The sequence below is a fragment of the Leucoraja erinacea genome, chromosome 15 (genome assembly GCF_028641065.1).
Source record: "Leucoraja erinacea ecotype New England chromosome 15, Leri_hhj_1, whole genome shotgun sequence".
Classification (NCBI taxonomy): domain Eukaryota; kingdom Metazoa; phylum Chordata; class Chondrichthyes; order Rajiformes; family Rajidae; genus Leucoraja; species Leucoraja erinaceus.
This window is the reverse complement of record NC_073391.1, coordinates 42,785,690-42,929,868: the sequence shown is the minus strand read 5'-3', so window position 1 is coordinate 42,929,868 and position 144,179 is coordinate 42,785,690. Positions and strand designations below refer to the sequence as shown.

Below are 144,179 nucleotides of genomic sequence, written 5' to 3'. Positions count from 1 at the left end.
TTAGAACAGATGTAAGTTGTTATGGGGAGAAGGGAAAATGGGAATAGGAGGCAGAGATCATCCGTGATTAAATGGCGGAGTAGACTTGATGGGCCGAATGGCCTAATTCTACTTATATAACTTGTGTATGAGATGTGCATCAAATCAGGCAAGCAATACTCGTAATACTCATTTCTAAATACTCATTTCAATGGACGAGAGTGTTTATTTGTTTAATGCACTGACAATGGAACAATTAATATAGATTACTCATAAATTGTGATGTTACTAGAGCACTTTGAGTCTTTTCCTGGGAATGTTAAGGTACGTCAAGAATCATGTGACTGAACAATTCGCAATTCGGGGAAATAAGTACGTAAGTTCATGTCACAGGAGCAGAATTAGGCCATTCGGCCCATTGAGTCGACTCTGCCTTCCAATCATGGCTGATCTATCTCTCCCTCTCAACCCCATTCTCCTGCCTTCTCCCCTTGACACCCGCACTAATGAACAACCTGCCAATCTCTGCCTTAAAAATACCCAGCAACAGCCGTCTGTGGCGATGAATTCCACAGATTCACCGCCCTCTGACTAAAGAAACTCTTCCTCTTAGTTTAATTTAGTTTAGTTCAGTTTTACTTTAGTTTGGTTTGGAGATGCATCGCAGAAACAGGCCCTTCGGCCCACTGAGGCTGTGGTGACCAGCGATCACCCCGCACTAAGGACAATTGACATTTTTACGATTTTTTACCGAAGCCAATTCACGTAAAAACCTGCACGTCTGGAGTGTGGGAGGAAACTGGAGTACCCTGGGAAAACGCACATGGTCACGGGGAGAACGTACAAACTCCGTACAGACAGTACCCGTAGTCAGGATCGAACCAAGGTCCCTGGTGCTGTAAAGGCAGCCTCTACCTCTGCGCAACCCTGCCACCGTTCTCCTTGCACCTTCTGCTTGGTAAAGGTTTATCTATAATATTTCAAATATTTATGTGTATTACCTATGTATATTATTACAAACACATTGATAGCACATAATCAACAAACTTTAAATAAATTAATAACCTCAAATACTAGTCGAAAAATCTAAAACCTTTGTGCAACTGTTTGAGAATTAAGGGACAAATGTTTAGGGGTAACATGAGGGGCAACTTCTTTACTCAGAGAGGGGTAGCTGTGTGGAATGAGCTTCCAGTAGAAGTGGTGGAGGCAGGTTCGATTTTATCATTTAAAAATAAATTGGATAGGTATATGGACGGGAAAGGAATGGAGGGTTATGGTCTGAGTGCAGGTAGATGGGACTATGGGAGAGTAAGTGTTCAGCACGGACTATAAGAGCTGAGATGGCCTGTTTCCGTGCTGTAATTGTTATATGGTAATGTGGTTATAACTAAGCTCCGTCCATAGAAGTTCATAGTTAAGGCTATTAGAGGCGATGTAGTGTTCAAGAGCCTGATGGTTGTTGGGAAGAAGGTGTGGTGATGGCGGGGGTGAAATGAGAGCGTGGCCAGGGTTGGTGTGGGTCTCTGATGATGCCGGCTGCCTTGTTGAGGCAGCGAAAGGACTCAGTGCTGGAGTAACTCAGCGGGTTAAGCACCATCTCTGGAGAACATGGATGGGCGACGTTTCGGCTCGAGACGCTGCTTCATACTTCCTGAGGCAGCGACCCCTGTAGGTCCCTTCGATGGTGGGGAGGTCAGCACCTGCGATTCACCACTTTTTGAAGTCTCGTCCGTTCCTGGGCGTTCGAGTTGTCGAACCAGGCCGAGATGCAGCCTGTTTAGTTTAGTTTAGTTTAGAGATACGGCGTGGAGACAAGCCCTTCGAGTCCGCACCCACCGGCGATCCCCGCATGCCTACACTATCCTGCACACACACACTAGGGCAAATCAGGCAAGCAATACTCGTAATACTCATTTCCAAATGCTCATTTCAATGGACAAGAGTGTTTATTTGTTTAATGCACTGACAATGGAACAATTAATATAGATTACTCATAAATTGTGATGTTACTAGAGCACTTTGAGTCTTTTCCTGGGAATGTTATGGTACGTCAAGAATCATGTGACTGAACAATTCGCAATTCGGGGAAATAAGTACGTAAGTTCATGTCACAGGAGCAGAATTAGGCCATTCGGCCCATTGAGTCGACTCTGCCTTCCAATCATGGCTGATCTATCTCTCCCTCTCAACCCCATTCTCCTGCCTTCTCCCCTTGACACCCGCACTAATGAACAACCTGCCAATCTCTGCCTTAAAAATACCCAGCAACAGCCGTCTGTGGCGATGAATTCCACAGATTCACCGCCCTCTGACTAAAGAAACTCTTCCTCTTAGTTTAATTTAGTTTAGTTCAGTTTTACTTTAGTTTGGTTTGGAGATGCATCGCAGAAACAGGCCCTTCGGCCCACTGAGGCTGTGGTGACCAGCGATCACCCCGCACTAAGGACAATTGACATTTTTACGATTTTTTACCGAAGCCAATTCACGTAAAAACCTGCACGTCTGGAGTGTGGGAGGAAACTGGGGTACCCTGGGAAAACGCACATGGTCACGGGGAGAACGTACAAACTCCGTACAGACAGAACCCGTAGTCAGGATCGAACCAAGGTCCCTGGTGCTGTAAAGGCAGCCTCTACCTCTGCGCAACCCTGCCACCGTTCTCCTTGCACCTTCTGCTTGGTAAAGGTTTATCTATAATATTTCAAATATTTATGTGTATTACCTATGTATATTATTACAAACACATTGATAGCACATAATCAACAAACTTTAAATAAATTAATAACCTCAAATACTAGTCGAAAAATCTAAAACCTTTGTGCAACTGTTTGAGAATTAAGGGACAAAAGTTTAGGGGTAACATGAGGGGGAACTTCTTTACTCAGAGAGTGGTAGCTGTGTGGAATGAGCTTCCAGTAGAAGTGGTGGAGGCAGGTTCGATTTTATCATTTAAAAATAAATTGGATAGGTATATGGACGGGAAAGGAATGGAGGGTTATGGTCTGAGTGCAGGTAGATGGGACTATGGGAGAGTAAGTGTTCGGCACGGACTATAAGAGCTGAGATGGCCTGTTTCCGTGCTGTAATTGTTATATGGTAATGTGGTTATAACTAAGCTCCGTCCACAGAAGTTCATAGTTAAGGCTATTAGAGGCGATGTAGTGTTCAAGAGCCTGATGGTTGTTGGGAAGAAGCTGTGGTGATGGCGGGGGTGAAATGAGAGCGTGGCCAGGGTGGTGTGGGTCTCTGATGATGCCGGCTGCCTTGTTGAGGCAGCAAAAGGACTCAGTGCTGGAGTAACTCAGCGGGTTAAGCACCATCTCTGGAGAACATGGATGGGCGACGTTTCGGCTCGAGACGCTGCTTCATACTTTTCTGAGGCAGCGACCCCTGTAGGTCCCTTCGATGGTGGGGAGGTCAGCACCTGCGATTCACCACTTTTTGAAGTCTCGTCCGTTCCTGGGCGTTCGAGTTGTCAGTCTTTTTTGTCAGTCTCCCTACCAGCTTCCACTGCCTGCAACCTCCAGCAACCACCTGCAACCTCCGGGAACCGCACGGAAACCTTGGGTGGGGCGCAAAGCCTCCAGAGGTTTCCGTTCAGGTTTCCTAAGTGGGACAGGGGCATAAGGCAGCAACTCTACCGCTGCGCCACCATGCCGCCATTGTATGAGAAGACTCGGTATGTCGATGAATACTCTTTTGAACTTCTACAGGTGTACGGAGTTTGTACGTTCTCCCCGCGAACCCCCGCGTGGGTTTTCTCCGAGATCTTTGGAACCAGGACGTACAGTCATGTAGGTTAATTGGCTTGGTGTATATGTCAATTGTCCCTGGTGTGTGTAGGGTAGTGTTAATGTGCGGGGGATCGCTGGTCGGTGCGGACTCGCTGGGTCTGTTTCCGAACTGTATCTCTAAACTAACCTCAGCCAACCTGCCCAATGCATCAACTGCAGAACTCACCGTGAGTGAATTGGGAATTCTGAGCTTGTACCCGATTAGGAATGTACAACTTTAGGGGAAACACGCTCAACTTAAGATGGAATATTTACAAATTCCTTGCAACTGCTCTTTGAAAACTGTATATTTTCTTTGCTGCATTTTGTAAGGGCTATTGAATTTTTTTGCAGGGAGTTTTTTGGTCGTCTGTATAGTCTTTGGGAAAGTGTTTCTTCTGAGTACAACAGGATTCAACTTGCCCTTTAGCTTAAGGAGAAGCAGTGTGGATGTGAAAGTCATGTTTAGATTACACATCTCTGAATGTGAATTATTGTTTGGATGTAGACAATAATACTTGGAATGAGCTGCAGGTTCTGGGTTGCCTGCAAGACTTCCTGTGTTTCTGACCTTTGGAATATTCAGGGAAGTTCTGCCCCACTTACGGCCTGTTTGGGCAGGTGCTATAGCTAATGCCTTTCTCCCATCCAAGTCGCTCCAGCTTCTCATTGTCACCCAGTAATCGTCCTGTCTCCTTTATCATCCTTACCTTTATTGCCTGTCCTTCACTCATTGTTTTTTTATCTCTCTACACCATCGTCTATATCTCTCGTTTACCTTATCCACAACCAGTATTCTCGACCTGAAACGTCACCCATTCCTTCGCTCCAGAGGTGCTGCCTGCCCCGCAGAGTTACTCCAGCTTTTTGTGTCCACCTTCGGTTTAAACCAGCATCTGCAGTTCCTTCCTACACAGAGCTACTGCCTCACGGCGCCAGAGACCCGGGTTCGAGGGTGACCTCAGCCGTTGTCTGCCTGGAGTTTGCACATTCTCACTTTGACCCCTGTCACCCTAACCATGGACTGTTTGCCCTCCTCCCATCAGGGAGGCGGTGCAGGAGCCTCAGGTCTTGCACAAGCAGGCTGAGGAACAGCTTTTTCAACAACACCATTACACTGCTGAACTCAGAGTCCCGTCGCTGGCTTTCTTTAGACTCTCCCATTTGTATACAGTTATTTGCCTATGTACCAGTTTTAATTCATCCACAATCCACACATTGTTAACCAGTATTTTTTATTTTTATTGTATGCTTATTTTGTATTTTTATTTTTACTTCTATCAATAGTCAATAGTCAATAGTCAATAGTCAATTTAATTGTCATTTGGACCCCTGGAGGTCCAAACGAAATGCCGTTTCTGCAGCCATACATTACAAACAAATAGACCCAAGACACAACATAATTTACATTTTACATAAACATCCATCACATTGCTGTGATGGAAGGCCAAAAAAAACCCACAAAAAAAACCCCACTATCTTGCACTATCTTGCACTATCTTCTACTATCTTGCACTATGACTATGCTAAACTGCATTTTGTTGTACCTATACTCGTATTTGTGCAATGACAATAAAGTTGAATTGAATTGAATTGAATTGAATGACCACGTGGGTTTCCTCCGGGTGCTCCGGGTTCCTTCCCACGTCCCAAAGACGTGCGTGTTTGTAGGCTAATTGACCCTTGTGTGTCGGGAGTGGATGGGGAAAATGGGAAAACATAGAACTAGTGTGAACGGGCGATCGGTGTGGAATTGGTGAACTGAATGCTCCTGTTTCCATGCTGCATTTCTAAAATAAACTAAATTGAACCAAACTCGTCGAGCTCGTCAGTTTGGTTTAGCTTGGAGACAAAGCACGGACACAGGCCGTTCGGCCCACCAAGTCCGCGCCGACCAGCGATCCCCGCGCACTAACACTATCCTAAACACAAACTAGGGACAATTGACACATGTACCAAGCCAATGAACCCACAAACCTGTGCGTCTTTGGAATGTGGGAGGAAACCGAAGATCTCGGAAAAAACCCACGCAGGTCACGGGGAGAACGTACAAACTCCGTACAGACAGCACCCGTATTCGGGATTGAAGCAGGGTCTCCGGCGCTGCAAGCGCTGTAAGGCAGCAACTCTACCACCGCGCCACCGTGCTGGTTAATTGTACAAAATACAAAGTGCTGGAATAACTCAGCAGGTCAGTCAGTATCTGTGGAGGAGATGAATGGGCCCTGGACCCATCTTCAGACTAATTAGGTTTATTATTGTCACGTGTATACGGGGTGCAGTAGAGGCTTTGTTTTGCGTGCTGTCCAAACAGATCAGACATACCAGACATTGATACGATCAATTCAAACTGAAATCAGTGGAGGCCAACACACTGGATGCTTTCAAGAGAGAGTTAGATTTAGCTCTTACTGCTCAGGGAATCAAGGGAAATGGGGAGAAAGCAGGAACGGATTTTGTATGATCAGCCGTGATCATATTGAATGGCGGTGCTGGCTCGATGGGCCGAATGGCCTACTGCTGCACTTATTTTCTATGTTTCTGTTTCTAAGTACGATAGGTCGAGCAAAGGGGAAGATACAGAATGCAGAATATAGTTGTAAACTGTCCTGGCGTGTCGGGAGTGGATGTGAAAGTGGGATAACGTTGAACCAGTGTGAACGGGTGATCGCTGGTCGGCGCGGACTAGCTGGGCCATGCGGCCTGTTCCCGTGCCGTGTCTGCAAACTGAACCGGAATAAACCGCCTGAAAGACGGGGGAATGTGTTGGGTTTTCCAGCTGGCAAGATGCAGATCTGTGGCTTATTCCCACGTTCTCTATTTCTCTCAAAAACAGATTTTCATTCAGGGTATTTCCCTTTTCTACATTACTTCAGCGTCTGTTCATTTCTTTCTGCCGTGTTGATTAATCTCCTAAAGGTCAGACAAAGATGCAGCAGGGAGCCGACCCCCATCCCCTTCTCCACGCCAGATTGTCCAATGCTCATCAGTTCCAGGAGCAGAATTAGGCCATTCGGCCCATCAATCATGGCCAATCTACCTTTCCCTCTCAACCCCATTCTCCTGCCATCTCCCATGATTGAATGCCGAATGGCCTAATTCAGGAGAAAGCAGGAACGGGGTACTGAGTTAGGATGATCAACCATGATCGTATTGAATGGTGGTGCTGGCTCGAAGGGCCGAATGGCCTACTCCTGCATCTATTTTCTATGTTTCTATTAATTCTGCTCCTAGAATGTCTGAACTCGTGAAAGATGCAGTAGGGTATATATTTTGCAACATTGCAAAGCCTACAGTCCACAATGGGGTAGAGGAGAATCGGACTGTGTTCTCGCTTATGGAAGGGCAGTTCAGAAGTCAGATAGCAGACTTATCAGACCTGGGCGGCACGGTGGCGCAGCGTTAGAGCCACTGCTTTGCAGCGCCAGAGGCCCGGGTTCGATCCCGACTACGGGTGCTCGTCAGTACGGAGTTTGTACCTTCTCCCCGTGACCCGTGTGGGTTTTCTCAGAGATCTTCGGGTTTCCTCCCAAACTCCAAAGACGTTCCGGCTCGCAGGTGATGTGGTGAGATATAGAACAAATGAATGAAAGATATGCAAAAAAGTAATGATGATTGCATTCAAGGGAAAGTTAGATATCGCTCTTAGGGCTAACAGATATGGGGAGAAAGCAGGAACGGGGTACTGATTTTGGATTTAGCCATGATCATATTGAATGGTGGTGCAGCTCGAATGACCACAAGGGCCTACTCCTGCACCTATTTATCTATATTTCTATGTTTCTATAAAGAAACATAATAATAATAATAATAATAATAATAATAATAATAATAATAATAATAATATATTTTATTGCCATTGCACATGAGATTTGGTTTGCAGCTTCCATCCGATGTCATAACTTAAACAACTAATCAAATTTAGATTTAGATACCGCAAGAAACATGATTTATAAAAAGAACAGTAAAACAGGCAAAACAGTCTAAAGTGTAAATGTGTCTGTGCCGGGTCGATGTGTGATATGACCATCCGAGGGAGACAGTTCATGGGGGTGGGGGGCACTCAGCAGGGCCGGTTCAGAGCAGCTATAGCTCTGGGGATGAAGCTGTTCCTAAGCCTGGAGGTGCGGGCGTAGAAGGCCTTGTAACGTTTGCTGGAAGGTAGGAGTTCGAACAGTCCATTACAAGGGTGTGAGGAGTCTTTGTGGATGCTTACGGCCTTCCTGAGGCACCGTGTGTAGTAGAACCAGACCATTGTCATCATTACATATTCATTTCCTTTGTTATTTCCTCGTTATTCATTGTTATTCCCTTTATCATCTGTAATTTTTTGCATATCTTTCATTCATTTGATCTATATCTCTCCACATCACTGTCTATACCTCTCGCTTCCCTTTCCCCTGACTCTCAGCCTGAACAAGGGTCACGACCCCAAAACGTCACCCATTCCTTCACACCCAGAGATGTTGCCTGACCCGCTGAGTTACTCCAGCTTTTTGTGTCTATCTTCGGTTTAAACCAGCATCAGTGGTTTAGTAGTTTAGTTTAGAGGTGGAGCCGTTCGGCCCATCGGATCCGTGCCGACCAGCGATCCCCACACATTAACACACGCCTACACCCACCAGGGACAAGTTACACTTACAGTATGCCAAGTATACAAACCCAAGCCAATTAACCTACACACCTGCACGTCTCAGGAGGAAACCGAAGATCTCGGAGAAAACCCCACGTGGGTCACGGGGAGAATGTACAAACTCCGTACAGCGAGCGCCCGTAGCCGGGATCGAACCCGTGTTTCCGGCGCTGCAGGCAGCCACTCTACCTCTGCGCCACCGTTCCTTCGTACTCAAACATTAGACCAGGGGTCGACAACCTATGGCCCCCGGGCCCAATGCGGCCCCGTTATCTGAAATCATCCGGCCCGCAGTTGGATTTTTCCCCCCGTAATCATTCGGCCCCCCGAGCAGTGGCCGAGCTCTGGCTGAACCGCATCCTGCGCAAAGCTTCCGGCAACTTCTGTGAACACGTTTAAGAAAGAACTGCGGAGGCTGGGAAAATCGAAGATAGACAAAAATGCTGGAGAAACTCCAGCATATTTCTTTACTTTCTGTGGCATAGTGCAGGCGGGACTGTCATAAGCTGAGAGAATGGAGCAGCGGGGCTTGTACACTCTGCAGTTTAGAAGGATGAGAGGGGATTTCATTGAAACATATAAGATTGTTAAGGGCTTGGGCACACTAGAGGCAGGAAACATGTTCCCGATGTTGGGGGAGTCCAGAACCAGGGGCCACAGTTTAAGAATAAGGAGTAAGCCATTTAGAACGCAGACGAGGAAACACTTTTTCTCACAGAGAGTGGTGAGTCTGTGGAATTCTCTGCCTCAGAGGGCGGTGGAGGCAGTTTCTCTGGATGCTTTCAAGAGAGAGCTAGAAAGGGCTCTTAAAAATAGCGGAGTCAGGGGATATGGGGAGAAGGCAGGAATGGGGTACTGATTGGGGATGATCAGCCATGATGACATTGAATGGTTGTGCTGGCTTGAAGGGCCAAATGGCCTCCTCCTGCACCTATTGTCTATTGTCTATTGTCTATTGTCTAACACGTGATTTGATGCCTGCCAACCGGGGCGGGATCCATGTGTACACGTGATAGATGTGGCCTGCTAACCGCTCACAGACATGTGTCCCGGCCCCTGTGCAGAACAAGGTTGCCGACCCCTGCATCAGACAACCCAGCAGGGAGAAGGGGAAGAGGCTCGGGTGTCTGCTGCATCTTGTCGCGGGCTCGTAGACCGTCTGACCTTTAGGAGATTAGTCATTACGCCACAGGGAAAGGAACAGAGACACTGAAACAAGGTTGAAAAGGGAAATACCCTGAAAATCTGTTTTAGTCGGTGAAAGAGAGAACTTGGGAATAAGCCACAGATCTGCTTCTTGTCAGCTGGAAAACCCAACACACCCCCACAACCGATAGGGTGTGTCAGAGAAACACACAGAAAATATAGACATTAGGTGCAGGAGTAGGCCATTCAGCCCTTCGAGCCAGCATGGCCATTCAATATGATCATGGCTGATCATCCACAATCAGTGCCCCGTTCCTGCTTTCTCCCCATATCCCTTGATTCCGTTAGCCCTAAGAGCTAAATCTAACTCTAATGTGGCCTTTTAGTCTGAGGTTGTTCCCTCTTATGCTAGACTCTCCCACAAGTGGAAACATCCTCGCCACCTCCACTCTATCCAGGGCTTTTCACTATTCGGTAATTTTCAATCAGGTCCCCCTTCCTCTCATCCTTCTAAACTCCAGCGAGTAACAGCCCAGCGCTGTCAAACACTCCACGGACATTAACCCTTTCATCTTGTAAACCTCCCCCTGACCCTCTCCAATACAACCGCGTCCTGCCTCAGATATGGGGCCCCAAACATGCACAAAATACTGCAATGTTCCCGAGGACTAGGATCTAAAAGCAAGGCTGTAATGCTGAGGCTTTATAAGACACTAGGCCTTGAGAATTTTTTGAACAGTTTTGAATGGAGGTGTAGACTTGACGGGCTGAATTTTCCTAATTCTGACTCCGTAACCTATGAACGTATGAACGTCTCTGAGCACCTGGAGAGGAAACCCAGGCGGTCACAGGGAGAACGTGCAAACTCCGCACAGACAGCACCTGAGGGCAGGATCTCCAAGAGCCTCTCATTGCAGAAAGATGTCCGTGCATAATCATCACGGTTAACCCACCTTGAGAACTTATTTCATCGCCAATGAGCACCAGGCCTCATCCGTTTCCAGTGTAATTTAGAGAGACAGCGCGGAAAACAGGCTTTTCGGCCCACCGATCCCGCGCCGACCAGCGATCCCCGCACCCCAACGCCGTCCAACACACACTAGGGACAATTTACAAGTTTTCCGAAGCCAATTAGCCCACAAACCTGTACGTCTTTGCAGTGTGGGAGGTAACCGGAGCCCCCAGAGAAAACCCACGCGGGTCAAAGGAGAAAAACGTCCAGACTCTGTACAGACAGCACTCTGTACAGTCAGTGAGATGAATTGCTACCCCACCAAACCTGGACATTATTTCCTTCTTACAGCTATTCATTATCACCACTCTTCTACCTCAGCGAACGTACATAAAACGAGCTCCGACGTACCCGCTACGTACATTCTACGTGCTTCCACGAGTTTGATTTTTCTTTAAATTCGGGAGAGCTCTTAAATGAGCTCGTACAATGGGACAGGGCCATAAGGCAGCAACTCTGGAGGACATGCAAAGGCGACGTGCACCCTTCTTCAGACCCGCAATTTAAATTTAAATACCACAGCTATTTTTGCGATGTGCGGGGAAAACCAGAACACCCAGGGGAAACCACGGGGAGAACATGCAAACTCCACACGGACTGCACCCGAGGTCATTGCTAAACCAAGCTGGCTTTCACACTATGACAACTATTTATCATCGCGACTAAATTAATGTTAAAAAGTCCCTCCCTCACAGTTTCACCGAAGTAGAACGATACTTTAAACAAATGAAGAGTGAGTCAGAGAAAGATAATCTATATGCGAGGCCTGCTTTAGACTTTACTTTAGACTTTAGAGATACAGTGCAGATTAGGCCCTTCTGCCCACGTAGTACACTATACTATCCTACACACACTAGGGACAATTCGCAATTTTACAGAAGCCAATTGACCTGCAAACCTGTGCGTCTTTGGAGTGTGGGAGGAAACCGCCACACCCAGAGAAAACTCACGCAGGTCACGGGGAGAACGTACAAACTCTGTACCGACAGCACCCGTAGTCGGGATCGAACCCGGGTCTCTGGCGCTGTGAGGCAGCAACTCTACCGCTGCGAAACCGCGCTGCCTTAAATCTTCATCCTTTCCATACCCGACTCAAGTGATGAAAACAAACTGATAAAGAACGACATTTGATATCTTATTTAATATTTTTTGACATGGGCATATAAAAATGTGCAATGGTTTGACTCATCAGGATATTACCAAGATGAAAGATGCATTTGTTGCAACTGGTAGAGCATGCTGCCTCATCAAGCACCAGAGACCCCGGTTCGATCCTGACCTCGGGTACTTGTCTGTGCATGAACATTTACATTCTCCCTATGACCGCGTGGGTTTCCTCCGGGTGCTCCGGTTTCCTCCCACGTCCCAAAGACTTGCGGGTTTGGAGGCTAATTGCAATTTGTAAATTGGCCTTTGTGTGTAGGGAGTGGATGGGAAAATGGAGTAACATAGAACTAGCATGAACGGGCGATCGGTGTAGACTTGGTGGGCTGAATGTGCCTGTTTCCATGCTGCATTTCTAAACGAAATGAAACTAAGAAGATGAAACAAGGAACTGCAGATGTTGGTTTACACAAATGGATGCAAAGAGCTGGAGAAAATCAGCAGGTCAGGCAGCAATTCCGGAAAACATGGATAAGTACCATTTCTGGCCAGGACCCGAAACGTCACCCATCCATGTTCTCCAGAGATGCTGCCTGACCAGCGGAGTTACTCCAGCACTTCGTGTCAACTAAACTAAAGAAAAGTGAAGTAAATTAAACTAAACTAAACTAAATGAATCCAAATTGAGCAAAACTTAATTAAAATAAACTAAACCAAAGTAACTTAATCTGGGATTTTTGCCAGTTTCGGTGGATGAGATAATAATGATTGCAATATTTATGTAATCCAATTATTTATTTCCCTCTTTTTGATGCACGGAACAGCTGTGTCTCATGCAAATGCCAAATCGGGTTCCTCATTAAAAAAAGTTATGAAATAGTCAAAAAGACAACAAAACATCACATGGGTGGTCCAGAGGAAACGTGGGTTAAACCGGAATGTGTTGAACTCTAGAGGAAACGTGGGTTAAAGGCAGGTACGGGATATTGAGTTGGATGATGTGTTGAACTCTACCAGTTGCACCGAATGCATCTTTTATCTAGGCAAGATCCTGATGAGTGAAACCATTTTTGTATGCTCATGTCAAACCCAGTGGTTTGAATATTGACTTCTCTAACGTTAAGTAACCCTTGCTTTCCCTCTCTCTCCATCCCACCCCCAATCCCAGTTCTCCGACTAGTTGGACTGTCATCTTGATTACATTTTACTTTGTGTGCCTCGTTGTCAGCTTCCCCTCCAGCTCCTTGGATATCTTTACGTTGGGAAGATTGATTCTGGGTTAGTTTGGGTGTCAAAGGATAAGAGGGGAGAAGGCAGGAGATTGGGGTTGAGAGGGACAGATAGATCAGACCGAGATGGAGTTGTTTAAAATCATGAGAGGAATAGATCGGGTAGATGCACCAAGATTGAATGGCGGAGTACATGGGCCGAATGGCCTAATTCTGCTCCTATCACTTATGACCTTATGATCTCGTTGATCTCTCTGAAGTTTTCGCACATTATCCTTCTAGGCCTCTCGTTTCCCTCTCCCCGCCTAATGAAGGATCTCGACCCAAAAAGTCCTTCTATCCAGAGATGCTGCCTGACCCGCTGAGTTACTCCAGCATTTAGTGTCGATCTTGTGCGTAACTGTCGATGGATGGGATCGTAGCCAGTTGTGCTCAAACCTGTTGCTAGAGATTAACGGCGACGTGACCTCTCATAGAGTCATGGAGTGATACAGTGTGGAAACAGGCCCTTCGGCCCAACTAGCCCCCACCGTCCAACATGTAGATAGATAGATAGATAGCCTTTTATTGTCATTCAGACCGAAGTCTGAATGAAATTGCAGCAGTCATACATATTATACCGTACAATAAAACAACAATAAACACATATTAACATCCACCACAGTGAGTCCACCCAACATCTCCTCACTGTGATGGAGGCAAAAGTCTTTGGTCTGCAGTCTCTTCCCTCCTCTTCTCCCTCTGCGCTGGGGCGATACCCCCCCCCCCCCCGGGCGATGTTAAGAACAGTCCCGCGGCTCAAACACCGCGGCCCGGGGTGGGGCTATATTAGTTCCGGCTATATTAGTCCCACCTGCCCGCATTTGGCCCATATCCCTCCAAACCCGTCCTATCCATGTGCCTGTCTTACTGTTTCTTAAATGTTGGGAGAGTCCCAGCCTCAACTACCACCTCTGGCAGCTTGTTCTATTCACCCACCACCCTTTGTGTGAAAAGGCTAGCCCTCAGATTCCTATTAAATCTTTTCCCCTTCACCTTAAACCCATGTCCTCTGGTCCTCGATTCACCTACTCTGGGCAAGAGACTCTGTGCGTATTCCTCTCATGATATGATACACCTCTATAAGATCGCCCCTCACTAGATGAAATATAAATTGTGCAATAAATGTAGACTTCATGCAATTTCCAATAATAAACTAATCCAAACTAATTTTCATATTTCCTTGCAGCACAGCCATTTTTACTTTTAAAATTTCAACCTTAAGAGGCCAAGCTAAAAACCGATGTGCAGGGCACCTTTTTTTACACAGAGGGTGGTGAGTGCCTGGTACATGCTGCCAGGGGTGGTGGTAGAGGCAGATACAATAGTGGCATTTAAGAGCCATTTGGATGGGCACATGGATGTGTACAGGTTGGAGGGATAAGGATAGCGTTCAAGTTCAAATTCAAATGTATTTGTCAAATGCACCATAAGGTGCAGTGAAATGAATTGACCATGCAGCGTTACAATTGAGTTTACCATTACAGCGTGCAGGCAGTTAAGAGTTGGTCAGGCATCAGGTTCACCGCACACGTTATGGGGCAAAGAACCTGTGCCTGTGCTGTACTGTTCTATGTTCTACAGTCAGTCTGAAGAAGAAGGGTCCTTGTGCACGTCCTCCAGAGATGCTGCCTGACCCGCTGAGTTGCTCCAGCACTCTGTGTCCTTTATCGTTGGAACAGTTGTTCCACTTCAATGTAAACAAAAATTTAAATTGTTTCCACAAATTAATAGGAGTACTAATAACAAATAGTCCGCATAATCAGTGCGGCATGATGGCGCAGCGGTAGAGCTGCCGCCTTACCGCGCCGGAGATTCAGGTGCGGTCCCGACTACGGGTGCTGTCTGTACGGAATTTGCACGATCTCCCCACAGTGACCTGCGTGGGTTTTCTCCGAGATCTTCGGTTTCCTCCCACACTCCAAAGACGTACCGGTTTGTAGGTTAATTGGCTTGGTATAAAGATAAAATGGTCCGTAGTGTGTGTAGGGTAGAGTTAATGTGAGGGGATCGCTGGCCGGTTTGGACTGGATGGGCGGAAAGGCCTGATTCCGCGCAGTATCCCTAAACTAAAACAAAACAAAATCTAATACTCCCGCCGGCAATACCTAAGACCCGAGGATGCGGGTTTATTGCAGTTTTACTAATTTGGAAAAAGCTGCAACATTGCAGTAGAAACATATTTGACGTCATCGGTTGCGATAAAAAATTGTTTTGGCCTTTTTTTTTTTTTTTTTTTTTACAACAACATTTATTCAATTATTAAAAATAATATTTACACTACAATAAAACAAGCCAGATCCCACCACCATAATGCAATACAAACATGCATCCGTAATAAACGGTGGCCGATTGGGAAAGGGGGAGATGCAGCGAGACCTGGGTGTCATGGTACACCAGTCATTGAAGGTAGGCATGCAGGTGCAGCAGGCAGTAAAGAAAGCGAATGGCATGTTGGCTTTCATAGCAAGAGGATTTGAGTATAGGAGCAGGGAGGTTCTACTGCAGTTGTATAGGGTCTTGGTGAGACCACACCTGGAGTATTGCGTGCAGTTTTTGGTCTCCAAATCTGAGGAAGGACATTATTGCCATAGAGGGAGTGCAGAGAAGGTTCACCAGACTGATTCCTGGGATGTCAGGACTGTCTTATGAAGAAAGACTGGATAGACTTTGGTTTATACTCTCTAGAGTTTAGGAGATTGAGAGGGGATCTTATAGAAACTTACAAAATTCTTAAGGGGTTGGACAGGCTAGATGCAGGAAGATTGTTCCCGATGTTGGGGAAGTCCAGGACAAGGGGTCACAGCTTAAGGATAAGGGGGAAATCCTTTAAAACCGAGATGAGGAGAACTTTTTTTCACACAGAGAGTGGTGAATCTCTGGAACTCTCTGCCACAGAGGGTAGTTGAGGCCAGTTCATTGGCTATATTTAAGAGGGAGTTAGATGTGGCCCTTGTGGCCAAGGGGATCAGAGGGTATGGTGAGAAGGCAGGTACGGGATACTGAGTTGGATGATCAGCCATGATCATATTAAATGGCGGTGCAGGCTCGAAGGGCCGAATGGCCTACTGCACCTAATTTCTATGTTTCTATGTTTCTATGTAAACTACTATACAACTATGATACAATCCTTATTGAGGATACATTCAACACCCTGCGGAGCCCAGCGGTCCCGGAACTCCCTCAGGGTTCCCACAGACAGGGCGTATTCCCTTTCTAACCCCACCCGGGCACGGACGTAACCCCGGAAAAGGGGCAGGCAGCCGGCTCGGGTAGAGCCCTCCACCGTCTGGCGCCATGACTCGCGGATGGCCAGCTTGGCCAGGCCCAGGAGCAACCCAACCAGCACATCTTCAGCCCTACCCTCTCCCCTACGCAAAGGGTGTCCAAAGATGAGGATGGTGGGTGAAAAATGCAGCCAGAAGGCAAGGAGCAGCCCCTTTAGATATTCAAACAGTGGCTGCAGCCTCACGCACTCCATGTACACGTGGTACACAGACTCTTCCAGCCCGCAAACGTGGCAGGCGGCTGGCGAGTCTGTGAACTGCGAGAGAAACAGGTTGCAGGGAACACCTCGGTGCAGTACCCTCCACCCCAGGCCCCCAATGTAGAGGGGGAGAACCCTGCGTAGAGGGACCCCCACCGGGGGCCCGCCTCGCGACCGGAAGGCAACACTGACCGCCACTTGGTGTCCGGACGGTGGACCAGGGCGAGGAAGTGCAGGGTGTGGAGGAGGAGCCTGTACAGGACACGCCTCCCTGCGTCTTGGAGGGAGACGAAGGGTGTCGAGGAAAGGCGGCTCAAATTGTGTGGGACCGGCTCCCGGGATGGATTACGGTGCCTGGGTCCGATTAGTACTTCCGGCTGAGCGGGGGCTTGCTCAACCACAAGTACTCCACACGTTTGAGCCCCCCGGTCACCCGATGGGGTGGGACAAGGACCGGCTGCTCTCACGCCCGGGCCGTCACCCTCCGCCGGCGGAGGTGGGGCCCGGTCAACGGCAACCAGGTTCCAGACTCTCAACAAGTCCCTGTAGAAGCCAGGCATCCCCATCAGGACCGCACGGCTGACCCCCACCATCGGGATCCGCGTACCTCGTCGAAGGCAGCGGCTCCGTTGGAAAAAGTGCGTTGCCAGCACGTGCCACCTGGGAGGATGCCCTGAGGACAGGTATCTCTGCAAGGTCCTGAGGCGGAGAGCCGCCAACTTGGTGCGAATGCACACCAGCGACTGACCGCCCTCCTCGATCGGGAGACTCGGGACCGCTGCTGAGACCCAGTGCTTTCCGTTGCCCCAGAAGAAGTCCACCAACTTCTTCTGGATGATCCCAGCAAAGGTGGCTGATGGGACCAATGTGGTCAATCTGTACCAGAGCATGGAGGCCACCAGTTGGTTAATGACCAACACCCTGCCCCGGTAGGAAAGCACTCTGAGGAGACCCGCCCAGCGTCCCAGCCGGGTGATGACTTTCACCTCCAGCTCCTGCCAGTTCGCCAGCCAGGTCTCCGCACCGGGACTCAGGTAGACTCCCAGGTAGAGGAGGCGCGTGGTACTCCACGTGAAAGACCTCATCTCCTCCGGGAGGGAGTCCACCTGCCAGGGACCCACCAAGAGTCCAGAACATTTCCCCCAGTTGATCCTGGCAGAGGAGGCGGCCGAGAAGACTCGTTGGCACTCACGCATCTCTCTGCAGGTCGACGGGGTCGGTGACCATGAGGAGCACGTCATCGGCGTAGACCGAGAGGACCACCTCCATGTCCGGCTCGTGTAGAACCATGCCCGTCAACTTCCTCCGAAGCAGACTAAGGAATGTCTCCACGCAGATGGCGTACAGTTGGCCAGACATGGGGCATCCCTGACGTACTCCTCTGTGGAAGGGAATGGGGGCCGTCAAGGATCCATTGACTTTCACGAGGCACTCTGCGGTGTTGTTTTGGCCTTGGTGTTTTTGTTATCATCTTACCAGACAGATATCTGCATTTTGATGCTGATGTTGCAGATCTGTCACAGGATCTGCCTGATCTTTACACATGAGATCAACATCATTCGGATCAGCTTCCGTTCACATGAAGTAATTTCTCAGACTTCCTGGCAACACTGATGGAAAATCAGTGGGACTGTCATATGTTGATAGAATGGAGCAGCCGGGCTTGTATACCATGCAATTTACAAGGATGAGAGGATAATATTATTAAGTGACTGGACACGCTAGAGGCAGGAAACATGTTCCCGATGTTGGGGGAGTCCAGAACCAGGGGCCACACAGTTTAAGAATAAGGGGTAAGCCATTTAGAACGGAGATGAGGAAAAACCTTTTCATCCAGAGAGTTGTGAATCTGTGGAATTCTCTGCCTCAGAAGGCGGTGGAGGCCAATTCTCTAGATGTTTTCAAGAGAGAGTCTGGGGATATGGGGAGAAGGCAGGAACGGGGTGTTGATTGTGGATGATCAGCCATGATCACATTGAATGGCGGCGCAGGTTCGAAGGGTCGAATGGCCTACTCCTACACCTATTGTTTATTGTCTATTGTCTAAAATTCCCTCAATACCTACAGAGCTCAGCTGTGCCTCTCAAACTCTGCACAAGTCACCAAACTACATGAAATTTTCACATATTATGTAAAGAAATTATATAAATCACCCCTGAAACTCGTCATGAACAAGACTTGCACTTTTGTTTTTATTAATTTAGAGAAAAACCGGAAATGTTTGGGGTAATTTTTAGTCCAATCAAAGCACGTTTAACATTGAAGGTTACACAGAAAAGCTGGAGAAACTCAGCGGGTGCAGCAGCATCTATGGAGCGAAGGAAATAGGCAACGTTTCGGGCCGAAACCCTTCTTCAGACGCTGCACTTGGGATGCTTCCTGCACCCGCTGAGTTTCTCCAGCTTTTCTGTGTAACCTTCGATTCTCCAGCATCTACAGTTCCCTCTTAAACACGTTTAACATTGAGTTGTCTGCCAGTTGGCCAATCACGCGCTTTGTTTCAGGCTAGCACACAAAATGGCTGAGGGTGCCTCTACAGATGCCTGTTTTACTGGAGATTCCGATTTGTTGTTCTGTGGAATACATGTCGTGGAAACTTGCAGCAGGGTAATTGAATTTAGTGAGAAAAGCATTAAAAAGGCTGAAGAATGTGCTGCTAAGTGGATGGAAGTAGAAGAAAGCCTTGAAAGCAAAGTCGCTGCTGAGGTGCTGGAACACAAAGAACAGCCAGGAATCAACTCTAACTGAAAGGTAAGATCTAAAGTCTGAATTTATGAAAATCTATCTGTATGGACTTTAATGAATTTACTTGCACCCTTTTATAATGTGAATAAATTCATTCACTTATTCATTCAATCATTCATTCATTCACACATTCATTCATGAAGTTGAGGGCCTAAACTATATGTTTCCATAACACAGTCAATTAAACATTGTCACTAATGCCAGCTTGTTGTAGAGTAATAAGTCTTTAACAGCTAATCTCGGAGCTGCCTGCGAAAACTTACCGGGAAAAAGTGCTCCGACCGCGAGGCCTAGGTACCCGCGGTATAGTGAAGCCGCGGTCTCAATTAAGAAGCGGCCGATTTGGAAACGCAAAGCCGCGGATCATCTCCGCGGGCGCGGGGGAAGGTTGTACATAGTGCCGTCTGTAGCGGCCGTTTTCAGGCCCCGACCACGGGAGAAAAACGGAGGGATATCGATCGCACTTTACAGGCTTCCATTGCAGTGAGAAATAGTCAGAAATGGTTGATGTTTCTGTAGAAATGAATTGGTGATATGTGAACTTGAACTCGTTTTTCTATGGTAGTAATCTATTGTTATTCTCATTAACATTAAGAAGAGGTTAAAATTTTATGAATTGAAGTCCATGCAGACTTAATGACTATGAGATATTTTTTTTCTGTCGCCTCTACTTAAACTTGAAATAACTTATCAATTGTAGTAAATTACAGTGTAAGTCTCTCTGACATTAAATAGAGGTTGACACTTTATGAATGGAAGTCCATGCAGACCTAGGTACTATGAGATGTTTCTTTCTCTAGCTATTCTGCACCCTCTGCTCCTGCACTTGAACTTGAAGTCTTATCTATGGCAGTAAATTACAGTGTAAGTCTCATTGACATTAAGAAGAGATTGACATTTTATGAATTGAAGTCCACGCAGACCTAAGTAATACGAGATTTGTTTTTCCTGCAGCTTCTGCCCCTCCCCCTCCACTCTTCAGAACCTGTCCCACACAAAAGTGTTTTGTGTGGACATGCACTGTGCTTTAATGAACAGTAATTTGATAATTTGCAGACTTGCCATCCCATCTAGCTGGACATGCATACATGTTTAATTTCCTCATTGATATGTCGATATTGTCTTACATAATATAAAACATGAAAAGATGTAAAATACACCCTGACACATATTATCTTCTATTATTAGGAGGCAGCAGTGTATCCCGGGTTATTATGCAGAGTGCTATCGTCACTTCTGCAACATAGCAACAATAAATCGAGGGATAGCAAAGTTTAGAAGGAAGAAAGGTAATGATAGGACTCAAACAACAAATCTTTTGACTTATGGTCATATGATGTTACTTTGAAAAATGAAAAGATATATTTGAGGATGTTGATTTATTTTACTTTTCATTCCTTTTAGGAATGATAGGGTGAACTGTTTTAAATATCTGGGAGTCCACATCTCTGAGGATATGACATGGTCATCACACGCCTCAGCACTGGTGAGTAAGGCAAGACAGCGCCTTTACCACCTCAGGCAATTGAGGAAATTCAGAGTGTCTCCGAGGATCCTACAGTGCTTCTATGCAGCGGCGGTGGAAAGCATCTTGTCCGGGAACATTACCATCTGGTTTGGGAATTGCTCTGCCAAGGACAAGAAGGCTCTGCAGAGAGTAGTGCGTTCGGCCGAACGCACTATGGGAACTTCACTCACCCCCCTGCAGGAACTATACAACAGGAGGTGCAACTCCAGAGCAAACAAAATCATGAGAGACCTCTTCCACCCCTGCAACGGACTGTTCCAGCTGCTACGGTCAGGCAAACGCCTCCGCTGCCATGCAGTGAGAACGGAGAGGTTGAGAAGGAGTTTCTTCCCAGAGGCAATTCGGACTGTAAACGCCTATCTCACCAGGGGCTAACTCTACAGAACGTTTTTCCTTCTATTATTTATTATGTAAAAGAATATGTGTGTTATGATTGTGTTTATAATTTGTTTGGTTGTTTTGTTGTTTGTCTTTTGCACAAAAGTCCGCGAGCATTGCCACTTTCATTTCACTGCACATCTCGTATGTGTATGTGACAAATAAACTTGACTTGACTTGACTTGACTTGACTTTTCTGTTTTCTTTTTCCTCTTTCAATTGAGTTCAAGACGCTGAAAGGCCTGAAGCAGGTGAATCACCTCAAGAGACAGTTCCTGATGGTGAAGCATATGAGCCGGCACCAAAGAGACTGCTTTGATCCATGACATGTCATAGTCATGTGTCCTTGGGGCAAGACACTTCACCCACCTTTGCCTGTGTGTAAATGTAATGTAATTATGTGAAGCACTTTGGGTTCAATGCAAGTTGACTAAAAATGTGCTATATAAATAAGATTATTATAACAAACAGCAACTGTCGAACACACTGACCGCAGGCATGTACTACCAGCGCATTGCATCATTTGTAAATGTTCAAAGTAAACAAAAAAATTAATTGTGGAAAAAAATTATTATATAAAGTTTAATTTTAATGTGGATCGTTTCACTCTTTATTTGGTCAAATTATTTAAACAATGAGTGAATTACTTATGATAATGGCATGCCGGTGAATGACTGCGACTATCTAGCCACCGATCCACACACACATCCATCCATACATCCACACACACACACACACATCCATCCATACGCACACTTCCATGCCTGCAAACACACACATACATGCACACATAAATCCGCACACACACATCCACACATCCATTCACATGCAAACATCCATTCACACACATAGACATACATCCATCCACACGTACATACACAGATACACGTTTGAAAGGCATACACAGACACACACACAAACTAGAGATAAACAATGCAACACTTTTAGGGTTATTTTAGGTCAAAGGTCTATAGCCCTCATTTGCAAACGCACCATCGGGGGGGTCTATAACATAAATATAGGCTCATTGTAGCTTAAAATGAATATTCATCCAGTAAACATCAGAGCATTCGATTCTTGGCCAGGATGTGACCTTTACATCAGAAATAAGACAGGTCTCTTACAGGTCTGGCACTGCCCCAGTCCCACTATGGCCGCCACCTCCACTCTCCCCACTTTGGCAATCAGCGGGGTTCAGTAAATGGGGAAACCTAGAGGATCTGTCCTGACCCTTTAATTAGGCAGATTCATGAGCCCTTAAAACCTGGGACATCTGCTGCAGTCTCATTTAATTTCCTATTAAAGCAACTGGAACATGCCTGCCTGGGACTGCCCCAGTCCCACTATGACCGTCACCCCCACTCTGCACACTGGCAATCAGTGGGGTTCAGTAAAGGGAGGAACCCACAAGAACTTCCCTAACCCATTAATTAGGCTGGTTCAGGAACAGGACCTCTGCGACAGTGTCATTAAAAAAACCACACATTTATATTCATCATATTATTTTTATATAATATAATTATACTTAATTATACATGATAACATTCATATTAACAGGTTATATATTGGTATAATAATATATAGTTTAAATGGACTGCAACACGGAAATAGGCTGCCCATGGTGTAAGACGGGCATATTTCCCCAATCTCATTTTCTAATTAGTTTAATTAATTAATGTGCAACTTTTGGCAATGACGAATTATGACATCCTTCTCAATTATATTTCATCGAAATCTGGGGAAAATGTCATTTAGTTTGGTGACTTGGGTTACGAAAACCTATTTCTAGACACATTTTTGATGCTCGGCCCACAGCCTAATGTGGAGAGGATGTTTCCACTAATGGGCCTCTAGTCATAGCCTCAGCATTAAAGGACGTTCTTTAGGGAAGGAGATGAGGAAAAAATTATTTAGTCAGAGGGTGGTGAATCCGTGGAATTCTTTGCCACAGAAGGCTGTAGAGGCCAAATCAGTGGATATTTTTAAGGCAGAGATAGATAGATAGATAGATAGATAGATAGATAGATAGATAGATAGATAGATAGATAGATAGATAGATTAGATTAGATTAGATTCAACTTTATTGTCATTACACAAGTACAATTACAGGTACAACGAAATGCAGTTTAGCAACTAACCAGAGTGCAAAGTAGTAAAATGTTGATTAAAACAATATATACAAATGAGGATATATTGATCTATGTACATAGGCAGATACATATATACAGATAATTGTTAATGTGCAAAAGATTGACGTGCTAAATTCTGGTGAATAGAGCTTAACTGTAAATTATATAAACTATAAATAATACTTATGAGAAGGGGGATCTGTGAGTTCAGCAGGGTAATGGTGTTTTGGAAGAAGCTGTTCCTTCGCCTGCTGGTGCGAGACCTGAGGCTCCTGTACCGCCTCCCTGATGGGAGGAGGGCAAACAGTCCATGGTTGGGGTGTGAGGGGTCCTTAATGATTTTGCCAGCCCATCTCAGACACCGTGTGCGGTGAAGGGCAGCCATGGCAGGGAGCGGGACACCGATAACGAGATGGGCGGTTTCCACCACACGTTGCAGTGCCTTTAAGAGGGAGATAGATGTGGCCCTTGTGGTGAAAGGGATCCGGGGGTATGGAGAGAAGGCAGGTACAGGATACTGAGTTGGATGATCAGCCATGATCATATTGAATAGCGGTGCAGGATCGAAGGGCTGAATGGCCCACTCCTGCACCCATTTTTTATGTTTCTTCCTGTCAACTGTGGTGCAGCTGATTCTGCAGCCTCTTCCAGCTGTGCGTAGATTATAATTTGAAAGCAATCCAAGGGTGATTAATTAAATTGTTTAGAAGGTTAGTCAGCGCATTTAACAAACCAAAGGGCGGAACGGTGGTGCAGCATTAAAGCTACTGCCTTCCAGCACCAGAGATCCGGGTAAAGGTGTGTATATTACTGGAAATGGAACTTCTGACAATGTTTCAATAGACAACAGATAATAGGTGCAGAGGTCGGGCATTCGGCTCTTCGAGCCAGCACTGCCATTCACTGTGATCATGGCTGATGATCCCCAATCAGTACTATCCCCCCCCCCCCCCCCCCCCCCACCCCCCCCCCCCCCCCCCCCCCCCCCCCCCCCCCCCCCCCCCCCCCGTTCCTGCCTTCTTACCACTTCCCTTGACTCTGCGATCTTTAAGAGCCCTATCTAACTCTCCCTTGAAAGCATCCAGAGAATTGGCCTCCAATGCCTTCTGAGGCAGAGAATTCTACAGATTCACAACTCTCTGGGTGAAAAGGTTTTTCCTCATCTCCGTGCTAAATGGCCTACTAAGGAATTCACCCTTACCACAAAACAGATCCCAGTGGTCTAAGAATCTAAATCCCTGCCCCCCCCCCCCCCCCCCCCCCCCCCCCCGCTCCCGGCCACACCAGCTCCTCAGCCACACATACAGATGCCCTATCTCCCTGTTCCTGCACTCACCAGCGCGAGGAACTGGAAGCAAACCGGAGATAACGACCCTGGATGTCCTGCTTTTCACCCTTTCTTCCGAGCTCTCTGATGTCACGCTGCAGAAGGTCTTTCCTCTTCTTCCCGACGTCATTTGGTGCTGACATGCACTACCACTTCCGGCTGCTCCCCTTCACCCTTGAGGATGCCCAATCAGTCCGTGACGTCCTGGATCCTGGCACCAGGGAGGCAACACACGATCCTTGAATCCCGCCTCTGTTGCCGCAGAAACCCCTGCCTGTACCTCTCACGATGGAGTCCCCGACTACCGGGGCTCTGCCTGACATCAGTCTCTTCGGCTTTGCTTCAGCGCCACGTTTTGACTCGCAGATCTGTTCGCCGCTCAGAATGGCAGTGTCTTCTGTCCCGACAGCTTCCAAGATGGTGAACCCGTTGTCAGGAGGTACATGCCCCGGGGTCTCCTGTACTCCACGCTTCCTCCCCTTCCTCATCGTCACCCACCTTCTCTCCTCCGTATCTGCGGTGTAACGAGCTCGCTGTAGGTCCTGTCCAGGAAACGCTTGTTTTCCCGCATGTTCCTGAGGTCATCCAGCTGCCTCTCCAGTGCCCCCGACACGGTCCGTCAGGAGCTGAACCTAGACACACTTTCCACAGTTGCAGCAGCCAGAGGCACCAGCGGTGTCCCTGACCTCCCATATCCTGCGAGCCTCACACTGAATCAGTTTACCCGTCATGTCTCCACCGCGTCCCGTCCTCTCCTCCCTCAGCCTCCTCGCCGAAGACTCTCCAGCCAAAGACTCGCACTTTTCTCACAAGGCACTTCCCGCGGCATGTCCGCTCCCCGACCTTCCTTCACCTGCCACTCCTCTGCCGACCTTGAAAGTACGTGTTGCAGGCTGGCCCCGACTGGTTTTTAAATCAGTCGCTCCTGAAAAAACACGGGCAAACTTCCCAAGGGATTACCTCCTCAGCCAATCCCCGCTCTCACTCATTAACCTGCCGCTCCTTGTATTTGGAGGGTTGGGTGTTTATGCGTGCTATTTTCGTGATATTTATTTAGTTGTTTATCTTTTAATATTTTACCTTGTATGTATCGTTAGCTTTTAGAAATGTTTGAATGGTGCACTGACTGGCTGACATTTTTAAATTTCGTTGTACATGGTTCATGTTACAATGACAATAAAGAAACTATTCTATTCTATTCTATTCTATTTCTTCAGATCATTCATCGTTGTGCATTCTTCGCTTGGACTTGCCGATTTTTTATCGCCGACTTCCGGCGTCATCGACTGACGTATCAGGGTGGCCGAAAGATTTTGAACGTTTCAAAATCAACTTGAGGAAACACCGGCGCGACTTTTTCGGTTACCTGATACGTCAGTCAATGATGCCGGCAGTCGCCGAAAAACTCACCAAGTGGGACAGGCCCTTAAGTTTCTCCACCCACTGAGATGATCCTTATGTCGAAGGCTGTCATGAAGGCGTTTGTCTCCATCGTGCGTATGCGTGCAGCGATAACTACACGATCATTCAAGAAACAAACTTAAATTCTTGCATGCATGCTGGAGTGGGGTTATGTAAATAATTTCATGGTAAAAAGAACCCTTCAGTTTTTATTTCATGCAAAACAAATGGCACTAAAGCATACGGCCCCATGCTGGCCCCAGCTTGCCCATGCTGGCCCCAAATAAGCTCGTCCCATTTAATGCAACGATACAACGATTCGTCCCACCGAGTCCGCACCGACCAGCGATTCTCCGTACACTAACACTGTCCTACACACACTTGGGACAATTTACATATACACCAAGACAATTAGCCTACAAACCCGTGTATGTCTTTGGAGTGTGGGAGGAAACCGGAGATCTCGGAGAAAACCCACGCAGGTCACTGGGAGAAAGTACAAACTCTGTACAGACGTTCAGGTTTGCAGGTTAATTTGCATAAATGTAAATGACCCCTAGTGTGTGTAGGATAGTGTTAATATGCATGGATCACTGGTCGGCACCGAAGGGGTTGGACAGGCTAGATGCAGGAAGATTGTTCCCGATGTTGGGGAAGTCCAGAACAAGGGGTCACAGTTTAAGGATAAAGGGGAAGTCTTTTAGGACCGACATGAGAAAAAACATTTTTTACACAGAGAGTGGTGAATCTCTGGAATTCTCTGCCACAGAAGGTAGTTGAGGCCAGTTCATTGGCTATATTTAAGAGGGAGTTAGATGTGGCCCTTGTGGCTAAAGGGATCAGGGGGTATGGAGAGAAAGCAGGTACAGGATACTGAGTTGGGTGATCAGCCACGGTCATATTGAATGGCGGTGCAGGCTCGAACGTGCCTATTTTCTATGTTTCTATGTTTCTTCCTGTCAGCTGTGGTGCAGCTGATTCTACAGCCACTTCCAACTGTGCTTAGATTATAAACAATCCAAGGTTGATTTATTAAATTGTTTAGAAGGTTAGTCAGCGCATTCAACAAAACAAAGAGCGGCACGGTGGTGCAGCATTAAAGCTACTGTCTTCCAGCACCAGAGATCCGTGTAAAGGCATGTATTTTACTGGAAATTGAACTTCTGGCAATGTTTCAATAGACAACAGACAATAGGTGCAGGCTCGAAGGGCCAAATGGCCTACTTCTGCACCTATTTTCTATGTTACTATGTTTCTGTGACTTGATGGGCCGAAGGTCCTGTTCCCACGATGTACGTCTAAACTAATCTAAACTAAAATCAACATGAAATTACAGCAGCAGGGAACATATTTAAACCATCAATGATTTTCAACATATCATTTAGTCATAATTGGATGTTGCTGCTGGTAAAGGCATGTCGTTTTTACGGGAAATGTAACTGCTGGCAATATTTCTTCAGATCATTCATAATTATGAATTCTTCTGAGTCTCTCCAACCAATGAGATACTCATTATGCCGTAGCCGGTCATAAAGACGCTTGTCTCCATCATGTGTGTACGTGCAGCAATAACTACACGGTCAAACAAGAGGCAAACATAAATTCCTGCATACATACTGGAGTGGAGTGGCATTACGTAAATAGTTTCTTCGGGAGCGCTGTCAATTGGAAAAAAAAAAGTAGTTTTATTTCATGCAAAAAAATTAGCACTAAAGCAAACGGAAGTGATCCATCACAGAGAGTCATGTAGAGTAAAAAAAGACCAACGTACGCTGAAATGGGCCCTTCGGCCCAGCTTCCCCGTGTTGGCCCCAAGTAAGCTCGTCCCATTTAATGCAACGATACTCAATTGTCACGTGCGTCTAGGTACAGTGAAGTTCTTTATTTTACAGTCAGGTACTGTAGATAAGTACAAAAGTGCAACGATCGTAGTTGAAGTAGAGTAGACTTCACCAAGGCAAACAAAAAAAATCGTAAGAGTTCTGGTGCCAATCTTCTGACACATTCATTCATAAGTTCAGGAGTGCTAGGAGCAGAAGTAGGCCAATTGGCCCATCAATCATGGCTGATCTATCTCTCCCTCCAGACCCCATTCTCCTGCCTTCTCCCCATAATCCCTGACACCCGTACTAATCAAAAATCTATCTATCTCTGCCTTAAGAATATCCACTGATTGGCCTCCACAGCCTTCTGTGGCAATGAATTCTGCAGATTCACCACCCTCTGACTAACGAAATTCCTCCTCATCGCCTTGAATGTCCTTTAATTCTGAGGCTATGACCTCTGCTCCTAGACTCTCCCACTGGTGGTAACATCCTCCTCACATGCACTCTATCCAGGCCTTTCACTATTTGGCATATTTCAATGGAGTCCCCACCCCTCATCCCTTTAAACTCCAGCGAGTACAGGCCCAGTGCCATCAAACGCTCATCATATGTTAACCCACTCATTCCTGAATTTTTTTTTCACATCCGATCCATAACCCAGTCTAAATCTTTCCTGTCCATGTATGTACCTGTCCAAATGCCCGTTCTACGCTGTTATAACACCTGTCCCAACCACCTCCGCCAGCTGTTGATTCCATATTCCCTGCATTCTCTCAGTGAAAAAGTAACCCCTTGAGTTGCCAGGAAATCTTGCCCCATCGCAACTTAAACCAATGTCCACCAGTTTTTCATTTCCCAACCCTGACGTATCCTCTGAGATAAGAAAGGATTAAAGTTGCCCTCAATTAAGTTGCTCCCTTCCCCTCTTTCACACATTCATTTTCCATCCCCAAGTCCCTTCCCTCCCCCTCTTTCCATTCTCTTCCAGCCGTATCCCTCCCTCCGGCATTACATTTCACCCCTCACCCCATTTGTGGGCGGCACGGTGGCGCAGCGGTAGTTGCTGCCTTACAGCGCCAGAGACCCGGGTTCGATCCTGACTACGGGTGCTGTCTGTAAGGGGTCGATGATCGGCCCGGATAGAGTGGATGCGGGGAGGATGTTTCCACTAGAGGGGGGAGTCTAGGACCAGGGGGGCACAGCTTCAGAATAAAAGGACGCACCTTAAGAAAGGAGATGGAGGGGACTTTCTTCAGCCAGAGCGTGGTGAATCTGTGGAATTCATTGCCACAGACGGTGGTGGAGGTCGAGTCAATGGATATTTTTAAAGCGGGGATTACCAGGCTCTTGACTAGTACGGGTGTCAAAGGTTATGGGGAGAAGAGAGGAGAATGGGGTCGAGAGGGAGACATAGATCGGCCATGATCGAATAAACTTGATGGGCTGAATGGCCTAATTCTATTCCATTGACTTACCGCCTCCAGAGATCTGTCCTGAGCTATTTTCTACCTCGTCGGGGACCCTCGGACTATCTTTGATTGGACTTTACTGGCTTTACCTTGCACTAAACGTAATTCCCTTATCCTGTGTCTGTACACAGTGGACGGCTCGATTGCAACCATGTATTGCCTTTCCACTGACTGGTTGGCGTGCAACAAAAGCTTTTCACTGTACCTCGGTACACGTGACAATGAACTAAAACTGAAACCGAAACCGAAACTGAAACACATGACATGTCGTGGCCTCCTGTAGGCTGGATAACATTTGCCAACAGCTGTGCAGTGAACAGAAACCTGGGGAGAAGGGAATAGCTGAAGGGGACGGGAGCGGAAATCCCAGTGAAGAACTACATAACTTTGTTACTGATGAACAAAGCCCCAGTTCCCTATTCATAGAGTCATAGAGTTATGCAGTTTGGAAACAGGCCCTTCGGCCCAACTTGCCCACACCAGCCATAAATGTCCCAGCTACACTAGCCCCACCTGCCTGCGTTTGGTCCATATCCCTCCAAACCCGTCGTAGCCATGTACCTGTCTAACTGTTTCTTAAACGTTGCGATAATCCCAGCCTTAACTACCTCCTCTGGCAGCTTCTTCCATACACCCACCACCCTTTGTGTGGAAAAGTTACCCCCAGGATTCCTATTAAATCATTTCCCCTTCACCTCAAACCCATGTCCTCCGATCCTTGATTCGCCTACTCTGAGCAAGAGACCCTGTGCATCCACCCGATCTATTCCTCTCATGATTTTATACACCTCTATAAGATCACCCTTCATCCTCCTATGCTCCAAGGAATAGATACCCAGCCTACTCAACCTCTCCCTGTAGCTCACACCCTCTAGTTGTCTGGAGGTGGTAAAGGGGCTGCCTTACCTTCTTCACGAGTGCTGAGGCGTGTGATGCCCATGTCATATCCTCTGAGATGTGGACTCCCAGATATTTAAAACAGTTCACCCTATCCACAGGATCCCCATTTATCCTCAATGGAGTGTACGTCCTCGGATGATGTGCCCTCCTAAAGTCCACGATCAGCTCCTTCGTTTTTTTTGATGTTCAAGAGGAGGCTGTTATCCTGGCACCAGTGTGTTAGATCAGCCACCTCCTCCCGGTAGGCCTTCTCGTCGTTGTCTGAGATCAGGCCGATCAAGGATAGTCCGGGGGTCACCAAAGAGGTAGACAGTAAGTAGTTCAGCACTGCTCTCTGGTTGTGGTAGGATGATTCAGTTGCCTGATAACAGCTGGGAAGAAACAGTCCCTGAGTCTGGAGGTGTGCGTTTTCACACTTCACACTTCCATACCTTTTGCCTGATGGGAGAGGGGAGAAGAGGGAGTGGCTAGGGTGTGCGACTCGTCCTTGATGATGCTGCTGGACTTGTCATGGCAGCGTGAGGTGTAAATGGAGTCAATGGAAGGGAGGTCGGTTTGTGTGACGGTCTGGGCTGCGTCCACAATTCGCTGCAATTTCTTCCGGTCTTGGACGGAGCCGTTTCCAAACCAGGAGGAAAGGCCCTATATCTGGTTAGTACAGTGGTGCAGCGGTAGAGTTGCTGCCTTACAGCACCAGGGACCCTGGGGGTTCCATGCTGACAATGGGTGCTGTCTGTGCCGCGTTTGCACCTTCTCCCCGTGACCTGCGTGGGTTTTGTCCGGGAACTCCGGCTTCCTCCCACACTCCAAAGACGTACAGGTTTGTAGGTTAATTGGCTTGGTATAAGTGTAAAATTGTCCCCTGTGTGTGTAGGACAGTGTTAATGTGCCGGGATCACTGGTCGGTGCGGACTCAGTGGGCTGAAGGGCCTGTTACATAGAAACATAGAAAATAGGTGCAGGAGTGGGCCATTCGGCCCTTCGAGCCTGCACCGCCATTCAATATGATCATGGCTGGTCATCCAACTCAGTATCCTGTACCTGCCTTCTCTCCATACCCCCTGATACCTTTAGCCACAAGGGCCACATCTAACTCCCTCTTAAATATAGCCAATGAACTGGCCTCAACTACCTTCTGTGGCAGAGAATTCCACAGATTCACCACTCTCTGTGTGAAAAATGTTTTTCTCATCTCAGTCCTAAAAGATTTCCCCCTGATCCTTAAACTGTGACCCCTTGTTCTGGACTTCCCCAACATCGGGAACAATCCTCCTGCTTCTAGCCTGTCCAACCCCTTAAGAATTTTGTAAGTTTCTATAAAATCCCCCCTCAATCTCCTAAATTCTAGCGAGTACAATCTGACAATCTGACTACAAGACTGTTTCCTGTACAGATACCCGCCCCCTCTTCCTCTTTCAGAATTTCAATCGCAAATGGAGGGGATTCCCGTCAAATGAAATTGTTTACAATTTTCCCTTTTCAATGCATTCAGATCCTGTTCCAAGATCTACTCATTAGTTCGGCAAAGAGGACAATAACAAAAAACAGCAAACTCTTAGACACAGCCCAGACCATCGCACAAAACCGTCCTCCCTTCCATTGACTCCCTTTATACCACATGCCGCCTCAATCATGGCTATGTCATAAACGATAGGAGCAGAATTAGGCCATTTGGCCCATCAAGACTACTCCGCCATTCAATCGTGGCTGATCTATCTTTCCCTCCTAACCCATCCTCCTGCCTTCTCCCCATAACCAAGAATCTATCTATCTCTGCCTTAAAAATATCCACAGACTTCTATGGCAAAGAATTCCACAGATTCACCACCCTCTGACTAAAGAAATGTCTCCTCATCTCCTTCCTAAAAGAACGTCCTTTAATTCTGAGGCTATGACCTCTAGTCCTAGACTCTCCCACTAGTGGAAACATCCTCTCCACATCCACTCTATCCAAGCTGTACGCTTTAATTAGGTCCCACCTCATTCTTCTAAACTCCAGCGAGTTCAGGCCCAGTGCCGACAAACGCTCACCCAACGGTATGAACATTGGCGTCTCCAATTTCAGGTAGTCCTGCTTTGTCCCTCTTTCCCCTCCACTTCCCAGCTCTCCCACAGCCCACTGTGTCTGCCTCTTCCTTTCTTCTCCCCCCCCACATCAGACTGAGGAAGGGTCTCGACCCGAAACGTCAGCTATTTCCTTCGCTCCATAGATGCTGCCACACCTGCTGGGTTTCTCCAGAATCTTTGTCTACATAAACACCGTACTGTCACTTCAGCTTTCTATTCAGCGTTCGATTGTGTGAAAAGGAATTTAAAACCACAGCCCTGAAACTCGTGAAAGCATGTCTGACGCTCCGAAGCGTTTCTTCTTTACCCTGACACACCCTCTCTTGTGTACAGGAAGCAACTGCAGATGCTGGCTTACACCGAAGGTAAACACAAAAAGCTGGAGTAACTCAGCGGGTCAGGCACCACCTCTGGAGAAAACATCACCTATTCCTTTTCTCCAGAGATGCTGCCTGACCTGCTGAGTTCTTCCAGCACTTTGTCGTTATTTCTCTCTCTTTCGCTCATTTATATGTTTGTTTTCCTAAATCACTGGACAATACTATTGCAATAAAATAGTGGGGGGCACAGTGGCACAGCGGTAGAGCTATTGCCTCTCAGCGCCAGAGACCCGGGTTCGATCCTTAGCTAATATAACCCCACTTTTTAAAAAGGGAGGGAGAGAGAAAACGGGGAATTACAGACCAGTTAGTCTAACATCGGTAGTGGGGAAACTGCTAGAATCAGTTATTAAAGATGGGATAGCAGCACATTTGGAAAGTGGTGAAATCATTGGACAAAGTCGGCATGGATTTATGAAAGGTAAATCATTTCTGTCGAATCTTATGGAATTTTTCGAGGGTGTAACAAGTAGAGTGGATAAGGGAGGACCAGTGGATGTGTTGTATCTGGACTTTCAGAGTCACGGGTGCTTGTCTGCACGGAGTTTGTACGTTCTCCCCGTGACCTAAGTCGGTTTTCTCCGAGATCTTCGGTTTCCTCCCACACTCCAAAGACATACAGGTTTGTAGGTTAATCGGCTTGCTATGAATGCAAATTGTCCCAAGTGTGCATAGGATAGTGTTAGTGCACGGGGATCGCTGGTCGGTGCTGGCTGGGTCGGCCGAAGGGCCTGTTTCTCTAAACTAAACTGAACTAAACTAAACATATTGAGCAGCTGCATCACATAGAAACATAGAAACATAGAAAATAGGTGCAGGAGTAGAGGCCATTCGGCCCTTCGAGCCTGCACCGCCATTCAACATGATCATGGCTGATCATCCAACTCAGTATCCCATATAACCATATAACCATATAACAATTACAGCACGGAAACAGGCCATCTCGACCCTTCTAGTCCGTGCTGAACACATAATCTCCCCTAGTCCCATATACCTGCGCTCAGACCATAACCCTCCATTCCCTTCCCATCCATATAACTATCCAATTTATTTTTAAATGATAAAAACGAACCTGCCTCCACCACCTTCACTGGAAGCTCATTCCACACAGCTACCACTCTCTGAGTAAAGAAGTTCCCCCTCATGTTACCCCTAAACTTCAGTCCCTTAATTCTCATGTCATGTCCCCTTGTTTGAATCTTCCCTACTCTCAGTGGGAAAGGCTTTTCCACGTCAACTCTGTCTATCCCTCTCATCATTTTAAAAACCTCTATCAAGTCCCCCCTTAACCTTCTGCGCTCCAAAGAATAAAGCCCTAACTTGTTCAAGCTTTCTCTGTAACTTAGTTGCTGAAACCCAGGCAACATTCTAGTAAATCTAAATCCCGTCCCTGCCTTCTCTCCATACCCCCTGATCCCTTTAGCCACAACGGCCACATCTAACTCCCTCTTAAACATAGCCAATGAACTGGCCTCAACTACCTTCTGTGGCAGAGAATTCAACAGATTCACCACTCTCTGTGTAAAAAATGATTTCCTCATCTCGGTCCTAAAAGTCTTCCCTTTTATCCTTAAACTCTGACCCCTCCAGTCCGTCACGGCCCGGTTTGACAACTTGAATACCCAGGAGTAGAAGGAGATTACAAAAAGTGGTGTACACTGTCCAGTCCATCGCAGGTTCTGACCTAAACTGCAGATCCTGGTTTAAAACGAAGATAGACACAAAAAGCTGGAGTAACTCAACATGTCGGGCAACACCCCTGGTGAAAACTAGTCCTTCATTTATTTGTTCTATGAATGAATGAATGAATGAATGAATGAATGAATGACTAAGTTTATTGGCCAAGTATTCACATACAAAGAATTTGCCTCGGTGCTCCGCCCGCAAGTGACAACTCTATCTCTCTATATCACCATCCACAGTCTTTCTCTCGACTCCCTTTGCCCTGAAACATAGAAACATAGAAACTAGGTGCAGGAGGAGGCCATTCGGCCCTTCGGCCATTCATTGTGATCATGGCTGATCGTCCCCAATCAATAACCCGTGTCTGCCTTCTCCCCATATCCCTTGACTCCACTAGCCTCTAGAGCTCTATCTAGCTCTCTCTTAAATCCATCCAGTGATTTGGCCTCCACTGCCCTCTGTGGCAGGGAATTCCACAAATTCACAACTCTCTGGGCGAAAAGGTTTTTTCCTCACCTCAGTCTTTAATGGCCTCCCCTTTATTCTAAGACTGTGGCCCTTGGTTCTGAGTCTCAGTCTGAAGACGGGTCTCGACCTATTCCTTTTTCCAGAGTAGCTGCCAGACCCGCTGAGTTACTCCAGCGGTTTTGTATCTGTGCCCTGTCATACATTCGCTGTTCTGAGAGTGACCTGGGGCCATGCTGGTAAGCTGCGCCTCACAACCAAACATTCCAGCACCTTTACAATTCCCTTTGTCATAACGTGTTATGCATACTTTTATTGATGCAATGATTCTCCCACTATTGTTCACTGACTTCCACACACTGTTGGTGTGGCGGGGGGCCAGAATATCACGCAATTTAACATTTCCCTTCAGATGTTTATTTTTCATTGATCAACTTTATCCTGCTACTGTGCTGGAGAGGTCTCACCCACAAACAACTCACAATGGCCTGGTTCCTTTATCATCATCAGCTTTTTTGCGTATCCTTCATCCATTGTTCTTGTTCTTGACCTCTCTACATCATCTCGTTTCCCTCTTTCCCTGACGTGTGTGAAGAAGGGTCTCGACCCGAAACGTCACCCATTCCGTCTCTCCAGAGTCGCTGCCTGACCCGCTGAGTTACTCCAGCTTTTTGCAGTTCCTTGTTTCTGCATCTCTTTGTCTCTCAACAGACAGACTCACTCGGTGTGTGTGGGTGGCTTTCCGTAAGTTAGATCAGCCTGGATGATTAAATTGGCATTTAGCTTCGCAACGAATGGAAGATAATTGTTCTGACGAAATGTGCATCTTGCAAATCAGAGGTTTTTTTAAAACAAGTGTGTCAAAAGATTCCAGGACAATATTATCGTGGGCGTTACGGTGGCGCAGCGGTAGAGTTGCTGCCTTGTAGCGCTTGCAGCGCCGGAGACCCGGGTTCAATCTGCACGGAGTTTGTACATTCTCTCTCGTTTCCCCTATTCCCTGAGTCGTCTGAAGAAGGGTCTCAGCCCGAAACGTCACCCGTTCCTTTCATCTCCAGAGATGCTGCCTATCCCGCTGAGCAACTCCGACATATTGTGTCTGTCTGCTGGAAACATATTCAGGATTCCTCTGAAGTCTGAAGAAGGGTCCTACTCAAAACATCAATTATAAGGGACTGCTATTAGGGTAGTGGTGGGGAAGGGAGGGTTAGTTGGGGGGAGAACGAGGGAGGACCTTTCATGGGACACGTTCTAATTTTCGTCGGTGCCCTTTATGTCATAGAGTCACAGAGACGTTACCTGCCCATTTCCTCCAGAGATGCTCCCTGGCCTCCAGCACTTGGTGTCTATATTTGGAAAAGTTGAAAAGAAAAGAAAATTATATGTTAAGGATTCAAATAGCTTTTTCTTATTCTAATCTTTAAAAAAAAAAAGGATTCAAATAGGACCCATAATCATAATAATACTATATTAGCCAAGTATGTTCTGCAACATACAAGGAATTTGCCTTAGAGCCATTCCAATCAAAAGCAACAAAACACACAAAATACATTTTAACATAAACATCCACCACAGTGACTCCTCCACATTCCTCACTGTGATGGGAGGCGAAAATAAAGTTCAATCTCTCGTCCCACGGTCGGGGGCCTTGAACATTCTGTTGACGGGACGATCTTGGCTCCTGTAGTCGGCAGTCGGGCCCTCCCCTTCGGGGGGGGGGGGGGGATCTCAGCTCCCCCGCGCCGGGCGATCGGACCCCGGGTCGGGGCTGGTCAAACCCTCCTGCGACTTTGGAGCTTGCCGACATCGGTCTCTGCCCGAGACTGCGAGCTCCTCGATGTTGAAATCCGCAGGCCGTGGTTGGAGCGTTGATCCCAGGCAAGCGATCGCAGACTCCGGTGGTAAGTCCACGGCCCCACGCTGGGGCTCAAAGTCAGTCTTGAGCCAGGCTGCCAGCTCCACGATGTTAGGCCGCAGAGCGACTGGAGATAAGACCCGGAAAAAAATCACATCTCCGGCAAGGTCAGAGATTGAAAGGTAAGATATCATAGAGTGATGCAGTGGGAGGAAAACAGGCCCTTCAGCCCAACTTACCCACACCGGCCAACATGTCCCAGCTACACTAGTCCCACCTGCCCACATTTGGCCCGTATCCCTCCAAGCCTGTACTATCCATGTACCCGTCGAACTGTTTCTTAAACGTTCGGATAACCTCCTCTGGCAGCTTGTTCCATACACCCACCACCCTTTCCGTGAAAATGTTACCCTTCGGATTCCTATTAAATCTTTTCCCCTTCACCTTAACCTATGTCCTCTGGTCCTTGATTCCCCTACTCTGGGCAAGAGACTCTGTGCGTCTAGCAACTCTTTGCACGGCTTGTATCTGTACACTGTGGACGGCTTGATTGTAGACATGGATAGCATGCAACAAAAAAAGCTGTGGTCCGCATCTCGGTGCACATGACAGTAATAAATAACGCTAAAATAAACTAATTAGAATCCTTCTAAAGTTTATAAGTTCATATGTTCTTGGAGCAGAATTAGGCCATTTAGCCAATCAAGTCTACTCCGCCATTCAATCAAGGCTGATCTATCTTTCCCTCTCAACCCTATTCTCCTGCCTTCTTCCCATAACCTTTGACACCCATACTAATCCAGAATATGTCATTAAAAATCCCACCGACTTGGCCTCCACAGCAATATGTGGCAACGAATTCCACAGACTCACCACCCTCTGACTAAAGAAACTCCTCCTCATCTCCTTTGTAAAAGTGTTTCTTTATATTCTGAGCCTGTGGCCTCAGGTCCTGGACTCTCTCACCAGTGTCTAAAGAAGGGTTGCTATCTAATAAGTCCTGAGCCTGAGCGGCTGAGTTACTCAAGCACTTTCTGCCGTTCTTAGGTGATCAACCATAAAGGTTTCAGTTTTGTGCTCTAATAATATGCGGCGGTGGGAACTGTGACTAATTTCACACGGAGAGTAAAAGCAGAAGAAAGGTTCTGCTCCAGGCGTGGGTCCATGAGAGATGACTCACTGTAAATTAATGTATTTATATTGTGCCACTGACTTGACTCATTTTCCCAGCATTTGCACGAAGCTCCACTGTGTGTGTCTCAGAGTCACTACTTTGACAAACCATAAGTTCAAAGAAGGGTCCCGACATCAAACGTCACCATCCAAGATCTCCACAGATGCTGCCCGGCCCGCTGAGTTACTCAAGTCAAATGTCAAGAGAGTTTAATAGTCATGTGTCCCAGATAGGACAATTAAAGTTTTGCTTGCTGCAGCATAACAGAATATGTAAACATAATACAGACCAGGAGTCTGTAGCCTCCGGAAGTGGCGGCGCTGGTGAACGGCTGTGGCTCGAGGCTCCGGAGGCAGCCTGTCAGGACTCGCCCTGGGCTCGCTCCCGTGAGGGCGGCCCAGCTCGGGGCTGGAACGGCGCTCCCGTGAGGGGCTGTGACGCTCCCGTGAGGGCGGCCTGGCGAGGGGCTGAGACGCTCCCGTGTGGACGGCCCAGCCCGAGGGAAACGGCGCTCCCGTCGGGGCGGCCCAGCCCGAGGGAAACGGCGCTCCCGTCGGGGCGGCCCAGCTCGAGCTTAACGGCGCTCCCGTGAGGGCGGCCCAGCTCGGGGCTGGAACGGCGCTCCCGTGAGGGCAACCCGGCTCGGGGCTGGAACGATGCTCCGGTGGCTGAGGCGGCGTTCTGGCGGCGGCGGCCTGAGTCCGGGGTTCAGCCGCGGGCCAGTGGACGACGTCGTGAACAGCTGCGTCCGCTGGACTGGAGGGCGGCAGCTTCGACCACCCCGGGCCGCGGTGTTTGAACTGGCCCGTTCACGGAGCTCGGTGAGCCGCGGGACTGATTTCCCATCGCCCGGTGGGGTATCATCTAAGCGCAGAGGGAGAAGAGGAGGGAAGAGACTGCAGCCCTAAGATTTTTGACTCCTGCACCTATTTTCTATATTTCTATGTTTTTGACCAGCACTTTGTGTCTTTCCTTGGTAAACCAACATCTGCAGCTCCTTGTTTCGTCATCGTTTTTTGTTGCTGTCTGTTCCCAGTTGAGTTTGGAATTCAACGCCCAATGCCATCTGTAACACATTGTGGAAAAATGAAATGATAGTTTACAGTTGAGTTTATTGTCACGTGTACCGAGGTACAGTGAAAAGCTTTTTTTGCGTGCTAACCAGTTAGCGGAAAGGCAATACATGGTTGCAATCGATCCGTTTACAGTGTATAGCTATATACACGTGCTTAGTGTAAGATAAAGCCAGTAAAGTTAGACCCAGGGTCTCCAATACAGTAAATGGTAGCTCAAGACTGCCCTCTAGTTGTTGATAGTCAAACCATCTGCAGTGTACAGAGGTACACAATATTGCTGGAGAAACTCAGCGGGTGCAGCAGCATCTATGGAGCGAAGGAAATAGGCGACGTTTCGGGCCGAAACCCTTCTTCAGACCCACAGATACAGGATAAAGGGAATAACCTTCAGTGCAAGATAAAGTTCAGTAAAGTCCAGTTAGTGATAGGTGCAGGAGTAGGCCATTTGGCCCTTCAAGCCGGCACCGCCATTCAATGTGAGCACGGCTCATCATCCACAATCAGTACCCCGTTCCTGCCTTTTCCCCATATCCCCTGACTCCGCAATCTTTCAAGAGAGAGCTAGATAGGGCTCTTAAAATCTAGCTCTCTCTTGAAAGTATCCAGAGAACCGGCCTCCACCGCCCTCTGAGGCAGAGAATTCCACAGACTCACAACTCTCTGAGTGAAAAAGTGTTTCCTCATCTCCGTTCTAAATGGCTTATCCCTTATTCTTCAACTGTGGCCCCTGGTTCTGGACTCCCCCAACATCGGGAACATGTTTCCTGCCTCTAGCGTGTCCAAACCCTTAATAATCTTATATATTTCAATAAGATATCCTCTCATCCTTCTAAAGTATACAAGCCCAGCTGCTCCATTCTCTCAGCATATGAGAGTCCTACTTGCTAACACCTGGGAAGAAACTGTCCCTGAAGCTGGAGGTGTGTGTTTTCACACTTCTGTACCTGTTGCCCGATGGGAGAGGGGAGAATAGGGAGTGGCCAGGGTGCCACGTGTTATTGATTACGCTGCTGGCCTTGCCGAGGCAGCGTGAGGTGTAAATAGAGTCTATGGTTGGCTGTGGGACGTTTGCTTAGTTTGGGTCAGGTTAGAGATACAGTGGCTCGATTGTAATCATGTATTGTCTTTCTGCTGACGTGCTAGCGCGTGCCAAACGCTTTTCACTGTACCTCATTACACGTGATAATAGACTAAGCTCAGACTCGCAGCGTGGAAACTGTGAGTCTAAACGTACGGCCTATCGTGTCCACGCCGACCTGCGATCACCCGTACACTAGTTCTATCCCACACGCTAGGGGCAATTTACAGAAGCCAATCAGCCTACAGGTCTTTAGAATGTGCGAGGAAGCCGGAGCATCCAGAGGAAACCCCACGCGATCACGGGGAGAACGTACAAACTCCGCACAGACAGCACCCGTGGTCAGGATCGAACCCGGGTCTCTAGCGCTGTGAAGCAGCAACTCTCCCGCTGCGTCACCGATGCTACACTTCAAATGGGGCTGAGTTACTCCGGCACTTTGTGTGCTTTTTGCAAACCAGCAGCTGCTAATTCTCCATCCCATTCCCACACTGACTGCTCTGTCCCGGCTCTCCTCCATTGTCAGAGTGAGGCTAAACGCAAATTGGAGGAACAGCATCTCATATTTCGCTTGGGCAGCTTGCGGCCCAGCGGTATGAATATTGATTCCTCTAACTACAGGTAGCCCCGCCATTCCCCCTCTCTCTCTCTCTCTCTCTCTCTCTCTACCCTTAGCTATATTTAAGAGGGAGTTAGATGTGGCCCTTGTGGCTAAGGGGATCAGGGGGTATGGAGAGAAGGCAGGTACGGGATACTGAGTTGGATGATCAGCCATGTTCATATTGAATGGCGGTGCAGGCTCGAAGGGCCGAATGGCCTACTCCTGCACCTAATTTCTATGTTTCTATGTTTCTACCCCTCCCCCACCCTGTCTACCTGCAGTTCCTTGTTTCTGCACGTCTCACCAGACGGACTCACCAGGTGTGTATGGGAAAGGGTGAGTGGCCCTCTGTAAGTCGTCTGCCTGGATGATTCAATTGACATTTAGCTTTACAACAGGAAGACGGCTCAGGTGATTCCTGGCGTAAGAAGGGGGTGAAGGGGGTGCCACACCTGTGCCAGGTACAGCAGTCCCGAGAGCACCTTGCACCTGTTTTTGTTTCCCCGTTATAGAGAGGGAGTGCCAGTTTCTTCTCCACCTTGCCTAACCACTCCAGCCAGTTCTTGTCACATGCCTCCCGCCCCCCCCCCCCCGAACGAGATCCCCAAGTCAGGCTTGATGGTGAAGGGGACGGAAGATCGGTCGGGCCAGTTGCCAAAGAGCAAGGCCTCGCTCTTCCTGCGGTTCACCCTGGCTCCCGTGGCTGACTCAAACTGGTCGCAGCGACACTGATCAATCTGCGGACCGACCCTGGATCCGAGCAGAAAAACGCCGACATCATCCACGCACAGGGAGGTTTTGACTTGAGTGCCTCCACTGCCTGGCAATGTCACTCCTCTTATGCTCGCATCCTTCCTGGTGGACCGGGCAAAAAGATCAATACAGCAGATGAACAAGACAGGGGAGAGAGGGCAACCCTGCCTGACTCCAGACCTGACGGGGAAGTTGTCTAATTCCCATCCGTTGATTTGGACTGCACTACAGGTATCGGTGTACAGCAGTTGTATCCAATTCCTGATTTCCTCCCCAAAGCCCATGTTGGAGAGCACATCCCTCATGTACGTGTGCGATATCCTGTCGAAGGCCTTCTCCTGGTCCAAGCTGACTAGACAAGCATCCGCAGGTCTGTCCCGCACGTAGGCGATGGTATCTCTCAGCAGCGCCAGGCTGTCTGAGATTTTCCTGCCAGGTACAGCACAGTAGAACACTGGATCACCCGTCCCAGAGCAGACTTGATCCGGTTGGCGATGGCCTTAGACAGGATCTTGTAATCAACATTCAACAATGTGATGGACAGGATGCGACGGGCCACAATGCACACATCGGCAGACCATGGGGGTAAAGGCGTGCCCAACGTCGCCCTCACCCCGATGGCCACCTTCGTGTGTGGCTGCATCAGGCGGAGCATAGAGCCAAGGCACGTGGGCACTAAGTGTCACTACCTGCTGAGATTCTACCTGTCCCCAGTGTTGCGAAGGATGGGCCTGGCGCAGATGCCACTCAATGTACCAGTCAGCTGGACATTGCCGCACCGTCTATCGTTCGTGGAAAGGTTCTTCCGGACCAACACCTTTGACCACATGTCCATCGGGCAGTGGTCAGCACGGAATGTCCTGCAGGCACTGCAGGGAAATAGCTCCATGGTTCCTGGGACGTGGTTCCCAAAGCAGACTGCCCAGCTTGTCTGGCAAAATGCCTCATCACCAGAACTCACCAACAAGCACCAAGACCTGGCTTGGCTGGCGGTGAAGGGAGCCCTCCCAGTTAGATCCTTCCTGCACCATCGGAACCTCACTACCAGCGCACGCTGCCCTCGAGACGGCTGCTATGGAGAGGAGACGGTTGCCCACCTCTTTGCAGAGTGTGGATTCCCAAAGAGAGTCTGGAGAGGTTCGCAAGGGTCCTTTTAACGATTTATTCCGAACAGCACCGTCACAGAGGACTCTGTGATTTACGGATTGTTCCCAGGGATGCATTCGGAGACTAACATCGAGTGCTGCTGGAGGGTCATCAACTCGGTGAAAGACGCCCTTTGGTCTGCCCGAGCGTTGTTGACCACCCAGCAGAGCGAGATGTCCGTCGGGGAATGTTGCCGACTGGCCCGCTGCAGACTGCAGGAGTACGTGCTGAGGGACGCACTGAAGCTCGGTGCAGCCAACGCCAAGGCTCGGTGGGGGAGGGCCACAGTCTAGGGTCCTTCCACTGCTGGACATGGGGGGCAGGGTGTGGGGGAGACGCCCCTCAAAATAAGGGAAGGGATTCCATGCCAGGGGGCCACAGGAGTGGCAAGGGTGGGGGATAAATTTGTGTAATTGGTGTAAACAATGTTGAATGTAGACGTAGGCGGCGCGACTCTCGTCAGCAGCGGCCTCTGCAACCCGTCTGCGTTTTTATTATTTTTTGTCTATGTTTTTATGTAGTTTTTGTTATTTTTTGTTGGGGTGTGTGTGGGGGGGTGGGGGTGGAGTGGGAGGGAGGGGGTAACTTTTAATCTCTCCCTGCACGGGAGACCCGACCTTTTCTTGTCGGGTCTCCGTTGTCGTTGGGGCTGCAACGAGGAGCGGCCTCCAACAGAAGACCGGGGGCTCTGGTGCCGACGACTCACCTCACCGTCGCGGAGCTGGCCGAGTCCAGAGCGGGTGGAGCGGTGGTGGAGTGCTGCTGCGGCCCGACCTCCGGAGATTCGGAGGCTGCAACTGCGGGTCTGGCGGACGGCGGCACCGGGAGCCCGCGGGTCCCTGGAGGGAGACCGCTTTTCAGGGCTCCTGCAACGGCGACTTCTCCCGCCCGAGTTGCGGGGTCGAAGAGCTCCTGGAGCGGGGCCTCACAGCACCGCCCCGCGCGGCTTGGAATGGCCACGGGACTCTGCGAGCGCCCGTCGGGGGCTCCAACATCAAGAACCCATTGTGCGATCTTGCACTACCCGGCGTGGCTTAATGGCCGCGGGACAATCGCCATCGCCAGCCGGGGGCTTTGACTTTGACTCTGACATCGGGGGGGGGAGAGTGCAGTGGAGAGATAACTTTTTTTGGCCTTCCATCACAGCGATGTGATGGATGTTTATGTAAATTATGCTGTGTCTTGGGTCTATTTGTTTGTAATGTATGGCTGCAGAAACGTCATTTCATTTGGACCTCAACGGGTCCAAATGACAAATAAATTGAATCTTGAATCTTGAAATGTATGTACAGCCTCCGAGAATGTCGGACGGAGTCTTGTAAGGATCATGTATTGGATATATTTATTTCTCGATTAAAGTATATTTTGAAAAAAAAAATGTTGCTTTACAACTAGTGGAAGATAAATGTTCTAACAAAATATGCAAGGTTTGTTAAATCAAGGGGTGTGGAGATTCCACGACAATTTTATCTCTTTGCCTGCAGATTTTTTTAAATTACACGACTAAACGTTGAATATATAAGGAAGACAATCACAGCGTTTATTTTGTTTCGTAACTAAGAAATAAAACAAATTAATCTGTGATTGGAGTTATGTAGAACAACTTAACGCACCTTAATAGGTGATTTGCATAATAAAGAAAGAATGTTAACACGGACATCAAGATAATTCTTTGAACTTGTTAAACAATGACAACATCAGGCAGGGTAGAGTGTTTCCTGCTGATTAAAAGGACAGACAACGTCCGTCTCGGACTGTTTGACATTGAGCATCACCGAAGCATTTACACTGCAGTCCCAAGCAAAACACATTTGCCACTCTTGTGCCTGAAACTAAAAATCAATACCAGCCATAGAGTCATGGAGTCTCAAAGTGATACAGCGTGGAAACAGGCCCTTCGGCCCAACTGGCCCATCATGTCCCATCTACTCTAGTCCCACCTGCCCGCATTTGGGCAGGTGGGACTAGAGTCCTGCCCATATCCCTCTAAAAACCTATCCTGTCCATGTACCTGTGCAGGAAGGGACTGCAGATGCCGGTTTAAACCGAAGATAGACACAAAAAGCTGGAGTAACTCAGCGGGACAGGCAGCATCTGTGAAGCGAAGGATTGGGTGATGTTTCGGATCAAGAACCTTCTTTAGACTAAAAGTCACGGGAAAGGGGAACGAGAGATTTCTCTACAATCCCTCGTGGAGATGATGTAGAGAGATATAGAGCAATGAATGAAAGATAGGCAAATCAATGTACCTGATAAATCCATATAAGAAGAACCATTTTAAGTGTCATACAGAACGAAAACAGGCTCTTCCGTCCAACTTGCCCACACCGCCAACGTGTCCCATCAACACCAGTCCTACCTGCCCACGTTTGGTCCATATCCCTCCAAACTTGTCCTGTCCAACTGTTTCTTGAAAACGTTGGGATAGTCCAAGCCTCAACAACCTCCTCCAGCAGCTAGACCCACCGCCCTTTGTGTGAAAAAGTTACCCTCAGATTCCTTTTAAATCTGTTCCCCATCACCTTGACCCTATGTCCTCTGGTCCTCGATTCCCCTACTCTGGGCAAGAGACTCTGTGCGTCTACCCGATTTATTCCTCTCATGATTTTGTACACCTCTCTAAGATAACCCCTCATCCTCCTGCGCTCCAAGGAATAGAGTCCCAGCCTGTTCAATCTCTCCATACAGCTCACACACTCCAGCCCTGGCAACATCCTGGTAAATCTTCTCAGTACCCTTTGCAGTCCATTGAAAGGTTGCCTGATATTCCCCGAAAACACAAATGTACAAATGTGTAAGAAGGAACTGCAGATGCTGGTTTATACCCAAGATAATGTATGAATATGGATTTAAAGCAACATTAAAATTAGCACCTTTAAGTTGTGTTTTGCGTCAGGACCCTTAGAAAACATAGACATAGAAAATGTAGAAAATAGGTGCAGGAGTAGGCCATTCGGCCCTTCGAGCCGGCACCGCCATCCAATATGATCATGGCTGATCATCCAGAATCAGTACCACGTTCCTGCTTTCTCCCTACATCCCTTGATTCCGTGAGCCCTAAGAGCTATATCTAACTTGAACATATCAGAGATATGGAGAGATATCGATCAAATGAATGGAAGCTAGGCAAAAAAGTGACGATGATCAAGGAAAAGTGGAGCTCACAATGGTCCATTGTTGGCTGTGGGCTAGGTGATAACGAGTTATACAGACAACAAAAGTCAACATGACGACAGTGAAACTAGTACAACGGCTAGGGTGGGGGAGGGAGGGAGGAGGAGAGAGGGGATGCAAGGGCTGCTTGAAGTTAGAGAAATCAATATTCATACCGCTGGGTTGCAAGGGGAGATGCTGTCTCAAACAATGAGAGGGGTGTAGGGAGAGGTGGCACAGTGGCACTGCGGTAGAGCTGCTACCTCACAGCGCCAGAGACCCAGGTTCGATCCTGACCGGGTGCTGTCTGTACGGAGTTTGTACGTTCTCCCTGTGACCGCGTGAATTTTCTCCGGGTCCTCCGGTTTCCTCCCACACTCCAAAGACGTACAGGTATGTAGGTGAATTGGCTTTGGTAAGTTGTAAAATTGTCCGCAGTGTGTAAGATAGTGTTAGTGAATCGCACTGTAGGTGGTCGCTGGTCAGTGTCAACTCGGTGGGCCGAAGGGCCTGTTTCCTCACTGCATCTCCAATGATCTACTGTATCTACTACAATCTACCTCATTGGAGACCTTTGATCGGTATTTTATCTCGCACTGAACGTTATTCACATTATTCCCTACATCATGTGTCTGTACACTGTGGACGGCTCGATTGTAATTTTGTAGTGTCTTTTCGCTGACGGGTTAGCATGCAACAAAAGCTTTCCACTGTATCTCGGTACACGTGGCAATAAACCAAACTCAACTCAACTTAACTAAGAGAGAGGAGAGACCCTAACCATGGGGAGACCCCCTGCAGTGAGGGGGAGGGAGACCCCACACCTGCCCCTGCGGTGAGGGGGAGGGAGACCCCACACCTGCCCCTGCAGTGAGGGGGAGGGAGACCCCACACCTGCCCCTGCAGTGAGGGGGAGGGAGACCCCGTCATGGAGAGTAAAACTTGTGTCAACACCAATTTTCCTCTCTGCCCCTTCAGGGAAGAAATGGGGAAGGAATATTGCCCTTGAAGAGATGAAGCAGGGGGGAGGGGAATTGAGCCTCTGCGGAGAGGAAGGGGAAGGAAAATGTTGCCTCGACAGAAGAGGGCGGCGGGGAGATTGAGTCACTGAGGAGAGGGAGGAGATTACACTGGAGAGGTTTTTAAACGCTCGGCATCCTCTCTGGAGGGGTTCAGCTGGTGGTGAACTCTCTGACTTATCGACAACCCCAGACGAAGGCTTCCTCAGCTGATTTTCGCCCGGCAGGTTCGTACCGGAACTGCGCTGTTCTCCTGCGGTTTCCTCTCGGCCTATGATGCAATCGGGAACCTGATGCAAACAATCTCATCACGGAAAATTGCGCAAGGGTGAGGGAGAGGATCCTGTGCAATAGTTGCATGTGTTGGATTACATGTCTCCACACACGTTCTCCCTTGCTCAGTGCTTATCCCCGTCACCTGCCCTATTACACCAGCGGAATGAATATTGATATTCATTTGGTTCGTTTAGTTTAAGTTTATTGTCGCGTGTTCTGAGGTGCAGTGAAAGCCTTTTGTTGCGTGCTAACCAGTCAGCGGAAAGACAATACATGATTACAATCGAGCCATTCACAGTGGACAGATAGAAACATAGAAAAATAGATGCAGGAGTAGGCCATTCGGCCCTTCGAGCCAGCACCGCCATTCAATATGATCATGGCTGATCATCCAGAATCAGTACCCCGTTCCTGCTTTCACCCCGTAACTCTTGATTCCGTTAGCCCTAAGAGCTAAATCTAACTCTCTCTTAAAAACATCCAGCGAATTGGCCACCACTGATTTCTGTGGCAGAGAATTTCACAGATTCACAACTCTCTGGGTGAAAAATGTTTTTCTCATCTCAGTCCTAAATGGCTTACCCCTTATTCTTAAACTGTGACCCCTGGTTCTGGACTCCCCCAACATCGGGAACCTTTTTCCTGCATCTAACCTGCCCAATCCTTTAAAAATTGTACATGTTTCTATAAGATCCCTCCTCATTCTTCTAAATTCCAGTGAATACAAGCCCAGTCGACCCATTCTTTCATAATATGGGGAATAACATGAATAACATTTAGTGCAAGATAAAAATGCAATCAAAGATAGTCCGAGGGTCTCCAATGAGGTAGACTGTAGTAGATACAGAGGCCTTTAGAGATGCAGTGTAGAAACAGGCCCTTCGGCCCACCGAGTTTACACCGACCAGCGATAACCCCATACACTAGCACTATCTTACACACTCAAAGCCCTGTCCCACAGTACGAGTTCATTCCAAGAGCTCTCCCGAGTTTTAAAAAAATCAAACTCATGGTAAACATGGAGAATGAACGTAGCGGGTACGTCGGAGCTCGGGGACGTCTCTTAGCGGCTTGTAACGCTAACGGCAGGTACTCGGGAAGACTCGCTAATGGCAGGTAAGCACGGGAAGACTCGTGAAGTTTTTTCAACACCTTGAAAAATGTCCATGAGAGCCCCAAGTACCGACGAGCGGCCATTGCCGTAAATCTCCGAGTTCGAATCGGGGCAAACTCGGGAGAGCTCTTGGAATGAACTCGTACCGTGGGACAGGGCTTTAAGGACAATTTTACAACAATAAGCGAAGCCAATTAACCTACAATCCTGTACAATCCTGTACGTCTTTGGAGTGTATGTCATGTAGTTACTTGTTGGCGGAGCACCAAGGCAAATTCCTTATATGTGAATAACTGGCCAATAAACTTACTTACTTACTTACTTACTAGACGTTGGTGAGGCCACATTTAAAGTGTTGCGTTCAATTCTGGGCACCGTGTAATAGGAAAGATGTTGTCAAGCTGGAAAGGGTGCAGATGCGATTTCCGATGATGTTGCCAGGACTCGAGGGGCTAAGCTACAGGGAGGTTGAGCAGGCTGGGACTCTATTTCTTGGAGCCCAGGAGAATGAGGAGTGATCTTCTAGAAGTGTGCAAAATGGTGGGTGGAATAGATCGGGTAGACGCACAGAATCTCCTGCCCAGAGTAGTTGAATCCAAAGATCTTAGAGCAGAGCAAGATGGGCCACTCCTGCGAAATACAATGGGCTGACGTGTAGTACGCTATGGAGGGAATCCTGGGCATTTTTCCCCGCCCATTTTAGTAACCGGAGCCTACCTGACCCGACCCGACTCGCAGTGTAATCAATGTTGCGGGGCAACAGTTTGTGTGTGTGATATAAGGTTAGATTCATAATTCTGTCAGTTCATACTTCTTGTCAAGAATAAAATTTGACTCTGGTAATTGTCTTTTTTTAATGTTTTTTAAATCATTTCTTTTTAAATGGCTCACAAGCAGTGTTTGAGTTGATTTTGTAGTAACCGGAACCGACCCGACTCGCAGGGTGATTGACATTGCGGGGGAAGTTTTTGTGTCTGATATAGGGTTAGATTCATAATTCTGTTAGTTCATAATTCTGTTAACTCTTGTTAAAGAATAAAATGTTTATAAACACACATACATGAATGTGATATAAAAGTATATAATCATATAATACACACAATTATATTTCTTCTGATCCAATGATGAACTTTATTTCAGACTAGACAAGGGACATTAAATAAGAAACATTGTAAACCTCCCCGCAACTTCACACACATTAGGCCTTACCCCCCCCCCCCCGGCACTCCCTCGCCTCCCCCCCCGCTACAAGTCTCCCCCCCCCCTCCTATGCCCCCCTCTCCCCGCTGCCCCGGGCCCCACACCCCCTCTCCCTGGGCCCCACACTCCCTCTCCCCGCTGCGGAAACAAAGACCCGATCTTTGGCCGGAAGCAAGATGGCGGAGCAAGATGGCGGAACAAGATGGCTGGGACTGGTCGCTAAAATGGGTCCTATAATCACCCATGAATCTGCCCATGAGCGTACTACACGTTTGCGTGAGAGTAACCCATCTTACTCCGCTATAAGATCTTTGGTTGAATCGAGGACCAGAGAACATAGGTTTAAGGTGAAGGGGGGGTGGGGGAAAGATTTAAATTGGGGGAACTTTTTTGCACAAAGTATGGGTGAATGTATGGGTTGAGACAGGGATTATCGCAGCATTTAAGAAACATTTAGACAGGTACATGGATGGGACAGGTTTGGAGGGATATGGGCCAAATGCAGGCAGGTGGGACTAATGTAGCTGGGAAATGTTGGCCTGTGCCAACAACTTGGGCCGATGGGCCTGTTTCCCGCCTCGTCTGTGCCGACCAGCGATCCCCGTTCACTAGTTCTATCCTACACACACAGAAACCAATTAGCCTGCAAACCTGCACCTCTTTGGGATGCAGGAAGAATCCTGAGCACCTGGAGGAAACCCACGCAGTCACGGTGAGAACGTGCAAACTCCGAACAGACAGCAGCCACCCGAGGTCAGGATCTAACTCGGGTCTCTGGCACTGTGAGGCAGTGGCTTTAGCTTTCTTCTTCCCAGCCCCCCGACAACCAGTCTGAAGAAGGATCCTGACCCGAAACGTCACCTGGCCATGTTCTCCGGAGGTGCTGCCCAACCAAGCAAGTTACTCCAATACTTTGTGTCCTATTGCAACAGATCTAGTCTGTTTAAAATGGATAACATTCGGCTGGGGATATCGTATTCCATGTGACTGCTCCACAGTTATAGGAACAACGGAGGGATTCTTGATTGAAGTAATTAGCGAGGCAATTGAGAGAGACAGGTCACTGAGCTGAAAATATCACAAAGAAATTGAAGTGCATATGTGAAAATACTGTTAAAAACGTCTAACTGGACGTGAGTGAAACTAACCCAGCGACTGAACATGTGTCTGTACCTTAGATACTTTCACCCGAAGGTAGAAACAAAATGCTGGACTAACTCAGCGGGCCAGGCAGCATCTCTGGAGAAAAGGAATGGGTGACGTTTCGGGTCGAGACCCTTCATCAGGCCCAGGGGAGAGGGGAAACTAGAGAAACTAAAGATGGGACACTAGGGCAGCACGGTGGGGCAGCGGTACCTCACAGCGTCGGAGACCCGGGTTCGATCCTGACCACGGGCGCTTGTCTGTACGGAGTTTGTACGTTCTCCCTGTGACCTCCAAGATCTTCTGTTTCCTCCCACACTCCAATGACGTGCAGGTTTATAGGTTAATTGGTTTGGAAGAAATGTAAAAACTGACCCTAGTGTGGCCTTGTTCCTACTGTAATCGGAAACATGTATTTTAAGCGATCAAAAGTGTTCGTACTTTGTATAAAAAAGAGGAATTAAGCTATAATAAGCACAGAGGAAATCAGACCGGCAGCAACATATGACGCACAAAACATTCGTGACATTTTCCAGGACCTATCAATGAAGGATCAAAAGATATTGACCACATGCAACTTATCGAATGGCTATCAAAAAATAGTGTAGGAAGGAACTGCAGATGCTGGTTTACACTGAAGATGGACTCAAAATGCTGGAGTAACTCAGCGGGACAGGCAGCATCCCTGGAGAGAAGGAATGGGTGATGTTTCGGGTCGAGACCGTTCTTCAGACTGAGAGTCAGGAGAAGGAGGGAGTTACAGAGACAAGGAAGGGTCAGAGATCAAAAGAGATTCAGATCAAGGAAAATGTAGATAGACCATTGTTAGCTGGGAGAAGGTGACAACAAAGCAAACAGAGATACAATGTAGTCGGGACAGTCAGACTGCTCGGAGAACTGTGAACGGGGAGGGATAGAGAGATGGAAAGCAAAGGGTACTTGGAGTTAGAGAGGTCAATGTTCATTCTGGGTTGTTGGGTCTGGAAACTGTGTGGGTGTGTGTCTGTGTCTATGTCTGTATGTTTCTGAGACTGTGTGTCTGTGTGTGTGTGTGTGTGTGTCTCTGTATGTGTATGTGTGCGCGCATGTGAGTCTGTGTGTGTGTCTGTATGTGTATGTATGTGTGTGTGTGTGTGTCTCTGTATGTGTGTGTGTGTGTGTGTGTGTCTATGTGTGCGTGTGTGTGTGTCTGTGTGTGTGTCTGTATGTGTATGTATGTGTGTGTGTGTGTGTGTCTGTATGTGTGTGTGTCTCTGTGTGTGTCTATGTGTGTGTGTGTGTCTGTGTGTGTGTGTGTGTGTGTGTGTGTGTGTGTCTGTGTGTGAATGTGTGTGTGTGTGTGTGTGTGTGTGTGTGTGTGTGTGTGTGTGTGTGTGTGTGTGTGTGCGTGTGTGTGTGTGTGGGGTGTGTATGTGTGTGTGTGTATATGCGTGTGTGTACGTGTATGTGTGTGTGTACGTGTGTATTTATGTGTGTAGCTGTATGTGTTTATGTCTATACAATGCGGAAACAGGCCTTTCAGCCCAGCGATCCACACACACTCAGGACAATTTTTTAAAACAATTTCTACCAAGCCAAGTTGCCTTCAAATCTGCACGTCTTTGGAGTGTGGAAGGAAACCGGAGCACCTGGAGAAAAGCCCACACAGTTCATGGGGAGAACGTACAAACTCCGTACAGACGGGCACCCGTAGTCAGGATCGAACCCAGGTCTCTGGCGCTGTGAGGCGGTAACTCTACTGCTGCGCCACCGTGCCGCCCTTCTGATGAACAAATATAAACAAAAACGATCCCTTAATCTGCTCCCAGCAACTTCCCAGCCTAGTTTTCTTGCAATGTTAACATTATTTTTGTTACATAAACCACAACAGCGTAAAATATGTTGCGGTTCCAGTTAACAATTAAATGCCTTTGAGTGCTTATTGAAGTGTTGTAACTCACAGGCAACATGGGCCAGCTTCAGACTAATTTTTGCTCTCTCTATGAATTTTCCAAACGGTTTAAAATCTTTATTATTGTTAGTGTGCAAAGCTCTGATGTAAACAAAATAAAATGTCAATTCGCTCAAAGCAACACACTTCAGACTTTAGAGATACAGCATGGAAACAGGCCCTTCGGCCCACCGAGTCCACTCCTAGCAGCGATATACCCCGCACACGAGCACTATCCTACACACACTAGGTACAATCCTGCACGTCTTTGGAGTGTGGGAGGAAACCGGAGCACCCGGAGAAAACGCATGCGGTCACAGGGAGAACGTACAAACTCCGAGCAGATGGCACCCGTGGTCAGGATCGAACCCGGGTCTCTGGCGCTGTGAGGTGGCAACTCTACCGCTGCACCACCGTGCCGCCCTGGACAGGGGACGTTTCGGGTCGGAACCTGTCTATGGTCTATCACCTTGCTGTGTACAGCTCTATGACTCTCCCATTCACTAACGTTACACCCTTCTCTGGCCCTCACTCTTTTACTGAGAGTTTTGCCAACCGCTGTCTGCAGCAAGCAACTGCTGGGCCGGTACAACAGCTCCACCTGCTGCGCCACTGTGCCGCCCCATTGTTTGCATGGCTGGAAGCGTTATGTCTGGCCAAACAGTTCCAGTGAGATCAATCTGGCATTTCCTGCAGGAGGTCACACAGTGTGTGTGTGTGTTTGTGAGAGTCTGCTTGTGTGTGTGTGTCTGTGTGTGACTGTGTGTGTGACTGAGTGTGTGTGTTGTGTTTGTGTGTGTGTGTCTGTGTGTGTGTGTGTGTGTGTGTTTGTGAGAGTGTGCTTGTGTGTGTGTGTGTGTGTGTGTGTGTGTGTGTGAGTGTGTGTGTGTGTGTGTGTGTGTGTGTGTGTGTGTGTGTGTGTGTGTTTGTGTGTGTGTGTGTGTGTGTGTGTGTGTGTGTGTGTGTGTGTGTGTGTGTGTGTGTGTGTGTGTGTGTGTGTGTGTGTGTGTGTGTGTGACTGTGTGTGTGTGTCTGTGTGTGTGACTGTGTGTGTGACTGTGTGTGTGTGTGTGCGTGTGTGTGTCTGTGTGCGTGTTGTGTGTGACTGTGTGTGTGTGTGTCTGTGTGTGTGTGTGTGTCTGTGTGTGTGTGTGTGTCTGTGTGTGTGTGGGTGTGTGTGTGCATGGGTGTGTGCCCGTGTGTGCGCGTGTGTCTGTGCGTGTGAGACTGTGTGTGTGTGTGTGCGTGTGTGTGTGTGACGGTGTGTGTGTGTCTGTGCATGTGGGCGTCTGCGTGTGTGTGTGTGTGAGAGACAGTGTGTGTGAGACTGTGTGTATGTGTCTGTCTATGTGAGCGATGATGTGTGTATGTCCGTGTGTCTTTGTGTGTGTCTGTGTCTGTGCGTGTGTGTGTTTTTCTGTGTCTGCGTGAGTGTGTGTCTGCCAGCCTGTATGCTTCTGTGTGCCTGTGCGTGTTTGTGTGTGTGTGACCCATGGGATATATCTGGTGAATAAATATAAAAGTAAGTAATCCCTTCATCTGTTCCCAGCCCAGTTTTCACGCAATGTAAATATTATTTTTGTTACATAACTCGGCAAACCCACAACAGCATAAAATGTGTTAAAGCTTCAATTAACAATTAAAAGCCTTTGAGTGCTTATTGAAGTGTTGTAACTCACAGACAACATGTGCCAGCTTCAGACTAATTGCTCTATCTATGAATTTTCCAAACGGTTTAAAATCTTACACCGCCACCTGCTGTCTGCAGCTGGAAACTGCCCAGACAGACCAGCAGTTTAGTTTAGAGATACAGAACAGAATCTGGCCCTTCGGCCCACCGACATGCGATCCCCGCACACTAACACTATCCTACACACACTAGTGACAATTCACACTTACACCAAGCCAATTAACCTACAAACCTGTACGTCTTTGGAGTGTGGGAGGAAACCGGAGATCTCGAAGAAATCCCTCGCGGGTCACAGGGAGAACGTACAAACTCCGTACAGACAAGCACCCGTTGTCAGGATCGAAGCCGGGTCTCTGGCGCTGTGAGGCAGCAGCTCTACCGCTGCATCACCGCGCTGCATTCATTTAATCAATTTGACGACTTAGTGGCCTAATATAAACTGATTTGTCGGGGGTACAGTGAAAAGCTTTTATGTTGCGTGCTATTCTGTCAGTGAAAAGACTAGACATGATTACAATTAAGCCGGCCACAGTGTACAGCTGCAGGATAAAGTGAATATTGTTTAATGCAGGAAATAACATTTAGTGCAAGAGTAACGTTTAGTGCCAGAACAATTTTAAGTGCAAGGTGTGGAGGCTAAGGAAAAGGTGCACAGAAGGTTTACCAGAATGACGTAGGAAAGAACTGCAGATGCTGGTTTAAACCGAAGATAGGCACAAAATGCTGGAGTAACTCAGCGGGCCAGGCAGCATCTCTGCAGAGAACGAATGGGTGATGTTTCGGGTCAGACTGAGGATCGGTCTGAAGTAAGGTTGCTGCCTGTCCCGCTGAGTTGCTCTGGCTTTTTGTGTCTATCACCAGAATGGCGCTTGGATTCGGAGGTCGCTGGAAGAGAGAGGTCGGAAAGACTTGGGTGGTTTTCTCTGGAAAGCCGGAGGTTGAGAGTAGGCCTCAATGAGGCATAGAGAGAGTGACTAGACAGTCAGAACCTTTTACCCCAGGGTGGAAAAATAAAACACTAGAGGGCATAGTTTTAAGGTGAGAGGGGCAAAGTTTAAAGGAGATGTGTGGGGCATGTTTTTTTACATTTAGGGTGGTGTGTGCCTGGAACTCGCTGTGATTCAAGGATGGTGATTGAGGCAGACACAGCAGTGGTGTTTCAGAAATGTTTCAATAAGCACTGCGGACTTTACCATCGAGAGCTCGCAGTCTCGGGAGAGGCCGGGTCAGGAGCTCCAACGACGCAGAAGGTTCGACAAGATCCGACCTGGGGTCAAATCAGCCGGTGCGGGGGAACTGAGATCCCCCCCCAATGCAGGAATGATTAACTCCGATGCGGAGGGGCCGACGCCGCCGGCTACGGGAGTCAAGATCGTCCCGTCAACGGAAGGATCGAGGCCCCCCTGATCGCGAGAGGATAAAGAAGGGAAGAGATTGAACTTTATTTTCACCTTCCACCACAGTGAGGAATGTGGAGGAGCTTTTTATTTGTGTGATAGACTTGGCAAATGAAATTCCTCGTACGTTGCAAAACATACTTGGCTAATAATGTATTATTGTATTGTATTGTATTGGTATGCTAATAATGTATTATTGTATTGTATTGCATTGGTATGGGTTATGTACAGGCAGAGAAGAGTTTATATTGGCTTCTTGTTCAGCACATGCATTGTGGGCCAAAGGGCCTGTTGCTGTGCTGTACTCTGTTGAGAAAGTCCTGGTCTTGATCTCCTCCGTTCTTCAACACAACTGGTCCTCTTCCCTGGCACCACTTCAGCTAAGCTTCCTTGCTTCAAGGTCTTGGCATCTTTCATAACCTGCCCAGAATGGGGCTTTGGGCGGCACGGCGGCACAGCTGCTGCCTCACAGCGCCAGAGACCCGGGTTCGATCCTGACCTCGGGTGCTGTTCCTGAGTTTGAGTTTGTACTGCAGGTTTATTTTCTCACCGTGACCTGCGTGGGTTTTCTCCGGGTGCTCCGGTTTCCTCCCACATTCCAAAGACGTGCAGGTTTATAGGTTAGTTGGCTTCTGTCAATTATCCTTAATACTTGTAGGGTAGAACTAGTGAAAGGGGTGTTGCTGGTCAGCAGGGAGTTGGTGGGCCGAACGGCCTGTTTCCACGTTGTATCTCTAAACTAAACTAAACTGAATACTAATTTTGCTGGTTTATCAATCTTCCTATCTTTGAGCTCGATGTTTAAATTAGTAATGCGCAGGAGCTCACATGCCTTTTAGTTTAGTTTAGAGATACAGCGCGGAAACAGGGCCTACTGAGTCCATGCTGACCAGTGATCACCCCATACACTAGTACTACCCTACACACACTAGGGACAATTTACAATTTGACCGAAGCCAATTAACTTACAAACCTGCACGTCTTTGGAGTGCGAGAGGAAACCAGGGCACCCGGGGAAAACCCACGCAGGTCACAGGGAGAACATGCAAACTCCATGCAGACAGCACCCGTGGTCAGGATTGAACCCGGTTCTCCTACGCTGGAAGGCAGCAACTCTACCGCTGCGCCACCGTGCAGGACCTTCACAACTGTGGTGACTGTCGGTGGTATGGTACTGTGGGTAAGGTCTGAAGAAGGGTCTCGACCCAGAACCTCACCCATTCCTTCTCTCCAGAGATGCTGCCTGGCCCGCTGAGTCTATCTTTGTGTCTATGGTAACTTAGTCCAAGTATCTGCCCAGCTATGTACACATTCGCACCATGGTTGCCCCGTCTTTCTACACATTTTAAATTTCCGCCATTTTGTTCACGCTTCTTCTTCTCGATTTGCTGAACAAAATGGAGTCGTGCTTCTCACCACCAACGAGGGGCATGGATAGAGGGGCCTGAAGGTGGCATCGCAAGAAGAGAGAGTGGTGAAGATGGCTTTTGGCACTCTGGTCTTTATCAGTCAGGGAATTAGTCTAGTACAAAGACAAACACAAAAAGCTGGAGTACCTCAGCGGGTCAGACCTGCGTCTCTGGAGAAAAGGTGACGTTTCGGGTCCTGAACCTTCTTCAGACAATTTGTTTAGGTTAGTTTAGAGATACAGCATAGAAACAGGCCCTTCGGCCCACTGTGTCCGTGCCGACCATCCTCCAGCTCCATCACACACACTACAAGGTCAATTTACAGAAGCCAATTAACCTACAAACCTGCACGACTTTGGAGAAAACCCACGCGGTCACGGGGAGAAGAAGTGCAAACTCCACACAGACAGCACCTGAGGTCAGGATCGAACCCGGGTCTCCTGTGCTATAGGCCAACAGTTCTACCGTTGCACCACCGCCTGATAATCTATCGCGCTCCCAGTGTTTTCAACTTCCAGTCACACAATTCTTTATTTGTTATTCTAACAGGGACAACTTCAGAGCAAGTTTATTTTGTGCATTTATTTAAATCAGAAGTTTTCACAACATGAAGACACGCAGGTCATAATTGCAATGCATTAACAAAAATCACTAAAGAGCAAATAGAGAAATCACATTTTGAGGTATTTACAAATCATTATATACACATTCTCTCCATTGTGCAAATAAGCAGGTCTCAGTATGTTTAAGCAGGAACTGCAGATGCTGGAAAAATCGATGGTAGACAAAAATGCTGGAGAAAACTCAGCGGGTTTGCAATAACCAACCTGATCTCCCGGTGGCTCAGCACTTCCGACTCCCCCTCCCATTCCAAATCCGACCTTTCTGTCCTGGGCCTCCTCCATAGCCAGAGTGAGTCCCACCGCAAATTGGAGGGTCAGCACCTCATATTTTGCTTGGGTAATTTACACCCCAGTGGTATGAACATTGACATCTCCAATTTCAGGTAGTCCCTGCTTTCTCTCTCCTTCCCCTCCCCTTCCCAGCTCTCCCACAGCCCACTGTCTCCGCCTCTTCCTTTCTTCTTCCCTCCGCCCCCCCCCCCCCCCTCCAGCCCACCCCTCAACATCAGTATGAAGAAGGGTCTCGAACCGAAACGTCGCCTATTCCTTCGCTCCATAGATGCTGCCTCACCCGCTGAGTTTCACCAGCTTTCAGTATAATTGTTTTCAAAGAATTATTACACTGGGACACCATCAATTCCTCCAAAATTATATCTTATCCCTTTTGAGTGCAATTCAAACAGAGCAGTTGATCAAGTATATTTGTTCATTTCATTTCCTGCATTTTAGTAACTTTTAATTAAATGGAAGCCAGTGGTGGCCAGTGCCATCATCTTCGCTGCCGTGCGCTGGGGCAGCAGGGTGTAGGCTGCGGGTGCCAACAGGATCAACAAGCTCATCAGGAAGGCTGGCTCCGTCCGTTGGGATTCACGGGAGGTGGTCTTGGAGGAGAGGATGGTCCTCAAACTGCGGAGCATCCTGGACAATACAGCTCACCCCTGCTCTGTGACACACTTGTCAACCTGAGGAGCACCTTCAGCAACAGATGCAGGACAGAACGCCACAGGAGATCCTTTTTCCCTGTGGCTATCAAACTGTACAATTCCCGCTTCTGGCGTGGGGTAGACTGAGACGGACTCTCCCCCACCCCCCCCACGCCCAAATATTTGTACATCTCTAATCCTTTCCACTCGTCACTTTAATTTCATGTTTCATGTATCAAGGATAAGGGGGAAATCCTTTGGGACCGAGATGAGAAAAGCATTTTTCACACAGAGAGTGGTGAATCTCTGGAACTCTCTGCCACAGAAGGTAGTTGAGGCCAGTTCATTGGCTATATTTAAGAGGGAGTTAGATGTGGCCCTTGTGGCTAAAGGTATGGAGAGAAGGCAGGTACAGGATACTGAGTTGGATGATCAGCCATGATCGTATTGAATGGCGGTGCAGGCTCGAAGGGCCGAATGGCCTACTCCTGCACCTATTTTCTATGAATCTATGAATCTTGTGCTTTTACGACTGTTGTGTTTTAATTTCCCTCCTGAGATAAATAACGTTCTATCGTGTCGTATCTTAATCAGATATTGGGCTAGATTTTCTAAATTTGACCTACGCTTGATCAAGTTTATTCTATTCCTTCCTCTGGCTTCACATTTCATGCTTGTTCTCTCCTCAGCTCCTTATCTCTCTACTTTTGCCTTTTCATCTCTGGCCTTTATCTACCCATCAGTGAACCAAAACCACCCTCGTCTGTATCCACCTATCACTCATCAAGGTTTGTCCAAACCCCCACCTCACTTTATCCAGCTTGCTCCCCTCCCCCTTCCACCTTCAGTCTGAAGAAGGGTCCGACACAAAACGCCGTCTGTCCATTCCCTCCACAGATGCTGCCTGACCTGCAGAGTTCTTCCAGCGAAGATAGACACAAGATGCTGGAGTAGCTCAGCGGGACGGGCAGCATCTCTGGTGAGAAGGAATGGGTGACGTTTCGGGTCGAGATCTTTTTCTTCAGTCTGAGAGTCAGGGGAGAGGGAGTCTAGAGATGTGGAAGGGTAAGGTGTGAAAATGAGAGATCAAAGCAGATGCTACTAAGGAAATGTAGAACAGTACATTGTTCGCTGAGGGGAAGGTGACAACGAGGCATAGAATCAGTAACATTTAAACAGTAGAACTAGTCGGAGAACTAGGATGGGGAGGGACGGAGAGAGAGAGAGGGAAAACAAGGGTTACTTGAAATTAGAGAAATCAATATTCATACCGCTGGGTTGAATTATCTCCAGAGATGCTGTCTGACCTGCTGAGTTACTCCAGCTTTCTGTGTCTATCTCGGCTGGGGTATAAGTTGCCCAATATGAGGTGCTGTTCCTCCAATTAGCATCAGGCCTCACTCTGACTGTGGGGGAGGCCCAGGACACAAAGGCCAGTGTGGGAATAGGAGGGGGAGTCAAAGTGTTTGGCCGCCGGGAGATCAGGTAGGTAGGTAAAGGCGGACTGGACGGAGGTGCTCAGCAAAATGACTGCAGAGTTCTTAGAAACATAGAAACATAGACTGGCTCTCCCTTATCCATTCTACTTGTTCCATCCTTAAAAAATTCCAGAACATTAGTCAAGTATGATTTCCCCTTCATAAGTCCATGCTGACTTTGACCGATCCTGTCACTGCTTCCCAAATGTGCTGCTATAACATCTTTAATAATCAACTCCAGCATCCTCCCCCACTACCGATGCAAGGCTAACTGGTCTATAATTCCCCCTTTTCTCTCTCCCTCCTTTCTTAAAAAGTAAGGTTATTTGCTACCCTCCAGTCCACAGGAACTGATCCAGAGTCGAGAGAACATTGCAAAATGATCACCAATGCATCCACGATTTATAGGGCCACCTCCTTGAGTACTCTGGGATGCAGACCATCAGAATTGTGGAATTCTCTGCCTCAGAGGGCGGTGGAGGCCGGTTCTCTGGAAACTTTCAAGGGAGAGCTAGATAGGGCTCTTAAAGATACCGGAGTCATGGGATGTGGGGAGAAGGCAGGAAAGGGGTACTGATTAGGGATGATCAGCCATGATCACATTGAATGGCGGTGCCGGCTCGAAGGGCCGAATGGCCTACTCTTGCACCTATTGTCTATTGTCCATTGCCCTGGGGATTTATCTGCCTTCAGTCCCAACAATTTACCTAACACCATTTCCTGATAAATGAGGATTCCCTTCATTTCCTCCCTCCCACTAGATCCACGGTACTCTAGTATTTCTAGAGATTGCTTGCGTCTTCCTTAGACAGAAGGCAGAACCAAAGTACTCGTTTAACTGTTTAAGAAGGAACAGCAGATGCTGGAAAATCGAAGGTACACAAAAATGCTGGAGAGACTCAGCGGGTGCAGCAGCATCTATGGAGCGAAGGAAATAGGCAAGAAATTGCCGACTTCCTTCGCTCCATAGATGCTGCTGCCCCCGCTGAGTTTCTCCAGCGTTTTTGTGTACTCGTTTAACTGTTCTGCCACTTCCTTATTTCCCATTATAAATTCACCTTGTGCTGTACAAGTATATAACTCCTGCGCATACACACGCACGAAAAAAATATTTCAATGGGCACAATGATAGATTTGTCACCAGTGCAAAGAGGAAAACATTTTCTATCGCCTTTAGTTTGTGATACCGGTGACCTCCACAATTTAAAATATGTACAAACCCCACACCAGTCACCCTCATTCGTACAAAGTTGATCATGTAAACAACATAGAAATCACGTAAAGATTGCTAAAAGTTGGGAAAAGCATCTCCACAGAGTGTGGTTTGGCGAGTTCAGTCCTTTCCCTTTGGCACAACTTCAGAGAGCTCGATCTCCTCCATTTTAACTCAGGGGCAACATAGACAATAGGTGCCGGAGTAGGCCATTCGGCCCTTCCAGCCAGCACCGCCATTCAATATGATCATGGCTGATCATCTAAAATCAGTTCCCCGTTCCTGCTTTCTCCACATATCCATTGATTCCGTTAGCCCGAAGAGCTAAATCTAACTCTCTCTTGAAAACATCCAGTGAATTGGCCTCCACTGCCCTTCTGTGGCAGAGAATTCCACATAAAATTCTTAAAGGATTGGACAGGCTAGATGCAGGAAACATGTTCCCCAATATTGGGGGAGTGCAGAAACAGGGGGTTCGCAGTGTAAGAATAACGGGTAGGCCATTAAGGGCTGAGATGAGGAAAAGCTTCTTCAACCAGAGAGTTGTGAATCTATGGGATTCTCTGCCACAGAAGGCAGTGGAGGCCAATTCACTGGATGTTTTCAAGAGAGAGTTAGATTTAGCTCAAAAGTTAGTTTAGACAATAGACAACAGACAATAGGTGCAGGAGTAGGCCATTTGGCCCTTCGAACCAGCACCGCCATTCAATGTGATCATGGTTGATCATCCCAAATCAGTACCCCGTTCCTGCCTTCTCCCCATATCCCCTAACTCCGCTATTTTTAAGAGCCCTATCTAGCTCTCTCTTGAAAGTATCCAGAGAACCTGCCTCCCCCGCCCTCTGAAGTAGAGAATTCCACAGACTCACATATCTCTGTGAGAAAAAGTGTTTCCTCGTCTCCGTTCTACATGGCTTACTCCTTATTCTTAAACTGTGGCCCCTGGTTCTGGACTCCCCCAACATCGGGAATATGTTTCCTGCCTCCAGCGTGTCCAAACCCTTAACAATCTTATATGTTTCAATAAAATCCCCTCTTATCCTTCTAAACTCCAGAGTATACAAGCCCAGCCGCTCCATTCTCTCAGCATATGACAATCCCGCCATCCCGAGAATTAACCTTGTAAACCTATGCTGCACTACCTCAATAGCAAGAATGTCCTTCCTCAAATTAGGGGATCAAAACTGCACACAATACTCCAGGTGTGGTCTCACTAGGGCTCTGTACAACTGCAGAAGGACCTCTTTGCTCCTATATTCGATTCCTCTTGTTATAAAGGACAACATGCCATTCGCTTTCTTCACTGCCTGCTGTACCTGCATGCTTACTTTCATAGACTGATGAACAAGGACCCCCAGATCCCGTTGTACTTCCCCTTTTACCAACTTGACGCCATTTAGATAGTAATCTGCCATCCCGTTTTTGCTACCAAAGTGGATAACCTCACATTTATCCACATTAAACTTCATCTGCCATGCATGTGCCCACTCCCCCAACATGTTCAAGTCACCCTGCATTCTCATAGATTCCTCCACAGTTCACACTGCTACTCAGCTTTGTGTCATCTGCAAATTTGCTAATGTTACTTTGAATCCCTTCATCCAAATCATTGATGTATATTGTAAATAGCTGCGGTCCCAGCACTGAGCCTTGTGGTACCCCACTAGTCACTGCCTGCCATTCTGAAAGGGACCCGTTAATCCCTACTCTTTGTTTCCTGCCTGCCAACCACTTCTCTATCCATGTCACCACTCTACCCCCAATACCAAGTGCCCTAATTTTTCCCACTCATCTCCTATGTGGGACCTTATCAAATGCTTTCTGAAAGTCCAGGTACACTACATCCACCGGCTCTCCCTTGTCCATTTTCCTAGTTACATCTTCAAAAAATTCCAGAAGATTAGTCAAGCATGATTTCCCTTTCGTTAGACTTGGGGCTAACGGAATAAAGGGATGTGGGGAGAAAGCTGGAACGACGTACTGATTTTAAATGATTAGCCATGATCATATTGAATGGCAGCGCTGGCTCGAAGGGCCGAATGGCCTCCTCCTGCACTTATTTTTTTTGTATCTAAGCTACGGATACATGTTCAGTCGCTCCGTTAGTTTCACTCACATCCTTTTCGGGAATCTCAACGCTGATTTCTTTGGTGCTGGTTAATTTGGTCAAGATGTTGTCTGCTGCCAGCATCCACCCTAAATTTCGAAGGATCCCGATCAGCTTCGGGAGGGCCCCTCGCTTCCCATTGCTCTGGAGCCATTCGTACAGGATGGCGAACCCCTGCCGGCTTTTATCGTCCCGGTAATCGGCTTCGATCTGCTGCAGTTTGGGTTCCGTCAGCCCCAGGCTTATCCCAAGTTGGTGATAGTGCCGTGGCTCAATCTCGTCCGCTATATCATGCATATCCCCATCCGAAAGCTCCACGTCTGTTACGGAAAAAAGAACGGAGACATTTTGGCCAACGTCAACAATATCGAGTAGGGGGGGGAGACGGCGCGGTGGCACGGTGGCGCAGCGTGGTAGATACCTAGATAATAGATGCAGGAGGCAGCACCACCATTCAAGATGATCATGGCCGATCATCCAAAAATCAGTGCCCCGTTCCTGCTTTCTCCCCGAAAACCCTTGATTCCGTTAGACTTAAACATAGATAGAAACATAGAAAATAGGTGCAGGAGTAGGCCATTCGGCCCTTCGAGCCTGCACCGCCTTTCAATATGATCATCCAACTCAGTATCCTGTACCTGCCTTCTCTCCATACCCCCGGATCCCTTTAGCCACAAGGGCCACATCTAACTCCCTCTTAAATATAGCCAATGAACTGGCCTCAACTACCCTCTGTGGCAGAGAATTCCACAGAATCACCACTCTCTGTGTAAAAAGAGTTGCAATCCAACTCAATAACTGCGCTCACAGCACCAGAGACCCGATTCGATCCTGACCGCGGGCGCTTGTCTGTGCGGAGTTTGTACTCCCCACCCCCCCGTGACCTGCGTGGGTTTTGTCCGGGAGCCCCGGTTTCATCCCGCACCTTCCAAAGACGTACAAGTTTGCAGGCTCGTTGGCTGCGGTATCATTGTAAATTGTCCCGGGATGTAGGATAGTGTCAGTGTGTGGGGATCGCCGATCCAGCCCGGACTCGGTGGGCCGAAGGGCCTGTTTCCGCGCTGTATCCCTAAACTAAACTAAACTCAAAAAGGGAGAGGTTACACACAGGCATCCTCTGCATTTGTGAAGGGGTTCTGGGGAAAAGGAATAGGCTAGGTTTCGGGTCAAGACCCTCCTTCACACCCATTCACACCAGTTCTATGTCATCCCACTTTCGCATCCACTTCTTACATGTAAGCCTATGGTCCAGGTGTCGCAGAATGGGGTTGATATGGATAGGTTCACACTGGCCATCATGGGTGTGATGGGCCGAATGGCCTGTTTCCATGCTGTATAGCACTATGGCTCTCCATGTTCCAATGAATTCCATTGGTGGTGGGTATATGGAACATAAGATCATACGTGATAGGAGCAGAATGAGGCCATTTGGCCCATCAAGTCTACGCCATTCCATGTGATCATCACTCATCATCTAAAATCAGTACCTGCTTTTTCCCCATATCCCTTGATTCCATTATCTCCAAGAGCTAAATTTGAAGGGCCTGTCCCACGAGCATGCGACTTGCATGCGGCAAGCGCGACCTAAAGGGCCGGTCCCACCAGCATGCGCCTGCACGCGACAAGCGCGACCTAACGTGGTCGCTTGAGCCATACGGCCTCGCAGGGCCGGTCCCACGTATGGAGTTGTGCGGAGCTGGTCCCGACACCGCGCGGGGCTCCGAAAAACTGACTGTGTTTAAAAATTCCGCGCGGCAACGGCCTGCCGGCCCGCAGCCGCCTCGACGCAGTGTCACTCACTCGACCTCCGCGCGACTCCCGCTTCTGGTTTGGTCGTGCTTGCCACATGTAGGCGCATGCTGGTGGGACCGGCCCTTAACTCTCTCTTGAAAACATCCAATGAATTGGCCTCCACTGCCCTCTGTGGCAGAGAATTCCACAGATTCACAACTCTCTGGGTGAAAATGTTTTTCCTCATCTCAATCCTAAATGGCCGACCCCTTATTTATAAATTGTGACCCCCGGTTCTGGACTCCCCCAACATCGGGAACATTTTTCCTGCCTCTATCCTGTCCAATCCATTAAGAATCTTATGAGGTGCAGGTTTGTAGGTTATATATTGTAAATAACTGGGGTCCCAGCACTGAGCCTTGCGGCACCCCACTAGTCACTGGGAAAACAGTGGCTCCAGGTGTGGTCTCACCAGGGCCCTGTACAACTGCAGTAGGACCTCCTTGCTCCTAAACTCAAATCCTCTGGCTATGAATTTATTATGTACTGTGATTAAAATTTAATCTAAATGCCACAGCACCATCTTCTGGATTCAAAAATTAAAGCAAAAATGTGCAAAGAATAGGAAAAATCACCTGATAAGGGGTTTGGAGATGCTAAACTGAAAGAACAGCACCACCTGCTGTCCACGGCAAGCATTGTCTTTGTCACCTTTTCCTTTTCTCCAGAGATGCTGTCTGTCCCACTGAGTTACTTGAGTTGTTTGTGTCTATCTTCGGTTTAAACCAGCATCTGCAGTTCCATTCTACACGCTTTCTTTTCAACTGCCCACATAGACTATTTAGAATATTTAGATTAGTTAAGCACGGTGGCGCAGCGGTAGAGTTGCTGCCTTGCAGCGCCAGAGAGCTTGGTTCGATCCTGACCACGGGTGCTGTCCGTAGGGAGTGTGTACGTTCTCCCCGTGGGTTTTTCTCCGGGTGCTCCGGTCTCCTCCAACATCCTAAAGACGTCCCTTGTATGCAGGATAGTGCTAGTGTATGGGGTTCGCTGGTCAGTGCAGACTCGGTGGGCCGTAGGGCCTGTTTCCACACTGCATCTCTAAACAAAACTATGGAAACAGGCCCGTATTCCACCAAGTGCACGCCGACCAACGCTAGTTCTATGTTATCCCATTTCCTCAACAACTCCCTGCACACTAGGGGGCAAATAACTTACGGACCCGCAAACGTCTTTGGGATGTGGGAGGGAACCGGAACACCCAGAGGAAACCAACGCGGTCACAGGGGAGAACGTGCAAACTCCACACAGACAGCATCTGAGGTCAGGATCGAACCCGGGTCTCTGGCGCCGTGAGGCAGCGGCTCTACCAACTGCGCCACTGTGTCGCTGTTAGCTACCGCACCGGAACTAAGGATAGCATTAATGAGTAAAGATAAACCTTTCCCTCCCGTCCAACCAAAGTAATATCAAGTCCACCAGCTGAGCCTAAAATACAGAGACTGTAATGCACAAAGCGTGGATCAAAATATGTCAAATGTTGCACCATTATCATTTCACAACTAAATTAATTTTAGTTCAGGGTGTTACTAACGCGACAAACTTGGAATGTTTTTTTCTGGGACGGCAGAGGTTGTGGTAGAAAAACGGCTAACAAGGTTATCAGGCAACTGAACCATCCTATCACCAACTAGAGAGTGGTCCTGACCTTCCATCTACCACAATGGAGACCCTTGGACTATCATTAATCGGACTTTATCTTGCACTAAACTTTATTCCTGTTATCAAGTATCTACAGTGGCTTGCAAAAGTTTTCATACCCCTTGAACTTTCCCACATTTTGTCACGTTACAACCACAAACGTAAATGTATTTTATTGGGATTTTATGTGATAGACCAACACAAAGTGGTGCATAATTGTGAAGTGGAAGGAAAATGATACATGGTTTTCAAATTTTTTTACAAATAAAAAACTGAAAAGTGTGGCGTGCAAAAGTATTCAGCCCCCCCCCCGAGTCAATACTTTGTAGAACCACCTTTTGCTGCAATTACAGCTGCAAGTCTTTTGGGGTATGTCTCTACCAGCTCTGCACATCTAGAGACTGAAATTGTTGCCCATTCTTCTTTGCAAAATAGCTCAAGCTCAGTCAGATTAGATGGAGCGCGTCTGTGAACAGCAATTTTCAAGTCTTGCCAGAGATTCGCAATTGGATTTAGGTCTGGACTTTGACTGGGCCATTCTAACACATGAATATGCTTTGATCTAAACCATTCCATTGTAGCTCTGGCTGTATGTTTAGGGTTGTTGTCCTGCTGGAAGGTGAACCTCCGCCCCAGTCTCAAGTCTTTTACAGACTCTAACAGGTTTTCTTCCAAGATTGCCCTGTATTTGACTCCATCCATCTTCCCATCAACTCTGACCAGCTTCCCTGTCCCTGCTGAAGAAAAGCATCCCCACAGCATGATGCTGCCACCACCATGTTTCACAATGGGGATGGTGTGTTCAGGGTGATGTGCAGTGTTAGTTTTCCACCACACATAGCGTTTTGCATTTAGGCCAAAATTTTCAATTTTGGTCTCATCTGACCATAGCACCTTCCTCCACATGTTTGCTGTGTCCCCCACATGGCTTGTGGCAAACTGCAAATGGGACTTCTTATGGCTTTTTTTCAACAATGGCTTTCTTCTTGCCACTCTACCATAAAGGCCCGATTTGTGGAGTGCATGACTAATAATTGTCCTGTGGACAGATTCTCCCACCTGAGCTGTGGATCTCTGCAGCTCCTCCAGAGTTACCATGGGCCTCTTGGCTGCTTCGCTGATCAATGCTCTCCTTGCCCGGCCTGTCAGCTTAGGTGGACGGCCATGTCTTGGTAGGTTTGCTGTTGTGCCATACTCTTTCCATTTTCGGATGATGGATTGAACAGTGCTTCGTGAGATGTTCAAAGCTTGGGATCTTTTTTTATAACCTAACCCTGCTTTAAACTTCTCCACAACTTTATCCCTGGCCTGTGTGTTCCTTGGGCTTCATGATGCTGTTTGTTCACTAATGTTCTCTAACAAACCTCTGAGGCCATCACAGAACAGCTGTATTTATACTGAGATTAGATTACACACAAGTGGACTCTATTTACTAATTAGGTGACTTCTGAAGGCAATTGGTTGCACTGGATTTTATTTAGGGGTATCAGAGTAAAGGGGGGCTGAATACTTTTGCACGCCACACTTTTCAGTTTTTTATTTGTAACAAAATTTGAAAACCATGTATCATTTTCCTTCCACTTCACAATTATGCGCCACTTTGGGTTGGTCTATCACATAAAATCCCAATAAAATCCATTTACGTTTGTGGTTGTAACATGACAAAATGTGGAAAAGTTCAAGGGGCATGAATACTTTTGCAAGCCACTGTATATACACTGTGGACGGCGCGATTGTGATCATGTACAGTCATTCCGCTGAAAGGTTAACACGCATCAAAAACGTTTATCCACTGGACCTCGGTACACGTGACAATAAACTGCACTTTAAGTAAACTATTGCTACCCTCGTTATTAGGAAGTTATTTACAACGGATCTCGGTTATCACGGCCAAAATCTGTTGTAACTGAGGCTGACGTTCATATCGGGAATAAAAGACCAAGTTCATTGTCCCACGGAGTGACTGTTTAGTTTAGAGATGCAGCGCGGAAACAGACCCTTCGGCCCATGGACCAGCGATCCCCGCACACTAACGCACACCAGGGACAATTTCACATTTTACATTCATCATGCCAAGCCAATTGGCCTCCAAACATGCAGGTCTTTGGAGTGTGGGAGGAAACCGGAGATCTCGGAGAAAACCCACGCGGGTCACGGGGAGAACGTACAAACGGGGAGAGCGTACAGACAGCACCCGTGGTCGGGATCGAACCAGGGCCCGTGGCGCTGTAAGACAGCAACTCCACCGTGCTGCCCTAGAGACTGCTGTTGGAGCGAATCTTGTCTGGCCGTGTTCACCTTTGCTGTTTATTGTGTGTCTTGTTCAGTATATGTTTATTGGCTGTTTTTCCAATGCTACACATAGAAACATAGAAAATAGGTGCAGGAGTAGGCCATTCGGCCCTACGAGCCTGCACCGCCATTCAATATGATCATGGCTGATCATCCAACTCAGTGTCCTGTACCTGCCTTCTCTCCATACCCCCTGATCCCTTTAGCCACAAGGGCCACATCTAACTCCCTCTTAAATATAGCCAATGAACTGGCCTCAACTACCTTCTGTGGCAGAGAGTTCCAGAGATTCACCACTCTCTGCGTGAAAAATGTTTTTCTCATCTCGGTTCTAAAGGATTTCCCCTCTATCCTTAAGCTGTGACCCCTTGTCCTGGACTTCCCGAACATCGGGAACAACCTTCCTGCATCTAGCCTGTCCAATCCCTTAAGAATTTTGTAAGTTCCTATAAGATCTCCTAAATTCTAGCGAGTACAATCCGAGTCTATCCAGTCTTTCTTCATAAGAAAGTCCTGACATCCCAGGAATCAGTCTGGTGAACCTTCTCTGCACTCCCTCTATGGCAATAATGTCCTTCCTCAGATTCGGAGACCAAAACATACTGTACTTACCCGAACCTCCCCACCCATAGTCAGTTATAAGGGACAATCAGCAATAACAGACATCTACTGTATCCGCTGTTCCAGGTGTGGACTCCCGTTTATCAACGAGACCAAGCGCAGGCTCGGCGATCGTTTCACTGAACACCTCCGCTCACAGTCCGCCGAAACCTACCTGATCTCCCGGCTGCTCGGCATTTTAAACTCTCAAATTGATGGGATGAATGGCCTAATTCTGCTCCTATCACATGATGAACATAAACCAGTGTCTGCAGTCCCTTCCTACACATAAAGAATACAGGAATTTCTTGACCGGAATTATGAAAGTACAAAGTGTACAAACTCCACGAGTTGGCATCTGGTACCTGGTACATCTTGCTCCTGCGGAAAACACAAGGGAAGTAATTACTTTGCAGAAAATAACTGGTGGAGAGAGAACAAACAGCACCTCATTGGGCAGCTTACAACCCAGCAGTATGATTATGGATTCCTTTAACTTCAAGTAAACCCTTGCATTCCCCCTCTCTCCGTCCCTCCCCCACCCTGATCATCGTACTAGTTTCACTGTCGTCCTGCTGAGTTTCACTGTTCGTATCCACATCGCTATCACCTTCTTCACAGCCAACAATGGACCATTGTGGGCTCCACATTTCCTTGATCATCGTTGCTGGCATTCATTTGTTCTTTGTACCTCTTCGTACTTCTGGTTTCCCTCTCCCTGAATCTCAGCCTGAAGGGCCTCGACCCAAAACGTCACCCATCCCTTCTCTCCAAAGATGCCACCTATCCCGCTGAGTTACTCCGGCTTTTTGTGTCGATCTTTGCCATTTACTGCCTTACAGCGCCAGAGAGGCGGGTTCGATCCTGCCTATGGGTGCTTGTCTGTACGGAGTTTGTACGTTCTCCCCGGTGACCTGAGTGGATTTTCTCAGAGATCTTCAGTTTCCTCCCACAGTCCAAAGACATAGGGGTTTGTAGGTTAATTAGCTTGGTATAAATGTAAAATTGTCCCCAGCATGTGTAGGATAGTGTCAATGTGCGGGGATCGCTGGCCGGTGCAGACTCAGTTGACCGAAGAGCCTGTTTCCACGCTGTATCTAAAAACTAAACTAGACTGGTTAGAGTCAGGCTGATAGGACACTTAGGATCTTTGACTGTCAAGATTCAGGGACTATCACAACATTTAAGAAGCAATAAGGCAGATACTTGGATAGGACAGGTTTAGATGGATATGGGGCCAACTGCAGGCAGGTGGGACTAGTGTAGATGGGACGTGGGCAAGTTGGGCTGAAGGGCCTGTTTCCACTCTGCAGGTTTGTGTGAATGTGTGGGCAATTTTGTTGGTTGCGGTTGGCAGAAACACTAAAAACTACAGAGAGAGTGTTGCGTTTATTCTGCAACTTTCTTCCTGTGGGAGTGGTGGAAAGTCTGAGCCACATTGTGGGCGATCGCCCACACAGATACAGTACCGCTGTGAGGAGCTGCTCGACTCACTAAGTTCCACAGGAGATCGTTTGCTGCTGTGGTAACGTTTAACCAGCCTGGGTTTCATCGTCAGTAATTGTCGACATTTTAGTTATAGACACACGGCATGGAAACAGGCCGTTCAGCCCATCGAGTTGATGCCATCCATCGATTACCCGTTCACACTGGTTCTTTGTGAAGGAAGGAACCGCAGATGCTGGTTTAAACCGAAGATAGACACGAAAAGCTGGAGAAACTCAGCGGGGCAGGCAGCATCTCTGGAGAGAAGGAATGGCCATTTCTTCTCTCCAGAGATGCTGCCTGGCCCGCTGAGTCACATTAGTTCTATGTTAAGTTTAGTGTAATGGGGTTAGGAGGGAGAGATCGATCAGCCAGTGGAGCAGACTTGATAGGCTGAATGACCTAATTCTACTCCTATCACTAATAACCTTACAGACAGCACCCGTAGTCGGGATCAAACCCGTGTCTCTGGTGCTGTGAGGCAGCATCTCTCTCTACTCGTTCCTTTGCTTGTTCTTTATCAGGGTCTGACCACTGCCAGCTAGTATTTATGGTCCTAAGAAACATAGAAATTAGGTGCAGGAGGAGGCCATTCGGCCCTTCGGGACAGCGCCGCCATTCAATATGATCATGGCTGATCATCCAAAATCACTACCCCATTCCTGATTTTTTTTTTTTCCCCATATCCCTTGATTCTGTATTGGCTATATTTAACTCTCTCTTGAAAACATCCAGTGAATTGGTTAGAGAATTCCACGGATTCACAACTCTCTGGGTGAAAAGGTTTTTCTAACTCAAGTCAAGTCAAGTCAAGTCAAGTTTATTTGTCACATACACATACGAGATGTGCAGTGAAATGAAAGTGACAATGCTCGCGGACTTTTGTGCAAGTATAACTCTCTACTATATCTAACCCTCTTGAATCTAACTCTCCGAACGGGCCTGTCCCATTCACGCGACTTTTTCTGGCAACTGCCATAGTCCGTTGCAGGTCGGCGAAAATTTTCGACGTTGAAAATCCAGTGGCGACCAGAAAGACGCTATGACTCTTTGGGCGCCTGAGGAAACTACTCACGACCGTACAGGCAGCACCCTGGCTACATGTCGCGGGGTGAACCCTGTACGGTCGTGACTAGTCGCCCAAAGAGTCGTACCTTGTTCTGGTTATCACTGGAATTTCAACATGTTGAAGGTTTTCGGCGACCTGCAACGCCCTATGACGAGTGCTGGCAGTCACCGGAAAAGTCACGTAAGTGGGACAGGCCCTTACCTATGTCTAAATTGAATACATGAGAAAGTGGGTCTTCTAATGGGGGTTTTATATATTTTGATAAAATGCAGATAAATTCACTCTCTCAAACCGGCCCTGATCATTCCTGCAGGCCAGCGAAACACATTGGATCAATCCCGCTTGACAGACTGTCGGGATGTAACTAAGAATATTTCTTTTAAAGCTGCCACTTCTAATCTCCTCCCCCTGTGAAACAATGACTGATACCCACCTCTGGTTTGACCTCTTTGTAAGCTGGAAAACAAATAAGATTGTTAAATCTCAGGTAACAGGAGTGGCTACGAAAAATAATTCAAATATATTCAATAAAATGTGTTTATTTACACCTCCACCTCTCACCTTATCTGACAGCCTTTTGTCTCCTTTTCATATCCAGCCTTTGTCACTTACTCCACCCATCTACAAAGCAACCCCCCCCCACCCCCTCACCTGTATCCACCCATCAATTAAAGTAGGAAGGACCTGCCGATGCCGGTTTATACCAAAGACAGCGCTGGAGTAGCTCAACGGGTCAGGCAGCATCTACGGAGAGAAGGAATGGGTGACGTTTCAGGTCGAGAACCTTCTTCAGACCCGAAATGTAAACCATTCCCTCGCTCCAGAGATACTGTCTGACCCGCTGAGTTACTCCAGCATTTTGCGCACATCCACCTATTACTTGCCAGGCTTTGTCCCACGCCCACCTCTCTTTGCCAGCATTCTCCCTCCTACTAAAAGCAGTCTAAAGAAGGGTCCCAACCCAATAGGTTGCCTGTCCATTTCATCCACAGACGCTGCCTGACCCGCTGAGTTCCTCCAGCACTTTCTTTTTGCCGGGAAAAGATTTAATGCACAGTAAAAATATCCCACATAAAAAAATAGGAATGAGGAACTGCAGATGCAAGTTAATAGGCAATGGGACACAAAGTGCTGGAGTAACTCAGCATCCCTGGAGAACATGGATAGGTTTATTTAATTTAGTTTAGTTTAGTTTATTGAATGAAACAGCACGTAAACAGGCCCTTCGCCTCCCCGAGTCCGCGCCGACCAGCAATCACACGTACACTAACACTATCCTACACACAAGGGACAATTTACAATTTACCAAAGCCAAATTAACCTACAAACCTGTATGTCTTTGGTGTGTGGGAGGAAACCAGAGCACCCAGTGAAAACCCACGAGATCTCGGGCAGAAAGTACAATCTCTGTACAGACAGCACCCGTGGTCAGGATCGAACCCGGGTCTCAGTCGCATTAAGGCAGCAACTCAACCGCTGCACCGCCGTGCCGCCCCTGAAGATACCTTTTTAAAGAAGGCTCCCGACCCGAAACATCACCTAATCATGTTCTCCCGAGATGCTGCCTGATCCACCGAGTTACCCCAGCACTTTGTGTCCTATCCCGTATACAAGCAATGATACTATACATTTTTTTTCTGGTAAACAAATCTCAATTCATAAATAATTACCAATAATTGCAACTTGTTCCTGTGGAGAAAAAGACAAAAAAAAACACTTCAGAAAGGTATCACAAGTAGACCAATGAATGTGCTGTAGATTTCATCTACATTTCGTGCTGATAATGTTTAGAGTATGATGTAGCGGCACGGTGGCGCAGCGGTAGAGTTGCTGCCTCACTGCGCCAGAGACCCAGGTTCGATCCCGACTACGGGTGCTGCCTGTACCGAGTTAGTACGTTCTCCCGCGACCTGCGTGGGCTTTCTCAGAGATCTTCGGTTTCCTCCCACACTCCAAAGGCGAACAGGTTAATTAGCTTGGCACAAATGTAAATTGTCCCTAACGTGTGTGGAATGGTGTTTGTGCGAGGGGATCTCTGGTCGGTGCGGACTCGGTGGGCCGAAGGGCCTGTTTCCGCGCTGTACCTCTCTCTCTCTTTTTTTTCTTTTTTTTTTTAAAGTACAATAAGTTACAGTAATACACGCCACATATATCTTATTACATTTGTTGTACCCCTTCATTTTTCGAGCTTTAAGAAATATAGAAATAAAGGAAGTAAGGAAAGTGAGAAAGAGTCGTGATAGTGCTAGAAAGCCCATTAGAAAAATAGTTAGAGAAGAAAGTTAAGAAATAGACCCTAGAAAAGATAAAAAGAAAGAGAAACAATTACTCTAATATAAAAAAACAGGCAAAAAGGGGATATATCAACTTCATAAGTTTCATCCCCAATTACCAGATCCTGGCACCATTTATTTTTTTTAATTACTGTTGTACTTTATACTTGTAGTAAGTCAATAAATGCAGACCACGTCTTTCTAAACAAAACTAAACTAGACTTCAACCCTGAGAATCTAAAAATATATTTGCGTTACCTCTGAATCACAGAAAGTGGTTTTAAAATGTTTGGCACACCGGATGTGTTTTAAAAATAAGATTGTTCTATGCTGGCAGAAATTGAGAGTGATGTAACCATCATGTACTGGAAATCCTGAGCTTTCTTTTTTAGTTTAGAGATGCAGCACGGAAACAGGCCCTTCGGCCCACCGAGTCCGCGCCAACCAGCGATCCCCGCACACTAGCACTATCCGACACACACTCGGGACAATTTATAATTTTTACCAAAGGCAATGAACCTACAAACCTGCACGTATTTGGAGTGTGGGAGGAAACCGGAGCAAACCCGGAGAAAACCCGCGCAGTCACAGGGAGAACGTACAACCGCTGTACAGACAGCGCCCGTGGCCAGGATCGAACCCGGGTCTCTGGTGCTGTGAGGCAACAATTCTACCGTTGTGCCACTCTGCCGCTGAACCATACACGGAATTTATTTACGTTTTTTTTTTTCCGTTGGTTTATCATTATCACTTGTACAGAGATACAGTGAAAAGCTTTTTGTTGCGTGCTTTATGGCCGGCGAAAAGACAACACATGGTTGCAATTAAGCCATCTACAGATACAGATACACAAAGGTAATTAGTGCAAGATAATGCAGAGGAGTTTGAGCATAGCTAGAGTACGAAATGCTACTGTTCAAATAAAGATTGCAGTTTGCTGATGACACAAAAGTGGGTGGTATTATAGATAGGGAGGGTTTGTCAAAATCTTTGTCAAAATATGCAGCAAGTTCCCCTCCAGTTCAGGTGCAACCTGTCCCTCTTGTGAAGCCCCACTTGTCGGGGATGTAATGCTGAGGCTCTACAAGGCGCTGGTCAGGCCACATTTGGAGTAATGTGAGCAATGTTCGGCCCCATATCTGAGGAAGGATGTTCTGGCGCTGGAGAGGGTGCGGACAGGGTTTACGAGAATGATCCCAGGAATGAGTGGGTTAACAAATCATGAGCGTTTGACAGCACTGGGCCTGTACTCGCTGGAGTTTAAAAGGATGATGGGGGAGACCATTGAAGTTTACCAAAAATGTCTTCTTCTTATTGATCCCACACACAAGGTTAGAAGTTGTTCAGCCAGAGCTGAACGCATTTCTCGGCATCTGCGTGCAAGCCTGTCTTGTGCTTCCTGTGTGTGGTGGTGGAAAGATTGGTGGCAACAGGAGGAAGCGTTGTGAACGCTCTTTCCTCGACCACTAGCGAATAGTGAAAGGTTTGGATGGAGTGGATGTGGAGATGATGTTTCCACTAGTGGGAGAGTCCAGCAACAGAGGTCGTTCTCTAAGAACAGAGAATTAAAGGATGTTCCTTTAGGAAGAAAAAGAGGAGAAACTTCTTTAGTCAGAGGGTGGTGAATCTGTGGAATGCATTGTCACAGAAGGCTGTGGAGGCCAAGTCAGTGGATGTTTTTAAGGCAGAGATAGATAGATTTTTGATTAGTACAGGTGTCGGAGGTTATGGGGGGAAAGGATAGATAGATTTTTGATTAGTACAGGTGTCGGAGGTTATGGGGGGAAAGGCAGGAGAATGGGGTGAGGAGATAGATCAGCCATGATTAATTGGCATAGTCTTTATGCTCAATTCTGCTCCTATCACATGTGAACTTATTAATTTAAATTCTCTGCAATTATAGCAAACAAAGATAATATTTACCAGGTGTTCTTCTGTCTTTCTATTACCTGAAATGAAATAAATGGAAATAACTTTTATTATTAGGTACAGATGCATAAACTTTGATATATAGGCACCTCCTTGACTTACAGAAGAGGCGACTTATGTAAACTTGCAATAATGTAAGCAATTCTTTAAGGCAGCTACTATCTTTCTGAATTTGTGCGCCTCGGCAGTTTCGCTAGCGATGCTCCACTGCATTCAAGATTCAAGATTCAATTTAATTGTCATTTGAACCCCTTGAGGTCCAAACGAAATGCCGTTTCTGCAACCATACATTACAAACAAATAGACCCAAGACACAACATAATTTACATAAACATCCAGCACATCGCTGTGATGGAAGGCCAAAAAAACTTATCTCTCCACTGCACTCTTCCCCCCCCCCCCCCGATGTCTGAGTCCCCCCCCCCCCCCCCCCAATGTCAGTCACCCCCCCCCCCCCGGCCCCGATGTCTGAGTCAAAGTCAAAGCCCCCGGCTGGCGATGGCGATTGTCCCGCGGCCATTAAAGCCACGCCGGGTGATGCAAGGTCGCACACCGGGTCTTGGTGTTAGAGCCCCCGGCGTGCGCTCGCAGAGTCCCGCGGCCATTCCAAGCCGCGCGGGGCGGTGATGTCAGGCCCCGCTCCAGGAGCTCTTCAACCCCGCAACTCGGGCGGGAGAAGTCGCCGTTGCAGGAGCCCTGAAAAGCGGTCTCCCTCCAGGGACCCGCGGGCTCCCGGTGCCGCCGTCCACCAGACCCGCAGTTGCAGCCTCCGAATCTCCGGAGGTCGGGCCGCAGCAGCAGCAGCGCTCCACCACCGCTCCACCCGCTCCGGACTCGGCCAGCTCCGCGACGGTGAGGTGAGTCGTCGGCACCAGAGTCCCCGGTCTTCTCCTGTTGGAGGCCGCTCCTCGTCGCAGCCCCAACGACAACGGAGACCCGACAGAAAAGGTCGGGTCTCCCGTGCGGGGAGAGATTTAAAAGTTACCCCCTTACCCCCCACACACACACCCCCCAAACAAAAATAACAAAAACTACATAGAAACATAGACAAAAAATAATAAAAGCGCGGACGGGCTGCAGAGGCCGCTGCTGACGAGAGTCGCGCCGCCTACCGGATATGCATGCGGCCGTTTCCGCAACCCAGTTCCCCACGAGGTCTCCATGTCGGAGCTCCCCCATGGTCTCCACCTCGGAGCTCCCCCCGGTGGTCTCCACCTCGGAGCTCCCCCCGGTGGTTTCCACCTCGGAGCTCCCCCCATGGTCTCCACGTCCGAGCTCCACTGTGGTCTCCACATTGTAGCTCCCCCCGTGGTCTCTCACACGTACTACACCGTACGAAAGGTGAATTTAAACGCGTGCGCTAGCACTTCCGTTTCCGACTTAAGTAACATCTGAGGCTGAGGCTCTATTAGGCGCTGGTCTGGCCGCATTTGGAATATGGTGAGCAATTTTGGGCCCCATATCTGAGGAAGGATGTGCTGGCTCTGGAGAGGGTCAAGAGGAGGTTAACAAGAACGATCCCAGGAATGAGTGGATTGTGGCGTCAGCTGATGGTCAGACCACTTGGGGTCAGGCCCTCGTCGGTGGTTACGAAGGCTGTCACGTAACGTCATGGGTTAAGGGGAGTGTCCAGCTACATAAGCAGATCTCACCTTGAGATCATGAGTACAGGTATCTGAGCTCAAGACAACACCCTCGCTCAGCAGCAGCAGCAGCAATAACAACATGTTAGAGGACCAAACAACCATGTAATGTCTGAATAAACCAAACTGTTTATTCACCACCTTTGGTGCCACTACCGGGTTAGCATATGATGAGCGTTTGACCGCACTGGCCCTATACTCGCTGGAGTTTAGGAAAATGAGGGGGGAACCTCATTGAAACTGACCAAATAGTGAAAGGCTTGGATAGAGTGGATGTGGAGAGGATGTTTCCACTAGTGGGAGAGTCTAGGACTAGAGGTCATATCCTCAGATGTAAAGGACATTCCTTTAGGAAGGAGATGAGGAGGAATTTCTTTTGTCAGAGGGTGGTGAATCTGTGGAATTCCTTGCCACAGAAGGCTGTGGGGGCCAAGTCAAGGCCAATAGATATTTTTAAGGCAGAGATGGATTCTTGATTAGTACGGGTGTCAGAGGTTATGGGGAGAAGGCAGGAGAATGGGGTTAGGAGGGAGAGATAGATCTGCCATGATTGAATGGCGGAGTAAACTAGATGGGCCGAATGGCCTAACTCTGCTCCTATCACTTATGACCTTATGATCAAACTTACACCAGACGTAACCCTTCGGTCAGTCAGGGGACGTTAGTACATAAAAGCCATTTGCCGTTAGTGAGAGTAATTTTCACGACATTTGTGGTAATAAACTTTACAAACCACCTAACATTAGTTGACGTCTCACAACTCAGACTCAGCAGCAATTGCAAAGATCATGAAAACAGACAAAACATTAATGTTAGTGTAGTCATTTTTTGTAATTGTACCACGGATAGAGTGAACGGTGAGGGTGGGGGGGGAGATCCTCATTGAAATCGACCCGTAAAAACCTGCCTAGATATGGTGGACTTGGAATGTGGGAAAGTCTAGGACCAGAGGCCGCAGCCTCAGAATAAAAGAACATACCTTCAACATGGAGATGAGGAGGAATTTGCTCGAGGGTGGTGGAATTCTTTGCCACAGTCGGCTGTGGAGGCCAGGTCAGCGGATGTTTTTTTAAGGTGGAGATTAGCAGATTCTTGATTAGAACAGGTCACAGGGGTTATGGGGAGAGGGCAGGAGAATGGGGTTAGGAGGGAGAGATAGATCAGCCATGAGTGAACGGCGGAGTAGACTTAATGGGCCAAATGACCTGATTCTAGCTCTATCACACTAATGAACTTATCTGGGTCCACCAGGGATGCTGCCTGGCCCAGGGAATTACCCCAACACTGTCCCTCTATCCATACGAGGTGCTGTTCTCCAGATTTGAATACAGTTTTCTCTACAATTATCATGTTCCTTGCAAGGGCCGAATGAAGTGGGTGTGTTTCAACTTACATGGGAGGGATTTTCTTTTGCAGTATAGTAAAACTCCAACTACTCCAATCATCATGATCGGTATTATTGTCAGCAAACCCAAATGACTGTTGTCTTCTGCAAATGAAACAAAAGGAAATGATATGTAGCTAGAATTAGAATTACCAGAGTGATGGTCAAATCACACAGAGGAGACAGAGGAGTGGCACGGTGGCGCAGCGGTAGAGTTGCTGCCTCACAGCGCCAGAGACACGGGCCCGACCCTGACCACGGGCGCTCTCTGTGCGCAGTTCTTAAGTTCTCCCCGTGATCTGCGTGGGTTTTCTCCGGGTGCTCCGGTTTCCTCCCACACTCCACCGACGCACAGCTTTGCAGGTTAATTGGCTTTGGTGAAGATTGTAAATTGTCCCGAGTATGTGTGGGGTAGTGTTTGTGTGCGGGGATACGCTGGTTGGCGCGGACTCGTTGGGCCGACGGGCCTGTTTCCGCCCTGTATCTCCAAAATAAGCTAAGCAGAGGGTTGTGCTGTAAAGGTGATGTTCTGGCTGGAGGTCTGTGAACAGTGACATTCCGCAGGGATCTGTGTTGGGACCGCTGACCTCTGAGGGGAATAGATCGCAAGCGTCCGCAATGCTTGCATTTATTTCCTCAGGACTAGAATAGTTATGCGATGTTATGTTATGTTATGACTAGGGATGGGGGGCCGGTGGGGGCGCTGCAGTGGCAGCAGCCTGTCAGCAGCGCATTAGTTTTTTCAACTTTTCTAATTTTTTTAGTATGTTTTAAAGTATGTTTTTAATGTTTCTTTGTGTGGGGGGTGGTGTGGGGGAAACTGTTTCGGCCGCCTCCTCCACGGAGAGGCGACTTTTTACAGGTCGCCTCCCCCGTGGCCTAACAGCAAGGATCAGCGCGGCCTTTCCCGGAGACACGCCCGGGGCTTCAGCGGCGTGGACTCTCAGCGTGGAGAGGCGAGTCCTCGCTGGGGCTCGCTGGAGGGGAGCGCTCCGTTTCGCTGGCCCGGGGCAGCCGGCAGCCTGAAGCCACGGTCTGCACAGCTCCAGCTGGCGCGGCGTCTACAGCCCGGGATCCCTCGTGGGGGACCCGGGGGAGGAAGAAGCCATCACTGCCGGCCCGCGGCCAACTTCTACCGCGGGTCCGGCATGGACTTACCAACACCCCTGGAGGGGAGCTTCGACCGCCGGCCCTGCGGACTGCGGTGCTTCTGTCTGCGGCGGGGCGGGGACTTTAAATCTTCGACCGCCGGCCTGCGGCCTACACCAACTTAAAGCCGCGGTCTCCGGTGGGGAAGAGCCGACTCTGGACTTACCTGGACTTGTACCTTGTCCTTTTACCATCTGGACGCCCGCAGCGGCTGCGGAGGGTTGAGGTCCCGACCACGGGGGAAAATGGAGGAGGACTGGCCAAATTGTGTGCCTTCCACCACAGTGATGAATGCTGTGGTGGATGTTTATGTTAAATTTTTATTGTGTTTTTGTGTGTGTTCTTTATAATTGTACCGCTGCTGACATATTCATTTCACTTGCACTTATGTGCAATGTGACAAATAAACCGTATTGTATTGTATTGTATTGTATTGTTATGCCGAGGCTCTACAAGGCGCTGCATGCCTTTGGAGTGTGGGGGAGGTGGGGGGCGGGGAACCAGAGCACGCAGTGAAAACCCACGCAGGTCACGGGGAGAACGTGCGAACTCCGCACAGGCAGCGCCCGTGGTCGGGATCAAACCCGGGTCGTGGCGCTGCAAGGCAGCAACGCTACCGCTGCGCCACCGCGACACCCCCATCTTTTGCTTGATTCAACTAACGTTACATGTAACAGAGAGAAAAAGAGAGACACACACCTTTTGTCCTCGCTCTGCAGACTGTGTCATTGGTGGGTGTACAAGCGTGGGCAATCTCTTCATTGGGCTCGTCACATCTGGGGAGAGGAATAATACGTTTCAGGAAGTAACTGACTTCAGTAAACAAAGCGCAGAGCCTTCCGTCAGTCAGCTCTGACTGAGCTGACGAGTCCGAAACACAAAGGGCGACACGATGGCGCAGCGGGTAGAGCTGCTGCCTCAAGGCGCCAGACACCCAGTTTCGATCCTGACCACGGGCGCTGTATGCACGGAGTTTGCAACTACCTCCTCTGGCAGTTCGTTCCATACACCCACCATCCTCTGTGTGTCAAAGTTGCCCCTCATATTTGTATTAAATCTCACCCCTCTCACCTTAAAGCTAGTGTCCCTCTGGTTCTTGATTCCCCTACTCTGGGCAAAAGACTATCTATCTACAGGATCTATCCAACTATTATCCCTCTTTGGTTTAATAGACCACTGTAAGATTGCCCCTCATCCTCCTGCGCTCCAAGGAATAAACTTCTAGCTTGCCAAACCTCTCTCTCCAGCACAGCCCCTCTAGTCCTGGCAACATCCTCATGAATCTTCTATGTATCTCGAGGCATCTGGCAGATTGACTGATCACTCAGCGGGACCTCCAGGTATTCAATTTAATTTAGTACTTTTGCAGTGAGGCCCTCCTGAGTTTGGATAACCACTAGGGTTGCTAGTATTAGCCGGGACGTCCCATATATTGGGCTAAATTGGTTTGTCCCATACGGGACCGCCCTTGTCCCGTATTTGACTGCTACTACTCGGGTCGAAGGGACTGTCGGGTCTGAGCGCCGCGTCCAGCCCCGCTTCACCCGTCCCGATGTAGTGCAGCCCATGGAGTGCAGCAGCAGCGCCTCGCCTGTGGCCCCTCTCACCTTAAACCTCTGGTTCTTGATTCTCCTACTCTGGGTAAAAGAGTAAATATCCAAAAAAATGCTGAGCTCAGCGGGTTAGGCAACATGTCTGGAGAACATGGATAGATGGCGACCCCAAACGTCACCTGTCCACGTTCTCCAGAGATGCTGCCCGACCCGCTGAATTAGTCCAGCACTTTGTGCTTCTTTTTTTTGTAAACCTGCATCTGCAGTTCCTTGTTTCTTTGTTTTAATTTCCAGGAAGCTCTACAACACGCCATCAATAAATTTACAGTTCTTCACCCATCTTAAATAAATGAAATTCACAAAGTCGTAAAGGTCTTTCAAGTCTAAAGAAAATGAAACAGCTAGGAGGTAGAAACAAGGAACTGCAGATGCTGGTTTACAAAAAAAAAGTGCTGGGGTAACTCGACGGGTCAGGCAGCATCTCAAGTGAACATAGATAGGTGATGTTTCGAAAACAGGATGGAACGGCGCCTATCCCTGGTCCCCCAGAGATGCTGCCTGACCCGTTGAATTCCTCCAGCACGCTGTATCATCATCTGGTACCAGCACCGATAAAGGTGGACCCGAGAACAGCCGGGAGGGAGGGGGGGAAGGAAGGGGGAACTGGCGTGGTAGGGGGGGGGGGGGGGGGGGGGATTTGTAACTTTAGTAAGCTAGCGAAGAATTTCACTGTGACTTGTCACATATGGCAATAAAATATTCAATTGAAATCATTAAATCCGCAGTCCCTTGTTTTTACGCTCTAAGTCATCATTCTGACCGATCGTACTTACATTTTGCAAAGTGAGCAGCGTTTGCATGGACTTGTATCACAGAAGAAATTTTCTCTGCAACTGCATTTCGTGTTGCTGGTCGTGGTACAATTCTCTTCTATTTTTTGACCTGCGGAGGTTAAGGAGGCAGACACAAAAAGCTGGAGTGAATCACCGGGCCAGAGAGCATCTCCGGGGAGAAGGAATGGGTGACGGTTCGGGTCAGTTCCCTTCTTCAGACTTGTTAAGGAGTTTTCAAATAGTCAAGGGGCAAGGAAACAGGCAGAAATGGCAAGGTGATTTCTCTGCACACGTATTTTACAATGGAAAGCTGAATTAAACACTGGAAGATGGCAAGAACAAACATTGTTGGCCAGATGGGTTATCTGCTGAGGATAATTTTTTGCAGGAATAAGGATAAATCATTTTAGAAGTGAGGCAATAACAAAGAAAATCGAGTCAAGTTGAGTTTATCGTCTTAAGCATAGGCATCGTGAGGCATCCAATCACCAACTACAGAGCAGTCCTGATTTCCATCTACCTCTTTGTAGATATACACAAAAAGCTGGAGTAACTCAGCGGGTCAGGCAGCATCTCTGGAGAAAAGGAATAGGTGACATTTCAGGTCAACACCCTTCTTCTACACAGAGGGTAGTTGAGGCCAGTTCATTGGCTATATTTAAGAGGGAGTTAGATGTGGCCCTTGTGGCTAAGGGGATCAGGGGGTATGGAGAGAAGGCAGGTACGGGATACTGAGTTGGATGATCAGCCATGATCATATTGAATGGCGGTGCAGGCTCGAAGGGCCGAATGGCCTACTCCTGCACCTAATTTCTATGTTTCTATGTTTCAGACCTCATCTGGAGGAAACCTACGCAGTCACAGGGAGAACGTGCAAACTCCACGCCGACAGCACCTGTGGCCAGGATCAGACCCTGAACAGTTCATAAGGTCATAGGGTCCAGGAGCAGAATTAGGCCATTCGGCCCATCAAGTCCGCTCCTCCATGTAATCATGGCTGATGTATCTTTTCCCTCTCAACCCCATTCTCCTCCTCCCCTTAACCACCGACACCTGTACTAATGTACGAATCTGTCAATCTCCGTCAAAAATATTCGTCGACTTGGCCTCCACAGCCTTCTGTGGCAACAAATTCCACAGATTCACCACCCTCCGACTGAAGAAATTCCTCCTCATCTCCTATCTAAAGGTACGTCTTTTAATTCTGAGGCTATGGCCTCAGCCCGGTCCTAGACTCTCCCACTGGGACTCTCCCACTCCTTTCCACACCCACTCTATCCAGGCTTTTCACTATTTGGTAAGTTTCAATGAGGTCCCTCCCAGCCCCTCATCATTCTAGACTCCAGCGAGTACAGGCCCAGTGCCGTCAAAAGCTCGGAATCAAATGGTCTTGGGACAATTTTACAGACGTTTACTTACCGTTGTCCTCTTGGCAAGCCTTGCATGCATGACAAGCAGTCACACCATTTTCAAACTCTGTATATGTTTTGGTTTGCTCACATTCTTGACAGGTGGAGTTCTCGGTTTCACTGCAAGATTTTTTCACGTACTGACCTTAAACGCAAGTAAAGGAAATGTGAAGATGGAACGTCAATCATAGAATACAGTACGACACAGGAACAGGCCCTTCGGCCCACAATGTTCATGCCGACCTGCGGCAAGATCAACTAAACGGGCGGCACAGTGGCGCAGCCGGAGAGCTCCTAGCCTGACAGCACCCGAGACCCAGGTTCGATCCCGACTACGGGTGCTGTCTGTGTGGAGTTTGTACGTTCTCCCCGTGACCTGCGCGGATTTTCTCTGAGTTCTTCGGTTTTCTCCCACACTCCCAACGTAGGTTAATTGGATTGGTTTTAAATGTATTCAATGCCAAATTGTCCCTAGTGTGTGTACGTTAGTGTTGATGTGTGGGGATGTGCTGGTTGGTGTGTTGTCGGTGGGCCCAAAGGGCCTGTTTCTACGCTGTATCTCTAAACTAAACAAAACTAATCTTGTCCACCTGCACGTCATTCATTATGGAAACATAGAAACATATAAAATAGGTGCAGGAGTAGGCCATTTGGCCCTTCGAGCCTGCACCGCTATTCAATATGATCATGGCTGATCATCCAACTCAGTATCCTGTACCTGCCTTCTCTCCATACCCCCTGATCCCTTTAGCCACAAGGGCCACATCTAACTCCCTCTTAAATATAGCCAATGAACTGGCCTCAACTACCTTCTGTGGCAGAGAATTCCACAGATTCACCACTCTCCGTGTGAAAAATGTTTTCTTCATCTCGGTCCTAAAAGATTTCCCCCTTATCCTTAAACTGTGACCCCTTGTTCTGGACATCCCCAACATCGGGAACAATCTTCCTGCATCTAGCCTGTCCAACCCCTTAAGAATTTTGTACGTTTCTATAAGATCCCCCCTCAATTATCCTTCCATTACATGAACAGTTTCTACCCAGCTGTTGCTAGGCAACTGAACCGTCCTCTCATCAGATAGAGGGCAGCCTTGACCTCCCATCAACCCCAATCGTGACCTTTGAACTATCTTTAATTGGACCTTCAAATGTTGCACAAAATGTTGTACCCTTTATCCTTTATATGTGCACTGTGGATATCTTAATTTTATAATCTTTTTTTTTACTGTAGATGGGACATTGAGTATAGAAATTGGGAGAAATTGCAGTTGTACAAGACGTTGGTGAGGCCGCATTCAGAGTATTGTGTTCAGTTCTGGGCACTGTGTTATAGGAAAGATGTTGTCACGCTGGAAAGGGTTCAGAAGAGAATTACGAGGATGTTTCCAGGACTAGAGGGTGTGAGCTCTAGTGGAGAGATTGAGTAGGCTGGGACTCTATTCCTTGGAACGCAGGAGGATGAGGGGTGATCTTGTAGAGGTGTACAAAATCATGAGAGGAATAGATCGGGTAGACGCACAGAGTCTCTTCCCCAGAGCAGGTGAATCGAGGACCAGAGGACACAGGCTGAAGAAGGGGAAAAGATTTAATCGGAATCTGAGGGGTAACTTTTGCACACAGAAGGTGGTGGATGTATGGAACAAGCTGCCACAGGAGGTAGTTGAGGTTGGGACTATTCCAACTTTTAGGAAACAGTTAGACAGGCACATGGATAGGACAGATTCGGAGGGATATGGGCCAAACGCAGGCAGATGGGAGTAGTGTAGCTGGGACATGTTCGGTTAGGCCGAAGGGCCTATTTCCACGCTGCATCACTCTATGGGTCAAAGCTCTCCGCAAATACATTACAATTCGTGGATGTTCCCAAGAGAGAGTTAGATTGAGCTATCAGGGCTAACAGAATCAAGGGATATGGGGAGAAAGCAGGAACGGGGATAGTGATTTTGGATGATCAGCTGTGATCATTTTGAATGGCGGTGCTGGCTCGACGGGCTGAATGGCCTACTCTTGCACTTATTTTCTGTGTTTCGATGCTTCTAATAGACTTCACACTCACCTGCAAGGCACTTGGCACAACAGCGGGTTGAATCTGCTGACCAATACTCCTTAAGCCCACAGTTGATTTGCCTTTTCAACCTCTTGAAGCCAGGCTGAGATAATCCGAAGGTGCTGATAGTCGATGAATCCATTAGAGCCACGTTCTTCTCCGTCAAGCTGGACGGACGAGTTCCTCTTACGTTCTGCACAAATATAACGCAGCACTGATGGACATTATCTTCACAGGTAGACGTGCACAGAATCTCTTGCCCAGAGTAGGGGAATCAAGAACCAGAGGACATAGGTTTAAGCTGAGTGGGGGGGGGGGAGGAAGAAAAGACTGGAACCTGAGGGGTAACTGTTTCATACAGAGTGGTAGGCGACTGAGAGAATGGGGCGGCAGGGCTTGTATACTTTGGAGTTTAGAAGGATGAGAGGGTATCTTATTGAAACATATAAGATTGTTAAGGGTTTGGGCACGCTAGAGGCAGGAAACATGTTCCCGATGTTGGGGGAGTACAAAACCAGGGGCCACAGTTTAAAAATAAGGAGTAAGCCATTTAGAACAGAGTGAGGAAACACTTTTTCACACAGGGAGTTGTGAGTCTGTGGAATTCTCTGCCTCAGAGGGTGGTGGAGGCCGGTTCTCTGGATGTTTTCATGGGAGAGTAAGATTTAGCTCTTAGGGCTATAGGAATAAAGGGATCTGGGGAGAAAGCAGGAATGGGGTACTGATTCTGGATGAACATATTGAATGGCGGTGCTGGCTCGAAGGGCTGAATGGCCTACTCCTGCACCTATTGTCTATTGACTTTAGACTTTAATGACGCAGCGCTGAAACAGGATCTTCAGCCCACCATGTCCGCTCCCACCAGCGATCACCCCGTACACTAGCCCTATCCTACACACCGGGGACAATTCACAACCCACAAACCTGTATGTCTTTTGACTGTGGGAGGAAACCGGAGCCCCTGGAGAAAACCCACGCGGTCACAGGGAAAGCCTACAAACTCTGTACAGACAACGTCCCTAGTCGGGATTGAATCTTGTGCTGTGAGGCAGCAACTCTACCACTGGTCCACCGTGCCGGACCTTTAGACAACATAGTGCGCAGATTTATAATCCAACTTCATAGATTCACAAGTGATAGGAAGAGAATTAGGCCATTCGGCCCATCAAGCCAACTCCACCATTCAATCATGGCTGCTCTCTCTCTTTACCCCATTCTCCTACCTTCTCCCCATATCCCCTGACACCCGCACTAATCAAGAATCTACATATCTCTGGCCTAAAAATATCCAACGTCTTGGTTTTCCACAGCCTTCTGTGGCAAAGAATTCCACCGATTCACCACCATGTGACTATAGAAATTTCCCCTCATCTTCCTAAAGGAACGTCCTTTAATTCTGAGGCTATGACCTCTGGTCCTGGACTTTCCCCATGAGTGGAAACATCCTCTCCACATCCACTCTATCCAGGCCTTTCACTATTCGGCATGTTTAATAGTTAGATTAAACGAGTACTTACCAGTATGAAGTTTGATCTGTATTTTATGAGGAGTTACGGTGAGGGATTAAGTGAAGAACCCAGCAGGTACTGCGCATGCGGCATACTTCGAAGCAGCGGTGTGAAATCACAGAATAGACACAATATTTGAAGTAAGATAGTAAAGATCACGAGACATCAGTTTATTAGTTTGATCTATATAATGAGGGTGGGAGCGGCGGGCACTTAATCCCTCACCGTAACTCCTCATAAAATACAGATCAAACTTCATACTGGTAAGTACTCGTTTAATCTAACTATTTTACTTCGGAGTCACGTGAGTGATTCCGTGAAGACTTCAAAGGTCTGTGATTTCAAACCGTGTAACAGTTTTTATTTCACTCACTGCCGAAGTTTATGAGGGAGGAAGTGTTATCGTAATCAACCAGTGGATCTGCTTTCAAAAGAAACAGAAAGGTATTTGTTAACAATAACAACATAAAAGAGCTCCTCTGAGCTTAATTTAATATTGCAGTTTGTAATATTCTCCTGCAATTAAATCAGGTTTATCAACGGTTTATAATAAAAACAAAATGTTCTGAACGCCGTTCCCTTGACCATTCTGCTGTATTGAAAATGTGGTCAACCGGGATGTCCATTCGTTCAGCCGCTGATACCAATGCTGCCCTAGTGGAATGGGATTAAATGTATTATTATCTATTCCGGCAGCTTTCGGTACCTGTTTGAGCCACCTTGGAGTGGTTTGGCTCGTACCCCGTCTTGGGTTACTGTGGTTGACCCATAGGCTTTCCTCTCCCTCTAAGTTTGTGGGTTGTGTCTATATATAGTAGTAGATGGGTCACCACACTCAACCTGGACTCTGTTGGGTAGGCCCGGTATCCCACCAGTGAATTGGGCGTTCCTGGTCCATATAGCCATATAACGACTACAGCACGGAAAACACAGGCGATCTCGACCCTACTAGTTCGTGCCAAACTCATAATCTCGCCTAGTCCCATATACCTGCGAGTTAGATTTTACCAAACCAGACCTAAATATGAACGTGATGCGTCTGGGGTAATCACCATGTTATCCAGTCTGGTTTATGGAGTGACCGGACTCTGTGAGCGTGTACGAGAGCCATAAGCATGAGCGTTTTTTAAAAACATAGATTAAGCAAGCTGAGGGATCTGGCTGGTGCCATCTCTGAGACATGTCAATGTCACACCAATATCCCATACATGGGTATATACCTGGGTGTTTGGGGCTTATATTATAGTTGCCCTTCATAAGTTTACCTTCAGTGGATGGGATCCCATGCTCTGCTGACATGCTGTTTTAGATAAGCAGATAAGGCGCTCCATGCTGTATTTACGGCACTGTAACTCACCTTTTAGTCATGGTGTAGATGTTCCAGGAACTCCAATACGTCAGTGGTTGAATAGTTCGTTGTCCCTGCGTCGTGGCAGTATTTTACCCATGTTAGCTTTTAGTGACTGTTCGCAGGGATGCCGACATGGTGGTAATGGTTCCTTTGGATAATCCCAGTCCCTGGCAAGGTCTATTCAAAACTTGCATCCAGGAGTTTGATGTTTCCCTGGCATGGGTGGCTTGTGCCTGATACCGGGTTGAGTCAGCAACCATGGTCCACTAGGGAAATCCATAGGTGACTCGCCCACCGTGTCGTGATGAACTGGGAACCATGGCTGTGTAGGCCGGTCGGGCACGTTCAATATCTCGGAGACAGATCCCATCTGTATTGCGAAGTGCCCGTCTGATGAGGCAGAAGGGAGGAAGGCAAAGCAGAAATTCCCCCTTCCAGCGTATAGGCATCTATCGCTGCTGCCTCTAATCTGGTTCCTAAGTCACATACATGGGTTACTGGTGATTCCGTCTTGTGCAACCAAATTGATATCTGGCTTTCAAACTGCTTAATAAATTTAGCAGATATTTTGGGTTTGACATCTATTCAATGTAATCATAGATTTTACCCCGTGACATGGTGTCTCCCACTGTGTTCTAGCTTCCTAGGACATAGGCAGCTGATAGTTAAAATGTCTTTTGACACACCATTGCCAGATTTGTTTGACCAATTTGTTGCACAATAATGATTATTATGCTCCCCATATGGTTGATATAAGCCACCACCATAGTATTATCAATCCGTAACCACATATGTACGTGCTGCATTTGAAATGCATATGCTTTTTAGCCCAATAGGCGATCACCAATCCCAAGTAGTTGATGCCCGGTATGTGTAGTAACGATGTTTGTGAATTGGTCCATCTGTTACCTGTGCTGGATATGGAGTTTAGTTGCTCCCCAGCCTAAAGTACTGGCATCGGTTTTTAATAACCAGGTTGGGATTGGTGATGATAATAGGGCTGAAAACTATGCCAAATATATGTCTGCCCACCACCTTAATTGTGATATAGCTTCAGTGGGTACATTCATGATTTGATTATAGTGACCCAAGTACCTTGGCAAAGTAACAGTCATATGGACGGAATTATTATTGAAGCCCAGATAATCCTTGGTAGTTAATGCTTCAATTCTGGTTTATCTGGGCGTGGGATAAACCTCAGCTTTAGGGAGCTGTTTCGTAGCTAGAACTGCTGCCACAGCTAATTCCTTTGTTTCCCCTAATATGAGGATATCATCCAATATATGCCATGATTATGCTTGTTTTCTTAATATTTTCATGGCCATTTATAATAGTTTAGGGCTGAGGTTAGACCATAGGGAATGCTATATGCTCCCATGGTTGCCCTAACCGGGATATCCATTATCCAGGTAACATTTTTTAGGTATCTATAATGATCCTAATGTATGGGTATAAGATAGTTAGCATCTTCCATATCAATGCTCCCCATAGGTATCCTAGGGAGATCAGATGTCTGGCAGTGACAAGAACCCATCTCCATCTTAAAGTGTATATACTCAACAGATTTATTTAGTGATATTAGATCAATGATGATGCTACATTCACCATCTTTTGTAGTTTTGGTGAATATATTCGATACAAATTCCAATGGCTCATGTTTACTCCCATGATCCGTTTAGTAATGAGCCTTTCTAGTTCAGCTTGACCTTCTCACTTCTCTTTTCTTAGAGGGAGAAAATGCCCTTTGGGCGCATTGCTGAACTGGCGGTAATATGCCCAATTTGAATTCGTTTTTATCCTCTAAGACTGTTGAGTATATTTTAGTTATTTGTGACAGCATCCCATGCTTTATCCACAAGTGTAAATGCCCCCCCACGCAGTTAGTAGAACACCCTTGTTTAGTGTAAACGGGAGGAACCAGACTACCTACCTCCATGTTTGTTGTTTTTTCATGAAGGCGTAGTTTGCTGGTATGCTGGTGCTGTCGGTGGGGCGGCGCATCTTCCCACGGCTCCGCTCTGGGCCCCGTCTAAAAAGAACTTTGGGGGTAAAGTGAAGCGGTCGCCAGGCTTTCACCAGTCCTTGTTTGATTCACTGGTGGATGCCGAGGGGTGCTGCCAGCTGGGTGTTGGATGCGATGTCCTGCTCGTTCCATGGCCTGCCTTCATGAGGCGCACAGGTTTATCTGCCTCTCTTCCCGCAGCAGCAGTTTGCATAGCCCAATATATTTGGGGTTGCGGGCAGGTCTATATGCACCATTGTTCAGTCGAGTATCCCAAATTTGGGAACATCTTAGGCGTCAGCACCCTGGTAGTGCAATGGGATAGTCTCATCCTGGGAGAGTATAATCCGTGGAAAAGGCGAGCAAAGGCGGTAACATCTTGACCCTTCTGTAGAATTCGCTGCTTGTCTGCGAGTCTGCTGACCCAGCTGCCTGCGGATTTGCCTCTGGAAAGGCCTGCTCCTGCAGGACCTTTGTTGGGAAGATGGTCGCGTGGAGGAGCCATGTAGTGGCCCACGACACCCAGTAGCTCTTCCTGATCCTGCTCCCCTGGCATACTCCTGTTCTCGTCCGCCTGCCCAGCGTTTAAGCCAGCCCAGCCCTGGCCTCCTTAGCTAGCCTCAAAAGAGGGAGCAAAAGGGTGTGCTAAATTGGAGGAGGCATAGCTCAAACTCCGCTGTTGCATCAATCCCTTGACAAGGGAGATGGCTAGTGCAATAGCACTGGGGTAGGAGTCAGCTCCCTTGGCATTCAGCCAGTGCCCCTTTTCTCCTGGAGGTGAACTCCATGACCTCCTCTGGCTTGGGGAGACAGACATACTTATTTTTGCCTTCTCCAACCTGTTCCAGTTTTGGAGGAAGTTGGCTCCTGTAGAACCTGTAAATTGGGAAGATTTTTCTCTTACCTGCATGTAGAGGCTGCCTGCCGTTTTCCAGGCGGCGTTGTGGCGGTTCCCGGGCGGTGATACTCCTAGTCAGGAGTCTGCAGGGCTGCCGGTCGGGTTTTTAAATTCCCCGCCGGTCCGCTGCTGTACCAAACAGCTGTTCAGCGGACCGGTATAGCGCAGCTCCTTGCAGCGGTCCGCAGCGTTTGCGGTCCGGGTAGCGCTTTTTCCCCGTCCACTGTCGGCTCCACGCTGGAGTCGAAACGGGGGCCGCTCACCATGCCTCTCTACTTTGCTCCCCCTGGAGCAAAAACCACAAGGCCCGATTAAGGTAAGTACTTACCTCTCGTCCTTGGATGCGGGAGCTAGCCCGACTCCCGCTGGCCGCGTTGCACAGCTGTGCGATAATGTCGCATGCGCAGTACCTGCTGGGTTCTTCACGGAATCACTCACGTGACTCCGAAGTAAAATTACGGTTCCCCTTCATCCTTATAAACTCCAGTGAATACAGTTTCTTGTGTCATTAATGTAATCTGGTCAATGGGGAAATTGGAACCGTAAAGATGTGTGAACATAGACAAGTGGCACGGTGGCCAAGTGGTAGAGTGGCTGCATCACAGCGCCTGAGATCCCGGTTCAATCCTGACCTCGGGCGCTGTCTGTGAGGAGTTTGCACGTTCTCCCCGTGACCTGCGTGGGTTTTCTCCGGGTGCTCTGGCTTCCTCCCACACTCCACCAGTTTTTCCTCATCTCAGTCCTAAATGGCCTACCCCTTATTCTTACACTGTGACCCCTGGTTCTGTTTCCGCGCGCTGTATCTCTAAACAAAAGTACTTCATCCACGCCCACCCTCAACCTTTATGGAACTTTCTCATGTAATTAAGAATAAAGAGTAGGCCATTGACTGAGACGAGGAAAAACATTTTCACCCAGAGAGTTGTGAATATGTGGAATTCTCTGCCTCAGAAGGCAGTGGAGGCCAATTCACTGGATGTTTTCAAGAGAGTTAGATTTAGCTCTTAGGGTTTAAGGAATCAAGGGATATGGGGAAAAAGTTGGAACGGGGTACTTTTTTTGGATGATCAGCCATGATCATATTGAATGGCAGTGCTGGCTCGAAGGGCCTACTCCTGCACCTATTGTCTATGTTTCTATGCAACTGCGGGTGACACAACTCTTACACCTTTTCTCCTCCCACCATTCAGGGATTGAAGTCTGTCCACGTAAAGCAGCGATTCACTCACACTTCTTCTAACCTGCTGCAAGGGCACTCAGTGTTTGCACTGGAGTCCCCTCTGCACTGGTGAAACCACACAGTTGGGTGGCCGAATGGGCGGCAGAGGCACCAGATGGCCACAGGGGGGGCGATGGTGAGCTCACTGCTGCCACCTCCACCCCCACCCCCACTGTGGCAGTGTGGGAAGTCAACAGTCGACAACCAAAAGATATAGACACAAAATGCTGGAGTAACTCAGCGGGCCAGGCAGTATCTCTGGAGGGAAGGAACGGGTGATGTTTCTGGGTCAAGACCCTTCGTCAGGCTCTGTGTGTTTTATTGTCAAATGTCCCCAAACATAACAATTAAATTCTTACTTGCAGCAGCACAACAGAATATGTAAACATAGTACACTGTAAGCAGTATGCGGCATGGTTGCGCAGCAGTAGAGTTGCTGCCTCACAGCACCAGAGACCCGGGTTCGATCCTGACTACGGGCGCTGTCTGTACAATTTGTCCATTCTCCCCGTGACCACGTGGATTTTCTCCGGGTGCTTCAGTTTCCACCCACACTCCAGTGACGTATCTAGGTTAATTGGCTTCGGTAAATAAATTGTAAATTCTCCCTGGTATGTAGGATAGTGTTAGTGTACGGGGTGATCGCTGGTCGGCATGGACTTGGTGGGCCGAAGGGCCTGCTTCGGTGTTGTATCTCCCAAGTCTAAAGGCTTAACATGATGTAAAATGGCAGCACGTTTTGAGTCTGTAGAACTGTCTCTTGATTGATTGTTCTCCTCGTCTGTCTGGCCTGTCGGCCCATAATGGCAGCGGTAGAGTTGCTGCCTCACAGCGCCAGGGACCCAGGTTCGATCCCGACTACCGATGCTGTCTGTACGGAGTTTGCACGTTCTCCCCGTGACCGCATGGGTTTTCCTCCGGGTGCTCCGGTTTCCTCCCACATTCCAAAGACGTACAGGTTTGTAAGTTAATTGGCTTCTGTAAATTGTTCCTAGTGTGTAGGATAATGATGGTGTACGGCTGATCGCTGGTCGGCATGGACTCGATGGGCCGAAGGGACTGTTTCTACACTGTATCACTAAACTGAAGTCTGTGCTGAACATGATGCAAGATTAAACTAATCTCTGCTACCTGCAAATGATTCATATCCCTCCATTACGACATGCCCATCTAAAAACCTCTTAAACACCAATATCGTATTTGCCTACATCGCTACCCCTGGCAGCATCCCCTAGGCACCCACCACCCTCTGTGTAAAAAAACCTGCCCTGCACATCTCCTTTAAACTTCTTACCCCTCTCACCTTAAAACTATGCCCTCTAGTCTTTGATATCTCAACCCTGCAGAAAAAAAGTTCTGACTGTCTACCCTATCCATGCCTCTCATAACGTTATACACTTCCCTCAGGTCTCCCCCCTCAGCCTCTGACAGAAATCCAATCCAAGTTTGTCCAATCTTAGAGATTTCTTTAGTTTTCGAGAAACAGCGCGGAAACAGGCTCTTTGGCCCACCAAGTCCGCGCCGACCAGCGATCACCCCGTACACTAACACTATCCTACACACTCGGGACAATTTACAATTTACAGATGCCAATTAATCTACAAATCCGTACGCCTTTGGAGTGTGGGAGGAAACCCAGGAAGATACACACAAAAAGCTGGAGTAACTCAGCGGGACAGGCAGCATCTCTGGAGAGAAGGAATGGGTAACGTTTCGGGTCGAGAACATTTTGTGTCTACAGTGTAAACCAGCATCTGCAGTTCCTTCCTACACATTTCCCAGAGATGCTGCCTGCCTGCCACGCTGAGTTACTCCAGCACTTTGTGTCTTTTTTTTTCTGTAAACCAGCACTTCCAGTTCCTTGTTTCAACAGCTTGAATTGGCAGTTTACAATTCATTAATACTTGTAATATTAACCTCTCCCACTCCAGGTTTTTTTTTAAAATAACCAATTCCTGAAAGATGCTGGAGTAACAAAATGCTGGAGTAACAAAATGCTGGAGTAACTCAGCAGGCCAGGCAGCATCTCTGGAGAGAGGGAGTAGGTGCCCTTTCGGGTCAAGGCCCTTCTTCAGAATGAGACTCAGGGCGAGAGGGGAATACGAGAAATTTGAAGTGTTGCAATGTTCTCAAAGCGAGAACCCAGCCCCCTCGATGCTCTATCGCCGTAAAGAGAAGTAAAGACATGTTGTGACATGTTGCACGTCTGATCAAATAAACCGGTAAAAGCGGCGAGTTTGCCCAGACGATGGCATTTGGAAGGAGATTCAAAAACACTACAGTGCTGGAGGAACTCAGAGGGTCGGACAACATGCTTGGGGCCCTCCTTCAGACTGATACATCGCCTAAAAATCCCTCTCACTCCCTCCCTCCCTCTCCAAATACTGTCTGGCCCACCGAGTTACTCCAACACACACGATTGCCCTCGACAAGTTTCATTTGATCTCCAAAATACCATACTTTGTAGAATAAATCATACGAGCGTTGGAGAACTCGAGTGTATTCAACTCAAAGCTATGATCTTCGACTCAAAGCACTTAAGTATAAAAGTATTGATACATATATATTATACCAGACAATTTATACATAATTATCCATTTAAAAGTATGTATACAAAATACCATTTTACTCACACTTTCGCATAAATACAAACATTGTCACAAGTCACAAGGTCATAAATGGTAGGAGCAGAGTTAGGCCATTCGGCCCATCAAGTCTACTCCGCCATTCAGTCATGGCTGATCTGTCTCTCCCTCCTAACCCCATTCACCCGCCTTCTCCCCACAACCCCCGACACCAGAGATGATATAAATGCACAAATTGGGCAACATTTGTATTGTACAAAGGCAAACATTGGAATAAATACAAAAATCGTGTATTTTATACATGGTTATGTAAGACTTATTCTGTATTATACAAAAGTATTTTTTTTTGTGTACGAAGGAACTGCAGATGCTGGTTTACCCAGATGACAGACACAACATGCTGGAGTAACTCAGCGAGGCAGGCAGCCTCACTGGAGGGAAGGAATATGTAGCGTTTCGGGTCGAGACCCTTCTGCACCTTTACCCCTGTAAAATGTAACATTTTCTGTGTCTCCAAAATACTTTCACTGTGTCTCTACAGTTATTTAAACCCCGGACTTGGCAAAGTAATGTTTAAGAGTACACTGGGGGGCACAGGAGAGCCAGTATCACTATACCGGCGCCGCCACTCCCTGCTGTTATTGAACTGCCCCTCGTATTTCGCTTGGGCCGGTTTACGCGCCAGCTCTATGAATATGTCAGATACGACACAAAATGCTGGAGTAACTCAGCGGGACAGGCAGCGTCTCCGGAGAGAAGGGGGATGGGTGACGTTTCGGGTCTGAAGGAGTGTCTCGACCCGAAACATCACCCATTCCTTCTCTCCAGAGGTGCTGCCTGTTCCCGCTGTGTTACTCCAGCTTTTACACGTCTCTCTTCGGCGTACACGAAACATCTACAGTTCCTTGTTCAAGAAGGAACTGCAGATGCTGGTAGATCGAAGGTACACAAAATTGCTGGAGAAACTCAGCGGGTGCAGCAGCATCTATGGAGCGAAGAAAATAGGCGACGTTTCGGGCCGAAACCCTTCTACAGATCTACAGTTCCTTCCTACGCCCTGAGTCACGGAGTTGTAGTAACTCACCCACAGAAACAGCACTAGGAACAGCACGGTCAGGTCCATGTTGGTGAATCCGAGCCCCCTCCCCCTCTCCCGGTTGTTCTGCTCTGAAATGTCCCTGGAGCCAGTCGGTGAAGTTAACACAGTTGAAACCAAGAGCTCTGCTGTAGGATCTTTGGTTGAAATCTACAGCGAGGCGAAAGTGAAACGCCAACGCCGTGAAACTCTGTCACAAGGCAGGTCCCGCCCCTGCCAGGCTCCAGCTCTGAGCAGGCACGGGGTTACTGATTGTGGTTGATCAGCCATGATCACAGTGAATCGCGGTGCTGGCTCGAAGAGTCGGGTGGCCTACTCCTGCACCTATTTTCTATGTAACACTGTGCCGCGTTGGTGTTTGTGTTTTACTTCCCGAACTGCCTGTCCCTTGTGGATAGCAATGTACACACAGCGCTTCCCTGCATTCCCTCAGGCTATTTTCAAGAGAGGGCTGGATAGGGCTCTTAAAGATAGTGGAGTCAGGGGATATGGGAGAAGGCAGGAATATAACCATATAACCATATAACAATTACAGCACGGAAACAGGCCATCTCGGCCCTACAAGTCCGTGCCGAACAAATTTTGTTTTCCCTTAGTCCCACCTGCCTGCACTCATACCATAACCCTCCATTCCCTTCTCATCCATATGCCTATCCAATTTATTTTTAAATGATACCAATGAACCTGCCTCCACCACTTCCACTGGAAGCTCATTCCACACCGCTACCACTCTCTGAGTAAGAAGTTCCCCCTCATATTACCCCTAAACTTCTGTCCCTTAATTCTGGGGTACTGGGGTACTGATTGTGGGTGATTGTGGAATGAGGTACTGATTGTGGATGATGAACCATGATCACATTGAATGGGGGTGCTGGCTCGAAGGGCCGAATGGCCTACTCCTGCACCTATTGTCTATTCACTTTATAGAGCCCGATGCCAGAGATGCGATTGTTTTCCGGGTCGTATCTCTGCAGCTTAACATCATGGAGCTGGAGGCCTCGCTCGGAACTGACTTTGAGCCCCACCGCGGGGCCGTGGACTTCCCATCGTATCCGATCCCTTGCCTGGGATCGACGCTCCAACCGCAGCCTGCGGACTTTAACATCGAGGAGTTCGCAGCCTCGGTTGGAGGCCGTAGGTGTCGCTAGCTCCAACGACGCAGAAGGTTCGGCCAGCCCCGACCCGGGGTCCGATCGCCCGGCGCGGGGGAGCTGAGATCCCCCCCGATGCAGGAGCTTGATCACCCTGATGCGGAGGGCCCGACCGCCGTTACGGGAGTCAAGATCGTCCCGTCAACGGAAGGTTCGAGGCCCCCGATCGCGGGAGGACAAAGAAGGGAAGAGAGCGAACATTTTTTTCGCCTTCCATCTCAATGAGAAATGTGGAGGAGTCACTGTGGTGGATGTTCATGTTAAAATGTATTTTGTGTGTTTTGTTGCTTTTTATTGGTATGACTGTATGGCAAATGAAACCCCTCCTATGTTGCAAAACATACTTGGCTAATAAAGTATTATTGTATTGGGACATACAGTGTGGAAACAGGCCCCTCGTCCCAGCTTGCCCACACTGGCCAACATGACCCTAGCTGCTTGGGTTTGGTCAATGCCCCTCCAAACCTGTCTAACTGCTACTTAAACGTTGGGATAGTCCCAGCCTCAACTACTCTGGCAGCTCGTTCCATACACCTACCGCCCTTTGTGTGAAAATGTCACCCCTCAGATTCTTATTAAACCTTTTCCCCTTCACCTTAAACTTTAGGTCTCTGGTCCTCGATTCACCAAGGGGCTCTGTGCCTCTACCCGATCTATTCCTCTCATGATTTTATACCGGGCGGCACGGTGGCGCAGAAGTAGAGTTGCTGACTTACAGCGCTTGCAGCGCCGGAGACCCGGGTTTGATCCCGACTACGGGTGGTGTCTGTATGGAGTTTGTACGTTCTCCCCGTGACCTGCGTGGGATTTCTCCGAGATCTTCGGTTTCCTCCCACACTCCAAAGTCGTACAAGCTTGCAGGTTAATTCACTTGCTATAAATGTAAAACTGTCCCTAGTGTGTGTAGGATAGTGTTAAAATTGTCCCCTAGTGTGCGGTGATCGCTGGCCGCTGGGGCCGAAGGACCTATCTCCACTCTGTATCTCTAAATTAAACTAAAATAAAAGGAATTCTGTAAATAGTTTAAAAAAATAGAGCAACTTGTCACATTGACATATTAACTCGCCCGCCTAGATTAATAATTAAAAGAACTGGTTATCCCATTCTATATGACAACGCATTCTCTATATTTAGCTGTAACTGCTTCAATATAGCTGCCTTCAGAAAAGCAATATACACATGCATGTGTTTCATGCAGATTCCTCCCGTATCCTAATTCTCCAACTAGTCTGACTGTCCTCCTGGTTAAACTTTATCTGTGTACGCTTCGTTGTCACCTTCCCCCAGCTAACAGTGATCTATTCTACATCTTCCTTGAGCCTCCTCCCCTTTGATGTCTCGGTTTTCACAACTGACCCTTCCATATCTCTTATCTGTGTCTCCCTCTCCCCTAAACTCTCAGTTTGAAGAAGGGCCTCGACCCGAAACGTCACCAATTCCGTCTCTCCACAGATGCTGCCTGTCCCTCTGAGTTACTCCAGCATTTTGTGTCTACCTTCAATAACAAATAAAATAGTAAGATTAAACGAGAACTTACCAGTTTGAAGTTTGATCTTTATTTTATGAGGAGTTACGATGAGGGATTACGTGAAGACCCCACCAGCAAGATCTGTGATTTCAAGCCGTGGAACAGTCCGTGCTGTACTCACTGCCGAAGTCATTCAAGGGAGGAAGTATGTTATTATATTCAGACATGTATCCAATTCAAACAATAACAAATTATTTTAACAAAATAATGCTCCCTAGGGCTAAATATATTACAGAATTCAAACTTGATTCTGCAACACCGCAGGTTTGGTTATTGGCTTATTATAAAGAATTGGAGGTCTTTCTCTAGACCATCCTGCTGTTGCCAGGATATGGTCCATAGGCACGTCCTTGTCTCTAGCTGCCGGTGTTGCTGTTGCCCAAGTATGTGGATAGAGATTTAAGATGTCAGTACCCACCCCAGCAGCTCCCAAACCTGTCTGAGCCATCATGAGATGGTTTGTGCTGATACCCGGCCATTAGGCTGTTTATGGCTGCCCATAGTGCCAATTTACTTCCTCTTAAGTTTTAGTAATCTTAAGGTATAGTAGAAGGTGTGTCATTACACACAGTCGGGTGTCAGATGGGTATACCTGGAATTCCAAATTTTGTCCTGATGTTCCTGGTCTATCTTGTTTAACAAGCTCTAATATGCGAAGTTATCTTTTCTGGAGATGCCATCATTTTATCCCAGTCTCAGTTTATGTAGAAACTGGACCCTTAGAGCTGAGACCAGTACTATCAGCATACTGTTTTTAACTGTCAGTTTTCCCCCAGGGACAGGGACATTGCTGGTGCCCCTAGCAATGTTAGTACAACACTGACGTCCCAGATCTGGGAGTACCTCACTCTAGGAGGGTTAGTGTTGTAAATAATCCTCATAAGTTTGGCAACTAGAGGGTGAGATCCCATGGAGAGTTGTGGTGGCGCCTGCCACCAGCAAGCTGACAGGGCACTCCTGCGCAATTATAGTGCTGCAGCTCAGTCCTTCATCTACATGAAGGCTGGATAGGAATTCCCAGGACGTTGGTGGTTGTAGCTGTATTATACGCTGCACCAGTCCTTGTTGATTCTTGATAGGCTGCCGTGATCATGCTCATGGTCCTGTCCGCCAGCCCGGATCTAGCATGGACGACCATGGTTCAGAGACTATGTCAAAGAACACAGGGATCCATGGCTGTGTAGGCCAATCAGGTACTTCCAAGACACCTGATGCTGAGTCCATATGTATTTTGCTTAGGATCCGACTGATGAGGCAGGAGGGAAAAACATTGTAAACAATTATCCCCCATTCAGTGAGTAACATCCATTGCTGCTGCCCCAAGTGTGGTTCCCAAGCGACATATGTTGGTAACTGGTGATTGGGTCTAATGCAAATGGATCGATATCTGGTGTCTGCTGTCCCTCTTTTGGTAATATCAGCAACTTTTTTGTGGTCCAACAGCCATTCGGTGCTGTCATTGAATTTTCATGACCTGGTGTGTGCCACTGTATTGAGCTTACCTGGTAGATAAGTTTGCTGATAGCCAAATATGTATGTTAACACACCATAGCCAAATTATATTGGCCAGATTGACACATGATATCGATCTTATTCCACCCATATGATTAATATATGCTGAGTTGGATGATTAGCCATGATCATATTGAATGGCGGTGCAGGCTCGAAGGGCCGAATGGCCTACTCCTGCACCTATTTTCTATGTTTCTATGCCACTACTGTGGTATTATCAAATTGTAGGCGGACATGCAGATGGTGCATTGTGAGCAGGAGGCTTTTAGCCCATGAAATGCACCCAACATCTCTAAATACCCAGTGTTTTTAGTAATGATGATTACTAATAATGATGGGCTGGAACTATGCCAAGTATTCCCTTTCATCATTATAACTCCGAATTGCTTTGGCTGGTAACTGCATAGGTCGATCAAAGTGACCTGCAAGGTGTTTTTGCTCTTGCACTTTTCCCCTTTTTGAGCTTTAATGATGCAAAGCCCAAACGGAGTAGCTGGAAATGCTGCTACTAGTTTTCCAATTACCCTTGTCATCTGTCTAATAGATGGTTTATTTTGTAATAATTAATTTTGTTGTAGGCTTCCACCAAGTCTGCGTTACTCTTTGGCAATGTTACAGACATATGGATAACGTTAATTGTAAATCCCAGAAAGTCCATAGTTGTGGATGCCGTCAACTTAGATTTATCTGGATGGAGATGACCCCAGAGTTTCACCCAATGTTTGGTAGCTAAAACTGCTGATTTAGCTAGATCCAGGGTTTCCCCACAATTGATATATCATCAAGATATGCCATGACAATATGTTTTTGTTTCTAATATTGCCAAGGCCAGTTTTAATATCTTGGTGAACAGTCTTGGGGCTGAAGTTAGCCCATTAGGCAACGCTATACTCTGCCATATTTGCCCCATCCAGTTAAATTTTAGGTATTGACAATGATCCCTCCATGTCTCCCAAAACAAGTGTAATATTCCCCCTGTTAGTACAGGTCATACACCTTTGTGTTCTGGAAGGAACCAGATCCACCTACCTCCCTGGTTGCCGGTGGTACGTCCCTTTCTTCAATTTCTGCCTCTTCTGCGGAAGAGGCGCCGGAGTGCGGGGTTGGCACGTTTTCCATGAGGGTCGCTCTGGGCCTTGGCCTAAAAAGGACCTTCGTGGTGCTGCGCGGCCCTCATGCTTTCACCAGCGTCCTGGTGTTGATACCTGCTGGTGGGTGCATAGGGGTGCTGTCATTGCTGATGACGCTGTTATGAGCCCGACAGCTTTAAACTCTTCGTCGAGCTTTTTTACTTGTTTAAACAAGTTTCCCCCCTGGTTATGTTGCAGCTGTTTCGCACAACCTTGCAAATTTGGGGTTTAGTGCAGGTTTACTGTGCTCTCGCAAGCAATTGATTTCATAGTGGGTATTGCAGAGCAATGTCAATCCTGCTGTCATCTCTGTACCATCGTCTGGGCGAGCAACCAATGATATGCCCGCTGTCAGAAGTTTTAAATCTTCTGTAGTTTGACCTCCTGGGTTTTTGTGTCAGTCCCACTGTACCCTCAGATTGCATTGTTTGCTGCAGGCATTTTTAAAGTAAAGTTCGCAGGAGGCCTAGACTTCGCCGTAATTTCATTACCTGTTCCTGCAGAGGATGGAAGTACAGGTAGTCGATGCTGGCCGCCAGCTTGGTCTGCAATGGTACTTTTCGTTGATCCGTAATTTTGGTGATCACTCCCAGTAGCTCCTTAGGATTCTGCACCCCCTGCACACTGCCGTTTTCTCCAGCCACGTCCCCTTCTTCAGGACCAGCCCAGCCCTGGTCCACAACGCACTCCTCTGTCGAGGGAGATGCATTGTTTTACAGCCCTCGATAAGGTGGTGTTGTGGGAGTGCGAAGACTCCCATGGTGAGCTTGCTCCATCTCCCGGAGCAAGTCACGGGCGGACATCTGCTGCACTCGGTCACCAGCCCGCTGCGCTGTTTCCGGGTATAAAACTCGCGGTGCTGGGCTCAGCCTGCGCCGGTCGTCCCCGGCTGTCAGCTGTCGGCTGCCGGGACCTTCCTGGTTCCCCGCAGCCTGCGGTCCAGGTGTCCGTTTTTTCTTCCCCTTGTCCAACGTGCTGCAACACAAAGCACAGCAAGGGGAAGAGGGAAATGCAACTTCAATATAATTGTTCTTACCTTGTAGGTCCGTTTCAATTTTTCCGCGGGAGCGCTCCACCCCCGCCCGTCGCTGTTGCACTGCGTGAGACGCTATGTCGCGCACGCGTGCTGGCGGGGTCTTCACGTAGTCACTCACGTGACTCCGAAGTAAAATCATGAGAGGAATAGATCGGGTAGATGCACAGAATCTCTTGCCCAGAGTAGGGGAATTAGTGGACCAGAGGACACGGGTTCAAGGTGAAGGGGAAAATATTTACATACACCCATCACTCAAAGGGTGGTGGGTGTATGGAACAAGCTGCCAGAGGAGGCAGTTAAGGCAGGGACTATCCCAACATTTAAGAAACAGACAGGTCATGGATAAGACAGGTTTGCAGGGATATGGATCAAGCGCAAGCAGGTGGGACTAGTGTCGCTGGGACATGTTGGCTGGTGTGGGCAAGTTGGGCCAAATGGCCTATTTCCACACTGTATCACTATGACTGTAACAAGGAAGTTCAAGTCTTCCATATAGTGAAATGTGATATTTACATGCAGTGGTTTTGATGTTATCGACAGTGTATGGCTGGTAACTGAATGCCTGCAGCACAAGTAGTGCATTGTAATTTTGCACGGTTGACTTCCTGCCTTGCCCAAGATATATATATAAAGCTGGAGTAACCCAGCAGGACAGGCAGCATCTTTTAGTTTAGCTCAGAGACTTTAGTTTAGAAATACAGCGGTGAAACAGGCCCTTCAGCCCACCAGGTCCGCGCCGACCTGCTATCCCTGCATACGAACACTATCCTACACTCGGGACAATTTTTACATTTACCCAGCCAATTTACCTACATCCTTGAAGTGTGGGAGGAAACCGAAGATCTTGGAGAAACCCCACGCAGGTAACAGGCAGAACGAAGGGACTGCTGGTGCAGGATTCCCAAAAAACTAACCTGCAAGTCGAATTGGTGGTGAACTCAATGCTAGCATTTATTTCAAGAGGGCTTGCATATAAAAACAGCGATGTAATACTGAGGCTCTATAAGGCACTGGTAAGGCCGCATTTGGAATGTTGTGAGCAATTATTCGGGCACCGTATCTGTGGAAGGATGTGCTGGCTCTGGAGAGGGTCCAGAGCAGGTTTACAAGAATGATCTCAGGAATGAGTAGGTTAACCTATGATGAGCGTTTGTCGGCACTGGGCCTGTACTAGCTGGAGAATGAGGGAGGACCTCATTGAAACATACAGAATAGTGAAAGGCTTGGATAAAGTGGATGTGGAGAGGATGTTTCCATTGGTGGGAGAGCCTAGAACTGGAGGTCTTAGCCTCGGAATTAAAGGACGTTCTTTTAGGAAGGAGATGAGGAGAAATGTCTTTAGTCAGAGGGTGGTGAATCTGTGGAATTCTTTGCCACAGAAGGTTGTGGAGGCCAAGTCAGTGAATACTTTTAAGGCAGAGATAGATAGATTCTTGATTAGTACGGGTGTCAGAGGTTATGGGGAGAAGGTTAGTAATTAGTGGTTTTGCAGATAGTGAAGATGGTTGTGAAAGATTGCAGCAGGATCTGGATCGATTGGCCAGGTGGGCGGAGGAATGGTTGATGGAATACAGTGAAGTGTGAGGTGTTGCATATTGGGACTGCTCTCGAACAAGGGCAGGACCTACACAGTAAATGGCAGGCCTCTGGGTAGTGTTGTAGAGCAGAGGGATCTCAGAGTACAGGTGCATGGTTCCTTGAGGGTCAAGTCACAGGTAGATACGGTGGTCAAAAAGACTTTTGGCACTTTGGCCTTCATCAGTCAGTGTATTGAGTATAGAAGTTGGGAGGTCCTGTTGCAGTTGTGTAAGACGTTGGTGAGACTGCATTTTGTGTTCAGTTCTGGGCACCATGATTATAGGAAAGATATTGTCAAGGTTGAAATGGTTCGGAAAAGATTTACGAGGATGTTACCAGGACTAGAGGGTGTGAGCCAAAGATCTTATAGCGAAGCTTCGCTATAAGATCTTTGGTGTGAGCTATCAGGAGAGGTTTAGTAGGCTGGGTCTCTATTCTATGGAGCGCAGGAGGATAAGAGGAGATCTTATAGAGGTATACATAATCATGAGAGGAATAGATCGGGTAGACGCACAGGTCTCTTGCCCAGAGTAGGGTAATCGAGGACCAGAGGACATAGGTTCAAGGTGAAGGGGAAAAGATTTAATAGGAGTCCGAGGGGTAACTTTCTCACACACAGGTTGGTGGGTGTATAGAACAAGCTGCCAGAGGAGGTAGATGAGGCTGGGACTATCCCATCGTTTAAGATCAAGCGCAGGCAAGTGGGACCAGTGTAGCTGGGACATTGTTGGCTGGCGTGGGCGAGTTGGGCCGAAGGGCCTGTGTCCACACTGCATCACTCTATGAATCTATAGGGCAGAAGAATGGGATTCGGTGGGAGTGATAGATCAGCCATGATTGAATGGCAGAGTAGCGTTGATGGGCCGAATGGCCTAATTCTACCACACTGGATAGTACACAACAAAAGCTTTTCACCTGAACTCGGTACACGTGACAATAAACTAAACTGTAAACTATTAATTTGTTTTACCGTATTGCGTTACTGATGAAATTGGACATTCAATGTCCATGGATTCTCATGCAGATTTCCACTAAAAATGCAGAGGTCCGACATGCTTTTCTGGTTTAACCAATTGGGGCGGTACAGTGTCGCAGCTGGTAGAGTTGCAGCCACACAGCGCCAGAGAACCAGGTTCGATCCTGACCTCGGGAGTTTGTGCGTTCTCCCCGTGACCACGTGGGTTTCCAACGGGCATTCCGGTTTTTCTCCCGCATCCTAAAGATATGTGGGATTTGCAGGTTTGGTGGGTTCTGTAAGTTGCCCCTAGTGTGTCGGGAGTGCATGTGGAATTGGAATAGCATAGAACCATATAACCATATAACAATTACAGCACGGAAACAGGCCATCTCGGCCCTTCTGGTCTGTGCCGAACACATATTCTCCCCTAGTCCCATCTACCTGTACTCAGACCATAACCCTCCATTCCTTTCCCGTCCATATACCTATCCAATTTATTTTTAAATGATAAAATCAAACCTGCCTCCACCACTTCCACTGGAAGCTCATTCCGCACAGCTACCACTCTCTGAGTAAAGAAGTTCCCCCTCATGTTACTCCTAAACTTCTGTCCCTTAATTCTTAAGTCATGTCCTCTTGTTTGAATCTTCCCTACTCTCAATGGGAAAAGCTTATCCACGTCAACTCTGTCTATCCCTCTCATCATTTTAAAGACCTCTATCAAGTTCCCCCTTAACCTTCTGCGCTCCAAAGAATAAAGACCTAACTTGTTCAACCTTTCTCTGTAACTTAGTTGCTGAAACCCAGGCAATGGGTGTGAGCGGGTGATCGCTGGTCGGCGTGGACACGCTGGGCCAAAGGACCTGTTTCCATGCTGTATTTCTAAACAAAACTAAATGACTGTAATTCATGATGCTGTCTTCACATCTGCCAAACAGTAACTAAGGGTGATGAATCTGTGGAACTCATTGCCACAGACGGCTGTGGAGGCCAAGTCAGTGGATATTTTTAAGGCGGAGATTGCCAGATTCTTAATTAGTACGGGTGTCAGTGGCTATGGGGAGAAGGCAGGAGAATGGGGTTGAGTGAGAAAGATAGATCGGCCATGATTGAATGGCGGAGTAGACTTGATGGGCTGACAGGCCTAACTCTGAGTAGTCTAAGTAGACTGAGTTTAGTTTAGTTTAGAGATACAGTGCGGAAACTGGCACTTCGGCCCACTGAGTCCACACCAATCATCGATCCCCGCACACGAATGCTACGTTACACACACTAGGGACAATTTACAATTATACCAAGCCAATTAGCCTACAAACCTGAATGTTTTTGTGTGGGAGGAACCCGGAGCACCCGGAGAAAACCCACAGGGGCATGGGGAGAATGTACAAACTTCCGTGTAGACAAGCGCCCATAGTCAGGATCAAACCCGGATCTCTAACACTATACGGCAGCAACTCTACCGCTGCGCCAATGTGCTGCCCTCAACTTGATGGGCCGAATGGCCTAATTCTGCTACTATAACTCACGAACTAAGCAGCCGATAGTGTTCCTGATGAGTATATGTAAGAATCAACTACCCTTTGTACCACAATTTACGTTTCTGCAGGACAGTACAGTGTGAACGGGTGATCAATGTGGACTCAGTGGGCCGATGGGCCTGACATTCTTGCCATAGAGGGAGTACAGGGAAGGTTCACCAGACTGATTCCTGGGATGGCAGGACTTTCATATGAAGAAAGACTGGACAGACTCGGCTTGTACTCGCTAGAATTTAGAAGATTGAGGGGAGATCTTATAGAAACTTACAAAATTCTTAAGGGGTTGGACAGGCTAGATGCAGGAAGATTGTTCCCGATGTTGGGGAAGTCCAGAACAAGGGGTCACAGTTTAAGGATAAGAGGGAAGTCTTTTCAGACCGAGATGAGAAAATGATTTTTTCACACAGCGAGTGGTGATTCTGTGGAATTCTCTGCCACAGAAGGTAGTTGAGGCCAGTTCATTGGCTATATTTAAGAGGGAGTTAGATGTGGCTCTTGTGGCTAAAGGGATCAGGGGGTATGGAGAGAAGGCAGGGATGGGATACTGAGTTGGATGATCAGCCATGATCATATTGAGTGGCGGTACAGGCTCGAGGGACCGAATGGCCTACACCTGCACCTATTTTCTATGTTTCTATGTTTCTACTCCAAACTAAACTAAACTAAACTAAACGAGACAAAACTAAACTAAACTAAATTAAATTAAATACGTAACTGGTGTTGCGTATATCACCACGATTTTAGCATGGATACCATTTAATTTTCTTTGGACTTGAAAGACCTTTAAGATTTTGTGAAGAATGTCACATGAGTCTTCTTCTTCTTGCGTATGGCGTGCACAGCCTAAAGTTGCAGGTCACCTTGTTCTATTTAATCTTGTTCGTGCACGTCGGGGTTGATTGCATTAACAGAAGCTGAGAAAACACAATCTGCCACAGGCAATGATGGTCCAATTCCACACGGCCATCGTAGAGTCTGTCCTCACCTTCTCCATCATGGTCTGGTTTGGCTCAGCCACCGAGCACGACATCCGGAGGCTGCAGCGAATCGTCCGATCAGCAGAGAAGGTTATTGTCTGCAACCTTCCCTCCATTGATGAACTGTACACTGCAAGGGCCAGGAAGCGAGCCCTCTCACCCTGGCCACAAACTCTTTGAATCACATTCTTTCACTGTCAGTGGCTTCCTCCCACAGTCCGACCCACAGTACTTTAGTTCAGAGATACAGCGTGGAAACAGACCCTTTGGCCCACAGAGTCTACACCGACCAGCGATCCCCGCACATGAACACACTCCTACACACACCACACACATCCTACACACACGGGGGATAGTTTACACATACACCAAGCCAATTAACCTACAAACCCGTAAGTCTTTGGATTGTGGGAGGAAGCTGAAGATCCCGGAGCTTTCCACCGAAAGCCTCGCCAACGGACTGTCTGTTTCTTTGTCTTTTTTGTTATTTTTAGTGTGTTTCAAAAGTTTGTGTTAATGTTCTCTGGTTTGTTTTATGTGGGGGGGGGCTAGGGGAGGGGGGTTGGGGAAATATTTTTACAATCTCTTACCTTGCCGGAGATGTGATTGTTTTCCGGATCGTATTTCTGGTCACTCCGCGGCCTAACATCATGGAGCTGCCGGCCTTGCTCGGGACTGACTTTGAGCCCCACCGCGGGGCCGTGGGCTTCCCATCAGGAGCCGATCCCTTGCCTGGGATCGACGCTCCAACCGCGGCCTGCGGATTTCACCATCGAGGAGCTCGCAGTCTCGGGTAGAGACCGATGTCGGGAAGCTCCAAACGAAGTAGAAGCTTCGACCAGCCCCGACCCGGGGTCAGATCGCCCAGCGCGGGGGAGCTGAGATTTCCCCCCCCCCCCCCCCCCGATGCAGGAGCTTGATCGCCCCGACACTCGAGGCCCACGAACAATGAAGGGAAGAGATTGAACTTTTTTTGTGGGGGAGTGTGGGGGAGTCACTGTGGTGGATGTTTATGTTAAAATGTATTTTGTGTGTCTTGTTGCTTTTTATTGGTATGGCTGTATGGCAAATCAAATTCCTCCTATGTTGCAAAACATACTTGGCTAATAAAGTATGATTATGGTTATGATTGTGAAAACCCACGCGGTTACGAGAAGAACGTACACACTCCGTGCAGACAGCGCCCATAGTCGGGATCGAACCCTGGTCTCTGGCCCTGCAAGCGCTGTAAGGCAACAACTCTACTGCTGTGCCACCATGCCACCCATCGACTGCTGCAAAGGACACATAGCGCATTCGAGCGGACGAGAGTCAAGAGTGTTTTATTGTCATATGTTCCTGATAGAAGAATGAAATTCTTACTTGCTGCAGCACGACAGAATATGTAAACATTGCACGCTGTAAACATTATGATAAACGAGAGAGAAAAAAAAGTTCAGTGTGTGTATATACACATACTCACTTGTGAGCAGCTCTACCGCTGTGCCACCGTGACTGCCATACCATCTTGTCTAACTGTTTCTTAAACGTTGGGATAGTCCCAGCCTCGACTACCTCCCCTGTCAGCTCGTTCCATACTCCCACCACCTTTAGTGTAGAAAAAGCTGCCCGATTTTTCCCGGTGAGAAAATCTTTCCCACTTCACCTTAAATTCATGACTCCCCTACTCTGGGCAAGAGACCCTGTGCATCCACCAGGCCTATTCCCCTCATGTTTTTGTATACATGTGCAAAGGAGACTGTTTCCGTGAAACATGGCTCAATTTAACTCTCTGCATTGTTATGTGTCGGAAGGAACTGCAGATGCTGGTTTAAACCGAAGATAGACACAAAAAGCTGGAGTGACAGGCAGCATCTCTGGAGAGGTGGAATGGGTGACATTTCAGGTCGAGACCCTTCTTCAGATTAGAGTCAGAAGAAAGGGAAACTAGAGATATAGACAATGATGTGTAAAGAGATATGGAACAAATTAATAAAAGATGTGCAAAAAATGTAACAGTGATAAAGGAAACAAGCCATTGTTAGCTTTTGCTGGGTGAGAACGAGAAGCTGGTGGGGGGGGGGTGGGGGGGGGGGGGGGGGGGGGGGGGGGGGGGGGGGGGGAGTGGGGGAATGCCGGGGTTACTTGAAGTTAGAGAAATCAAATTTCATCTCACTGGGCTGTAAGTTGCCCAAGCGAAATATGAGGCGCTTTGTTCCTCCAAATTGCGTTTAGCCTTAGTCTGACAATGGAGGAGACTGAGGACTGAAAGGTCTGTGTGGGAATGGGAAGGAGAATTCAAGTGTTTAGCAACTGGGAGATGAGGTTACACGTTATATTTGGCCTCAGTTTTCTCACTGTCTCAGCAGAATCAGTTCTCGTCTTTAGTTGCTTTTTGCCAATCAAGGAAATCCCCTTTCATTCTTCTCAATTCTAGCGAATAGAGGTATAAATAAACCAACCCTACGTCAGGTCTGCCCTTGCTGAAATGTGTAGGAAGGAACTGCAGATGTTGGTTTAAACCAAAGATAGATACAAAATGCTGGAGTAACTCGGCGGGACAGGCAGCATCTCGGGAGAGAAGGAATGGGAGATGTTACGGGTCTGAAGAAGGGTCTCTACCCGAGACGTCACCCATTCCTTCTCTCCAGAGATGCTGCCTGTCTCGCTGAGTTGCTCCAGCATTTTGTGTCTATCTTCTGCCCTGACAGTAATGGTTACATGGTTAAATGGTCAAAATGGTCACAGTTCGTAGCTATATCAGGAAGAACCCATAGAAACAATGAACTGCAGATGCTGGTTAATACACAAAAAGGGCACAAAGTGCTAGAGTAATTCAGCGGGTCAGGCAGCATCCCTTCCCTGGAGACTGTGTTTTCTTAACGTGAATGTATAATATTTGGATTTTAATTGCACTGGTTAAGAGATTTTGCATTTACCATTTTGCAACTTTAAATGGGGATGAAGTCAACTCTTTGCAAGATGACTTTAGTTTAGAACGCCATTGATAGAAACATAGAAACATAGAAATTAGGTGCAGGAGTAGGCCATTCGCCCTTCGAGCCTGCACCGCCATTCAATATGATCATGGCTGATCATCCAACTCAGTATCCCGTACCTGCCTTCTCTCCATACCCCCTGATCACCTTAGCCACAAGGGCCACATCTAACTCCCTCTTAAATATAGCCAATGAACTGGCCTCAACTACCCTCTGTGGCAGAGAGTTCCAGAGATTCACCACTCTCTGTGTGAAAAAAGTTCTTCTCATCTCGGTTTTAAACGATTTCTCCCTTATCCTTAAGCTGTGACCCCTTGTCCTGGACTTCCCCAACATCGGGAACAATCTTCCTGCATCTAGCCTGTCCAACCCCTTAAGAATTTTGTAAGTATTGATGTGCAGATTGTCAATAACAGCAAAGCGGAAACACAATTTTTTTTTTTCGTTTAGAAATCACCGTTCGGTATTTGTCGCAGAGAAGGAGGGTGCGGGGAGAGGTCCAGGCCGAGAATACACGAATGGAGAGTCGGTATCAGAAGATTCATGGTTGAATTTTGAGTGATAAAATTAGACTTGAGAGATAAATGTACGTCAGCAGTTGTGTTCTTTCATATATTACTTTTAGTTTTTTTTGTTTTGTTTTTTGTTTTAGTTGCGTTCAGAGATACAGCACGGAAACAGGCCCCTCGGCCCGCCGAGTCCATGCTGACCTACAATGGCCTTGTCACACTAGTTCTATCCCACACAAGCCAATTAACCTACAAACCTGCACGTCTTTGGAGTGTGGGATGAAACCGGAGCAGCCTGGAGGAAACCCACGCAGGTCACATGGAAAATGTACAACTTACAGTCAGCACCCGTAGTCAGGATTGAGTCTGGGACCCCAGCGTTGTCAGGCTACAAATCTACCGCTGCACCACCGTGCCATATCTGTAGAACGTTGTTCGAGTATTTCAGGCTTTTTTTGGAGATACAGCACGGAAACAGGCCCTTCGGCCCACCGGGTCCGCGCCGACCAACAATCCTGGCACATTAACACTATCCTACAAACACTAGGGCCAATATTTTAATTCACCAAACCAACTAACCTACATACCTGTACATCTTTGGAGTGTGGGAGGAAACCAAAGATCTCGGAGAAAACCCATTCAATCACAGGGAGAACGTACAAACTCCATACAGACAGCACCCATGATCGGCTTCGAACCCGGGTCTCCGGCGCTGCAAGCGAGCGAAAGGCAGTAACTCTACCGTTGCACCACTGTGCCGCCCTTAGTGACATGCCGAATCTCTTTAAACATCTAAGAAAATAGTGGAGGTAGTACACCTTCTTTGTGATAACTTCCATGTGTTAGTCCAGAATCAAGGACTGTTTCTTCCCAGCTGTTATCGGGCAACCAAACCATCCTACCAACAGAGAGCAGTCATGAGCTACTATCCTCTTCAATGAAGTTCCTTGGACTGTCTTTAATAGGATTTCACTGGACTTTATCTTGCACTAAACCTTAGTCCCTTTATCTTGGATTTGTACACTGTGGATGGCTCGATTGTAATCATGTATAGTCTTTCCGCTGACTGGTTAGCGCAAAACAAAAAGATTTTCACTGTACCTGGTACACGTGACAATAAACTAAACGCATACTCACTTGAGTATAGATAGCAGAGATTTATACATTTGGTTCCCTGTCACACTGGAGGTCTGGTCCCTCAACGCAACCCATTCCCTCAACGGAAAATATTCCACCACTCACCCGTTCCCCCAACACAACCCATTTCCCCCAATGCAACCCGTTCCCCCAACGCAAACCTTTCCCCCAGCGCAATATTCCACCACTCACCCATAGCCCCCAAACTGCGCAGGTGTGGCTCATTTCCCCTCATCCTCCTCTTCATCCTCCCTCTTCTTTCCCCTCTCCTTCTCCCCTCCCCAATTCCTCCCTCACCTCTCCTTCCCTCCCCTTTTCCCTACCCTCAGTCACTTCCTCCCTCCCTCCATAACTCCTCTCCCCTTCTGACCCCCTTCCTATCCCTCTATCCCCCACTCCTCACCTCCCCTATCCCTCCTCATCTCCCCCACTGCCCTCCACTCCCTCTATTCCCCACTCCATATCTCCCCGACTCCTCTCCCTCTATGCCCCCTCCTCCTCATCTCTCCCACTTTCCCCCCCTCTCCCTCAATCGCCCACGCTCCCTCCTCACCTCCCCAGGATCTCGCGCTACTTTCCCCCGGTTTGCACTACTTTCCCCCGGAGCAGCGGTGGCTCTAGCTGTGTCCCGTGGCGACTCTGGCTGTGGAGCTCTTGCTGTTGCCGTGCAACACCAGGCAACGCTGGGAGAGGCGGGCGCCGCCGGTGAATGACAGGACAGGAGACCAATCTGAGTGCCGGTCGCTGACAGGAGAGGGGACCAATCTGCGCATGGGCGGTTTTTAAGATTTTCAAACCTTAATAACTTTGAAACTATACCATCGATTGGAACAAAAACTTGGTGCACATGAGCACAGGAGAATGTCGAGTAAGGTGGCGAAAAATCGTAGCGCTATCCTGCACCGTTTTTGCATAAACAAAAAAAAAACACAAACCGCAAGACCACAAGATCAGAGTTGTAGTTATGTATAGATATTCCAAAGCACAGAATCCAGAGGGCATGGAGTCAGCGAGTCATAGAGTCATACAGCATGGAAACAGGCCACTCAGCCCAACTCCTCCATGCCGACCAAGATGCAACATCTCACCTGGTCATAGAAACATAGAAACATAGAAATTAATGCAGGAGTAGGCCATTCGGCCCTTCGAGCCTGCACCGCCATTTAATATGATCATGGCTGATCATCCACCTCAGTATCCCGTACCTGCCTTCTCTCCATACCCCCTGATCCCCTTACCCACAAGGGCCACATCTAACTCCTCTCTTAAATATAGCCAATGAACTGGCCTCAACTACCCTCTGTGGCAGAGAGTTCCAGAGATTCACCACTCTCTGTGTGAAAAAAGTTCTTCTCATCTCGGTTTTAAAGGATTTTAAAGGATTTCCCCCTTATCCTTAAGCTGTGACCCCTTGTCCTGAACTTCCCCAACATCGGGAACAATCTTCCTGCATCTAGCCTGTCCAACCCCTTAAGAATTTTGTAAGTACATTTGCTTGAGTTTGGCCCATACCCTCTATCCATGTCCATGTACCTGTTCCTATCCATGTACCTGTCTTTTGACTGAAGAGTCTCGACCGGAAAAGTCACCCATTCCTTCTCTACAGGGATGCTGCCGCCCCCCCCCCCCCATTGAGTAACTCCAGCATTTTGTGTCGATCCAAGATGTGAAATCCCACTGAAGCTGCTATCTCTCTCCACCGCCAGCCCACCAATGTAAACTGGGGCATGGTTTGCTGACTTTCCCTTTCTGAAGTCAAAGATTAGTATGTTGGTGTAGAAAGGAACTTTACACTGAAGATAGACACAAGATGCTGGAGTAACTCAGCGGGTGAGGCAGTATCTCTGGAGGAACGGAATTGGGGACGTTTCAGATTGGGACCCTACTTCAGATAGATAGTCGGGGGGGGGGGGGGGTGGGGGGGGGGGGGGTTGGGGGGGGGGGACCAGAGGTATGAAGAGGTACAAAGAATAAATGAATGAAAGGTGCGCAAAAGAACAAAATCAAAGGCAACGATGATCAAGGGGAAATGGAGCCCACAATGGTCCATTGTTGGTTGAGGAGAAGATGATAACGAGTAGATACAAACAGTGAGAGTCGTTTCAGGGTGAGAGTCAGGAGAGGGGGGGGGGGCAGGGAAACTGGAGGTATGTCAAGGTACAGAACAAACACCTGAGCTATAGGCAAAGGTTGAGAAGGCTGGGACTATTCCTTGGAGCGCAGGAGGGTGAGGGGTTATCTTGTAGAGGTGTATAAGATCATGAGAGGAATAATTGGTTAGATGGACAGTTCCTTCCTGGGCAGGTACATGGACAGGACAGGACAGGTTTGGAGGGATATGGACCAAACGCTGGCAGGTGGGACTAGTGCAGCTGGGACATTTTGGCCGGTGTGGGGCAAGTTGGGCCGAAGGCTCTGTTTCCACTCAGTATCACTCTATGACTCTAAACCACAGCTGAGCAAGGGAAGGTGGAGCCCACAATGGTCCGTTGTTGGCTGTGGAAGAGGTGATGACGTGGAGATATATAGAGGCGAACAATGACAAGGGTCTTGTTGGCGCTGGGCGGGAGGTTGGTACTGTGGTGCCACTCAACCAGATGTTCTGTCTCTCTCCCAACACTGACACACCTCCACCCATGATTCAGCAGCAGTTAGGACCGCTCTCTAATTGGTGGTAGAACGGTTCAGTTGCCTGATAACAGCTGGGAAGAAACTGTCCCTGAATCCGGAGGCGTTTGTTTTCTCACTTCTATACCCCTTGCCTGCTGGGAGAGGGGAGAAGAGGGAGTGGCCAGGGTGTGACTCATCCTTGATTATGCTGTTGGCCTTGCCGAGGCAGCGTGAGGTGATTGGGGATGATCAGCCATGATCACATCGAATGGCGGTGCTGGCTCGAAGGACCGAATGACCTACTCCTGCACCCATTGTCTATTGTCTATTGTCTAAATGGAGTCAATGGAAGGGAGATTGGTTTCTGTGATGGTCTGGGCTGCATCCACAATGTGCTGCAAATTCATGCCGTTATAAGATCATCAGTCATTAGTGTGATAGGGGCAGAATTAGGCTGCTCGGCCTATCAAGTCTACTACACCATTCAATCATGGCTGATCTATCTCTTCTTCCTAATCCAATTCCCCTGCCTTCTCCCCATAACCCTTGACACCCATACTAATCAAGAATCTATCTACCTCTGACCAAAAAACACCATTGACTTGGCCTCCATGGCCTTCTGTGGCAATGAATTCCACAGATTCACCACCCCCTGACTAAAGGAATTCATCCACACCTCCTTCCTAAAGGAACGTTTTTTAATTCTTAGGCTATGACCTCTAGTCCTAGACGCTCCCTCCAGTGGAAACATCTCATGGAGAGTGGACAAACGCTCATCATATATCAACCTGCTCATTCCTGGAATCATTCTTGTAAACCTCCTCTGGATCCTCTCCAGAGCCAGCACATCCATCCTCAGATATGGTGGTGGTCTTGAATGAGGCAGTTCCCAAACCATTCTGTGATAAAAGTCCGAAGAAGGGTCTCGACCCGAAACGTCATCCATTCCTTCTCTCCAGAGATGCTGCCTGGCCCACTGACTTACTCCAGCTTTTTGTGTTGCTCGTCTGATAAAATACTTTGTGCGTACAAATGGAGAAGGTGGTGAGAGTGGTTGGGGATGTGCCGAACCTCCTAAGGAAGGCTCTGCCCACTGAGCCACTTTGCTGCTGGTAACACCAGCAGTTTGTATTTCAGAAGGTGCAGTTCCTCCTTTCTCCTGAGGCGGCAATATCTTCACACAGAGGGATAGTGTATCCATGGAGCAAACTGCTATAAGACACAACAGGTGAATCTGTGGAATTCTTTGCCACAGAGGAGATCAAGTCAATGGATATATTTAAGGCAGAGATAGATAGATCCTTGATTAGTACATCATCAAGGACCCACACCATCCTGGCCACACACTCATCTCCCCGTTACCTTCAGGTAGAAGGTACAGGAGCCTGAAGACTGCAACGTCCAGGTTCAGGAATAGCTACTTCCCCACAGCCATCAGGCTATTAAACCTGGCTCGGACAAAACTCTGAACATTAATAGCTCATTATCTGTTTATTTGCACCCCCTTATTTATTCATATGTGTATATATTGATATAATGGTATATGGACACACTGATCTGTTCTGTATTCATGCCTACTATGTTCCGTTGTGCTGAAGCAAAGCAAGAATTTCATTGTCCTATCAGGGACACATGACAATAAACTCTCTTGAATCTTGAATCTCATGTCAGGGGTTATGGGGAGAAGGCAGGAGAATGGGGTTAGGAGCGAGAGATAGATCAGCCATGATTGAATGGCGGAGTAGACTTGATGGGACGAATGGCCTAATTCTACTCCTATCACATGATCTCATGAATAAAGGTGGGACACAACTAGGACATTTAATAGTCGCTTGGGCAGATACATGTAACAAGTAGAATGGATAAGGGCGAGCCAGTGGATGTAGTGTATCTGGACTTTCAAAAAGCCTTTGACTAGGTCCCACACAAGAGATTAGTGTGCAATATTAGAGCACATGTTATTGGGAGTAGGGTATTGACATGGATAGAGAACTGGTTGACAGACAGGAAAGAGTAGGAATTAATGGGTCCTTTTCAGAATGGCAGGCGGTGACTAGTGGGGTGCCGCAAGGCTCGGTGTTGGGGAACCCAGTTATTTACAATGTATACTAATGATATAGACGAGGGAATTAAATGTGACATCTTCAAGTTTGCAGATGACACAAAGCAGTGTGAGCAGCGATGAGGATGCTATGAGGTTGCAGGATGATTGTATAGGTTGGGTGAGTGGGCGGATGCATGGCAGATGCAGTATAATGTGGATAAATGTGAGGTTATCCACTTTAGTGGCAAGAACAGGAAGGCAGATTGTTAACTGAATGGTGTCAGATTAGGAAAAGGGGAGGTGCAACGAGACCTGGGTGTGCTTGTACATCAGTCACTGAAAGTAAGCAGGCAGGTACAGCAGGCAGTGAAGAAAGCACGTGGCATGTTGGCCTTCATTGCGAGAGGATTTGAGTTTAGGAGCAAGGAGGTCCTACTGCAGTTGTACAGGGCCCTGGTGAGACCGCACCTGGAGTATTGTGTGCAATTTTGGTCTCCTAATTTGAGGAAGAACATTATTGCTATTGAGGGAGTGCAGCGTAGGTTCACCAGGTTAATCACAGGGATGGTGGGACTGACATATGATGAAAGAATGGATCGACTGGGCCTGTATTCACTGGAATTTAGAAGGATGAGCGGGGATCTTATAGAACCATATAAAATTCGTGAAGGATTGGACAGGCTAGATGCAGGAAAAATGTTCCCGATGTTGGGGGCGTCCAGAACCTGGGGTCACAGTTTAAGAATAAGGGATAGGACTGAGATGAGGAATAACATTTTCACCCAGAGAGTTGTGAATCTGTGGAATTCTCTGCCGCAGAAGACAGTGGAGGCCAATTCACGGGATGTTTTCAAGAGAGAGTTAGATATAGCTGTTAGGACTAAAGGAATCAAGGGATATGGGGAGAAAGCAGGAACGAGATACTGATTTTAGATGATCAGCCATGGTCATATTCCTACTCCTGCACCTATTTTCTAGGAATCTATATGGAAAGGTTGGGAGGGATGTGGGCCAGAGAGACAGGTGAGAGAGGTTAGGGCAACTTGGTCAACATAGGCGAGTTGGGCCGAAGGGCCTGTTTCTGAGCCCTGCAGCTCGGTGGCTCTGCCATTTATTGTGCAGGCAATGTTTTGAAGACATCCACCTACCGACAAACATATGTAGCGAGTTCTGAAATGGCATGACCACAAACGGGGGCTTTCTGAGGGGTCATTTGTACAGCAACCAAAGGGAACCCCCCAAATGTCCAATGTTCTGCAGCCTTCAATAACAATATCGTTCCCCCTTTCAGTTTAGACATTCTCATGAAGAAAGCCAAGGTTATTTCCACCAGCGAGTAAAATTCTCCACTTAGAATGTTTTAACTTCCCATTGAAAGTGAACAGAGCATGTTGCGTTTTGAAACGTGACGTTGGCAAGCTCCGTGGGTAAAACTCTCTCTCTGGAGTTTGAAGGGTTTTTTTAATATATAATGGGCTTCTCGTGCCAAAGCTCTCGGATGACTATTTATGGGAAATAGAATCACTTTGTGTGTGAAGGACCCGCTCCAATCTGAAATAAGGAGAGCTGAAATAATCGCAGTTGTAAGACACTCTCTCTCTCTCTCTCCCTCTGTCCGCAGTGCTGTTACCCACTCACACTGCCAGTCCTGTTCTTCGAGTTTTGCTCTTCCAATTTAGGTAAGAGCCGTTTGCCCGGGGAGCCTTTAACACGAGAAGAGTGCAATGTTTAAATATATCTCTCTCCCTCTCTCTCTCTCTCCCTCCCTCCCTGCCCCCCTTTCCCCCTCTCTCTCTCTCACCCTCCCTCCATCTCTCTCTCTCTCCCTCCCCCTCTCACCCTCTCTCTCTCTCCCACTCTCTCTCTCTCCCCCTATTTCTCTCTCTCCCTCAATTTCTCTCTCCCCTCTAACTCCCTCTCTCTCTTTCTCCCCTCCCTCTCTCACTCCCTCTGTCTCCCTCACTCTCTTTCTCTCCCTCCCTCCCTCTCCCTCCTTCTCTCTATTAATTTATCTGTCTCTCACACAATCTCTCTCCCACTCAATCTCTCTCTATCCACTCCTCTTCTCTTTCGCTCCCTTTCTCCCCCTCCCTCCCCCTCTCTCTCTCTCTCTCCCTCTCCCTATTTTGTTCACTCTCCCTTTCTCCCCCTCTCTCTCCCCCCCACCTCTCCCTCCCTCTCTCCTCTTCCCCTCCCTCTTTCTCCCTCTCTCTCCCTCCTCCCTCCCTCTCTCTCTCCCTCTAATTTATCACTCTCTCACACTCAATCTATCTCCCATTCAATCTCTCTCCCTCCCTCCCTCTACCCACTCCCCCTTCTCTCTCTCTCTCTCCCTCCCAATACCCACTCTCTCTCGCTATCCCTATTTTTTCTCTCTCTCCCTTGCTACCCCCCTCTTTCTCCCCCCTCTCTCTCCCCCACCCCTCCCTCTCTCGCTCTCTCTCCCCTCCCTCTCTCTCCCTCTCTCTCTCTCAATCCATCACTCCCTCTCTCTCCATCTGTCAATTTCTCCGTCTCTCTCTCCCACTCAATCTCCCTCCCACTCAATCTCTCTCTCTCTCTCCCCGCTCCCTCCCTCCCCTTCTCCCTCCGCCTCTCTCTCTCTCCCCGGCGTTAGATACGGAGGGGATCGAACATGATAGCTGTCCCCATACAACTCAAATTGTGCAACTCCTGAATTCCACAGTCTGCACATTCTTTGCACTGCCATGGCTAAATAAGGAAGTGAATGTCTGAAATGATTTTAATTCCTTGGATTTTGTTTACAGATTAAGTCATCAGTGTTGCTGCATTCCTTATATGATGCATGTGGGAAGTAGACTGCGTAAACCTGCATATTGTCCTCTTCAGACAGAGACCTTCTTCACTTCAATAACGGATAGTTTTAGCTCCATTGTATAAAATACTATTAAAAAGTATAAATTCTATAAGTTCTATAAATTGTATAAAAAGTAGTCAATGCCCACTATGTTCCGTTGTGCTGAAGCAAAGCAAGAATGTCATTGCCCTGTCAGGGACACATGGCAATATATTCTCTTGACTCCTGACTCTTGAAAATTTCATTTCCATATTCCCTATTATTAAGCTAAACAAATAAACCATTTAGTTGCCAATTAATTCTACAAAACTAAATCCGGGGGAAGGTTATATTCGTACATTTCCAAAGGTAATTCACCGTTTATGTTCATTCAGCCACAGGAGCAGGCCCATCGGGCCTACTCCACCATTCAATCATGGCTGATCTATCTTCCCCCTCTCAGCCCCATTCTCCTGCCTTCTCCCCATAACCCCTGACTCCAGTACTAATCAAGATTCTATAAATCTCCGCCTTAAAAACACCCATTGACTTGTCCTCCACAGCCTCCTGTAGCAATTAATTCCACAGATTCGCCACCCTCCAACAGAAGAAATTCCTCCTCATCTCCTTTCTGAAGGTATATCCTTTTATTCTGTGGCTGTGCCCTCTAGTCCTAGACTCTCCCACTAGGGAAGAGTCCAGGACTAGTGGAAACATCCTCTCCACATCCACTCTATGCAGGCCTTTCACCATTCGGTCGATGTGTTTCCATGAAGTCCCCCCTCAAGCTTCTAAACTCCAGCGAGTACAAGCCCAGTGCCGCCAAACGTTTCATTTGAGTAAAACTAATGAGTCATGATTCAAATGGTCAACCTATAGATTAATATGTTTTACATAACATAAATATAGTTACACACACATTTTAGTTTATATATATCGTTTATATGGTTTATATATATATAGGCTAATATATATACTATATATGTATGATATATATATAACTATATACATAATTATATGTGCAACTATATATTCTGCATATTAGTGTATATATATATATATATATATTAGTTTATATATTAACATATATATACACTATATAGACTACATAAACTATATATATACAACTAATATATATGGTGGCATATATATAATTACACGTATAGTTTCACACACACACACATATATATTGTATATGCATATGTGTGACATATATAAAACTAAATATATGTAATTATAGACATATGCAACAATATATATATAAACACACACATACATATATATATTCATTTATATATGTATTTATATTAGTGTATATATATATAAATTATTGCATGTGTCTACAATTATATATATTTAGTTTTATATATATAGTCACAGACACAGACACACATGAGACACAGCCACAGACACAGTGAGGAATGTGGGGAATCTGCTGTGGTGGATGTTTATGGTAACTTTTATGCAGTTGTGTGTCTTGTTGTTTTTTAGTATGGCTGTACGGTAAGTGGAATTTCACTGTACCTTAATTGGTACACGTGACAATAAACTGGCCTTGAAACACACACACATATACACGCACACACACACAAAAATACATACACACACATACACGCGCACACACACACACGTACACATACATATGCACATGCACAAACATATACCCACACGCACACACACACACATACACGCGCACACACACACATGCGTACACACACACAGGCACACATACACACGCACACACATACACACACACACACACACACACACACACACACACACACACACACACATACACGCGCACACACACACACACACACACACACACACACACACACACACACACACACACACACACACACACACACACACACACACACACACATACGCACACACACACACACACACACACACACACACACACACACACACATATACACACACACACACACACACACACATATACACACACACACACACACACACACACACACACATACACAGAGTTACAAGAGGAACAGCAGGGAAACAGGCCCTTCTGCCCATCGAGTGTATACATCACACACTCATACTGTGTATATATATACATAGTTACAAAAGATACAACAGGGTAACAGGCCCTTCAGCCCATCGAATATGTGCATCACACACACTGAATACGGAAGCGTTAAACCTTCTCGCTCAGCACCCTATGCCCTGGGGCTGCACCGCTCCCATCCATACAGGGATATGTTTAACGGAGCACAGATAGATGACACAAGGCCACTCACAGCTGGATGCTCGAGTTTAATCGCAGGCTGTTTTACCCAAGATGGGATACAGCGATCACATGCCGAGAAGCCAGTGTAGTTTCCCCCACTCCTAGTCAATGCAAATCCCAACACTCTCTCTCTCTCTCTCTTACACACACACACTGAACGGCCTCTCCCAAAATCAGTCGCAGCCAAGGAGATAAGTGGACTTTGCCAGACAATAAGTGGATTTACTGTTGCAAGATTGTGCTTTTCGCTGAATCCGAAGCAGGGAATTGGACGGACTGCCAAGCTCTCACACACGTTAAACCTCCATATAAGGCAAACGCTGACATGTAATGGGTTAGACTGTACTGCAGGCTCGCATCCAGCGTTAGCCAAGAACCTCCAGAACGGGTCATTTCACTTCAAGAACCCTTTAAAATGTACACAGATAATTCCACCCAGGGTTTGAAAGCACTTAATAGGCGCTACTAGTCCAGATGAGGGGGATTAGTGTTTAACACAGAGGGGCAGATACAACAGTGTACACTTTCTAATTCGGCATGGTATGGCAATATTCCACTGGACTGCTTGTAAGAAAAACAGCTTCAGTATTCAGTAAGATAAACACAAAAAGCTGGAGCAGCAGGCAGTATCCCTGGGTAGAAGGAATAGGTGACGTTTCGGGTCGAGACCCTTCTTCAGACTAAGGTTTCGACCCGAAACGTCGCCCATTCCTTCTCTCCAGAGATGCTGCCTGTCCCGCTGAGTTACTCCAGCTTTTAGTGTCTATCTTTAGTTTAAACCAGCATCTGCAGTTCCTCCCGACACATTCAGTATTCAGTGTGTGATGTATATACTAGATGGGCTGAAGGGCCTGTTTCCGTGCTATATCCCTTTTAAGAAACCTCTGGATAGGCGCATGGATGTGCAGGGGATGGAGGGGTGTAAACATAGAACATAGGATGATACAGTACAAGAACAGGCCATCTGTGTTGAATGCAATGTCAAGACTAGGGTGGCACGTTAGCATTGGTGTAGAGCTGCTGCCTCACAGCGCCAGAGACCCGGGTTCGATCATGTTCACAGGTTCTAGGAGCACAATCAGGCCATTCGGCCCATCAAGTCTACTCCGCCATTCAATCATGGCTGATCTATCTTTCCCTCTTAGCCCCATTCAAATACAGCTCGCCCCACTATTATCTAAATGGTGGCCGATTGGGAAAGGGGGAGATGCAGAGAGACCTGGGTGTCATGGTACACCAGTCATTGAAGGTAGGCATGCAGGTGCAGCAGGCAGTAAAGAAAGCAAATGGTATGTTAGCTTTCATAGCAAAAGGATTTGAGTATAGGAGCAGGGAGGTTCTACTGCAGTTGTACAGGGTCTTGGTGAGACCACACCTGGAGTATTGCGTACAGTTTTGGTCTCCAAATCTGAGGAAGGACATTATTTGCCATAGAGGGAGTGCAGAGAAGGTTCACCAGACTGATTCCTGGGATGTCAGGACTGTCTTATGAAGAAAGACTGGATAGGCTTGGTTTATACTCTCTAGAATTTAGGAGATTGAGAGGGGATCTTATAGAAACTTACAAAATTCTTAAGGGGTTGGACAGGCTAGATGCAGGAAGATTGTTCCCGATGTTAGGGAAGTCCAGGACAAGGGGTCACAGCTTAAGGATAAGGGGGAAATCCTTTAAAACCGAGATGAGAATAACTTTTTTCACACAGAGAGTGGTGAATCTCTGGAACTCTCTGCCACAGAGGGTAGTTGAGGCCAGTTCATTGGCTATATTTAAGAGGGAGTTAGATGTGGCCCTTGTGGCTAAGGGGATCAGGGGGTATGGAGAGAAGGCAGGTACGGGATAATGAGTTGGATGATCAGCCATGATCATATTGAATGGCAGTGCAGGCTCGAAGGGCCGAATGGCCTACTCCTGCACCTAATTTCTATGTTTCTATGTTTCTATGCCCCCTCCATGACACACTGGTCAACCGAAGGAGCACCTTCAGCAACAGACTGGTTCTACCAAGATGCAGGACAGAATGGCACAGGAGATTCTTCTTCCCTGTGGCTATCAAACTGTACAACTCCTCCCCCTTCTGTCGTGGGGTAAACTGATTGACTCTGCTCCCCTCCCCCCTCCCCCCCCAACTTTGCACATCCCCAATTCTTACCACTCATCACTTTAAGTTCAGGTTTCATGTATTTTGTGTTTTTATGACTGTTGGCAGATTAATTTCCCTCCTGGGATAAATAAAATTATATCGTATCGCATCGTATCGCATCGTATATTCCTGCCTTCTCCCCATAACCTCTGACACCCGTACGAATTAAGAATCTCCGCCATAAAGATATCCATTGACTTGGCCTCCACAGCCTTCTGAGGCAATGAATTTTCCTCAGTTTCACCACCCTTTGACCAAAGAAATTCCTCCTCGTCTCCTTTCTAAAGGTAGGCCCTTTTATTCTGAGTCTATGAGACATAGAATGGTAGAACTGAAGCAAAGGTTATTTGGCCCACAATGTCTGCGCCAAACATAATGTCAAGACCAGGGTGGCACAGCGGTAGAATTGCAGCCTTACGTAGGCCCGGATACAATCCTGACTACCAGTGCCGTCTGTACGGAGTTTGTGCGTTCTCCCCGTGACCCCGTGGATTTTCTCCGGGGGCTCCAGTCTCCTCCCACACGCAAATGACCAACAGGTTTGTAGGTTAATTGGCTTTGGTAAAAATTATTAGTTGTCCCTAGTGTGTGTAGGATAGTGTTAGTGTGCGGGATTAGCTGGTCAGCGTGGACTCATCTGTGGAACTCATTGCCAAGGAAGGCTGTGGAGGCCAAGTTGGCGGATATGTTTATGGCAGAGATAGACAAGTTCTTGTTTAGATCTTGTGCCAAGGGTTATGGGGAGAAGGTAGGAAAATGGGATTAGGAGGCAGAGATCAGCCATGATCGAGTGGCGGAGTAGACTCGATGGGCCGAATGGCCTAATTCTACTCCTTTAACGTGAACTTGAGTGAGAATTCAATTGTGGGCCATTCCTTGCTCACGAAAACCAGGGATGCAGTGCAAGTCGATAATTTCTTGAAAGTAGCAACACAGACAATGAAGGGCCAGTGTCACCCCTATCTCTAAACTAAATTAATCTCTAATCGCTAAACGATGCCACTGTTTATCCTGTACATGCTGCTGTCTGCCCTTTCTGTGGTCTATCTACCCCCATCTTATGTCAACAGAACACATTTTTAAAATTTTAACTTATTAATTCCTTTAACTTCCATTCTAAAACTTGTTGGACTCCTCCATTTTAATTAATTATTTTGACTCTGTAGTGACCCCACACAAGGAGTACGTTAGGCCTTGGCAACCATGCATTCCTCAAAATAAAACACTAAGTTACAGGTTCAAACTTAGTATTTTTTCACAACCAAAATATTGCAAAAGCCAAAATTCTTAATTTGAAACAGAGAATGTTTCACCAGACTGATTCCTGGGATGTCAGGACTGTCTTATGAAGAAAGACTGGATAGACTTGGTTTATACTCTCTAGAATTTAGGAGATTGAGAGGGGATCTTATAGAAACGTACAAAATTCTTAAGGGGTTGGACAGGCTAGATGCAGGAAGATTGTTCCCGATGTTAGGGAAGTCCAGGACAAGGGGTCACAGCTTAAGGATAAGGGGGAAAATCCTTTAAAACCGAGATGAGAAGAACTTTTTTCACACAGAGAGTGGTGAATCTCTGGAACTCTCTGCCACAGAGGGTAGTTGAGGCCAGTTCATTGGCTATATTTAAGAGGGAGTTAGATGTGGCCCATGTGGCTAAGGGGATCAGGGGGTATGGAGAGAAGGCAGGTACGGGATACTGAGTTGGATGAACAGCCATGATCATATTGAATGGCGGTGCAGGCTCGAAGGGCCGAATGGCCTACTCCTGCACCTAATTTCTATGTTTCTATGTTTCTAATGCTGAAAATTCCCGATCAGGTCAGGCAACCTCTGTGGAGAGAAACAAAGGGCCTGTCTCACTTGGCGATTGTTTTTGGCGACTGCCGGCGTCATTGACTGACGTATCAGGGTCGCAGAAAGATTTTGAACGTTTCAAAATCCAGCGGGGACAAAAAAAAATGTCGCGACACTTGAGGAAACACCGCGCGTCATATATGTCGTCACGTAGAAACATAGACAATAGGTGCAGGAGTAGGCCATTCGGCCCTTCGAGCCTGCACCGCCATTCAATATGATCATGACTGATCATCCAACTCAGTATTCTGTACCTGCCTTCTCTCTATACCCCCTGATCCCTTTAGCCACAAGGGCCACATCTAACTCCCTCTTAAATATAGCCAATGAACTGGCCTCAACTACCTTCTGTGGCAGAGAATTCCAGAGATTCACCACTCTCTGTGTGAAAAATGTTTTTCTCATCTCGGTCCTAAAAGATTTCCCCCTTATCCTTAAACTGTGACCCCTTGTTCTGGACTTCCCCAACATCGGGAACAATCTTCCTGCATCTAGCCTGTCCAACCCCTTAAGAATTTTGTAAGTCTCTATAAGATCTCCCCTCAATCTTCTAAATTCTAGCGAGTACAAGCCGAGTCTATCCAGTCTTTCTTCATATGAAAGTCCTGACATCCCAGGAATCAGTCTGGTGCACCTTCTCTGCACTCCCTCTATGGCAAGAATGTCTTTCCTCAGATTAGGGGACCAAAACTGTACGCAATACTCCAGGTGTGGTCTCACCAAGTCACGCCACGACTTTTTCGGTGACCTGGTACGTCAGTCAATGATGCTGGCAGTCTCGCCAAGTGGAACAGGCACTTCAATGATTCTGATTTCAGATCGTAGACTGTGGAGCGTGTAGGAAGGAACTGCAGATGCTGCTTTTACACCAAAAATATTGAGGAGTAGTTTAGTTTTAGTTTAAGGTAGACACAAAAAGCTGGAGAAACTCAGCGGGACAGGCAGCATCTCTGGATAGAAGGAACGGGTGACGTTTCGGGTCGAGACCCTTCTTCAGACTGAGAGACGAGGTGAGGGAGACACAGAGATGTGGGAGGGTAAGGTGTGAAAACAAGAGATCAAAGGGGATGAGGCTCAAGGAAAATGTAGAATGGATCATTGTTAGCCATGGGGAAGGTGACAACGAGGCGTGCAATCTGTAACATTTAATCAGGAGGACAGTAGAACTAGGCTGGTGGAGGGATGGAGAGAGAGGAAAAGCAATGGTTACTTGAAGTTAGAGAAGTCAGTGTTCATAACGCTGGGGTGAAAGCTGCCCAAGCGAAATATGAGGTGCTGTTCCTCCAATTTGCGTTGGGCCTCAGTCTGACAGTGGAGGAGGCCCAGGACAGAAAGGTCAGTGTGGGAATGGGAAGGGGAATTAAAGTGTTGAGCAAAGAACATGGAGGATATGATGCAGGGCATGGAATATGTAGAACATATAACGCAGAACACCAGCATAACCAAGGACGAGACCCACTCATCCTTGATTCAGAAAACGCTTCTGAAGATAAATTTATCATTAAAAAAAATCGCAAACCACATGTTGGTTTTGAATTACATTTTACTCAGATGCAAGCCAAGGAACGGCATAATTGTTAGTTGTTAATTGGACATAATCATCCTCCGTAAATTGACAATATCTTTGAAAGGGAGTGGGTGTTTGAGCTGTCAGGACGGTTTAGTATTTGCCAAAATATACATCTCAATAGCACAATGATAGAAAACTTACTTTTCCACAAACCACTCGTAAGTCGGGGGGGGTTTTATAATGATAAATTTAGCGTCAGAAGCGTTTTCTTTTTGCATGTAAAAACCCACTTGAGAACCATATAACCATATAAACCACATAACAATTACAGCACGGATGTGTCAACCATGGGCGATTTTAAAATTTTACAGCCAGATTTATCACTTCTGAAACTTTTTAGATAGCAAAGGAATCAAGAAAAAATTTTGTAAGTCTCTATAAGATCCCCCCTCAATCTTGTAAATTCTAGCGAGTACAAGCCGAGTCCATCCAGTCTTTCTTCATATGAAAGTCCTGGCATCCCAGGAATCAGTCTGGTGCACCGTCTCTGTACTCCCTCTGTGGCAAGAATGTCTTTCCTCAGATTAGGAGACCAAAACTGTACGCAATACTCCAGGTGTGGTCTCACCAAGTCACGCCGCGACTTTTTCGGTGACCTGATACATCAGTCGATGATGCCGGCAGTCTCGCCAAGTGGAACAGGCACTTCAATGATTCAGATCGTAGACTGTGGAGCGTGTAGGAAGGAACTGCAGATGCTGCTTTACACCAAAAATATTGAGGAGTAGTTTAGTTTTAGTTTAAGCTAGACACAAAAAGCTGGAGAAACTCAGCGGGACAGGCAGCATCTCTGGATAGAAGGAACGGGTGACGTTTCGGGTCGAGACCCTTCTTCAGACTGAGAGACGGGGTGAGGGAGACACAGATGGGGAGGGTAAGGTGTGAAAACAAGAGATCAAAGGGGATGAGGCTCAAGGAAAATGTAGAATGGATCATTGTTAGCCATGGGGAAGGTGACAACGAGGCGTGCAATCTGTAACATTTAATCAGGAGGACAGTAGAACTAGGCTGGGGGAGGGATGGAGAGAGGAAAAGCAATGGTTACTTGAAGTTAGAGAAGTCAGTGTTCATAACGCTGGGGTGTAAGCTGCCCAAGCGAAATATGAGGTGCTGTTCCTCCAATTTGCGTTGGGCCTCACTCTGACAGTGGAGGAGGCCCAGGACAGAAAGGTCAGTGTGGGAATGGGAAGGGGAATTAAAGTGTTGAGCATAGAACATGGAGGATACGATGCAGACAATGGAACATGTAGAACATATAACGCAGAGCATAATCAAGGACAAGTCCCACTCATCCTTGATTCAGAAAACGCTTCTGAAGATAAATTTATCATTAAAAAAAATCGCAAACCACATGGTGGTTTTGAATTACCTTTTACTCAGATGCAAGCCAAGGAACGGCATAATTGTCAGCTGTTAATTGGACATAATCAACCTCAGCAAATTGACAATATCTTTGAAAGGGAGTGGGTGTTTGAGCTGTCAGGACATTTTATTATTTGCCAAAATATACATCTCAATAGTACAATGAATGAAAACTTACTTTTCCACAAACCACTCGTAAATCTGGGGGTTTTTTATAATGATAAATTTAGCGTCAGAAGCGTTTTCTTTTTGCATGTAAAAACCCACTTGAGAACCATATAACCATATAAACCATATAACAATTACAGCACGGATGTGTCAACCATGGGCGATTTTAAAATCTTACAGCCAGATTTATCACTTCTGAAACTTTTTAGATAGCAAAGGAATGAAGAAAAAACACAACTAATGCCTTGCTGTTGATGAAACGTAGTGAGCAAACGCGGTAATTCACAATATTTTCAATCTTGATATGTGCACGGCCAATATTCGCCAACCACGTTAGCTGTTGCTGTCCCTGCAGTTCCAGCTTCTCCCTACCATTATTTCTCCTCACATTTGGAATTCTGAAGTAGGATAAATGTCTCTACAGTTACACTGATTTCCACAATTATTTCTAGAGAAAAAATGGACCATTTCGACGTTTTTTAACAGCTAAGAACGTACGCGTCCCGTGTATTAACAGTGTATGTGGTAGGCTGTCATGTCCTCCACATGGATTGAGCTGCTCCGTGCATCACGCCCTTTGACCCGCTGACCTTACGTGCAACCCCCCTATACTCACCACCTTCCGAGTGAAAAAATGTCCTTCAGCCCACCGAGTCTGCGCCGACCAGCGATCCCCGCACGCTAACACTATTCTGCACATACTAGGGACATTTACCAAGCCAATTAAACCTACACACCAGTGTACATGTTTGGAGTGTGGGAGGAAACCGAAGATCTTGGAGAAAACCCAAGCAGGTCATGGGGAGAACGTACAAACTCCGTACAGACAGCACCCATAGTCGGGATCGAACCCGGGTCCCCGGAGCTGCTTTAGGTGTAAGGCAGCAACTCTACCGCTGCGCCACCGTGTACGTATCCACATGGTTGTGGGGAGAAGTCATGGGAATGGGGTTAGGAGGGAGATGGATAGATCAGCCATGATTGAATGGCGGAGTACACTTGATGGGCCGAATGGCCTAATGCTGCTCCTGTCTCTCATGAACATGTGACAATAAAAAGCCCCATTGAACCATTGAGTGTTTTGACACATGAAGTAGTTGAGATAAAAGGGAAGAGGTTACAGATGACAGCAGTTCACAAAGTTAGGCACCATATATAGGGCAAACTGAGATGGAAATTACATGTCATCTTTTCCAGCAAATCACTTTGGAGGCTAAATTAAAAATTAATTCTGAGAATGTGGATTTTTCTGGAGAAGCTCAGTCCAGCTTCTAAAGTACGATTAAATAATCAATCATATTATAAGAAGAAACAGAGTGTAAAGGGAACTAGGATTAATCTTTAGATTATCTGTCGTTTAGAGATAGTTTTCGTTTAGGGGAGCCAAGGGTTGTGGGGGGAAGGCCAGAGAATGGAGTTAGGGGGAGAGATAGATCAGCCATGATTGAATGGCGGAGGAGACTTAGAAAACATAGAAACATAGAAATTAGGTGCAGGAGTAGGCCATTCGGCCCTTCGAGCCTGCACCGCCATTCAATATGATCATGGCTGATCATCCAACTCAGTATCCCGTACCTGCCTTCTCTCCATACCCCCTGATCCCCTTAGCCACAAGGGCCACATCTAACTCCCTCTTAAATATAGCCAATGAACTGGCCTCAACTACCCTCTGTGGCAGAGAGTTCCAGAGATTCACCACTCTCTGTGTGAAAAAAGTTCTTCTCATCTCGGTTTTTAAAGGATTTACCCCTTATCCTTAAGCTGTGACCCCTTGTCCTGGACTTCCCTAACATCGGGAACAATCTTCCTGCATCTAGCCTGTCCAACCCCTTAAGAATTTTGTAAGTTTCTATAAGATCCCCTCTCAATCTCCTAAATTCTAGAGAGTAGAAACCAAGTCTATCCAGTCTTTCTTCATAAGACAGTCCTGACATCCCAGGAATCAGTCTGGTGAACCGTCTCTGCACTCCCTCTATGGCAATAATGTCCTTCCTCAGATTTGGAGACCAAAACTGTACGTAATACTCCAAGTGTGGTCTCACCAAGACCCTGTACAACTGTAGTAGAACCTCCCTGCTCCTATACTCAAATCCTTTTGCAATGAAAGCTAACATACCATTCGCTTTCTTTACTGCCTGCTGCACCTGCATGCCTACCAAGTATACGGCCGCAAACTTGGAGATATTGCCTTCAATTCCCTCATCCAGATCATCCAGACCTCATGGGTCGAATGCCCTAATTCTGCTCCTATCACTTATGACCTTATGACCTTATATACCATGGAAACAGGGCCTTGGGCCTACTGTGTCCTTGCGAGCCATCGATTCACACTAGTTCCACATCATCCATTTTCTATTGCACAATACTATTAGAGAAGGACATTATAATTTAAGAGGGTTGTGTATTTTTTTAAACATGTAAAGTGAAAACCAATATAGAAATGTGTCTCAGTTTTGGGAGTCAAATTATGGAACGGGCCTTAGTGATGAGTTGAAATTTTGTAGCCCTCGGTTGAGTTTCAAAAAAGCCTTAAAATGTAAAATAATTAAGGATTATAATGCAAAATGATTAAAATGTAAAAGAAGTAAGGATTACAATTTAATGTTTATTTTTTAAATAATATAATATATAAAATATAACAATTACAGCACGGAAACAGGCCATCTCGGCCCTTCAAGTCCGTGCCGAACACTTATTTTCCCCTAGTCTCATCTACCTGCACTCAGACCATAACCCTCCATTCCTTTCCCGTCCATATAACTATCCAATTTATTTTTAAATGATAAAATCGAACCTGCCTCCACCACTTCCACTGGAAGCTCATTCCACACAGCTACCACTCTCTGAGTAACGAAGTTCCCCCTCATGTTACCCCTAAACTTCTGTCCCTTTCCTTTGTAATGCTATTTCCTTTGTAATGTTATCTTATGGATTGTATAGGATCGGCAAAAATAAGCTTTGTGGGCTTCAGCCTATTCCTTTTGCGGTGCCGGAGGTTGCAGGTGGTTGCCGGAGGTTGCAGGTGGTTGCCGGAGGTTGCAGGTAGTGGAAGCAGGTAGGGAAAACCACCGGGAACCGCACGGAAACCTTGGGTGGGGCGGAAAGTCTCCAGAGATTTCCGTTCAGGTTTCCTAAGTGGGACAGGGGCATTTTTTGGAGTTTCATTGTTCTATCTGGGACATATGACAATAAAACACTCTTGAGTTTTGACTCTTCCCTTTACTCCCATCGGGCAAGAGGTACAGAAGTGTGAAAACGCTCACCTCCAGATTCAGGGGCAGTTTCTTCCTGAAGAAAGGTCTGAAGAAGGGTTTCGGCCCGAAATGTTGCCTATTTCCTTCGCTCCATAGATACTGCTGCACCCGCTGAGTTTCTCCAGCATTTTTGTGTGCCTTCCATTTTCCAGCATCTGCAGTTCCTTCTTAAACAGTTACTTCCTGGCTGTTACCAGGCAACTGAACCATCCTATTAACAACTGGAGAGCTGTCCTGTCCATCTCCCTCATTGGAGACCCTCGGACTATCTTTAATTGGACTTTACTGAACTTCATCTTGCACTAAACCTTATTCCCTTTATCCTGTATCTGTACACTGTGGACGGCTTGATTGGAATCACGTATAATCTTTCCGCTGACTTGCTAGCACGCAACAAAAACTGTTTTCAACTGTGCCCCAAATAAACAAAACTAAACTACACACTAGCACCAATTTACCGAGGCCAATGAACCTATAAACCTGCACGTCTTTGGAGTGTGGTAGGAAACCGGAGCACCCGGAGGAAAACCACGCGGTCACGCGGGGATGAACGTACAAACTCCACACAGACAGCACCCGACGTCAGGCTCGAATCGGGGTCTCTGGCGCGGTGAGGCGGCTCTACCCGCTGCGCCACCGTGATTAAATTTGGATTATTCTGCCAGCGAGTGAGCACAGGCACAAGTACTAGGTGGTGGGCTTGATGGGCCGAAGGGCCTGTATCCATGGCTGCATCTTTAAACGAAACTGAACGAAATCATCCAGGTTCAACTTGAGTTCAACAATTTTTGAAAACCAAGAATTACGTTTCCAGAATCCACGTCCTTTTTCTTCTGGCAATCTCAGATAATTATTCCACTTTAGTCAGTTATAACTTCTCTTATTGGTTACACAAAAAAGCTGGAGAAACTCAGCGGGTGCAGCAGCATCATAGATGCTGCTGCACCCGCTGAGTTTCTCCAGCTTTTTTGTGTAACCTTCGATTCTCCAGCATCTGCAGTTCCCTCTTAAACATAACTTCTCTTATTATTTAGTTTAGAGATACAGCGCGGAAACAGGCCCTCCCGCCCACTGGGTCCGCGCCGACCAGCGATCCCCGCACATTAACACCATCCTACACCCACTAGGGACAATGTTTTACACTTACCAAGCCAATTAACCTACAAACCTGTACGTCTTTGGAGCGTGGGAGGAAACCAAAGATCTCGGAGATTATGGGACGAATATACAAACTCCGTACAGACCCGTAGTCAGGATGGAACTCGGGTCTCCGGCGCTGCATTTGCTGTAAGGCAGCAACTCTACCGCTGCGCCACCATGCCGCCCTCTTCTCTCTTTGCAGTTGTAGTTCACTAAGCCTACTCCATTATGGCCATTTAATTTTGTGCCGTTTTACCCTGCCAGAGGCCTTCCCTGTATTTTCTAATCTTGTCTACATTTGCAAACAGTTCTTTTGCAATCCCTGACCCTTACTCTGCACCGATTTTTGCCATGCATTATGTCCAGCAGCATAATCGCACCCCAGCCGCTCCCTCTTCTCCCCTCTCCCATCGGGCAAAATGTATAGAGGTGTAAAAACGCACACCCCCAGATTCACGGACAGCTTCTTCCCAGCTGTTCTCAGGCAACTGACTCATCCTACCACAACCAGAGAGCAGTGCTGAACTACTATCTACCTCCTTGGTGTCCCTCGGACTATCTTTGATCAGACTTTGCTGGCTTTACCTTGCACTAAACATAGAAACATAGAAATTAGGTGCAGGAGTAGGCCATTCGGCCCTTCGAGCCTGCACCGCCATTCAATATGATCATGGCTGATCATCCAACTCAGTATCCCGTACCTGCCTTCTCTCCATACCCCCTGATCCCCTTAGCCACAAGGGCCACATCTAACTCCCTCTTAAATATAGCCAATGAACTGGCCTCAACTACCCTCTGTGGCAGAGAGTTCCAGAGATTCACCACTCTCTGTGTGAAAAAAAGTTATTCTCATCTCGGTTTTAAAGGATTTCCCCCTTATCCTTAAGCTGTGACCCCTTGTTCTGGACTTCCCCAACATCGGGAACAATCTTCCTGCATCTAGCCTGTCCAACCCCTTAAGAATTTTGTAAGTTTCTATAAAATCCGCTCTCAGTCTCCTAAATTCTAGAGAGTATAAACCAAGTCTATCCAGTCTTTCTTCATAAGACAGTCCTGACATCCCAGGAATCAGTCTGGTGAACCGTCTCTGCACTCCCTCTATGGCAATAATGTCCTTCCTCAGATTTGGAGACCAAAACGTTATTCCCTTATCGTGTATCTATACACTGTAAATGGCTCGATTGTAATCATGTGTTGTCTTTCTGCTGACTGGTTAGCGCGCGACAAAAGCTTTTCACTGTACCTCGGCACACGTGACAATGAGCTAAACTGAACATGTCTCTAAATAGTGGTGCCTGCCTCAACTACCTCCTCCGGTATCTCGTTCCATCTATCCATCATCCTCAGTGCAGAAACAGTTGCCCCTCGGGTTCCTATGAAATCTTTCCACCCATGTTTAACCCTTAAAGCAACGTCCTCTGAGTAAAACATTCTGTGTGTTTACCCGATCTATTCCCCTCATGAACTTGTACACCTCTATAAGATCACCCCTCATCTTTCTGCACTCCAAAGAATGAAGTCCTGTGTTCTGGGGATTAGAAAATGTCCACTGAATTGATTTGTTTTTCTGCTGTGTCTTGTTTTAGAGATGTTTGTTTTGTTTTAGAGATACAGCATGGAAACAGGCCCTTTGGCCCATCGAGTCCGCGCCGACCAACAAGTTCAGTCCTACACACGAGGGACAATTTACAATATTTACCAAAGCCAACTAAGCTACAAACCTGCACTCCTTTGGAGTGTGGGAGGAAACCAGAGCACCCGGAGGAAAACCCACGCAGTCACGGGGAGAACGTACAAACTCCGTATAGGCAGCACCCATAGTCAGGATCGAACCTGGGTCTCTGGCGCTGTAAGGCAGCAACTCTACCGCTGCGCCACCGTGCCTCTGTGAATTTATGCCCTCAAATATTCTTATGTAAGATCACGGGCGTTAAAAGATGGATTTGTTTCGCCCTCCATGGATGTTGCCTGATCTCTTGAGTGTTTACCAGCATTGTTTTGTTTCTGAACTAAATAATTGTACTTTAATCTCATGGCTCGAGTCACAGACTGATTAGATTGGCTCTGATATTACTTGAGAGAGTGAAATAAATAAAATTAAAAAATTGTTGTTTACAGTCATTGAATCATGATGGGAATTTAGTTTAGTTTAGTTTAGAGATACAACGTGGTGTCAGGCTTTTCAGCCCACCGAGTCCGACCAGTGATCACCCTTACACACTACTGCAGTTCCATCCGACACACTAGGGATAATTTACAGAGGCCAATTAACCTACAAACCTGCACGCCCTTGGAATGTGGGTGAAAACCGGAGCGCCCGGAGAAAACCCACGTGGTCACAGGAGGAATGTCTTCTTCTTCGTCTTCTTGCGTATGGCGTGCACAGTTGTAGACGCCAAAACACTACATCTATTTGTTTGTGCACGTCGGGTTGATTGCATTAGTCGAAGCAGGGGGGACCATGTGAAGGTTGCAATCGTGCAAACTCCAAACAGACAGCACCCGTAGTCGGAATCAAACTCAGGTCCCTGGTGCTGTAAGGCAGCAACTCTACCGCTGCGCCACCGTGCCGCGCTGTCCGTGGCAGCATTAGCTGTTCTTGTTTTGAGAACGTTGGTGAGACGGCATTAGGAGCACTTGTAGTCGCCCTGCTACATGAAGGATATAACTGACCTGGAGAGAGTGCAGAGAAGATTTGTGAATATGTTGCCAGGACTCAACGGCCTGAGTGTTAGGGAGAGGTCGGGCATCCTATGATTTTATTCCCTGGAGCGCAGGAGGTTGAGGGGTGATCTTATGGAGGTGTATAAAGGGGATAGATAAGATGGGTGCATGGAGATTTGTACCCAGGATAAAGGTATCAAGAACCAGAGGACATGGACTTTACTTCAGACTTTCAGACTTTAGAGATACAGCGCAGAAACAGGCCCTTCAGCCCACGCCGACCAATGATCACGCCGTACACTAACACCATCCTACATACTATCTTATAACTTATCGCAACCAATTAATCTACAAACTTGTGTTCAAGAAGGAACTGCAGATGCTGGAAGATTGAAGGTACACAAAATTGCTGGAGAAACTCAGCGGGTGCAGCAGCATCTATGGAGCGAAGGAAATGGGCGACGTTTTGGGCCGAAACCCTTCTTCAGACTGATGGGGAGTGGGGGGGGAGAAGGAAGGAAAAAGGGAGGAGGAGGAGCCCGAGGGCGGGGGGATGGGATGAGACAGCTCGAGGGTTAAGGAAGGGGAGGAGACAGCAAGGGCTAGCAAAATTGGGAGAATTCAACGTTAATGCCATCAGGGTGCAAGCTGCCCAGGCGGAATATGAGATGCTGTTCCTCCAATTTCCGGTGTTGCTCACTCTGGCAATGGAGGAGACCCAGGACAGAGAGGTCGGATTGGGAATGGGAGGGGGACTTGAAGTGCTGAGCCACCGGGAGGTCAGGTTGGTTATTGCGGACCGAGCGGAGGTGTTTGGCGAAACGATCGCCCAACCTACGCTTAGTCTCCCCGATGTAGATCAGCTGACACCTAGAGCAGCGGATGCAGTAGATGAGGTTGGAGGAGATACAGGTGAACCTTTGTCGCACCTGGAACAACTGCTTGGGTCCTTGAATGGAGTCGAGGGGGGAGGTGAAGGGACAGGTGTTGCATTTCTAGCGGTTGCAACGGAAAGTGCCCGGGGAGGGGGTGGTACGGGAGGGAAGGGAAGAATTGACAAGGGAGTTGCGGAGGGAGCGGCCTTTGCGGAAGGCAGACATGGGGGGAGATGGGAAGATGTGGCGAGTGGTGGGGTCACGTTGGAGGTGGCGGAGGTGGCGGAAATGGCGGAGGATTATGCGTTGGGTAAATCTACAAACTTGTATGTCTTTGGAGTGTGGGAGGAAACCAGCGCATCCGGGGAAAAGCCAGCGGTCACCGGGAGAACGTTCAATCTCCGTGCTGGCAGCACCTGTAGTCAGGATCCAGCCCGTGTCTCTGGCGCTGTAAGGCAGCAACTCTACCGCTGCGCCACTGTGGTGCCCAACCGTAGGTTTAAGGTGAGGGGGTGAAAGATTTAAGAGGAATCTAAGGGGCAACCTTTTCACACAGAGAGTATATGGAACGAGCTGCCACAGGAGGTAGTTGAGGGCAGGTACGATAACAGCGTTTAAAAGACACTTGAACAAGTATGTGGATAGGAATGGTTTGAGGGCTACGGGCAAAACGCGGGCAAATAGGACTAGCCTAGGTGGGCTATGGATGGATTGGAACAAAGGGCCTGTTTTCTTGGCTCCAAGACTGTAATAACAGCGTTTTTACATACATACAGCCTCAGAATAAAAGGACTTACATTTAGAAAGGAGATGAGGAGGAATTTCTTTAGTCAGAGGGTGGTGAATCTGTGGAATTCATTACCACAGACCAGCTGTGGAGGCCAAGTCAGTGGATATATTTAAGGCGGAGATTGACTCAGTCTTGATGAGTACAGGTGTCGGAGGGATTATGGGGAGAAGGCAGGAAAATGGGGATGAGAGGGGAAGATAGATCAGCCATGATTGAATGGCGGGGTAGACTTGATGGGCCGTTGGGGCCTAATTCAGCTCCTGGCACTTATGAACGTGAGTCCATTGTCACAGGCGGCTCCGGATGCCAAGTCAATTGATACTTCTAAGGCGGGAATTGACTAATTCTTGACTAGTATACGGGTGTCAGGGGTTATGGGGTGAAGGTGGGAGAATGGGGTTGAGAGGGGAAGATAGATCGAATGGTAGACGTGAAGGGCCGAATGGCCTAATTCTTCTCCTAGAACTTATAACTTATAATTAAGTTCAAGTTCAAGTTCAAGTTCAAGTGAGTTTATTGTCATTTATAACTTATAATGAAGTGATGCCTGAAGTTCGATGTGTTTGGTTCACAGCTGGACATGAGATTGTCCTCGACATTAAGGGATTCTCCTAGAACCTATGAGCATGAACACATGTTAACATCATTTGAGTAGAGCACCTAAAACAAATGACTGATGAAAGTGGAGGGCAGCATTGCATGCGCGTAAAGTGAATGCTACATCTTCCATGGAAGGATAACCCTCTGTTACTGCATTGGAATTCACTGATGTCAGCCTTAACGTTATGTTATTTTAGACTCTTAACAAGTAAATTCCCTTTGAACGTCATCTGTCGCAGTGCACCCGACCACTCCGAAAAGGGCTGCTCATGTAAATTGTTTTACCATGTATGTAATAACATCTGTTGGTCACAGAGTTTTAGAGCCATGCAGCCAAGGGAACAGGCCCCTCAGTCCGACTTGTCGAGAGAGTCAAGTGTCAAGAGTGTTTTATTGTCATAGGTCACAGATAGAGCAATGAAACTCTTACTTGCAGCAGTACAACAGAATATGCAAACATGGTGCACTGTAAACAATGTAATAAACAAGGGAGACAAAAAGTTCAGCGTGTGTCTATACACGTACAAACAAATACATATATGTATATATATATCACTAGACCAAGTGGGACCCGTTGGGTTCCGTCCCCTCAACGCGGGGGGGAGGGGGATGGTGGCCCGTGGCGTCACACCCACATACTAACCACCCCCCACACTTACACACTAACCGCCCCCTTGATATTATATTAATATTATTAATTCGCTCCTTTTAGCCCGTCCCCGCCCTATCCACTCACGCATAGCCCCCAACTCGCAGGCGTGTCTAGAGCGGGAGGGGGAGGGGGAGGTAGAGAGAGAGGGCAGAGAGAGAGGGGACGGAGACACAGAGAGAGAGGGGCAGAGACATAGAGAGAGGGGCAGAGACAGAGAAAGAGAGGGTGCAGAGGGGGGGAGGAGGGGTAGAGAGGGTGGTAGGGGGGAGAGAGGGGGTGAAATGGAGGGGGGAAAGGGAGGGGCGAGGGAGGGGGAGGGGGGGGAGGTGGGGGGAGAGGGGGGGGAGAGGGGGGAGGAAGGGGGAGTGGAGTGGTGTGGAGGGGGAGGAGGGGGTGGAGGGGGAGAGGGGCAAAAGGGGGGAGAGAGAGAGAAGGGGGAGAGGAGGTGAGGGTGGGAGAGAGAGGAGGAGGAGAGAGAGAGAGAAGGGGGAGAGAGGAGGGGGGGTGAGGAGGGGGGAGAGAGAAGGGGGGAGAGATGAGGGGGGTGAGGGGGGGGAGAGAGAAGGGGGGAGAGGGAGGGGAGGAGAGGGGGGAGAGGGGGGTGAGGAGGGGGGGTGAGGAGGGGGGAGAGAGAGAAGGGGGAGAGAGAGGAGGGGAGCGTGGTGGGCAGCTCACGGCCGGGACCTGACTCGCAGCGTGCAGATCGAAGACGGCAGCACACAGAGCCATTGTGATTGTGATGTCATGAGCCAAAGCCACTCGTTTTATTTTCAAAGTTATTTCAGATTCTTGAACATTTTGATTAATAACTTTTCAGATAAGATGATTTTTAACTTGGCGGCATAAATCTCTGTCGGAATCTGTAAAAATGTCTCTGTTAGCGCATCGGTTTTTCGACAAGATGTGATCACGCACAAACAAACACAGAAATCCACAAATCCACATACAAGATCAGAGATATATCAGATAAGGATATATAGATCATATCCCAAAGACATGTGGGTTTGTAGGTTAAATGGCCTCTAAATTGCTCCGAGTGGGTTGGGAGTGGATGTGAAACTGGGATAACATAGAACTAGTGTGAACGGGTGATCGATGGTCGGCATGAACTCGGTGGGCCGAAGGGCCTGTTTCCATGCTGTACCTCTAAACTAGTGTGCAAGGAGTGGATGAGAAAATGGGAAAGCACAGAACTAGTGTAAAGGGGTGTGGTCGGCTTGGACTAGGTGGGCCATCAAGCCTACATCCATGCTGTATTTCTAAAATAACTAAACCAAATTAAACTAAGCTGGACATATGGGTGTGGCAGATGTAACGTGGGCAAGTGGGACTAGTGTAGATGGGACATGATGGCTGGTGTGGTCAACTTGGGCTGAAAGGCCTGGTTCTATGCTGTATGACCTCATGACTCCGTAAACAGATGCGATTGAGTTTTGGGGAAGTTAAAACCTAAAATATTTGATGCACAGAATCTCTTGCCCAGAGTATGTGAATCGAGTACCAGATGACAGAAGTTTAGGGTGAAGGGGGAAAGATTTAATAGGAATCTGAGGGGTAACCTTTCCTCACAAAGGGTGGCGGGTGTATGGAACGAGGTGCCAGAGGAGATAGTTGAGGCTGGGGGACTATCCCAATGTTTAAGAAACATTTGGACAGGTACATGGATAGGACAGGTTTAGAGGGATATGGGCCAAGCGCAGGCAGGTGGGGCTGGTGTAAATGGGGACATGTTGGTAAGTTGTGGGGAACGGCCTGTTTCCATTGCTGTACCACTCTTAAAATAGTTCCTCGTCGAACTGTGGCATTGCTAGGCAAATGTATCAAAAGCATTTTGAACCCAGGGAGATATCAAAATCTTTATTGAATCGTTATTTAAGCAGAGTGTCAAAATACCAGACCAAATAGTAAACTTCCAGGCACATAGCGTTTCTTTGGGAATCAGGCGTCTGAAATAGGTGCTTTGCAGTGATACCACTTTAATTCCCGGAGAATGAAATCCTTCATTGAAAGGGATGTGGCGCGACCATTACTTTTATTCCTTACCATCTATGGGCTATTCTCGATCTCCCTGCAGACCGCGAACTCACCGAGAAACCGCTCCCATCAAAGTCAAACCTTACGTTGCCGCTAAACGGGCGCCACAAATCAAAAATCATATATATGTGCAAAAAAAAACCACAAACAGTCCCCAAAAATTAAAAAAAAGGAAGTTTCATTTTTCCGGGAGAGAGAGAGGGAGAGAGAGAGGGGGAGGGAGGGAGAGAGAGAGAGAGAGGAGAGAGGAGGGGAGGGAGAGGGAGAGAGGGGGGGAGGGAGGGGGAGGGAGGGAGAGAGGGCAGAGGGAGAGAGGGAGTGAGGGAAGAAAGGGGAGAGAGGGGGGAGATCTATCAGCGTCTGCAGATGTACACCCACAGCTGTTCGCGACTATGCAGTGTGTTTACGTTAGGACGCCGACACTCCCCGTTTACTAGGAGTACTTGGAATGCAGTGAGATTCACCCACAACTCTCGCCCATCCAGCGAAGGGCTTCTGAGCGCAGGAACCGTATATGGCCGTGGTAATCCGTGAAACCAAGCCTAGGGTCTCGTCCTTTTTTGGTTCTGTAAGTGGGTGGAGGCAGAGGTTGACGAGGGCTATAAAACTTAAACACACCAGGCAGGACCAGTGCACCATCTCCGAGTGAACTACCCCGGCCAAAGCACCGACAAGGTGAGTCGCAGACATGAGTTTCACCAGCGGTTAATTCCATGGGCATAATGTTATGTTATTATTTCATGTTATATAACAACCCATTATTTTTAACAAACATTTTGAATTTTATTAATTGGCGGGGGGGGGGGGGGGGGGGGGGGGGGGGGATTGGACAGGATTGGACAGGCTAGATGCAGGAAAAATGTTCCCCATGTTGGGGGAGTCCAGAACCAGGGGGTCACAGTTTATGAATAAGGGGTAGACCATTTAGGACTGAGATGAGGAAAAAAACATTTTCACCCAGAGCGTTGTGAATCTGTGGAATTCTCTGCCACAGAAGGCAGTGGAGGCCAATTATCTGGATGTTTCGAGATAGAGTTAGATATAGCCCTGAGAGCTAATGGGATTAAGGGCTATGGGGAGAATGCAGGAACAGGGTACTGATTCTGGATGATCTGCCATGATCATATTGAATGGCAGTGCTGGCTCGAAGGGCCGAATGGCCTACTCCTGCACCTATTTTCTATGTTTCTACGAAAGATTCCAAAGACGTACAGGTATAGAGGTTAATTGGCTTGGTGTATGTGTAAATTGTCCCTAGTGTGTGTAGGATAGTGTTAATGTGTGGAGGTCGCTGGTCGGTGCAGACTCGGTGGGCCGAAGGGCCTGTTTCCACGCTGTATCTCTAACCTAATGTTACGAACCCCCTCCCCGTTGTAATTCACAAGGTGTGGAAGAATAATCGTAGATTGCCACAAAATGCTGGAGTGACTCGCATTGTAAAATAATCCTGTCGCTTGCTACAGTTGAAACCAGCTGGAGTAACTCAACAGGTCAGGCAGCATCTCTGGAGACGAGGAATAGGCGACGTTTCGGGTCCGAGACCCTTCTTCAGACCGTGGGTCTATTGTGGGATGAGGCGGAGGTTTTGTTTCTGGCCGTTGCAGTAATTCAAATGTAATCTTGTTGGTTGGTAACTTGTTGTACGCGGTTTCTGACGGGGGTAACATCGGCAGAAAGATACGAAGATTAAACCTGTAGCAAGCAGTCTGTGGGATTTCAACTGTGATTTGCAGTTACGTGGATGATAAAGAGGTGCCGCTGTCAATGATGAATGCAAGCATTTAAAAACATCTGTGTGGGAAGGAACTGCAGATGTGCTCGGTTAGCCGTGGTCTAGGCGAAAACGAGTTAGACAATGAGACTCAACACGACGACTTTGAAGCTGGTGCAACGACTTGGGTGGGTGGGTGTGGTGGGTGTGGGTGGGTGGGGAGGGAAGGATGGGAGTGGTGGCGAGAGAGCGGGTGCAGGTGTTACGTGAAGTTAGACAAATCACAATTCATACTCCTGGGGTGTAAGTTGCCCAAGCGGAATATGTGAGGTGCTGTTCCTCAAATTTGCGTTGGGCCTCACTCTGACAATGGAGGAGGCCCCGGATAGAAAGGCCAGTGTGGGAATGGGAGGGGGAGAGTAGAAGTGTCTGGCAACCAGGAAGGAGATCACGTTGGTCTGGGCGGAGGTGTTCAGCGACCTAAATAAGGTTGTGTGGGTGTGCGTTTGTTTGTGTGTGTGTGTGTGTAGTAGTAGTAGCATTGAGTTTGCATCTAGCATTGATGTGTTATCTTTACTGCCTCTCCAAGTACCACTTGGTTCCCCGCCACTGTCTAGGTAGAGTTTTGGGTACATTATGGTGGGAATCCCTCCGAGTCTATCAGTGAACGTTGTTGGACAATATTTATTCATCTCTGGATTGTCTATTGTATTGGGTCAAGACCCTTCTTCAGACTGAGAGTCAGGGGAAGGGGAGACCTAGAGATATGGAAGTGTGAAGATGAGAGAAGTGGTTGGATAC

At 47.5% G+C, this 144,179-nt stretch overlaps 2 protein-coding genes across 2 annotated transcripts in view; one reads left to right on the top strand and one right to left on the bottom strand.

Annotated features, from left to right (window-relative positions):
- Positions 1–57,831: 57,831 nt before the first annotated feature.
- On the bottom strand, positions 57,832–98,830 carry LOC129704265 (tumor necrosis factor receptor superfamily member 6-like). The gene is made up of 11 exons (XM_055647272.1): positions 96,807–98,830; positions 86,169–86,352; positions 84,123–84,257; positions 82,704–82,812; positions 81,017–81,093; positions 79,178–79,273; positions 76,136–76,161; positions 73,610–73,628; positions 72,373–72,395; positions 69,751–69,766; positions 57,832–63,381 (listed from the first exon to the last, which is right to left on the bottom strand). Exons 1-11 carry the CDS (start codon positions 96,843–96,845, stop codon positions 63,026–63,028), a joined length of 1,080 nt encoding a protein of 359 aa, XP_055503247.1. The 5' UTR covers positions 96,846–98,830; the 3' UTR covers positions 57,832–63,025.
- Positions 98,831–142,008: 43,178 nt separating this feature from the next.
- acta2 (actin alpha 2, smooth muscle) overlaps positions 142,009–144,179 on the top strand; it is an 18,658-nt gene continuing 16,487 nt past the window's right edge. The window contains exon 1 of the mRNA XM_055647271.1: positions 142,009–142,342. The gene's annotated coding sequence lies outside the window, so the exon portion shown is untranslated. The remainder of the gene's footprint in view (positions 142,343–144,179) is intronic.

Excerpts from the sequence above, each read along its gene's own strand:
- LOC129704265 (XM_055647272.1), bottom strand. The coding sequence starts at position 96,845 with ATGGACCTGACCGTGCTGTTCCTAGTGCTGTTTCTGTGG. Across the intron at positions 84,258-86,168 it reads TTGTGCCAAGTGCCTTGCAG|GTCAGTACGTGAAAAAATCT; the intron begins GTGAGTGTGAAG and ends CTTGCGTTTAAG. Across the intron at positions 82,813-84,122 it reads GGCTTGCCAAGAGGACAACG|GTCAAAAAATAGAAGAGAAT; the intron begins GTAAGTAAACGT and ends TAACCTCCGCAG.